Raw genomic sequence first — 144,179 nt, forward strand, 5'->3', positions numbered from 1 at the left:
TCGGGACATTATTGGTGCCATGCTCTACACAGTGGACACCCACGCAACACTGCATATCGTGAGCGGTCTTTGTGTGGAGAGAACTGTGGTACTTCAGTTGATGAATTTTATGTTAATTAAATTTGGGTATAGGGCTAAAATACTCTGGCCATTTAAGCAAACACAATGAAACGATATTGCTTCAGCAATTGATTTAATGCGTTCAAATTCTGAACGGATTATGTTCAGCGGAAGCCATTGTTCCGGGAGTGGCTTGATGGCGTTAATGGCCGCCCTGAGGAGGGGCTGATGGGCCATTGCCGGTGTCAGCCCCCCTGCGCGAATGGGCCTATCTTCAGCTGACCGCAAAGCCCGCCAAGCACAGTGCTCAATATTGCCCGTGGCGCCATGCCAGACCCGCCGCAAGTCCACCGTCCATGGCCTTCATTTAAGAGGACAACGTAGACAATTGCAAAAGCCGACACCAAACACTAAGAGTACCGCAAATGCACCTGCAGAGCTGCAGTACGAACGTCTCTCACTCACATATCAGACACACCTCTAGCAGCTTCACAGCACATTTCTCATATACATTTAAAAAAAAGTACAGGGTACACATCAGCAATGGAAGCCACTTGCACAGATCTAGATAGGACCTTGAATGTTAGCATGCCCGCACTTAGGTGAAACCTGAATGCCAACATGTCCACACTTAGATAGATTTGTGAATATTAGCCTGCGTCTCATCTAGATAGGACTTTGAATGTTAGCATGCCCGCACTTAGGTGAAACCTGAATGCCAACATGCCCACACTTAGATTTGTGAATATTAGCCTGTGTCTCATCTAGATAGGACCTTGAATGTTAGCATGCCCGCACTTAGGTGAAACCTGAATGCCAACATGCCCACACTTAGATAGATTTGTGAATATTAGCCTGCGTCTCATCTAGATAGGACCTTGAATGTTAGCATGCCCGCACTTAGGTGAAACCTGAATGTCAACATGCCCACACTTAGATAGATTTGTGAATATTAGCCTGTGTCTCATCTAGAAGGACTTTGAATGTTAGCATGCCCGCACTTAGGTGAAACCTGAATGTCAACATGCTCACACTTAGATAGATTTGTGAATATTAGCCTGCGTCTCATCTAGATAGGACCTTGAATGTTAGCATGCCCGCACTTAGGTGAAACCTGAATGTCAACATGCCCACACTTAGATAGATTTGTGAATATTAGCCTGCGTCTCATCTAGAAGGACTTTGAATGTTAGCATGCCCGCACTTAGGTGAAACCTGAATGTCAACATGCCCACACTTAGATAGATTTGTGAATATTAGCCTGCGTCTCATCTAGAAGGACTTTGAATGTTAGCATGCCCGCACTTAGGTGAAACCTGAATGCCAACATGCCCACACTTAGATAGATTTGTGAATATTAGCCTGCGTCTCATCTAGAAGGACTTTGAATGTTAGCATGCCCGCACCTATGCGAAACCTGAAGACTAGCATAGGCCACACATAGAATTGTGGACATTGGCCTGCTTCGCATCTAGATAGGATTGATTGAAGGATAGCATTCCCGCGCCGAGATGTAACTTGAATGTTAGCATGTGCCACACCTAGACAGATTTCTAAACACTAGCCTGCGCCGCATCTAGAAGAGACTGAGTGTTGTCATGCCCACACCTAGATAGAATTCTAAACATTGGCCTCTGCCGCATCTAGATGGGATTGTAAAAGCCAACAAGTGCCGCACTTAGACAAAACTGTGAATGTTAGCATGCTAAAGGTCAGGTAAACCACTAACCAATATAAGCTCAAACTCTGCATACTTGTCTCACTCAAACTCACACAACCATCTCTCGCACCACAAGCCGCACGCACTTCACAACACTGCAACAACACATAAGCCAGAGCAACAGTACACGTGGACTGACACCGATCCAATACCCGCACCAAAGCTCAGCACCCGGTGTACACCGAGTTGAAGCTGCCAACAGAACACCACACCTCTCACTATCCTACTCCCTCTTCACCTCACTAACCCATCCCACCTTATCGTTTACAGATCCGCCAGAGCGCCTGGGGACCAATTCCGTTGGTGACGGTGCGCGGTACAAATACCTTTAACATTTAACATGAAGCTGCAGGCATGTCACGTAACAGGCACACCCTTAGCTTTCAACGCACACGCTTTTTGCGGGTGGCACCCCGCCAAGCCCCTTAGAAACCCATTAGCTTGAATGGGCTCTCACCCTCCCAAAATAAAATAGGTACTTTTCACGTGCCATGGCGACACAAAAGGTTGAGAGCTATTTATGACACGACATCACCCTCCACTCTCCCTCCCTCAAGGACACAGCACAGATAATTCTTCCCTTAAATTTAAAGGGAAAGCAAAGCACAACGAGAAGCAGCGAGCAGATGTTATAACACACGTATTCGTTCTAACAAAACAGGCATAGCACTTGAAACAGCACTGCAAGCACTCCTGCTCCCCAAGAAGGGTGCTGAGTGTATGGCTGATTAAGCTCTCCCGTGTAGCAGCAGGTGCAGGAAGCTCACTTTGCCCCCGCAGAAGCCCTCACTTTTCAGTTTCAAGTCGACTGTAGATCCTTAATGAGGATGTGGACAGTGTCCATGTTGCTGGAGATGAAACATTGCTCTGCTGAAAGATAGCCCTGTGGGTTGAGCGACTGAGATCTCTGTGTAACCTGCAGGCCGCTGCAGCTGTTACAACCTTGGTGGGATTGACTCAACCCCTTTTTTCTGAAGAAGAGAATCACATATGGTTTTGCAAACCTGTCTTTATTAACATTTTTGAAACAAAAAGTGTTCTCTAAGGTTAGGGAACTCCGGTTGCCTGCACTCTATCAAAAGCTTGTAAAAAGCCATATACATATAAACATTATTTTGAAATTTGATTTGATCATAAAACATACATTTTTTATTCATGTGGTGACCCAACGCGTTTCAAGAAAACTTCTCTTCATCAGGGGTCTTCAAACAATAGTATGATCTACAAATGATCAAAAAACATAGTAAATATACCTTACAAATAACCTTCAATTATATATAATTTGCATAATTAAAAATACCCTTTTGCATAATAAATAATAAAGAATAACATGTACAGCGTCCATTAGTAATACCTTACTTTCAGGCTATAAAGATTTTTGGTAAAAAAGTGTCTGTTTCACCACAAGTTAAAATTAGTTTGAGTTTTGTGGCTTGGCGAAGCGTTGCTCCTTATACAATTACACACTGTTTCACCAATCTGCGCCACATAGTTACCTGATAGGACCCTCCAGACATTACTGGCTACATGATATTTGTACACTCCACCCCTTTCCCCGGATTCCAGCAAAACTCGAAATTTGTTTGTGGGTGTGTGGCTTGGCCAAGCTCTATACCTTATACAATTCCACACCATTTCACTGATCTCAACCAAATTTTCCATAATTACCAGTTGGAACCCTGCAGACATTACTGGCTACATGACATTTGGACACCACTCCACCCAGTTCCCCGGATTCCAGCAAAAGTCAAAATTGGTTCGCGGTTTTGTGGCTTGGCGAAGCGTTGTTCCTAATACAATTCCCCACTGTTTCACCAATCTGCACCAAATTTTGCATAGTGACCTTTTAAGACCCTCTGGACATTACTGTCTACATGGCATTTGGACACCCCACCCCTTTCCCCACATTTCAGCACCTTCAAAAATAAGACGGTTGCCTGAAATCAGCAAAACATCACTGTGGTCGTAAAAGGACCGGTCCTCAACCCTTAAATGCACAGTTTCTGGGACATTTGCACAGCAACGAACTGCACCACGCCAGGGTGAGGTGACAGCTGGGGGGAGCACAGTAAGTCACAGTATTCAGCAGCACACCAACTCTCGCCTCCCCCCAACGTCTGCTATGGGGTATGTCAGCCAGCCACACACGCCTATTCTCAGTGCAGTTTACTTCAGGCTGCAAGGCACATCAAGCAATAAGCGAACCAGAACAGCAACCTACAGGATCATTGATTTTCAACAATTGATGAGAGTGTTGTCATGTCTGTCCACAGAACCCGTACAGAGAACGGGTAGTTTTTGCTACTTGGTAATATATTTGAAAATGAAACAGAAGTAGATGCAGTCTACACTGCTGTTTAAATGTTAAACCATGGAACCAGGAAACCCGAGCTCAACTCATGTCTTCCCAATTGACACATTACGTGATCCTGAGCGAATCACTTTACCTCACTGTGGCTTATGTTCCAATACTATTAAAATATGGTTCACCCAGCAGTGATTCAGTTCAATGTGTGCTAAATAAAAACTCTCCCTCTTGCAGGATTTAAATTTACACTGTTTTTTCATAAGTAAGCAGGGATTGAAAATAAGATTGGATAAGCAGGGTATCCACCATTAGCGAGTGACCAATAGCAACCAACGGGGAACGAGGCGCTTGCACATAGCTTTCTGCAAATCTAATTTCCACAAACAATGCAAACGTGTCATTTTGTCCATATTTTATGACCCCTTATGCTTTAAATGTCATATTGGTGTGCACTATTGTGTATTTTTTTTCCGATTGTCTCGTGCACAGAGTTAAATCACATAGGTGTGTTTCTTTGGCATCAGTTGACCTGGGGATCCAAAAGTAGCTCCCGGTAGCTGTTGGTATCAAGATAAGCAGGCTCTTCTAGGCCACAAGCACAAGCTAAATAAGTCCCAGCTCCCCTCAATTTCAAACAATGTTTATGAGATAAATCATCCTTAGCTTACATTATAAGGATAATGAAAGTCACAAAGGAGTTCCGTGACCAAACAGAGAAACATGGCTGATGTGTCCTTACCTTAAACGCGTCTCTCAGAAAAGTTAAGAAGGCCCAGGTTGCACATTTTGAATTAGCTATGAGCAAATAAAAAGGGTTGGTCGACACTGATTAAAATTAATTTGTTTTAAAATTACCAAGATTGTTCTTTGTCTAATACCCGAATATGCAAGACAGAATTGTACAACATGTAGCAAATCTTCATTCGGATGGTTACATAACGGGCAACTTGTGTCTTCTGGCTGTTCCTACCACTTTGCGGTAATAGCTTTCAATGGCAGAGCGTTAAAACGCGCTCTCGTAATTAACCATCTATCATAAGGTTTATTACTCCATGTCAAATAGACCTGCAAAGTATCCGTGCTTGATATTACTGCATGACCATGGTTAAAATATGTTTAAAACTCCCTAGATTCAGGTGAATGCTTAGACTGGGCAATTAAGTGCATTTTATAATGCTAACGCAACTTTTCATCCAGTGTGGTTGCTTGTGAAAAAGTGCTTGTGCTTTAATTCTCATAAAACTCTGCTTAAAATATTGTAGCCATGGGATTTTAAGGGCATCATTCTTTTTAAGGAGTTCTCTAATAATAAACGGTGTAAGTGTTGCCCTAACATTTACCGAGACCCTTATCCAACGCATCACTGGTTCTAACTTCAGTTCGTCGTCTATACAACGTTGACCTAACGCTTCATGTGTTGCGTAATTAGCTGCAGATCTATGTAAACATAGCAATTTCTTAAAGAAGTTATTTTCCGTAATGTGTAGCCTGGTGGTGTTCCCAAATCCACAGAGTGAAGTACCGAATTTCACTGCAGCTTTCGCCTGTGTATTATACGCCCTGAGAATCAAAATGTAGGGGCTGGCCCTTACACATAGTCATGAAACGAGACACCCCCCAGCAGCTGTTTTATTTTCAAGAGCTGTTTCCAATATGGCTGTCCTAAGGAGTTGAGGAAAAACAAACTCCTAAATAATCAAATTCCTCTACCTTTGGGATCCTAAAAAACGTCACTTACCACCTTTGGCATTTTTACTGTGTTCCTGTCTCTAAAATCATTACGGCAGATTTTTGCATGTTTATTTTCAGATCTAAAGAATTCATGAACACTGTGTAATATAAGAGGTTATACAAAGTCAGGTTTGCACAAACATATTTGATTTGCTTGTTCAGAAAAAAAGCAGCTGAGTCAGTCCCACATAGTTGTATAACAGCTGCAGTGGCATGCACGTTACACAGAGATCTCAGTCACTCAACATGTAGAGCTATCTTTCTGGTGTTAATAAAATTAATCTAAAAACGTGTTCTGTCTTAAAATAAATAATAACATAAGGATAGGGTCTTGCTCCCTGTTAAACTCCATCAGTGCACAATATAAACTCACAACCATACTAACACTTCGTTCGAAAATGCAACCGTCCCAAACAACCTCAAAGGGGCTTGGGTCTTACCCCTGCTAAAAAAGCCCAAAAAAAGCCCAACCTAGACCCCAGCATTCCAACCAATTTTAGACCCATTATCACAGTCCCATTCCTCCTAAAAATTCTAGATAGAGTAGCTTACCTCCAAATACAACAACATTTGGAGAACAACACCTTCTAGCACTGCAACAATTTGGCTTTAGACTTAGGCATGGGACAGAAATAGCCCTAATAGATCTAAAAATCCAAATGGATGAAGCTAAAAACAAGGGCAAGTTGGCCATCCTGCTCTTGATGGATCTGTCTGCAGCCTTCGACTTAGTCGATCACAAAATTCTAACCGAACACCTCTCTTCGGCTGCTGCATTCTCTAAGGATGCCACCAATTGGATTTGGTCCTTTTTATCGGACATAACAACCAGGGTCTTCTCCCCGTTGGGTGGTGCTGCCGCAGATCCTGTCCCTATCCAATGCGGAGTCCCCCGAGGCTCATGTATCTCACCCACACTTTACAACATCTTTACCAAGCTCCTCTTAGACCGTCTTGACAACTTGGGTGTCACCTATACTAATTACGCGGATGACACCCAGGTCCTCCTCGACCTTACGGGGAGCTATGATGAGGATACTGCTAAAGTGAATGAGATCTATCTAGAGATTCAAGCTTGGATGGCCACCCATTGTCAAAAGCCTCTTTCTTTCTCACCTTTTTCTCCTTGCTTGTGTTCTTCCGGGATGAGGCTTCTTTCTTTTTCACCGACCGTGACTTGTACAGGCTGGAACGCGAGTCCTCAGGTTCCAGCGTGGAAGCCGGCTGCCAAGCCGGTAGCGTTCGAATTCCAGGAACAAATGTCAAAGAATCCAGGAAGGAAGGTATAGGAAGGTAAGGATTGGAAGGGAGAGGGTTCCAGGAACAAAGAAGGAAGATAGAAATACAGGGCAATGCAGAGAGCGAACTCGAACAACGTCTAGTAACTCGTAGGGGTAGAGTTGAGACGCGTCGAGCCGCGGGGGCATGCCGTTTTCTAGGAAGCTTGCGACTGCATGCAAAGGCTAGACCGCAACGGTTCTGACTTGTCGACTATCTTGGATGAGTTGCAGTGTTTATGCCGCGGTGCATCATGGACCATGAAGTCCAGAAGGGTCGAATCTGGCTACTCATGACACCCATAGCCTCTGCTTAAACGACGATAAAACGGAACTGCTTATTGTCCGGTCACAAAATCGCTTGAACCAAATGGACTCAAGATACCACTCCATCTCCATTGATGGCAACATCATAAAAGTGTCGACAGAAGTCAAAACACTGGGGGTTTACCTTGACTCTACTCTCTCTCTAAAAAAACAAATTAATGCCACCATGTCAGCCACAGCCTATACCAACAAACTTATTAACGCCTGCAAACCATTCCTGTCCACCAATTGTCGCCTCACCTTGGCTAGCGCCCGCATACTATCCAAGTTAGACTATTGTAACACCCTATTCCTAGGCTCCACTAATAACAACTTGAACAGATTACAAATAATCCAAAACAATGCTCTCCGCTGCGCTCTTAATCTCCCACGCAAAACTCACATTTCCACAATCAGAAAGGAATCCCACTGGCTCCCCATCCACAATAGAAGTAAATTGCGGATGTTGGTCATCACTCACAAATGCCTATACCAGACTGCCCCACGCTACCTCTCAGCCAAATTCACAAGACAGCGCTCTTCCAGACCTACCAGATCACCCTACCTTCACCAAATCAAAATACCTAAATTCAACCTGAAAACACCTGGGGAAATTAGCTTCCGTGTACAGGCAGCTATTCAGTGGAATGCATTGGCCATGGCTATAAGAGCCGACACCTCATTCTGGTCATTCAGAGCCAAGGTCAAGGATCTACTTAGTACCCAACAATAACGAGATTCAGGCTCTCAGACCTTCCTAACGGATCCAATACTGCACTTATGTCTCCGAAACAACTCTATTACCCGCCTGATCAATCTAATGATTGTTGTAAATACTGCAAACCTAACTGTAATTGTAACCGCCTTGTCATAATATACTAAGCTTCTCCCAGGGCCACTCTGTAACCAGGTCCTCGAACCATAAGGGAATGTACCATTCTCACCTACTTGTATGTGCAACATTCTGTAACCATTGCTGTACTTAAAGAATTAGCGCTCAGCTACCCCAGGGTTCGGCAGCGCTTTACAAATAAACAAACTAAACTAACCTAATTTCCTTATTAATGTTATGTCACATTAATAGGTCTTTATACTGTGCCAAATCACCAACTTATCAGTATTAGATTGTCATGGCTTGTCCGTGGTGTCGTGTAATGTGCTCCCACCAGGAGTGCTGTGACAATTTGCACGATGTCATCACTTCTCTCAAGGGGGAACCCTTTTCCATGAGGCTAGTGAGGTCGGCCGCTACCCAATAATCCCCTGCGGGTGGTTTGATGCAGGTGGACCTCATGGGAAGGGACTCAACTAGGGTACAGCCTGTTGAGCCACGTCACTACCCAACATTCCCTAGCCCCCCTTCCATACCAAGCTATGCCATCGAGAGTAAGCCCATGTATTTTTGTAGCACATGTGATATTGCCAGATCAGAACATACTGAGACGAGGAAGAACACACCAACCATGAAGAGTAACCAACTCTTAAGTACTGCCACAAGGTGGCTCCCCAGAGGCATGAGGAGTGCCATAAAGACATTATCTGCAGGTGCTGATGCTGCGCCAGTGGCGGAGTCCCAAAGATAAAAAGTAAAGAGAAGAGCGACTAAAGGAAGTCAGAACACAGGAGAGCCAGGAGCCCACTGGAGCCAGAGAGTTTAGAATTGTGACTGAGGGCTGTAAGAAAGGCTGTCTAGGTTACACTGGTGGCAAGCTGCGAGAGTCAACTGTGGATCAGAGATAAGCAGACCAAGCTGTAAGGCCAAAGGAAAGTAGCAGTGGCATGATCGCACCAGCGTGGACCGTCGGGTCCCAGAGCGGAGCCAAGACCGTGAGGAGTGGAGGACCTCAAAGGTGCACCGCCATCCCCGAAGTGGACAAGAAGAGCCACGGAAGTCACCAACCAGAAAACCCATCCCAGGAAGGACCAGTGACATGCTGCATCTCACGAGAAAGTAATGAGAGGCATGTGAGACCCGCTAGGGATACCGGGTAGGCAGAGAGAGGGACACAATGTACTGTTCATCACCCTAGTGGCAGCTATGGGGCTAATGGGGAACTGAACGGTGTTGAGTGCATCAGGGAGGATCTCCCACATTCCAGTAGTAATGAAATATCTACTGGATACTGGAAGAGTAAACTAAGCATCCGAGGAGAACATCCTTGTTGCAGTGGCAGCCATAAGCCCACTGACCACCAGAGAAGGGTTAGGGACCCTAACCACAATCCAATAAGCCCACTGACCACCAGAGAAAGGTCTGACCCTAACAACAGTGAAGAGAGCATCCGAGGAGGACTTTCTCGTCAAAATGGCCATAATAAGTCTACTGATCCCCAGAGAAGGGTCTGGGACTGCGGATCGTACAGACCCCTGTCACTAATCAATGTGGACGCCAAAATCATTGCAGATAGAATCCTTTCCCTTATGCCGCACCTAGTACATAGCGATCAGGCAGATCCACAGCTTAGAACACCCGCCGCCTGGTCAATATAATGGCACGTATCAAACCAGATACGCGGCGGTAGCAGTGGCCATAGATGCCAGAAAGGCCTTCTCCATGGTCTCCTGGGAATATATGTTCATTATCCTAGAGAAATGCGGCCTAGGTGAAAGTATGATTACATTTATCAAGCTCCTATATACAAACCACCAGCCAGAGTGGCCATGAACTCACAACTCAGTGCTGCGGCTGAAGAGGGGCACCCGCCAGGACTGCCCCCTGTCGCCCCTCATATTCGCACAAATAATAGAACCAATGGCCAACATGATCTGCAAACGGCACAGGAATGATATATGATAATTTATTTATATAGCGCCTATACACAATGTGTTTCAAAGTGCTTCATGACAAGGGAGGGAGCAAGCGAAAATACAAAACATTCTTACAGGCCATGAACAACAAGAATGTGAAATTAACTATCATCCTCGGCCTAGCGACATTTCAGATGCAAGTGCTAAGACACAGATAGGAAGGAAATGGGAACAGACAGGCGACTACTGTACTAGGCCTGATGACATTTCTGGTAGAGCCGGAGAATTACAGGAGAGGAGGGAGAGGAACAAAGCAAGCAACTATCGTACTAGGCCTGACGACATTTCAGATAGTACTGGAGGGGGAAGACAAATATTTGTTACTATAATACTAAGTACAGGGACAATTCCTATAAAGTAAGTGCACAGAAAAAAAGCAGGGGAAGGGGGAGGAGACAGAGAGAAGGGGAAGGGAGAGCAGAAGAGAATAGAATAAAAACAGTGAAAAGAGCAGAGAAGCAGAGAGGAGGGCAAAAAAACTTTCAAACTGCAATGTTCAGCCAGTGGGTCTGCATCACTGTTCTCAGCTAAGTTAGAAAAAAGAGGGAATGTAGACCAGGAACCTGCAATACGAGGGAGTATAGCAGGAGCCATATCCTTTGTGGCTGACATGGCCTCAGTTTTTATGTTGTCTCGAATGGTCACAATCTTTGCCTGAAAAAGGTGGAGATGGAGTTACATAGCTTCTGAGAGGGGGGAACTGCATTTTGTCCCTTCTTGGGACTGGACAGAGTTTGGACTATCTCGATAGGGCTTTAGGTTTGTTAATAGCCCTTTCCACCGTTTGCCCAAAACAGACTCGTTTAGCATTTACTATATCACTGTGATAAGCAGTAAGGGTGCTCCGAAAGAGAGATTTAAGTTTGGCAGAGTAGCAAAGGTGCCACTTTCTTTCAGCTTGCCTGCAGTGAAGCTTCCTTTCCCTAAATTCCAGTGAAAACCAGGGTTCAAGTGGGCGATTGCACTGTTTACACAGCTTGAACGGGGCCAATGTGTCCGCAGTATTTAAGAAGGCGGCTTCCTGTGTAATCACCGAGCTAACCAACTCCAATTTGGACACACCGGTCCAGCTGTGCTTAAGAATGGCAGGCTTTGCGGCCACAATAGGTAGAGTTTTAAGGGGAATAGAAAAAGGTAGCATAAAGTGATCTGACCAAATTAAAGGAATAGGAATGGCAATATCAACATAGGAGACGGGGGTAAAAATAAAATCTAGTATATTGCCACCATTGTGGGTAGGGGCGTTGACACCCTGAAGTAGGCCTAGATCAGCCATCAACGCTAGAAAATTGGCAACAGGTTTAGCCGTGACCCGATTCATAGGCAGCTTGAAGTCCCCCAAAGTAATTAGGTCAGGGTATTTCACTAGCAGCTCCAGCACAAATGCTGGGTATTCTGTATAGAATGTAGTATCTGCCCCAGGGGGGCGATAGACCAAGAGAACAGTAATAGTGATGGTGGGAGATAAGGAGATGTGGGTTAGAATGCATTCCATTTTAAGAGAGTGCTTCGGGACTAAGCTGGAAACTTTATAGATGTTTTTGTGATTCAAGGCAACCCCACCACCAGGCTGGAGGGCACGCGATCCTCGTGTATTAGTGCATAGTTTTGTGGGAGAGCTTGGACAATGGCAGAACCAGATGTGTCTCTAAACCAAGTTTCAGTAATGAAGAGGAGATCAAGCCCCTCAAGGGATAGCAGGTCATAGCAATTCATTGAATGAGCATCTAGGGAACGTGAGTTAAGTAGAGCACATTGTAGTATATTGGGTTGAGTAGTTTCCTTCGGGGCCGAGACTATCACAAAGCCAGATGGCCATCTGGTAGTATCAGGAGCATGGGAAAGAAGCCTAATGAGGATGGGGCCTCTGCGGAATACTGCCTATTCTGCACGTTCTGCGCCCGTCCACTGCACTGGTGGAACGCGTGGCACATAAATGCTGGCGTGTGAAGGGAGGAAAGGCCAAGCCTGCCCACTCCGTGCTATAGAAAGCGGACTGCTCGTGTGGACGGCATCCAAAGGAAGTTCCAAGTAAACTGAAGAAGCAGCACAACAATCACTTTGTTAAAAGCAAATAAACACACATTTCAGGTAGCTATATTAAAGTTTTAAGCACAGAGTGGCTTTAAAATAACTGGTTCCTAAAGCAGCCTCACCTCTCCTAAGTGGGATAAAAAAGCTTTACTAAGCCAAAACTATACAGCACACCAAAGTCATGTGATGGGCAGGGTCGCCCGCCGGTGACCGGCCACGCTCTCAGTGGCGGGCAAACTTGCACTTGTTAAAATGATACTCCTACCCAAACTACTTTACTTGTTTGGAAACTTACCCATATGGCCGGGTAAAGAGTACTTTACCAGACTTCACGGCGTACTTGCGCACTTTTTGGGGCACGCAGGGACCATCCGCAAGAAATGGGTTGACATGGCCCTCCCGTATGAGAAGGGGTGGTCTTACTGCACCCAGTCTGGAAACATACTGGCTGGCGGCCCAGGCGTAATACTTGACATATTGGTACAGAACAGAGGGCACGCCCCCAAGTGTCCGGCTGGAACGCAAGGCAGCTGGCAGGTCCGACATTAGAACCCTACTGCTAGATGGGAAATACACTGACGACTGCCCCTTCAAACCAGAACAAACCACACTGCGTACATGGCGTGGTATATTTATATGCACAGGGGCCACTCGCCCGTACTACAAGTGGCTGCCACTGGCAAGGTTTCTGTGATTGGGGCCCACCTGGGACACCACATTTATGGGAAGATGGGAAGGGCTAGGATACCAGGGGGTGGGTGATCTATTCCTGGAGGGAAAGTATGTCACAACACAGATGACATGGAAACAGGGGACCACGAGCACCACGATTGACACCCTGCAGCTCTATAGGATGCGTGCAGCAGTTGCCAAACAATGGGATACTCACCCAGATGAAATGGTAGAAGATGTGTTCCTAGCATATATATGCAACTCAGAGGGATGCTTTAGGGTGTTGGCAACATTGCACAAGATGATAACGGACAAGGCTGGGCAAAAAGGGCCCCACGCTAGAGTAAAATGGGCAGAGGAGATGAATGTTGTAATTACAGACATGATATGGTGCAGAATGTGCTCATTTACTAAACCTATGTCCATTAACTCCAGGTTCAAGCTTATTCAATATAAATTCCTAAATCAACTGTATAACACTCCCTGAAAAACTCCGGAAAATATACGCAGACCAAAGAAGTGGGTGCAAAAAACGATGAGGCTGGACATCTACACATGATGTGGAGTTGTGCCAAGCTCCAGAACTTTTGGAAGCAGGTACTCGATACACTTGCAGAGATAGTGCAGCGCCCACTGATATACACCCCCATGGAGGCACTATTTGGGCTGTGGGAGACCATCCAGGAAAAGCGTATCCGGGCACTGCTGAACATGGGGTGTGATAGCCAAATGTTGCATACTGCAAAATTGGAAGAAGGCCAGCCCACCCACACAACGGGAATGTCTTTCCAACATGATCTGGACAGATGAGTGTGAGGAACTATACATATCTACTATGCCTGGCATATCCAGGCCCAAAGACATATGGGGGAATTTCGGTCCTACCGTGGCAACCTCTAGAAGGATCAACCGGCTCCGGACAATGATGCATCTGCATGTTGATAGGGTGGAGGGGCTGATCATGCTGCATACATGATACATGCCGAAATGTTGGCTGCTGTGTCCCTGTACCTAAGTGCGCCGAGGTGCCCTATGCTCTCTCTTGCCTGTAATACTACACAATGATAATCATATTCTTTACTGTTTTTCTGCCAAACACAAATACAATAAAGGTTTAATAAAAAAAAAAAATTATATTAGTCTTATTCTAGGGTGAGGGATAGAAGTAGGTGGTGACACAGGATGTTGGACTTTAATTTTGACGGACATTCTGATGGATCGTTTAGTATTAGTTTGATGCAGGGAAACACCTCTCAGATGATGGCCATAATTAGGGTCTTTTTTCATAAATAAAAGACTATAACCACCACCATGCCAACTGTGTGTCAGATTGCTTCTTTGAAACCTCTACAGTACCCAGACCGTATTGTGGAAGCATGTGTGTGTGTCAGTCCTGTTAGGTGGACCATGGTTCTGCAATGGGAGGAGGTGGATATGTTCAAATGCGCTATGGCAACTGGGTTGTGTTTCCAGGGCAGATTTGAAGAATTTTAAATTGGTACACAATTTAATGTTGGATGCATGTGTGACTGAAAAGTCTCCTGCGGCAATAACATAGGCTTGTCATGGCTTTAATTGTAGGCTCAATCAGCGTGCCTTGTGACATTTGAACCTACTCTAATAACTGATTACAGTGAAGTAGTGATGTTATTTTCCAATTATAAGCCAGTAGTGATGTCACATCTAGCCTTTAAAATGAATTACAGACATATATTAGAGTATTACAGGCTGCCATGTATTATATAATTATACTTTTAACTATTTACATAGTGCATACTGTAAGGTGAAAACTGTGAGTCATGGTTGTCCTGAAGAACAATGAAATCAATGATATGTCACAGCAGACAGGGGGACATGTAGTCTACATGAAGACAAAGTAAATACATTATACATCACAGCAGACACGGGGACATGTAGTCTACATGAAGACAAAGTAAATACATTATACATCACAGCAGACACGGGGACATGTAGTCTACATGAAGACAAAGTAAATACATTATACATCACAGCAGACACGGGGACATGTAGTCTACATGAAGACAAATTAAATACATTATACATCACAGCAGACACGGGAACATGTACTCTAAATGTGTTATTATAAATATATGTAATTTACATAGAGACATGTCTTCCACATACATGTTGATGGCGGTGCCCCAACTATGTATTTCTAAAGACGTCCCTGATGGTAGGCCACGTCAGGATTCAGTTCCCTTTACTCTTTTCAGCAACTTCACTCCCACACCGAGCATCTGAAGCATTGGAAAATATCGTATGTACAGAACGACCCATCTACCATAAAAAAATGTTTACAATATCTTCTGGCAAATGTCCCTTAACATTCACCATTTTTACCCATTATTTAAAAAAACCGATATCTCTAGACGAGCAAACGACTCACAGAGGAGGGTGCACGCGTTTTGGCTTTACTCTGTAGCTTGCACATATTCGGGGGGATGTCTGCCCCCATAGTGAAAATAAAAAGTCTGCATGCAGTGCCCCACGCCCCACGTCTTCCTCCCTCTGGCTACCCAAAACTCCAGAATAAGAACAGCACCACTAGTTGCCAGGCAAGTCGTCTGTTCCCTTACCGTGCTGGCTTTTCAGCTTAAGCAATGGTGGGACATATTGGGCCTCATTACACGGATGGCGGAGAACCAAGGTGCTATTAGCGCCATGGTTCATGCCGGTAAAATACCGGCACCGCCTTGGCGGAAAGGGGAATTACCGCCCCATTCCAAGGTTGGCGGTGCGGTAATTCCCCCTTCCACCATTGCCCTTCCCCATTCCCATTTTTGCCCCATAGGGCTCAATGGGAATGGGGAAGGCGCTAATTACGGTACCGCAAATTGCGGTACCGTAATTTGCTCCCTGGGTCCCTTTGCGGGTTGGTTTTTAACGCCTGCAAAAAGCAGGCGTTAAATCCCCCAACCCGCAAAGGGACCTCGTAGTAAGGCGGTAAGGATTTACCGGTACCGGTAAATCCTTACCGCCATCCGTGTAATGAGGCCCATTGTGTTTACAAATACAATTTGATTCCACAAGTGTAAGTTTTGATAGATGCCGCGATTACCCTCACATTGTTATGGTTACATGCTTTACAGGCCTAGAATGGCTGCTTCGTTTGTCGAGAAAGATGGCAATAAAAATAATGTCTTAGCTCGTGATGTCAATAACATATAAACATGGCGTTTGCCATACAAAAACGTGTTTACAAATGTCCCTAACGGATAGTGAATAGCTTTTATCAGCAGCAAAGCTAAGCGGTTTTGTTCTGTCTATTTTTCCGGAAATAGCAATTGATATGATATGGTATTTGTAACGCGCCTATACACAAGTGTTTCAAGGCGCGACGAGGCAGGGAGGGAGGGAAACAAGGGGAAGACGGACAAGCGATCCTACTAGGCCAGGTGTCATTCAGATCGCGCAAGTGCAGAGGTAAGGGGAAAAGGAGAAAGTGCAGGGGGAGGAGGTGGGGGGAAAAGTGCAGTACAAGGTAAGTGGCGTAGTGAAATAATAACGATAATAATAAATAAAAAGGGCCAACTAGTGGCAAGTGCGAGGTAAGTGCAGAGCAAGTGCTGAGCAGGGGGCTGTAGGGATACAGTGACAGTCCCACAGTGCAGGGGGAGCCAGGGGGGCAGTGCAAGTGGAGAGTGGCTGGGCCCTGGACCGAGGTCGCTGAGAGTGGCCCAGATGCAGGTTAAGTACAGAATTCAGTGGGGAGTTAAGCAGGTTTAGCAGGGGAGAGGGAGAGAGAAGGCAGAAGCGAAGAGGAAGGTTTTGAGGTGCTTCCGGAACCGGAGATGGTTCTCCTCAAGTTTCAGGGAGGCAGGCAGGCTGTTCCAGAGGGAGGCCCCTGCTGCGGAGAGAGATCTACCCCCAGCGCGTTGCTTCGAGAAGCGGCTGACCATGAGGGAGTTAGAGATGGATGAGCGAAGGGCTCGTGAAGGAAGATATTTAGGAAGAGAGAGTTGAAGGTATTTAGGCCCCAAGCCCCAGAAGGCCTTGTGGACAATGCAGAGGGTTTTGAACTTAATCCTCGCAGCCACTGGGAGCCAGTGAAGAGATTTCAGTCCTGGAGAGATACGGTCCCTGGGCTTGAGGCCAAGGACAAGTCTCGCAGTTCTGTTCTGGATAAGTTGCAGAGGGCGGAGAGTGGAGGCAGGGAGATTAAGATAGAGGCTGTTACAGTAGTCCAGCCTAGAGAGAACCAGGGCTCGGGAGACAGTGAGCTTCTGGGGGAAGGAGAGGAAGGGAAGAATACCTCTGAGGAGGTGCAGCTGGTAGTGTGATTTCTTAGAGACATCAGATATATGAGGAGAGAAGGAGAGTGTGGAGTCGAAGATGACCCCGAGGTTTTTAGCCTTGCATGTAGGGGCAGGAAGGGGGCCAAGGGAGGCCGGCCAGAGAGCTGCAGGGAAGGAGGGAGTGGGTGCGCCGATGAGTAGAATCTCAGTCTTACTGGCGTTAAGGCAGAGGTCATTGGCGGCACACCATTCCTGGATAGCAGACAGACAGTCAGAGATGAGGGAAGGAGAGGAGGAGGCCGAGGGTAGCCTGAAAATGAGCTGGGTATCGTCCGCATAGCACTGGAAGTGGGGGCAGAGGGCGGCGATGCGGTGGGCAAGGAGTGCCAGATACTGGTTGAAAAGCCAGGGAGAGAGGTTGGATCCCTGGGGGACACCACAGGTGGAGAAAAAGATGTCAGAGAGGAAGGAGCCCATTTGGACCTGGGAGGGTCGACCAGAGAGGAAAGAGGTCAGCCATGCCAGAGCCTGACCAGTGATACCCAGGTTAATTGACCATGTCATAGCTGATTACATACGGATTGTGTATGGGATAGTGTACCCCCTCCCCTACCATACATTATAAGGGTGCTGCAAGTCACAGAGGAGGTTCCTGACTAAATAGAGGAAGGAGGCCGAAGGAGTTCCTTTTTAAGGTCACCGAACTCCAAGGTGACTTACAATATCCTTTTTATGCATTGCAGGGGGTATCTTATTCCATATAATGCATGGCCACATTCTGCCATTCCCTTTAATAAGTCGTCTATTGGTTAACATAATGTAAGATCTACCATTTGCTGATCCCTATAATCAATATAAAATCTGTTTGGATTTAAAAAAGCAAAAATGCAACTCCTAATGTGTTGCTGAACACAGTTTAATAAAATGTATTTTAAACACTTTCATTTTGTGCTTTAAAATAAGTAATAACATGCAGATTCTTGCTCACGTGAGTTAAACTTCAGCAGTGCACAAATTAAACATTCTACCATAAACAGTTTGTGGTCAATTACCGGTTGCAATGTGTCACAGAAAACTTGCTTTAAATTAAGGGCTGCAGTGACAGCTGACATTCTCTCTGCTGGCTCATTGTGGTGTCACAAGTGAAGCGTAATAACTGATTATGGAGCAGTTGTGATGTCATTTTCTTATTACCGGTCAGCTGTGATGTCACAACTGACCTGTAATAAGAACATTATGTCCAGGCGTTTATGCGGATATTGCAGGCTGCCATGAATGATAACTTAATTAGAAGCAGCCAAATGTAACTGTTAGCAAACAGTCCCTTTCCGTGGTCATGAATCCTCAGTGTCAGTTTTGTAAGAAGGTACAGTGTGCTATGTCCTTGTACTAGAAGAACTGCCAAGAGGGCTGTGTTCAAAACTCACAGGAGAGATCCAAGGAAAAGATCCTGGGCATTCATAAGCAGCAAGTGATCTATGGGTATGGCCCCAAAAACTTTTCATAGAGGCACGCCTTACAGTCAGACTAATGCCAGAGCAGGTCATTAATCAGCTGTGGCAGAGCAAAATTAGGCATATATATTTGCAGAACACTGCTATGAGGCTAAAACAGCTCCACGAGTTTATCTTTTTTTAATGACTCGGTCAAAGACGTGAAGTAAGGCTTGTAAACACAATTAATTGTCCTGTTGGAGTATTTGAGAAGTACAGAGTACATACTAAAAACGAGGACTCTTGGTGCCAGTTGAGAACGAGAAGCCTGTAATTAACAAAAGAAAAAAGAGCAGGTTTCCTAAAAGCCAGATGATTGGAGAGAGACAGGAGTGGAACAGCTAGTGAGTTTCACATTTGCGGTCAGAGTTCAAAGAAGACTGAACTGCTAAGACTTTTCCCTTAATATGGGGGCATATGTCTCCAGTTCTATCACCAACTCCAGGCCAGCTGTTAACCCAGCCCCACCGCACTGACTTCCCTTTTCTGGATCTTGGGCTGTAACTTTCGAATTAGAATTATACCGACACTCGGGACTAAGGTACTTTCAAGTTCTGGCTGCACACATCCACACCACACGATTCGCAAATGCCACCTGGTCTGAAGGGCATTTATATTCTCCTGATGTAAGGGCTTTGGATCTGTGACGCTGCTATTTTAATATGCCCCAACAACTGCTTAGGAGAGGGCCTCTAACTCTGAGATACTCCTAGTCGTAGGGACACTGTCGCTGTCTGAAGATGTCTCATTCCGTGTCCCTCCTATTTAAGGAGACATTCCAAAACTAGGGAGTTTAGACTATGCCATTATATTAATCTGCTTGAGCTGACTCAGCCTTCTCTTAAACTCAAGTGCTTGTGAATGTCAAAACAAATAGTCTTAAATTTCAAATAATGAATTAAGAAAAAGGATTAATTGGTTTGCTTGCAAGACAAATGGACAGCATTCCAGTCTTAACCCATTCCCAATCAACCAACCCGCTCTGCCCTCCAGATTCACGACTTTTATCCCGTTCGCAGGACTTGAAAACCAAACTTTATAGATGTACTAACTGGACCTTCCGGAATGCTATTTCCACCTTCCGCCCAAAAAAAATATCCCTCTTTGTTAAGAAACATTGGTCTGTCAGTTATGTTCATGGTGAGAGATACCATGCAGTGTAGTAGTTTTGGGTAAAGATGGCTGCTCGCTTGCACTTCCCGTCCCACCCTCCTCAGGTGAGGGGCATAGGCCTCCGCCCCTGTGACAGCTTCTGCCTTTGATGAGCGGTCCAATGTTTTCGCTGGTTTGAACCAACAAGGACCATTATTAGCTTCAGTTCAATGGCCTTGTCTCACTAGCCAGGGCAAGTCATAAAATCTGTACTGAGCAGATTAGGCGCACATGCGCGGTCCACTTGATCACAGGCAAGCATTGAGTGCTGGGGCACGAGATGACGCCATGATGAGGTTAAACATTTGTTTTCCTCTTTCTCGTATATCCTGCAATGAAAAGACCTTCAGGCTCACCCCTTCATTTCATTGTTTTCCCACCCCTCTGAACGGCCCATGATTTATTGTTTATTTCATTGACTGAGGGCTGTGTTCCTTCACAGGCTTTGACTATGATTCTGGAATGGTCTTTAACTGTGGTAGACTCCTTGTCTTGTCACCATGTAAGGGATCCTGCTCGGCTCTCAGGTCCTTTCGGTCTAAAAAGTGCTGACATTAAAACCCTTCTAGTCTGAGCTGCACAAGGCTGTGTTTTAGATAAACACCTAGTCAAGGGGTCTCCGTCACCCTAGCCTAGTGTAAGGTGATGTATCTCTGAGGCCCCCTCAACCTGAGTGTTACTAACAATGAGCCCCTACTAGTTTGACGGGCTCAGAAACTATAAAACTCTCCTAATTTTAAAGCCATCATCTCTGACACCCATGTGACTTTGGCTGACAAAGTTGCAATAGATCATGGCATTAATCTGAGCTTTCACATTATATCATTGAAGCTAAAAAGGTTGTGCGATTACCCAAACATATGTGGATGCAAATGTTCTGCTTTCGAAGATTTCAAGTTCCATCCACATTATTTTTTATTTGTAATCTCTCACCAGTAGTTTTGAGGCATCTTTAACACAAATATGAGACTACAAGGACCAGAATGCAAAGAACAGTCTAAGACTGTGTGAGCTATTTATTATATTCATTGTTGTTTTGTAAGGCACCAACCGAGAACACAGTCACGTCATTGCAGAACCCCAAGTCGAAATAGAGAAAAAAGGTATAAGGAGAACGTTATAAGGAGAAGGAGAAGGAGGGGAGGGAGGTCTCTTTACAGTGAAAGCCTTGGGGCATTCAGGAGCAGTTAACTGCCAGAGAGGGACGAAGTTCAGTACAACCAAATAAATAAAAATAACAATAAAAGCAGATGTGCGCGAGTGGTACAACAATCTTCTTAATGCGCGACCAACCGGTGGGCCGGGACTTCAGTGTCTTCACATGGTGCATCTGGACCCCGCTTGAAAAAAACCTGACCCACAATACAGCTATATTTCTATCATGGGTTGTAAAATTGCTGTTACCACACACAAGTCAAGACACTGGGAGTGTATTTCGAATCTGAACTTTCCATGAAATCGAATCGCATGTTGCCACTCTGCGATCCTCCTGCTCTTATGTGATGAGGCTGCTGAACCAAATAAAGCCCTACCTATCAGAGGAAAATAGACACTTTCTTGCTACAGCCCTAGTCAAATGAAGGTTGGACCATTGCAACAGTCTTCTGATAGGAACTTCCCAGGCAAATCGATATTCTCTTCAGACACAAAGCAGTGCAGTCAGGGCCGTCTGCAGTTTAGCTAAACATGACAGCCGCAAGACGTGCCCTACACTGGCTCTCTGTAGTTAAACATAGGATTATTCACAAAACACTATCGTTGCCATACAAATGCCGAACCTCCAAAGCACCTCTATATTTTATGAACCGCCGGGCAGCCACTCAATCAGTGAGAAGTTGCGTTCTAGCGTTGATCAAAAACGTACGCTGCCACGTTTTAAACTTGTAAGATTTGGCGGGCCACATTTTGACGTTCACACCCCTAAGGAGTGGAATGATCTTTCCCTTTTGCTGCCCGTTTGTGCGTCCTGAGGCCTACAGGCAAGTGGCGCGTAAGAAGAATGAAATAAAAATAATAATAACACTGCAGCACAGTGTTGTGCGCCGCGCAGGTGTTTGGCGCTAAAGGTGCACAACGTACTCCTAATCCTCACGACTACAACAGCATCCCTCCAGCCTGCCGCAATGCTCGCCCTACCCACCCTAACCACTGCAGGCCCTTAGCCAGCCCCAGCGCTCGCACCTGCCTACTATCTGCCCAAAGCCCAAGGTAAGCCCCTACGCGCTCGCTCGCTACTCTTCATCCACCTAAATTGCACTTCCCTCATCCACCCCTGCGCCCCTCTACCCCTCTCACACCCACCCAGATGCCAAATTGCTCTCCGCACCCAGATACGCCAGTCCCCCGCAGAGCCCGCCTTTGCACACGACTTCCCACTGGCCCCCAGCCACCTACGCCAGCATCAAGCAATGCCCGCCTATGCACACAACTCCCAACTGAGCCATGTATGCCAACATCGTGCAACACCCGCCTATACACATGACTCGCCACTCAGCCACCTATGCCATCATCGTGCAAGCCCGGCTATGTGCACGAATCCCCACTGGCCCCCGGGCACTGACACCAGCATCCTGCAATGCCCGCCTATGCGCACAACCCCGCCCTGGCCCCCAGCCACCTATGCCAGCATTGCGCTAAGCCTGCCTATGCGCATGAACCCCACTGAACCTGTGCCACCTACAGCAGCATTTTGCAATGCCCACATATGGGCACAACCCCGCATTGGCCCCCAGCCACCTATGCCAGCATTGCACAACGCCCACCTATGCGCACGACTCCCCACTCGTCCCCAGCCACCTACACCAGCATCGCACAACGCCCCACCTCCTCCTTCTAGGATGACCTCTCCCACCTCCTCCTGCACAACCTCAAACCCCATACAAGTCAATCGCCTTAGGCAACTTCAACCTAGGTTACGGGGACCCATCTGACAAACAGACCACATCCCTCTCCTCCACTATGGACTCCCTCAACTTCTCTCAAAGGACCCTCAACCCCACACACCACCTCTGTCGCACCCTGGACTGGCTGCTCGACCATAACTGCCATTCCCTCATCACCAACACCCATGTGCCTGGTCAGAGCACCACCTCATCCTCTTCTCCATCCCCACCAGGCAACCTGCCCCCTGCACATCCCCCTCCAGCCCCCATCCACTTACTCCTGCTGCACCCGCAACATCACCAGCGACCACATCCTACCCCTCCTCAACTCACACCCCACCACCACTGCTGGCAATGACATCGACAAACTAGTCACCTTGTACTACACCACCCTCACCACGGCTGTGGACACTCTTGCGCCCTAAAGAAACATTCCCCCAAGCCTTCCTCTCTTATCAATACCTGGTAACAACCCTGCGCTCCACACCCTCCAAAAGCGGGCCAGAGAACGTGCCTGACGCACATGTCCCTCCATTGAGAACAAGAACAGATTTGCCTCCAATGCTAAAGCCTTTAAGAATGCCATCCACCTCGCCAGAGCATCCACATACTGCTCCAGAATAGCTATTGTGTAATCGGACTCCGGTGAACTCTTTCGAATCCTCAGAGAGCTTGAGTCCCCATCCCTCCCCCCTCCACTGTCTCCAAAGATGATCCCTGGTGCAAAAGTGTGCAGCAAGCCCTCTCAGTCAAAATCTCCCTCCTTTAAAACAAATACCAGCACAAATGCGTCTCCCTCAAAGCCCCCACCGCAGCCCCTTATAGCCCCCACCTATAAACCTGCGCAGCACCCCCTCTTCAAATTCAGTGACGTCAACACCCAAGAGGTTGCATTGCTCCTCAACAGCCTCACGCCCGCCATATGCAAAGCAGACATCTGCCCAGCTCCCATCATCAAAGAACGCTCCAAGCTCCTGATCCCTCTCATCACTGCCATCATCAATGCATCATTCGACTACTGCTCCATCCCATCCTCCATCAAAGAAGTCTGGATCACTCCCCACCTCGAGAAACCCTCCCTGGACCCTGCCATTCCGCCAACTACAGGCCTATCACCTCCATCCCATTCCTCTTGAAAATAATAGACTGCGCCCCCTATCTCCAGGTCTAAGATCACCTTAAAAAACACCACCTCCTCAGCCCCTGCCAATCCGGCTTCCGACCTGGTCACGGCATGGAGTCCGCCCTCCTGGACCTAAAAAATCAATTAGATGATGGCTGTGACTCTGGCAACCTCTCTCTCCTCATGCTACTAGACCTATCTGCGGCCTTTGACTTGGTTGACCATGCCATACTCTGCAACATCCTCCCGACAGCTGCCCTATTCTCCCCCCGAAGCCTTCCAATGGATCACATCTTTTTTGTTCAACTGCACCTCACGTGTCTTCTTCGGCAACCATTCCTCCAACCCCATCGTCATCACATGTGGGGTCCCCTAAGGCTCTTGCATCTCCCCCACCCTCTACAACGTATTTACCTCTTTGACCTCCTCGACTCACGCCAAATAAAATATACCAACTAAGCCGACGACACCCAGATACCCTTCCCCCCTCCGGCATCCATCACCAAGACACTGCCAAAAATAACTGCATTTATGAATCCTTCCATTCCTGGATGGCAACCCATGGGCTTTGTATGAATGAGGATAAAACTGAGCTCCTTCTTGTCGGCAACCCAGCCCACCTAGCCATCCTAGGACCTGAATACTCCCACTTCACCATTGACAACAAACCGTTCTGGTCTCCACGGTAATAGACACCTTGGGCGTCAACTTGGACTCCATTCTCTCACTCACCAAGCATGTGAACTCCATCGCCCCCTCATTAGCATATACCACCAAACTCATCAACGGCTGCCGCCCATACCTCTCCACCGGCAATTGCATCAACAACGCCCGAGCCACCACCTGCTCAAAGTTGAATTACCACAACTCTCTCCTTGCTGGCACCTCTAAAGGTAACCTGCATAAACTACAAACTGTTCAAAACAACGCCCTCCGCGCTGCCTGGGCCTAAAAGAATCAGACCACATCTCTCAAGCCAGTAGAGACACCCATTGGCTGCCAGTGATGGACTGCATCATAGCTCGTTCAAAATTCTTACCTTGACCCACCGCTAAATCAATAACACGGCTCCCCAATACCTCTCAGAGCGTATCACGAAACCAACTTCTTCCAGACCCACCAGAACTGCCTATGCCAACTCCTGCACATACCTAAGTTCAGAAGAACCAGAGCAGGAGAATCCAGCTTCCCCGCCCAAGTGCACCCTCCCACCCCACCTCAGAATGGAGAACTCTCTATCTTCAGAAGAAAACTCAAAACATTTCTGTTTTACTGAACTGATGTGACTTGGAATCTCATGTGCATACCTGACTTGTACATACCTGTAACCATGCCTCTAAACTCACAGCACCTAGATGCCTTCAGGTTTTTGTGTACAAATGTAATAAATAAAAATAAATAAATTATCATGGGCCAGCATCTTCAACAAATGTCAAAGGCAAGCAAGGAATGGAGTGTCTTCAACAGTTTCCTGAACAGATTGTGACCTCAGATTAATGGGATGGTTGTTGCATAGAGAACCTCCTGCAATGTTCAATAGCCAGCCACCACATTTTTTTTTGGTAGCACAAAACATGATTTGAAAAATTATTACCCAAGGATGGAAGTGCTTCTTGATGATTCTCTGCTGGATTTAGCTTGGTCCACCGCCCATTTGTTGGATGATGCACAAGGTTACAATGTAAGGGTAAAGGGTGATACCCTCCTCACTAAAGATAGACACTGCCTGGCTTCAATAGCTGGCATGATATGTTTTCTCAAATCCAAATTCAGTCCGGCAGCCTTATTTTGAATTATTTGCAAATGGTGCATCAAGCCTTTAGGGAAACTGTGAAATACCTGAAGGTATCTCACATAGCGTACCACGAGAAACCCTTATTCAGGTGGCCAACGAAGGGGCTAATCTGCTCGGATTCCAACTCTAGGGGTAAAAGAGCGAGAAAGGCTCACTAGGGTGGGGAAGCCCGGGGTTGTACTCGAGGGAATAACCCAAGAGAGATGCAGTATTCTACCAGGGACGACGTACCCAAAGCATTCTTTGGTTATTCTGCATCCACCTCCCTTACAACCAAAGAAGCTCCCTTAACATCCTGCAACCCCAACAAGTCTAGTAGAACAACTAGGAATTCTGTTACCCTCAAAACCCACAACTCCCAGAGTCATTGTTTTCTTGTTTTCTGCCCGAATACTCCCAACCATCTTTTTCACGTCCCTTTGATTTATCATTTCCCACATTCCCAACCTGCTCAGACAAAGCACTACCATTCCCATAAAACCCCCTGTTTATTTTCTGACAATAATCCTGGTCATTCCAGTTTATTCCACACCCCCCCACAAATCTCACCCTTCCGAATTTACCCAAACCCCTGGCAAGAGAACTATAATCCCATACAACACATCTTCCTCTCAATACCCCGTTTGATAATCAAACACTCTAATTTCCCCCCTTTCAGACAAAAAGCACCTCTTTCCCTTCCGACCCTGTAGTATATCTGAAAACTCTACCACCTTCTTTCTCCTGACATAAAACACAAAGGTTTAACACTAAAGCTGATTACCAGACATGAGCGGACACAAGGGCCAGGCAATTAACCAGAATGAGACACACCTCACAGCTCTTTCCTTTCCCCACAGGGATAAAAGGTTCTGCCAGAGAGCACAGTACGAGCGAGGCAGTAAGCACGGCGAGGCGGCTTTCCAGACCCAGCAATTGAAAAGGAAGAGAAAGGCAGCGAATATCGAGAGACTTACAAGAAGAGACACAAACTTGTCCTTTTCGACGCAAAACCGCGAAACCCCCACAGAAGGAATCGTAAGAATGAGGACAATAGACAGAGTGTGTTGCAGCAGTTGCCGGCGGTACCCACAGCTTGTTGACGCTGATAAGCAGGAGAGAGGGAAGCTCCCGCAACTGTCGTACTGACCTTGACTCCAGTGACGAGAAAAGCCAAGCGGTTCATCACAGCCGGTGTGTCGAATGGAGAACTGATAAGAACCGGACTGTGTTGAATGAAAGTCACAAAGTGGCAAGGTGAAAGAAGTTCAAAGAACTGTACATGTGTGAAGGAAAGACCAGCTGCAGAGGGAACCGGCACCATGTGGGTGCTAACTCGAGAGACTCTGGTCCATCCCATATTAAGTAAAACTACAGATACCAGAAGGCCATAGGAGAGCCGCCAAAAGAGGTCAAACAGGAGGTCTAGCAAAATCCCTGGACAATGGAAAGACTTTGATCTACAAACAGTTAGGAAGGAAAAGGGAAGTGAATCATGCATGGTGAAAGTAAAAGGGAAGTGAACCCCGACAATATTTAAAGTACTGAAATGGCAATAGTGAACCAGAAGGAGGCGTGCCAGAGAAGAGGGGAAAAGTCTAAAGTCCCAAGAAACAGTGTGTTGACAAACGTGAACCCGGCCGAGGGATGTCCACAGTGAACTGTTTGAAAAGACATTGAGAAACCAAGGGAAGTAAAACCTGCTGAAGAGAAAGCCATAGTGAACCTGGAGGAGAGAGGCTGAGATTCAAGAAGGGTCTGCGCCCGGAAGAGGAGTTGTCACCCAATGTATATGTGGGAAAGCCATAATAAACCCGGCAGAAGGGTACTGGCAGTAAAGAAGGGTCCGAGCCTGAACGAGGGAGATCCAGGGGTGAAGTTATCACCCAAAGTTAATTGAGAAAAGAACTGTTATGTAATGTGTGGAATACAATACGTTAGCGGTCGGTCCCTGGAAAAGGGGGACCCAGGGGTGAAGCTGTCACCCAACGTGAAATGTGGCTAAGAATTGAGAAGGGTCAGTGCCCGGAAGAGGGGGACCAGGGGCGAACCATTATCACCCTAAAGAACTTTTATTTGGTTAAAGGAACTTTTGTTTTTACTATTTGAATATGTCAGGCCCTCAAAGGCAAGAGGCTTTCAAATTAAACAAGACTTGGCCGTGACAACTTGAATGGAACAATCAGCTTGTGCTGAGACAGCTCGAGTGTGTACTGTGCTAGCTGAAACTGAACCGTCGGCTCGCGCTAAGAAAGCTTGAATGTGTTCTGTGCTCCAAGATCCCACCTTACCCCGTGCTCAAAACGTGGGGAAGGGAGACCCAAGCTACTGCATCCTGATATATTATTTATGAAAACTTCTTTCTTGATAACTACCCCACACCCTTTTTTGAATTAGTTGTGAGGCTTGGCAATAGGTTTCTTAGTATAGACCCTTTTTATTTTTGTATTTTGTATTTTGCATTTTATTTGTATTTTATTGTATATTATTATTATTATTATTATTATTATTTTATTGTATAATATTTTGACACAATGCCACAAGGACTGCTTTATTTTTCATTTGATGCTTGACACTTGCTCCCTTCTCAGATGTAGGTTTATATTAGGCGTTTTTCGCCATCAACAAACAAATAATGATGGTGTGGAAATCCAGGAAGAAGCCACATTGCGAGAACTGGGTGTCGGATATGCGGATGCTCTCTTGGTATGAGAAGACTCAGGCAGTTCGACAACATCGGGAAACTGAGTATGAGGAGAGATGGGGGTCATTCAGGGATTTATTTGGATGAGGTGTAGGCTTTGGTTTATTTTGTGGATATTGAAGTTGGGGATTGGTAGGGGTGTATGTTTTGTCCTTTTTTTTGTGTTTTGTGTTGTCACGTCTTGCCATGAGATAGGAGGGTGGGGATGTTTTCGGATTTCGTTTTGAATAGCTGTTACTTTAGTAGTAACTTGCATTTTGTTGCACTGATGTATATGGAGTAATCTTTTGCTTGTTCCCATTCTGTTGTTACTCAGTTGTATTATGTTTTGTACAATTATTAAATAAAGTTGATAAAAAAAAGATTAGGCGTTTTTCCAACCTGCATACAGCATGCATTGTTCATTTTTTTTAATTTTTTTTTTATTTAATGAATTTAGTTGAATTTAATCAACTTTTTTCAATTTAAGACAACAATTTATCAAAAGGTTTACATATAAAACACAGTAGATTATAAAACATAGAATCACAAGACCCTACAGATCACACCAAATGTCAAACCATCACTTCTAATGCTAATAGTTACGTTTGGGTTTTGCTTTATTAAACGATTGATAAGGCAATGAACAAGTATGACAATCACTGTTCTAAATAGCAGATATAGTTAGGAATCGAACTATTTTAGTAGATTTAAGGCTCGCAGAAAGTTAATTGAAGCCAGTCTTATACTCATACAGTTGGTAGTGGAAATAGCAAGCCATCTATGCTCATGTCTCATCTGGCAAAAGTAAGGCAAATGTTTACTAAAGTGACTTTGTCTTAAGTTCATAAGTTCAGGACAGTCCACAATAACATGCTCCAAAGTTTCAATAGTTGTTGCATTATTGCAAAAACGACATCCTGACGATTCCCGTGGGATTTCTTTCCTACGGGCTTGAATTTCACGGGTGGGACATAAATTAAAACGCATGCGCAACAAAGCATTCCTAACAGCAGGAGAAGGGGATTTGCATAAGTAGAAGGCCATGTCTCTATAACGCTTTGCTGAAAAAACAGATGGATCAAAATCTTTATACTTCAAAAACAGATCTCTAGTGTCAATCCAATCCATCATGTAGAGTTTTTTCTTAGCTCTATCAGGATCAGTGACAAGGGTTTCAATAGGAATGTCTGCATTTAGTAGTATGGTAAGGATGTTTTTAGACCATGTTTTCGGAAACAAATGAGAGGAAGACATCAAGTAACTGGCAACTGTAGCTAAAGTTGATTTATCAAGAACCGATAATAGACATTTTCTAAACAGGCTGCATAAACGCCAGTTATACATTGCCAAAAGTGAGGTCAAACCTACTTCATATCGAATGATCGGGCCTGGAATGCATTGTGGCAGATTTAGAATAGCACGCCAACATTTTGCTTCCAAAGCATGTAGGAATACTGGATCAGTTGCACTGTATGTCTCTAGACCATATAAGATGGTAGGGATGACATTCTGAATCCAGAAGATCAGAGCAGGTTTAATGGAGAATTTCCCAAATGTATGCATAATGAGACGAGTCTGGCGGATTGCTGGGAGAATTTTAACTTCAATTATCATTAACTGAGAATGAACGTTCGACGATCCGTCAAATAGGATACCCAAATATGTATAATGGGGAACCACCTCTAGACTTATGTGCTCTATTTTCCAAGTCATTCGAAGACTGCGCTTGCCTTTCGGAGTGTAAACTACAATTGGGGTTTTCTTATCATTTACTACCAGCTCATTAACTCGAAAATATTGACATAATGCTGTTAAAAGATTTTGCAGGCCAATGGGAGTTTTCGATATTAGTACTAAATCATCTGCATACCATAACGCTTTCACCTAGATGTTATTCAATTGTGGTGCATCTGCACGTACTTCCTCAAGTGCACTTCTAACATCATTAATGAAAAAATTGAACAACGCCGAGGCGAGAATGCACCCCTGCTTCAGCCCTCGATAGGTAAGGACATCCGATGATAGAAGCCCCTCAAAGTTCAATCGTACCCGGATGGAGGTATTCGAGTGTAATGCGAAAATGATGTCACTTAAAGTTGACAGACACCCAGCCTCTAACAATTTATCCATCAGTCGGGGACTAGAAACTGAATCAAAGGCCGAGTGTAGGTCAACAAACGCAAAATACATGGGCTGTTTAACGGACTGTGCTTGATGTTTAATGGCAAGAACAGTTGTTAAATTTACCGAGGTACCCAGACCAGCCACAAAACCTGTCTTTGCCGGATCACGCTGTTTTGTTTGGGCGGTCCATTGGTTAAATTCCTTCAACACCAACCACGAAAAAAAAATACCTGGCGCGTCTAGGAGGGCAATGGGGCGATAGCATTTTGGGTCTTTACGGTCACCTTTCTTGTAGATGGGAACTATAAGAGAAGTACTCCAAGATTTTGGAATTATCTTGGTGGATAAGATGTGATGAAAGGAATTAAACAGGATAGTGGCCCATTCTTCTGGGTTCTGTTTAAGCCACCTATGCCAGCAATGCGCAAAGCCTGCCTATGCGCATGAACCCCATTGAACCTGTGCCACCTACAGCAGCACTGTGCAATGCCCACATTTGGGCACAACCCCGCATTGGCCCCCAGCCACCTATGCCAGCATTGCACAACGCCCACCTATGCGCACGACTCCCCACTCGTCCCCAGCCACCTACACCAGCATCGCATAACGCCCCACCTCCTCCTTCTAGGATGACCTCTCCCACCTCCTGCTGCACAACCTCAAACCCCATACAAGTCAATCGCCTTAGGCAACTTCAACCTAGGTTACGGGGACCCATCTGACAAACAGGCCACATCCCTCTCCTCCACTATGGACTCCCTCAACTTCTCTCAAACAACCCTCAACCCCACACACCACCTCGGTCGCACCCTGGACTGGCTGCTCGACCATAACTGCCATTCCCTCATCACCAACACCCCATGTGCTTGGTCAGACCACCACCTCATCCTCTTCTCCATCCCCACCAGGCAACCTGCCCCCTGCACGTCCCCCTCCAGCCCCCATCCACTTACTCCTGCTGCACCTGCAACATCACCAGCGACCACATCCTACCCCTCCTCAACCCACACCCCACCACCACTGCTGGCAATGACATCGACAAACTAGTCACCTTGTACTACACCACCCTCACCATGGCTGTTGGCACCCTTGCGCCCTAAAGAAACATTCCCCCAAGCCTTCCTCTCCTATCAACACCTGGTAACAACCCTGCGCTCCACACCCTCCAAAAGCAGGCCAGAGAACGTGCCTGGCACACATGTCCCTCCATTGAGAACAAGACCAGATTTGCCTCCAAAGCTAAAGCCTTTAAAATGCCATCCACCTCGCCAGAGCATCCGCATACTGCTCAAGAATTGCTATTGTGTAATCGGACTCCGGTGAACTCTTCCGAATCCTCAGAGAGCTGGAGTCCCCCGCCCCTCCCCCCTCCACTGTCTCCAAAGATGATGCCTGGTGCAAAAGTGTGCAGCAAGCCCTCTCAGTCAAAATCTCCCTCCTTTAAAACAAATACCAGCACAAATGCGTCTCCCTCAAAGCCCCCACCGCAGCCCCTTATAGCCCCCACCTATAAACCTGCGCAGCACCCACTCTTCAAATTCAGTGACGTCAACACCCAAGCGGTTGCATCGCTCCTCAACAGCCTCAAGCCCGCCATATGCAAAGCAGACATCTGCCCAGCTCCCATCATCAAAGAACGCTCCAAGCTCCTGATCCCTCTCATCACTGCCATCATCAATGCATCATTCGACTACTGCTCCATCCCATCCTCCATCAAAGAAGTCTGGATCACTCCCCTCCTCGAGAAACCCTCCCTGGACCCTGCCATTCCGCCAACTACAGGCCTATCACCTCCATCCCATTCCTCTTGAAAATAATAGACTGCGCCCCCTATCTCCAGGTCTAAGATCACCTTTAAAAACACCACCTCCTCAGCCCTTGCCAATCCGGCTTCCGACCTGGTCACGGCATGGAGTCCGCCCTCCTGGACCTAAAAAATCAACTAGATGATGGCTGTGACTCTGGCAACCTCTCTCTCCTCATGCTACTAGACCTATCTGCGGCCTTTGACTTGGTTGACCATGCCATACTCTGCAACATCCTCCCCACAGCTGCCCTATTCTCCCCCCAAAGCCTTCCAATGGATCACATCTTTTTTGTTCAACTGCACCTCACGTGTCTTCGTCAGCAACCATTCCTCCAACCCCATCGTCATCACATGTGGGGTCCCCTAAGGCTCTTGCATCTCCCCCACCCTCTACACCCTCTTTGACCTCCTCGACTCACGCCAAATAAAATATACCAACTAAGCCGACGACACCCAGATACCCTTCCCCATCTCCGGCATCCATCACCAAGACACCCCCAAAAATAACTGCATATATGAATCCTTCCATTCCTGGATGGCAACCCATGGGCTTTGTCTGAATGAGGATAAAACTGAGCTCCTTCTTGTCGGCAACCCAGCCCGCCTAGCCATCCTAGAACCTGAATACTCTCACTTCACCATTGACAACAAATCGTTCTGGTCTCCCCGGTAATAGAAACCTTGGGCGTCAACTTGGACTCCATTCTCTCACTCACCAAGCATGTGAACTCCATCGCCCCCTCATTAGCATATACCACCAAACTCATCAACGGCTGCCGCCCATACCTCTCCACCGGCAATTGCATCAACAACGCCCGAGCCACCACCTGCTCAAAGTTGGATTACCGCAACTCTCTCCTTGCTGGCACCTCCAAAGGTAACCTGCATAAACTACAAACTGTTCAAAACAACGCCCTCCGCGCTGCCCTGGGCCTAAAAGAATCAGACCATATCTCTCAAGCCAGTAGAGACGCCCATTGGCTGTCAGTGATGGACTGCATCATATCTCGTTCAAAATTCTTACCTTGACCCACCGCTAAATCAATAACACAGCTCCCCAATACCTCTCAGAGCGTATCACCAAACCAACTTCTTCCAGACCCACCAGAACTGCCTATGCCAACTCCTGCACATACCTAAGTTCAGAAGAACCAGAGCAGGAGAATCCAGCTTCCCCGCCCAAGTGCACCCTCCCACCCCACCTCAGAATGGAGAACTCTCTATCTTCAGAAGAAAATTCAAAACATTTCTGTTTTACTGAACTGATGTGACTTGGAATCTCATGTGCATGCCTGACTTGTACATACCTGTAACCATGCCTCTAAACTCACAGCACCTAGATGCCTTCAGGTTTTTGTGTACCAATGTAATAAATAAAAATAAATAAATTATCATGGGCCAGCATCTTCAACAAATATCAAAGGCAAGCAAGGAATGGAGTGTCTTCAACAGTTTCCTGAACAGATTGTGACCTCAGATTAATGGGATGGTTGTTGCATAGAGAACCTCCTGCAATGTTCAATAGCCAGCCACCACATTTCTTTTTGTTAGCACAAAACATGATGCAGGATAAGGACTTAGCAGAAATTATTACCCAAGGATGGAAGTGCTTCATGATGATTCTGTGCTGGATTTAGCTCGGTCCACCACCCATTTGTTGGATGATGCACAAGGTTACAATGTAAGGGTAAAGGGTGATACCCTCCTCAATAAAGATAGACACTGCCTGGCTTCAATAGCTGGCATGATATGTTCTCTCAAATCTAAATTCAGTCTGGCAGCCTTATTTTGAATTATTTGCAAATGGTGCGTCAAGCCTTTAGGGAAACTGTGAAATACCTGAAGGTATCTCCCATAGCGAACCACGAGAAACCCTTATTCAGGTGGCCAACGAAGGGGCTGATCTGCTCGGATTCCATCTCTAGGGGTAAAAGAGCGAGAAAGGCTCACTGGGGTGGGGAAGCCCGGGGTTGTACTCGAGGGAATAACCCAAGAGAGACGCAGTATTCTACCAGGGACGACATACCCAAAGCATTCTTTGGTTATTCTGCATCCACCTCCCTTACAACCAAAGAAGCTCCCTTAACATCCTGCAACCCCGACAAGCCTAGTAGAACAACTAGGAATTCTGTTACCCTCAAAACCCACAACTCCCAGAGTCATTGTTTTCTTGTTTTCCGTCCGAATACTCCCAACCATCTTTTTCACGTCCCTTTGATTTATCATTTCCCACATTCCCAACCTGCTCAGACAAAGCACTACCATTCCCATAAAACCCCCTGTTTATTTTCTGACAATAATCCTCGTCATTCCAGTTTATTCCACACCCCCTACAAATCTCACCCTTCCGAATTTACCCAAACCCCTGGCAAGAGAACTATAATCCCATACAACACATCTTCCTCTCAATACCCCGTATGATAATCAAACACTCTACATTTCCCCCCTTTCAGACAAAAAGCACCTCTTTCCCTTCCAACCCTGTAGTATATCTGAAAACTCTACCACCTTCTTTCTCCTGACATAAAACACAAAGGTTTAACACTAAAGCTGATTACCAGACATGAGCGGACACAAGGGCCAGGCAATTAACCAGAATGAGACACACCTCACAGCTCTTTCCTTTCCCCACAGGGATAAAAGGTTCTGCCAGAGAGCACAGTACGAGCGAGGCAGTAAGCACGACGAGGCGGCTTTCCAGACCCAGCAGTTCAAAAGGAGGAGAAAGGCAGCGAATATCGAGAGACTTACAAGAAGAGACACAAACTTGCCCTTTTCGACGCAAAACCGCGAAACCTCCACAGAAGGAATCGTAAGAATGAGGACAATAGACAGAGTGTGTTGCAGCAGTTGCCAGCGGTACCCACAGCTTGTTGACGCTGATAAGCAGGAGAGAGGGAAGCTCCCGCAACTGTGGTACTGACCTTGACTCCAGTGAAGAGAAAAGCCAAGCGGTTCATCACAGCCGGTGTGTCGAATGGAGAACTGATAAGAACCGGACTGTGTTGAATGAAAGTCACAAAGTGGCAAGGTGAAAGAAGTTCAAAGAACTGTACATGTGTGAAGGAAAGACCAGCTGCAGAGGGAACCGGCACCACGTGGGTGCTAACTTGAGAGACTCTGGTCCATCCCATATTAAGTAAAACTACAGATACCAGAAGGCCATAGGAGAGCCGCCAAAAGAGGTCAAACAGGAGGTTTAGCAAAATCCCTGTACAATGGAAAGACTTTGATCTACAAACAGTTAGGAAGGAAAAGGGAAGTGAATCCTGCATGGTGAAAGTAAAAGGGAAGTGAACCCCGCCAATATTTAAAGTACTGAAATGGCAATAGTGAACCAGAAGGAGGCGTGCCAGAGAAGAGGGGCAAAGTCTAAAGTCCCAAGAAACAGTGTGTTGACAAACGTGAACCCGGCCGAGGGATGTCCACAGTGAACTGTTTGAAAAGACATTGAGAAACCAAGGGAAGTAAAACCTGCTGAAGAGAAAGCCATAGTGAACCTGGAGGAGAGAGGCTGAGATTCAAGAAGGGTCTGCGCCTGGAAGAGGAGTTGTCACCCAATGTATATGTGGGAAAGCCATAATAAACCCGGCAGAAGGGTACTGGCAGTAAAGAAGGGTCCGAGCCTGAACGAGGGAGATCCAGGGGTGAAGTTATCACCCAAAGTTAATTGAGAAAAGAACTGTTATATCATTTGTGGAATACAATACGTTAGCGGTCGGTCCCTGGAATAGGGGGACCCAGGGGTGAAGCTGTCACCCAACGTGAAATGTGGCTAAGAATTGAGAAGGGTCAGTGCCCGGAAGAGGGGGACCCAGGGGTGAACCATTATCACCCTAAATAACTTTTATTTGGTTAAAGGAACTTTTGTTTTTACTATTTGAATATGTCAGGCCCTCAAAGGCAAGAGGCTTTCAAATTAAACAAGACTTGGCCGTGACAACTTGAATGGAGCAATCGGCTTGTGCTGAGACAGCTCAAGTGTGTACTCTGCTAGCTGAAACTGAACCGTCGGCTCGCGCTAAGAAAGCTCGAATGTGTGCTGTGCTCCAAGATCCCACCTTACCCCGTGCTCAAAACGTGGGGAAGGGAGACCCAAGCTACTGCATCCTGACATATTATTTATGAAAACTTCTTTCTTGATAACTACCCCCACACCCTTTTTTGAATTAGTTGTGAGGCTTGGCAATAGGTTTCTTAGTATAGGCCCTTTTTATTTTTGTATTTTGTATTTTATTTGTATTTTATTGTATATTATTATTATTATTATTATTATTATTATTATTATTATTATTATTATTATTATTATTATTGTATATTATTTTGACACAATGCCACTAGGACTGCTTTATTTTTCATTTGATGCTTGACGCTTGATTCCTTCTCAGATGTAGGTTTAGATTAGGCATTTTTCGCCATCAACAAACAAATAATGAAGGTGTGGAAATCCAGGAAGAAGCCACATTGCGAGAAATGGGTGTCGGATATGCGGACGCTCTCTTGGTATGAGAAGACTCAGGCAGTTCGACAACATCGGGAAACTGAGTACGAGAAGAGATGGGGGTCATTCAGGGATTTATTTGGATGAGGTGTAGGCTTTGGTTTATTTTGTGGATATTGAGGTTGGGGATTGGTAGGGGTGTATGTTTTGTCCTTTTTTTTGTGTTTTGTGTTGTCACGTCTTGCCATGAGATAGGAGGGTGGGGATGTTCTCGGATTTCGTTTTGAATAGCGGTTACTTTAGTAGTAATTTGCATTTTGTTGCACTGATGTAAATGGAGTAATCTTTTGCTTGTTCCCATTCTGTTGTTACTCAGTTGTATTATGTTTTGTATAATTATTAAATAAAGTTGATAAAAAAAAAAGATTAGGCGTTTTTCCAACCTGCATACAGCATGCATTGTTCAATAAAAACCCTTGAACTGTGATCACTTGAATCTGTCTTACTTGTTGTCACCATGAGTTCCTCACAGTACTACCATGTCAACTGGCATTTGCCAACACTGATGTATTGTCCATCTGGACCAGAACCGCTGAACCCCCTGATAGCACAGGAAACTGTTTGCAGAGCCAGGAAGATAGCTGCCGGCTCCCTCCAATTGTATGATTGTGATGCCTGCATCGGCGTCCAGCATCCCTGAGCACTCTGGGCCCCAAACACTGCTCCCAACCGAAGTCCATTGGCATCAGTAGCAACCGTGTTCGATAAAGGGTGAACCAACAGAAAACCCTGTCAGAGATTGTCCAGATCCATCCAACACCGAAGCTGAACCCTTAAATTCAGGAGAATGACATGCTGTGATTCGTTCATCTGGGAATCGGTCCCCCAAGAGTGGTGTAAGTGGAACACCAGCGATGGTCGCATGTGCAGACATGCCCACAGGACTACAAAGACACACGCTGCCAAGTGACCCTGAACCCAGAGAACATTCCTGGTTATAACACAGACTTTGCTGATTAGAAGTCCCGAACGACACTGCAGACAGACTGCCTGGTCTATTAGAAGCAGAAACCACCCGTGGACTGTCCAGAAATAGGTCCTATATATTGTAGATCCTGAGAAAGCTCTAAGCAAGAGCTGTCCCAAATGATCAGGAACCCCAGAGATTCCAACATTCCACAGACGATGGTTACGTGCTCCATCAACATCTCCCTGGAGAAAGCCTTTAGTAACCAGTAGCTCAGGTACGGAAACATCTGTATCCCCCTGGCATGCAGAAGTGCCACCACCGGACCCAACACCTTCGTAAATACCCTGGCAGCTGACTTGTAGCTGAAGGGAAAGGCTGGGCCCTGGAAATGTTTGCCCAAAAAGAGAAAACGCAGGTACTTCCGATGCAGCCTCTGAATGGGCACATGAAAGTAAACGTCCTGGAGATCCAGGGACGCCAAAAATTCCAGATCCTCGATCTAAGGGATGATCCGTTGCAGACTCTCCATCTTGAAATGCAGAGTCTGCATGAATGTGTTTAACCACTTGAGGTCCATGATCAGCCAGAACTTGCCATTGGGTTTCGGCACCACAAATATAACAGAGTAGAACCCTATGACACTTTCCGTCCTGAGAATCTCCTGGATTGCCCACTTCTTGAAAAGGTCCAGGACAGTCTGGGTCATAGCCAGAGCGTACTCTGCCCTCTTGGGTAGTGGAGTCGCCAATGCTACTGACCACGGGGTGGGGGAGAGTCAAACCTGGTACGGTACCCCCACCAAACAATCCTGTTCACCCAAAGGTCGGAAAACATGGGGCCTCATTCAAAATTTGCCGATCCGGAAACAACAGTGCTGGTAAGCTTACCAGCACTGTTGTTTTCAGACCAGCAAACTATGGGTTTGCCTGCCGGAGCTGCTCTGCCCGACAGGTCTGACCCTGCTGGGCACAGCGGTCACGGCAGGCAAAGCTGTCACAGAAGCACCGGCACCGTTTACAACGGTGCCGGTGCTTCCATGTCTCCATTCCCAGAGTCTTATGGGACTCTATGGGAAAGGGGATTAGTAATTTTTTACAGGTCCAGCAGCACTGGCACCGTTACCGCCGGATCCATAATGAGGCCCATGGTCCTCAAGGCTGGCTCCAACATATTTGGTGTCAGGACTTGCAAAGGTGCCGGAAGAAAGGGTTTGCATGACTCTTCTTGTGCCTACCAGTAGCTCCAGACCTTGGCTCATTTTAGAGCATCGATGAAGCATGTCAGCGTGCTTATCCGCTTGAAAACTCGATGCACCCTGTCCTCCAGAAAATCACCAAACCACATCTTGCCCTCAAATGGAATCTTCAAGGCCACAGCTTTCTGATGCCCATCAGAATGCCAGTCAAAGAGGTGCAAGTGGCGGTGGCACAAGACCGCAGCCCCCATGGTCACTGCTGCAGCACGAACCCCATCATATGCCAAGCCCGACAGGAGTGCCACCCAATACTGCACAGCCTGCAACATGGGAGGACACTCCGCTGTGCCCTGCACAAGCTGAGCACAAGCTGAGCCAATTTCCAAAAACCACCCAAAGCAGTCTCCGCCATGTAAGAGCCGTAAGTGGGAGTCCGAAAGTCCATGTGAGCTCCAGTGTAAGACCTTTTCAGAGTTGAATCCACCTTTTTGTCCACCAAATTCTGAATAGCTGCTTCCTAGCGACCCACCAGGCTGGACAGGATAGTATCCACTTGAAGCCCCCGTGGAAGCACACTCTCCTCTCCATGTAAGGGACAAAGCTTGGCCATAAATCAAGGAATTAACAACTTTTCAGGCTCCTGGCAGTCCTTGAGGACTTCCTCTCGAATTTCAGGAAGCAATGGCAGTCTCATCCTGATAGTATGTTGAACTGGCGTGGAAGAGGCCTGGACCCGGACGCCACACGAAGCACGGGGGTGGTTGATCAAAACCCAATGTACTCCGCCACCTGCACCTACACTGCAGCCAGTGCCTTTTTATCCAGATACTTGTCTTTAGTATCGGCCTGCACCACAAAGGAAGATGAGGAGGACACGCCATCAGAAGAAGAAGCTAACAATAGCACCACCATCTTGAAGCGCCTGGACTTCTTCTGCACACCAGCCTCCTTTCTAAGGGCATTCCTACAATTGCGGACAAAACAGAAGCCCTTTTACGCTTAGAGGAGTAACGCTGGTCCGAATCCGTAGACAACCACAGGGAACTTGTTGTGTCGCCCTCCACCTCCACATGGTTCAGCTTACACTGCCTTTTTCCAGTAGCCATGGCAGCCAGGTACAACAACGTTAGGCAACTATCAGCAAAAATGCCTGCAAGGCAGTAGCAGACATCCACAAAAAACACAGCAGGACCCAAGAGCAGAGCACCAGGTGCAAGCACAGTCAAAAGACCAGAAGGCAAAGAAACTCAAGCAGAGCCCCTTAAATTAAGGCACCAAGGATAACCAGCTTCCTTCAATTCTAATCAGGCAAAGCCATGCCGTGACCTCCTTCACCTGCACTTGGGCCCACCATGTGACCCCCCCCAACCCAGCCAGGCAGCCCTGCAGCGTGCACACGGCCATCAGAAAATGGCACAGCAAGCATAACAGGTGTTATGAATGCTACAGCACCACCCAGCAGCAAACACGCGACTGTGGAATGAGCCACGCACAAATACATACATCTTATATACATTTTATGAAAGAGAAGGACCTTGCAGAGACACACGGGCCATGGGTGGATCCCCACAAGGTCCAAGAACAATGCGGTTGCCCCTAGAGGCAGCCGCTCATACCAGAGCCCCGACCTCAAGTCCATGCTCCGAAAAGCAGAGTCAGAGACAGAGACCGGGCCGAGCCGCATAAGAGGGAGTAGGAAGCCCCGCCTCCAACATACCTTGTACGAAGACGAAGGGCCCTGCCCCTAGTCCCCACTCACTGATGCCCAGGCCCAGAGCGACTCTCTGGCCCGGGCAGCTGACAAAAGAAGGCCATCCATTCCAGACCGCTCTGCAGGTCCTGCAGGGTGAGTGGCAGCTCAACCAGGCCCCCTGCTCAGCAAGGGGGTCTGGTAGACCAATGTCCCAACCCCCAAGCACCCCAAAGTTCAGCAGGGAGGGCAGGGGAACATGCAGGTGCCCCTCCAAGCTCAGCAAGGAGAGGAATCGACAGAGCAGCAGGTGGCCCAGCCACTCACCAAAGATCCTGACATGTATGCAGGAAAAATAAAACTAACATGGTGTGGGGGTAGAGGAGTATTGTAGTCCCTGGAGGGGTGGGGCAGGTATGGGTGTTAGTAAAAACAAAAAAGATGGAATGGATTCCTGAGATGGAGGTCGGGAACCTCACAAGTAAGTACTGGGACGAAGAAAAGGAACGCAGAGGTAATACCCCCTTCAGACCACCCCAGACAGTAACACAGAGATGTGTTTATTCCAACTAAAAGCATGTGTGCACAAAATGGTGCAGAATTGTCTCTGCTGCGGTGAAAGATATTTATATGTTGAACATAAACAGGTAGGCCATTTTACATGCTAAAATGGCTATGTACATTTTGAATGTAGTGCACTCGGTGAATCATTATCACCATTTCCTGAATTTTCAAATCTACACCATTCTGCAAATTGGGTTAAAAGAATTTTCGCTAAAACGCTTTGTTCCACCCTCATGAACGACACGTAGCATTGTGAGAACCAAGCACCTTGGGGTAGCACTGTAAAAAAACAGGGCCTGATTCTGAACACGGTATTAAGTACCACAGTGTTAAGTACCGAAAACATTATAGAAAGCGTTTGCAACATTTTTGTTACTTAACACCTATTCTGAAGTTAGCCGTTGTTCCGAAGTCGGAATCATGGGCACCAAGTATGCAGGTGCCCTGAGGTTTGGACATCCCCTGGCAAATGCCATCTGAGTAAAAGTCCCTATACTTTAAATGGGACTGGTTTTTTTTCGGGCGCCGGCACACCCTCCCCCTGGGAAAACCTGAAGTCGGTGCCTCTGGTCGGAATGAATGCGCCACTTTCGGAATATGTGCGCCGGTTGCTAAGAAGGGTGTTAAACCAACCTAGCAACAGGCACTTTCGGTATCAGTGATTTTACACGCCGATTCCCGTGGCACTCCACCACTTTTGAAAACGCAAAAAAGTGGCGTCCATATACAGTATCACTTTGGTGCCGTTCTGGTCGCTGTTGCGGTCGGAGGAGTGCCACGGATAGCATTGGTATATTGCTGAACAATCCCTACTGAAAGGCAGCTTGCTAGTTTAGTTTAAGGATTTTCCAGGAACGTTTTTGCTATATTAACTGGCATGTATGCCGCGATGCGCCGCCTGCCTCAGCCCTGACAAGCTAGTCACTTGGCAGAGCTGAGGGCTTTGATCTAATCTGCTCTGTGCTCCTGTCCACCCTTCATTTACACCATTGTGCGTGGTGTCTGTATTATATATACATTATATATATATGTATATATAATACATTGACGCGACACTCTTCCCATTTGTACTGTCCCTACCGTTCTTTTTAAGAGACACAAAGGATTTTCTACTATGAATTGCCATGTGAACCGGATTACATCTTGGCAACAATGGACGTAGTATCTTTGGATACTTACATAAATACCAGATCACTAACTACACCAGACATTCAGAGATGATTTTGGAAATGATACGTCTTAGCCTAACCAACAATGTATTTCTATTCGATCAGAAGAACTACAGTCAAAAACAGGGGATGGCGATGGGCACTACTTTTGCCCCCTCATATGCAATTTAGCTATGGGGTATTGGGAAAAGTATGAGGCTTTCAAAGAAGAACATGAAAGGTTCACAGAGAAAGTAGTAATGTGGCATTGTTACATTGATTACCTTTTTATTATATGGAAAGGGACGTACGATGAGTGGTGAGACTTTGTCATACACTTGAACATTAATTACTTTAATCTGAAGTTTACAGAGCCACATAGCTGTGAAAAAGTGGTTTTCCTTGACCTAACAGTTTTTATAGAAGATGGAAAAGTGAAGAGTGAACTTTTCAGGAAACCAACTTGAGTGAACATGCCACTAAATGCAAATAGTGCACAATGCAAAAACCTGATCTGGAGTATTCCCTATGGAGAATTTATTCGGTTAAGAAGAAAATGTACCAAGATCAAAACCTATGACAAGGAAAGTAAGATCACTGCCTGGGGATTTAACAAACAATGCTTTCCCAAACAAGTAATTGAACGGGCATATCTGAAGGCATGAAAATGCGACGGGATGACATTACTACTCGATTTGAAAGATGTAAATGAAACTCAAAGAAGAAAAGAGATGGCACGACTGGTACTGACATATGGACACACAGCCATGTGAGTGAGGAATATCGTCAAAAAGTACTGGCATCTACTCATGATTGATACTGATCTATATGACACAATCGGAACGTTTCCTAATTTCTCCTTACAGAAATGCAAATCCATAAAAGACACGTTAGTGAGTAGCTACATGGCACCTGAACCCAAAAAGAATGTATCTACGTGGCTGAGACAAAGAATTTAGGGTTTCTTTGAATGCTCTAAATGCAAGATTTGTAAATATGCGGATGAATGCTCCATGTATGTCCATCCAATTCTCAAGAAGACTGTGATCATTACTGAAAAGATCACTTGTGAGTCTGAATACATTGTGTATGCCCTAAAATGTACTTGCAAAAAATGGTACATAGGGAACACTAAATGTAGACTGAAAATACGGATCTTGCAACATATCAGAGCTATAAAAAAAACAGAGACTACACATACCCTATAGCCAAACACTTTTGGGAAGAACACGGAGGAAAGCTGTGTGACTTTTCATTTTTTGAATTAAAACAAATAAACATTGGACCGAGGGGAGGGAACAGGGAAAAACTATTGAGAGAGTATGAAACACGTTGCATTATAGACTTTGAGAGCAAGACCCCTTTGGGACACAATATCGATGAAGAACGTTGCACTTATTTGGGAGAGTGATGATAATCTGTGCCTTAATATGAAAGAAACAGAGATATGAATGAGATCCATATTCTTCACATATTGAACATTAAAGTTCTTCATTTAACATAAAATTATGCTTGGGAACAACAAAGGGTACTGCAGGAAACGTGTGTTTTTGGTTTCTGGGAGACAGGCCTTCTATTCTTGGCAATTGGGTATACACCTTTTGGGGATGCTCACACTAGACCCACACTTGGACCTCTTTAGTTTAAAACTGTTTTCAACATGCATTTTATTCTCTCCAGCTATGTTAAATTTAAGCATTTCAATACCGCACGCCAACCGGTTTTATTGACGGGAGCCTTTTAAAACCACGTTCAATGGCGTCTATATGGATCCGCCTAGATTTGGCCCAGCATGTCAGGCTCCACAGAATGACTTAGCAGGCACTTCTAGAAATGATGGCTCCTAACACTTCGAGTCTAAAAATGGTGTGTTTACAATTATTACATGCATGGGTAAATTATGACTGGTCCTTGAGGGCACTGTGTATTAGTACTGTATGAGATTCCATTCACAGTGATGGTTCTTAAGATAAGCATTATGAATCTCAGAAGTATATGTAGATGCTGCTACATGAAGTTCAGCGAATGGACATTCGCAGTTGATGCTGTGGAAACATTTTGGATCAAGCACTGTGCACTTTATAGTGGAAGACACAAAACAATTTAGAATGGTCCGCTTTGGATTACCTTTGCATGAGTACTTGCATACTATATTGGGGACTGTGTCCTTATGGGAGACTATTTGCTGAATGTAACTACACTATGCAATCTTGAATTGAGTGTCACTCTGCTATTTTAAAGTATGCACAATAATTAGCATTGATTGCAATCTATACTCAAGTGAGATAAATAACCATAGATTGCACAGACTCAAGAGTTATTGAACAAAGTCTTCAGTACTACACAAAGTATTTTCAAATTGCCCTCTATATACCTGTCTAGAGACTATGGGCCTCATTACGAGTTTGGAGGCAGCCATGCCCTTAAAAAGGGCATGTCTGCCTCCAAACTCGGGTCAGGATCCGTGGTCCCTGAATGGGGAAATACCGGGCCATTCCGACCTTGGAGGGCCCAGTATTTCCCCATTCAGTTAGCATGGACCCGGACCATCTGTTCTAACTTGATGGTCGTGCAGTTATGTAATGCCTCCGTCCCCAAGTACCGCTCGAGCAGAATGTAAAATACGGCCCTAGCAATCTTTGAGGCCACAGGTGGGAGTGTCGTCGTCAGCCTGGTACCGGGAACGCCGGAAGGACCCCTGAGTGCTGTAAGGCAAAGGGTTATAATCAAGGAAACACCCAAACGGCAATTGGCAGAGGGCGCAAACAAGATGCAGTGACACCAGCTTACCTAAAAGGGGTGGAGTATAGGTAGGAAACCTATGCAGACAGCAGGGGAACCCACAGCAGGCTGAGATGATGTACTTGGCACTCCTGAAAGCACCTGGTGGAACAAGAACTTGATCTGTGGCAAAACTTGAAGCAATCCGAGGTTTGCAGAAACAGAAGGGTAATCCAACAGCAAGTCCAGATACAAACAGGTGTCAGGTGTCTGGGAGATCAGAGAGCATGCCAGAGACCAAGGGTAATCCGAGAGCAGGTCCAAATGAAGCGTTCCAAGGTCGAGGCAAGGAGAGTAACAAGAAGCAAAAGGTAACGCCTGACAGTCCTCCGTAGAAGTAGCTGTGAAGCAAAGTGTCTTGTTTTCCGGCTTCTTTTGAAGTGGCGAGCGGTGTCACGTGACGCATCATGTGACCGCTCGCACGCGTTACGTGGGGCGCAACGCGGCCAGCAATTGGGGCTGCCGGTACTTCTTGGTATCCTGGCGTCGCCGGCTGTGCAGGAGGCGCCATGGCAACTGCCAACGCGGAAATGGGAGAAAAGAGGCGGGTCCGCCCAACATGGTATCCCGCCTGCCGTGCTTCCCCTGCTGATATGAATGGAGAAAACGACGGCGAGAAGCGCCTGATGGGAAAGAGAGGCGTGAGGGGGGAAGTGGAAGATGGGGTGTGTGAGAGGGCGTGACAGAGCCCCCCCTCAAAGGCCCAGGACCGCGTGGGCTGGATGGATGTTCCCGGTGAAATCGGGCCACCAGGTGAGGAGCGTGAACATCCCGGGAAGCAACCCAGGAGCGGTCCTCAGGGCCGTAACCCAGCCAGTCTACTAGATATTGCAACCCGCCCCTGAATATACGGGAGCCCAGAATAGCCCGCACCTCAAACACATCGGGGGACGAGACAGAGACCGGGGCAGGAGGGGTAGCCAACCGGGTAGGGCCAGGGCATGGTTTAAGCAGGGAGACGTGAAATACCGGGTGCATCCGCCAGGTGGGAGGCACCGCCAGGCGCATAGCCACCGGGTTCAGGACCTTGACCACCTCATATGGACCCACAAAGCGAGGGAGAAGTTTGCGACAGCCAGGGATGTGCAAATGCCGGGTAGAGAGCCAAACCCGGTTCCCCACTTTGTAAGCAGGCGCATCCGCCCTCCTCCTGTCAGCAGCGGTTTTCATGGAGGTCTGGGCCTCACGCAGGTGGACCAATGTTTGGGCATGGACTGAGACCAAATCCCTAGCGCAGGCCGAAGCGGCAGGGGTATCAGAAGAGGAGAAGTCCGTAATGGGGAGAGTACGGGGGTGTTGGCCATAGAGGGCGAAGAAAGGTGAGAACCCAGTAGCAGAGTGCAGTGTATTGTTATAAGCGAACTCGGCGAGATGCAAGAGGTTAAGCCAAGTGTCCTGATACTGTAACGTTAGGCAGCGTAGGTACTGCTCCAATGTCTGATTGACCGTCTCGGTTTGCCCGTCGCTCTCTGGATGGTAAGCAGAAGAATAATGAGCATCAATACCCAACAGAGAGGTGAGGGCCTGCCAGAAACGGGAGGTGAACTGTGTGCCTCGATCGGACACCAAAACATGGGGCAAGCCAAAGAGACAGAACACAGACCTAAAGAAATGCTTGGCCAAGACCGGGGCTGAGGGTACCCCCTTGCATGGTATGAAACGGGCCAGTTTAGTATAGGAGTCGACAATGACCCAAATAGTATCGAAACCCTGTGTACCTGGCAGGTCGGTAATCAGGTCCATTGAGACCGTGTGCCAGGGTCGTGGAGGAACGGGGAGAGGAAGAAGAAGACCCAAAGGTTGGCCCCTGCGTGACTTGCCCTGGGCACAGACTGAGCAGGTATTGACGTAGTTCTGTACGTCGCGTTTCATAGTCGGCCACCAACACCAGCGTTTGAGTAGGTCCAGAGTACGATGCTGCCCGGGATGACCATTAATGGCAGCATCACGAGACCACTCTAACGCCAGGTTCCTGGTTTCACTTGTGGGAAGAAAGAGCTTCCCGTGTACAAAGGGCAGCCCATCCTGCATAACCGGATCCCATTCTGTTAGTGATTGTGGATAGCGGGAGACTCACTGTCGTATGGTGGACTGTAAAGAAGGTGACGGTGTGCAGACACAAACTACATGAGTCTCACTCAACATGGTTTCAGGGAAGGATGGGAGAACCTCCCCCCCAGGGGAACGAGACAGAGCGTCTGCTTTCCCATGCCCGACACCAGGTCTATGTTTGACCACGAAGTCAAACGCGGCAAAGAAGAGATGCCAACGTACTTGTCGGCTGTTTGTACATTTCAGAGAGGCAAGGTCCTGGAGATTCTTATGATCGGAGAACACCACCGTCTGGTGTTTTGCGCCCAGGAGGTGGTGTCTCCAGGTCTGTATAGTGTCCTTAATGGCCAATAGTTCTTTTTCTGTAACTGTGTAGTGCAATTCGCTTGCCGTGAACTTACGAGAGTGGAATGCAACCGGATGCAAACGACCAGTGGCAGGACATGGTTGGGACAGTACAGCGCCTAGTGCATAGGAGGATGCGTCTGCCTCGAGGACAAACGGGAGTTCAGGTGTCAGGGTGTTGTAACACTGGAGCAGTGGTGAACATGGTTTTCAGAGAGTCAAAGGCGTTTTGTTGTGTCACGGACCAGACATAGGGGACGGAAGGGCTAGTGAGCGCAGTGAGTGGTGCTACAATAGAGGAGAACCCAGCAATGAATCGTCGGTAAAAGTTAGCGAAACCCAAAAATGACTGCAGTTGCTTGAGTGTGGTTGGAATTGGCCATTCGTGGATTGCCCGGACTTTGGACTGATTCATAGAGAGACCCCCGGGAGAGATATGGAACCCCAAGAACTCAACCTGACTGGTGTGGAAAATGCACTTCTCGGGTTTAGCAAATAGTGCGTTGGCTTGGAGACGCAACAACACTTCCTTGACATGTGTGATGTGTTCATCGAAGGAGGAAGAGAAAACCAATATGTCATCTAAGTACACTACCACGTAGGCGTTCAGGATATCACCAAATATGTCATCCATGAAGCGCTGAAACGTAGCAGGAGTATTACAGAGGCCAAACGGCATAACTGTATACTCAAACAACCCTTGTCGTGAGCAGAACGCCGTCTTCCATTCATCTCCATCACGCATGCGTACGAGATTGTACGCTCCCCGAAGATCCAGTTTGGTGTAAATCGTGGCATGAGTGAGTTTGTATAACAATGGGGTAATGAGAGGTATGGGATAGCGGTTTTTTACCGTGATGGCGTTCAAACGCCTGTAATCTATGCAAGGACGGAGATCCCCTTCCTTCTTTGGCACAAAGAAGATAGGACTTGCAGCTGGGGACGTTGATGGGCGAATGTGACCCAGACGCAGGGCCTGCTGTATGTATTCTTGCAGGACTCGCTCTTCCGTCTGGATTAGGGAGTAGATCCGGCCCTTTGGGATGGGGGCGTCCGGGACTAAATCAATGGGACAGTCGTAGGATCGATGCGGAGGAAGACCTTCCGCAGAGCCTTTTTTTCAAACACAGCCCAAAATTCATAATACTCAGGAGGTATGTTGTTCGTGACCGCCCCTACCATGTGAGTGTCCTGGGTGTCGGGTCTGTCTTCTATGGCTAAAGAAGCAACTACCCCTAGGATGTCTGCGGGGCTGGAAACCTGAGGTGTCTTGAGCAGGCAGTAGTATTGGCACGTTTCTGATTCAAAGGAGACCTGACCCGTGCCCCAGTTAATCAGAGGATTGTGCCTCTTTAGCCAGGGAATGCCCAAGATAACTCCAAACTGAGGCGTGGCTATGAGATCAAATGACATGGTCTCTCTATGGACTTCCTGTATGACTAATTCCAACGAGGCTGTCTGTTGCAAGATTGGTCCAGAGGCTAGGGACGTCCCGTCTACTGCATGAACCGGTTCGGGGTGTTTCTTTTTGATCAGAGGTCAGTTTAGTGAACTGGCTAGCGCTATATCTATAAAGCAGCCTGTAGCTCCAGAGTCGATAACTATTCGTACTGCATGGGAGATACCTGCAGCAGGGTTTAAGGAAGCTTGTACCACCACAGGTCGGACGGGACCAAAAGCCGGATCAGAGGAATTTTGTATAGGACTCGCCCCAACCCCTGATCTCAAGGGCGAGTCTTCGGAAAACCCGGAATTTTGTTCCTTGGCCGACGGGGACACTCTTTTACAAAATGCCCATTGAGACCGCAGTAGAAGCAAGCGTTGTCCGCCCTTCTGCGCTCTCGCTCGGCATGAGTAATGGGGCTGCGTACCCCGCCGATCTGCATGGGTTCTGGTGAGGTGCCGGATGTGGTTGAAAGTGAGGTATGGGATAGCCCTGCTTCCCCCTTACGTTCTGCCCGCCTGGTGTCGATTTGCAAGGTCAAATCAACTAGGTCGAGATAGAGTGAGGGAAGAGAAGGCACCACAGATAAAGCATCCTCCATGGAACCACACAAGCCCCGATAGTAGATAACTGTTTTTTTGTTCTCTGGCCAGGAGGTCTCAGTAGCGAGTTGGTTGAACTTGGTGATATACTTAATGAGGGTGGACCGGCCTTGAGTAAGATCTAGGAGTTCCATGTCTCTGGATTGGGCTTTATATCTAGTGTCAAAAACCTTGGCCATTTCTTGGGTCAATAACTCGAAATCGTACAGAGCAGGATGGTTGCCCTCCAACAATGGGTTAGCCCATGTGGCTGCCACACCCGACAAATGGGAGAGAAGAAAAGCCACCTTAGAGACAGGATCAGAGAAAGCCTGGGGTCGGCACAAGAAATGCAGTTTGCACTGATTTATGAAGGTGCGATATTTCAAAGGATCCCCCTGATACCTCTCAGGGGCTGCTAGAGGAAATGGGGTCTGAACCACCACAGACGGGGCTGGCAGAGTGGGTGGTGTGACGGGAATCGGGTTTTGGGATGGGGCAGCATCGCCGAACTCGGCGTCAACAGGTAAGGGATGTTGTGTGCTTTGCATGGCGTCAAGACGGTGATTCAGTGCAGTGGTGGCAGTGGGCAGATCAGTGCGGAGGGCAGTGGTAGCAGCTGCCATATCTGTCCTAAGCGATGTCACTGCTTGCATTAAAGCAGTCACAGGGTCCCCGGCTGAAACATCCATAACTGGACGACCATAAGGCTTCACAGTCTGTTCTAACTTGATGGGTCCGACTTGATGGTCGTGCAGTTATGTAATGCCTCCGTCCCCAAGTACCGCTCGAGCAGAATGTAAAATACTGCTCTAGCAATCTTTGAGGCCACAGGTGGGAGTGTCGTCGTCAGCCTGGTACCGGGAACGCCGGAAGGACCCCCGAGTGCTGTAAGGCAAAGGGTTATAATCAAGGAAACACCCAAAAGGCAATTGGCAGAGGGAGCAAACAAGATGCAGTGACACCAGCTTACCTAAAAGGGGTTGAGTATAGGTAGGAAACCTATGCAGACAGCAGGGGAACCCACAGCAGGCTGAGATGATGTACTTGGCACTCCTGAAAGCACCTGGTGGAGCAAGAACTTGATCCGTGGCAAAACTTGAAGCAATCCGAGGTTTGCAGAAACAGAAGGGTAATCCAACAGCAAGTCCAGAGTACAAACAGGTGTCAGGTGTCCGGGAGATCAGAGAGCACGCCAGAGTCCAAGGGTAATCTGATAGCAGGTCCAAATGAAGCGTTCCAAGGTCGAGGCAAGAAGAGCAACAAGAAGCAAAAGGTAATGCCTGGCAGTCCTCCGTAGAAGTAGCTGTGAATCAAAGTGTCTCGTTTGCCAGCTTCTTTTGAAGCGGCGAGCGGTGTCACGTGACCGCTCGCACGCGTTACGTGGGGCGCAACGCGGCCAGCGATTGGGGCTGCCGGTACTTCTTGGTATCCTGGCGTCGGCGGCTGTGCAGGAGGCGCCATGGCAACCGCCAACTTGGAAATGGGCGAAAAGAGGCGGGTCCGCCCAACATGGTATCCCGCCTGCCGTGCTTCCCCTGCTGATGTGAATGGAGAAAACGATGGAGAGAAGCGCCTGATGGGAGAGACAGGTGTGAGGGGGGAAGTGGAAGATGGGGTGTGTGAGAGGGCGTGACACCATCCCCATTCGAGCCCCCATAGGGCTCAATGGGAATGGGGAGCATGCTAATGACGGGCCCATTGTTAGCATGCTGGTCCACTCGCGGGACCCGCAAAGGACGTGTGGTCTGACCAGACGTCCTGAGTGGGTCATGCAAGGGGACCTCGTAATGAGGCGGTACGGGGTTAACGGCGCTGTTAATCCCTTACCGCCTCACTTGTAATGAGGCCCTATATGTTAGACGATGAGTCACAGCCACGGATGAAATATGTTGACATTATGCACTTTATGCCCGAGTTGGGATCACTGTGCACTTCAAATGGAGCATGAATATTTACTGCAGTTCAGAAAGACTTATTACACCACGCATTTCATTAAGTTACAATTCGAGGATGGTTGGCATTATGCACACTATGCCCGAATAGTAAAAATAACACACCATGCAAGTTACAATGGGCTGCGAGTGCGGATCCTACATTAGATAGACTAATTGCATTCGACAGCTCATTAAGTTACTACTTGATGGAATGTGTATGGAAAAAATTATTATACCTAGCACATTCCATTTTAGGTGCGAATTCATGCACGAAGTTAGACACCCTTTTATTTATTACATTAGAGATTCGATGTGTACATGAAAGGATACCATTGTAAATGTACTCTCAGTGGAAGTTGTTTTGTCAGAGACAGTGAAATAAGAGTCCTCTCTCTATGCATATGAATACGAGAGACTGCGGTGTTTAAATACGTGCCTTGAACGTGGGGGAAAGCATGTGAACAAGCTACAGGAAGTAACGAAACGCGTCATCCCATTGATGACCTCCCGTGATTAAAATGCTGGGGGCGCGGGTTGCAAACCCACACATTTTTTTTTTAAGTTAATTGATTTTTATTGAAAGTTAGGTATAATTAAGTAGACATTACAGCAAGTTGTATGAAAAGTGAAATACATCATAGTAAATATGATCATTGATGATGCTCTAGTTAACTACATACAATATTAAATATAATAAACCTTATAAAAATATGAAGTAAAACCATAGCATGGTTTGGGACAAACAGGGGAGGACAGACACCCACAAATTTTAAATGATATTTTTGTAACATTAAAGGATTGCTTTTTTAATACGATACTTCTGGTTTGCAACTCCAATGAGGAAACCGGATTTCCATTGTAACAGAGAGTCCTGATTCTGTGAGTGCGGCTCAACCTCCACCTAAGTCACTGGCGGAACAAAGATCGATATATATATATATAAAATCACGCCAGATATATATGTATGTATATCACCAATACACTGACTTTTTGGAGGCTTTGTGAAAATTCGAACCAAGAGGAATCTTTACGGCACATTATGTTAAATTGCCCAGCACTGGGGAAAGCTAGACAATTGTACCTGCTTAAGCATTACATACAGTATACTATGCTAGATGACAATGATATATGGAATTTCCTTTTTACTTCGAATCGTACTTCAATTTGCATTGCAGTAGTACATGTTCTTGAAATTGTATTTAAACCACAGCAGATGCTTGAGTTGACTGTTTAATAATATTGTATTTACTTGCCTTGTTTTTAAGGATTTCCCAATGTGGGTGTTGTAAAATGCTGGCTTTGTTGTCTTTTTTCCTCTTAATATGTGAATTGTTTAAAAATCTTAATTTGTATGAACTAATATTGTAAAGTTGTGTAAACAGCTAAATCAATTTAAAAAAAGGCGTGATATACATATATATATATTTTTTTTTTACTGTTGCTTGGAGATATATATATATATATACATATAAAATATATATATCAGTAGATCAGGAGACGGTGCTGTGCACATACCAGGTATTTCACGAGGACGTGCATGGTACCCACAAGTTGATCAAAAGGAACGTCACATTTTTGTCGTTGTGATAAAAACATGCTGAATCCGGTGCCCGGTTTTTATGTATAATTCTGAAACCGTTTGCGGCCTAGGGAAGCACACAGTGCAGCCACAATGTCGCTGGCACAAAATAAAGTAGTACAAGCCCGAGTCATAAGCTCAGCCTATCGCTCCCCCAACAGCCCCTTCTAGCAGCATTGCTTTGCTATCAGGTTCGCAGCTGGAAACCCCCTGGCCCTCGACTTCTCTATTGTTTGTGCTGGAGGCGGGCTAATGGGACTGAATGAAACACCTGCTAAATGGCCCTCCCTTTTCACTCTGATGGGCCATCAGGTTGTTAACGCCCGCGCGAAAACGCCCTTGCATAACAGAGGTAAATCTGCATGTCATTTGGAACTGAACGTACCAACACACGCATACCAACAGATACTTGCCAAGTGCTCAGACCAGTCACTCTGGCTGAGTGAATTTCAACTCCCAAAATCCACTTACTTTGTCTACGCAATCCAGGCCCGCCCACAAGACTCCTTGTTAAATCATATCATCAAAATGTGTCTGTACATATGGAGTAATATTATCTGTCAAATGAGGCACTACTGCCCGTTAAGAATGCGGGAGAATTGGGGAGAGGGGGCTGTATGTGTGTTTGGGAATACGGGGGTATTCTCTGTGAATGCATTCATGTGTTTATTAAAAATGCATTTGCTTGTAATAGCGGTCTCCTCCAAAAGCGCACTTCCAGTTCTACACTGTTCTAACATGGCGTTTCTTAACAGGCTGAATCAGGCTCGGACTGGCCTATAGGGAAATATGGCCATGCCCACCAGTGTGGGTCTATTTTTTTTTGGCCAAAGTCGGCCACTTTTTTTGCCAATGTGGGCTAGTTTGAATGTTTGATAAGTTACTTCATCATGCGGCTAGTAGTTTTGACCAAAGTTACTAAATAAATATTCTTAAAATGCACAAATTGCATCACATTTTATCAAAAAACTCTACTCAAAAGGTCTGGAACAAAAGGAACGAAATGCTTTTTGCAACTGTCGGTTGGAATGGGAGGCCGAAGTGGAATCGCACTCTTGCACAACGGTCTGCAACCTGTGGCTCTCCAGATGTTATGGACTACAACTCCCATGATCCGTTGCCATTGATCATGCTCTACGGGGCTGGTGGTAGTCATAGTCCAAACATGTGGAGAGGCACAGGTTGCAGACCCCTGCGGCGGTCTAGCATATTAATACTCACCATTGACAAATGAAATGGATCTGGCTTCGTTTAATACCACTTGCATCCTTCTATGTAAAGATACGGTAATCATATGCCATGGGATAGCGCCACATGCAAAAGCACCCAAGCGAAGCCTTGTGTGCAAAGTTTAAACATACCATGCACAGGGGGCGCTCCCATGCTATATGCAGCCTTGGACGTTAGGTTCAGCCGTATAAACAGACCCCACGCACTTGCCAGAATGCTTGCTCCCTCATATAAACCCCACTATTCAGTGTTTACTAGGCCATATTCAATCCTGCAGTTCCAACATCTCATAACATGCACTGTCTCTACCTCCCTCGGCAGAAATGGCCAGACAGTAGTGCATGTCACATAGCAATCTCCTTAAAAAGGGGAGCAAAGGCAAAGAACTACATATCCCACAATCCACGCCGCATCACTCAGTGCAGATGTTAGGACAGGACTGTATGTCCCAGAATACCTTTCACCCCATTCATCACGTCTGTACCCACAGGCAATCACCTCCTTCAGTGTACTTCCACACACAGCAAAGAGGCTGACTCGGCCACTTAGCATAAACTATTGGAAACATTTTGAAGGAGAAGGCTGGCAGTTGCCGGCCAGCCCAGAATTGATATGATATGATATGGCATTTATAACGCGCCTATAGACAAGTGTTTCAAGGCGCGACAAGGCAAGGGAGGGGGAACAGAGGGAAGACAGAGACAACGATCTTACTAGGCCAGGTGAAATTGAGATTGCGCAAGTTCAGGGAAGGGGAAAAGTGTGGCAGGGAAGGGGCAATGCAGTACATAGGATAACAGTAAAATAAATAAAGCCAATAAATAAAAAGTGTGGCCAGCTGGTGGCAAGGGTAAGTGCGGACATCAGGTGTCAAGTGCGGGTAGGGGACTGTAGTGACACAGAAACAGTCCCCAAATGCAATGGTTACCAGGGGGGTAGTGCAGGTGTGCAACGGGCGGGGAGGGGATCTAGGCCCGAGAACAGAGGGTAGCCAGGTAACCAGTGCAGTTTCAGCCAGGAGATCAGCAGGGCAGAGGAGAGAAAGCAGAAGCAAAGAGGAAGGCCTTGAGGTGCTTCCGGTACCAGAGATGGTTCTACTCAAGTTTCAGAGAGGCAGGGAGCCTGTTCCAGAGGGAGGCCCCAGCAGAAGAAACAGATCTACCACCAACTCGCTGCTTGGAGAAGCGACTGACCCTGAGGGAGTTGGAGGCGGATGAGCGAAGAGCATGAGGAGGAAGATATTTAGTAAGAAAGAGTTGAAGGTATTGAGGCCCCAGGCCCCAGAAGGCCTTTTGGACAATCCAGAGGGTTTTGAACTTAAGCCTCGCTGCCACTGGGAGCCAGTGCAGAGATTTCAGTCCTGGAGAGATACGATCCTTGGGCTTGAGGCCAAGGACAAGTCTCGCAATCCTGTTTTGGATGAGTTGCAGAGGGCGGAGAGTAGAGTCAGGCAGATTTAGAAAGAGGCTGTTGCAGTAGTCCAGCCTCGTGAGAACCAGAGCTCTGGAGACAGTGAGCTTCTGGGGGAAAGGAGAGGAATGGAAGACTACCTCTGTTGAGGTGAAGCTGGTAGTGTGACTTCTTAGAGACATCAGATATGTGAGGTGAGAAGGAGAGTGTGGAGTCGAAGATGACCCCAAGGTTTTTAGCCTCACAGATGGGAGCTGGAAGAGGGCCAAGAGAGGCCAGCAGAGAATGACAGGATAGGAGGGAGTAGGTATGCCGATAAGGAGAATCTCTGTCTTACTGGCATTAAGGCATAGATCATTTGCGGCACACCGCTCCTGGATAGCAGACAGACAGTCAGAGATGAGAGAAGGAGAAGAGGTGGCAGATGGGTCTCTGAAAATGAGTTAAGTGTCATCCGCATAGCACTGAAAGTTGGGGCAGGGAGCGGCAATACGGTGGGCAAGAAGTGCCAGGTATTGGTTGAACAGCCAGGGAGAGAGGTTAGATCCCTGGAGAACACCACAAGTAGAGATAGAGATAGAGGAGAGGAAGGACCCAAGTTGGACCTGGGAGAGTCGATTGGAGAGGAAAGAAGTCAGCCAAGCCAGGGCCTGACCGGTGATACGCAGGTTATAACACAGACGGTTGAGCAGGATGGCATGGTTGACTGTGTCAAAGGCAGAAGAGAGATCAAGTAAGATGAGGACACAGGAGGTATTGGAATCAAGGTTGGAGAGCAGGTCTTCACGGATGCTCAGGAGAGCAGTTTCCGTGCTTCTGGCAGCTCTGAAGCCAGACTGATGGTCATGGAGACAACTAACAGATTCAGTGTGAAGATTAAGCTGGGTGGCCAGATTTTCAAGGAGTTTGCCCAGGAAAGGAGTGATGGAGATTGGGTGATAGCTAGCCGGGCAGGAAGGGTCAGCAGAGGGTTTCTTAAGAAGAGGGTGCACAAGGGAGTGCTTCAGGGGGGAAGGGAAAACTCCAGTGGCGACGGAGTGGTTGCATAAATCAGCCAGGGCAGGAGCTAGGGTGTCAATGTGGTCCTTGATGGTTTTGGAGGAACAGGGGTGAACCTGTTTTGACAAGACTTTCATAGATCAGACTTTTCTATAAACCTCGTCTGGGGAGAACAGGGAAAAGGCAGAGAAGGAGGGAGGAGAGGTGGCCGAAAGAAGGGCCAGATGAAGAGCAGGGAGTAGAGGGAGGAGGGGGAGAGAAAGAGAGAGGACAGGGTGTCCTGAGTTTTAGAGATGAAATGAGAAGCCAGGGCCTGGGAGGGGACAGGAGAGATAGAGACTGCAGCAGGATTGGCCATCTGATTGCAGATTTTAAAGAGTTCGGCCGAGTTGTTAGATGCTGCAGAGACGCGGGCTTGAATGTGGGCTTGCTTCTTGGTGCGGACAGAGAGCCGGTATTGCCTTTGGAGCAGGTAGCAGGCCAATTTGTCAGAGGATGTACCCGAAGCAAGCCATAACCTCTCAGCCACCCTGAACTTGCATTTAAGGGTGACGAGGTCTGAGTCGTACCAAGAGTTGCACTTGGCTTTGGGCTTTAAGCTGATCCTCATGATAGGGGTAAGACCATCAAGAGTATCAGATACAGCAGAGTGGAGCATGGGAAGGGCTGTGTCAGGGTGTGAGTCAGCCAAGAGGGGAGGAGTGGGTGAGAAAGTGGTGTCGAAAGCCTCAACTGACACATGCTTCATGGGTCGGATAACCGAGAAGGTAGGTGGCAGTGCTGGAGTTGGCTTGTTCTGAGAAGTAGAGAGGGTGAACTGGGAGGAAAGGAGAAAGTGATCACTCCAGGAGAGAGGGGTGGGGAGAGGGATAGAGAGGGACACGTCTGAAGAGATCAGAACATCGAGAGTGTGCCCTGCAAAGTGAGTTGGGCCAGAGGGGAGAATAGAGAGTGAGAGAGAGTCACAGAGTCCGTGAAAGAGTCCAGAGGAAGGACAGGAAGCATCCAGGTGGATGTTAAAGTCTCCAAGGAGGAGGAGTTGAGTGGTCGAGACCAAGAAGGAAGAGGATAGGTCTGCCAACTAAGTAAGGAAGGAGGAGATCTGACCAGGTGGCCGATAGATGGTAGCCACAGTAAGAGAATGGGCAGGAGAGAGAGAGAGAGAGCCTGCAGACGAGGCATTCGAAAGTTGAGTAGGCCTGCACAGGAATGACAGAGACAGGAATCCACGCAGGGAAGATCAGGGCTACACCCCCTCCGGCACGGTTGGATCTGGGCGCAGAGAGGCTCTTGTAGCCATCAGGGAGGAGAGTGTCAAAGCTTGTGACAGAGCTGGCCGTGAACCATGTCTCTGTGAGACCGAGGACATCGAGCTCAAGTTCCTTCAGGAGGTGGCAGATGTCAGAGAGTGTTTGACAGCTGAGCAAGAGTTTAGAGTGGCAATATGGAGAAGGAGGCCGTCCTTGAAAGATTTCTGAGGAGGGGTACAAATCAGAGTAACGCCCTGCGGAGATGTATAAGAAGCCCAAGGGGGGCGCAGAAGACGAAGGAGGAGAGGGCAAGGTAGCCAAGGAGGAGACAGCAGGGGGAGGCAAGGATGCTGTGGAGGGAAGAGAGGGGACAGCAGGAGAAGAAAGGAAATTGATGAGGCGCGGGAAGCGTCTATCAAAGAGGAGAAGGTTTGGTTGACATTGCAGAACTGTCTCCCTTTAATGTTCTTCTATGGTGCGAAGTGCAAACTCAGTGTTCATTTATCAATCCTACCCCCTCTGTATACCCTTCCTGCTCTTCCTCCTCCCCCTTTATGTATTTATTTAATTTTTCATTTGTAAATTACCTTAACCCAAAGGCATCAAGGCGCTGTTTCAAGACCAGTTACACACAGAGTGGCATCTTAGGATAAAAACATGACAGACATCTTTAAGTGAATTTATATTTTTACTCGCTCAGACATGCGGGGAGCAGTTTTGGTGAACAGCCCTGTACACACTCTGTACGTGCTCTCCAGTATCCCACATGCATGCGCTTTATAAAAAAAAAGAGAATACATTAAAAGAAATCATGACTCTATGTCCCCTATCACGTTGCCTTGCCCTGGTCAAATTACCCACATGACTACATGTTTTACAGTGCAATGGGTCTTTCTCAGTATAGAAGCTCACATAGGGGACTATATGTCCCAGAATGTACATTGTCTCGGTACAGGTTTTCCCACAGAACTACAGGTCCCATGAAGTACTCTGCCTTCATTAGTGTCGAAAGTCACATAGTGCTACTTGTCACTGGGATCACTTGAAGCTAACTTAATAAAAATGCATCCAAGACTGTGCCAATTGATGAAGAACAAACACACCTATTTGAATTTCACTCTGTGCATTTGGGACAATCTATAAATAACCATTAGGACACATCTATAAGACATTTAAAGCATAAAGTACCATAAATAATGGACAAAGTTATATGTTTGCAATTTATGGGAAAGTTAAATTTGCATAACGCTATGTACTAGATATGATATGATATGGCATTTATAACGCGCCCATACTAGCACCTTGTTCCCTTGTATTAGCTTGTGGTTCCTGGTTCATGTTGGATACCCAGCAGCCTCGTTTAGCTCCTGCTTATCCATTTTTAATTTTGATCCTTCATTTCTCCAAAACATTTTCATGATGTTTTTGCCAACAATATATGCCACTATAAAAATATATTCAGGCTAGCCGTGCCCATACATTTCCATGCTGGCTAGACCAATATATGGCAGTGTTCCAATATAACAATGCTCATGCTTGCGTTGCACATAATGCCAGAAATGCCTCTAAGAAAACAAGTCCAGGCTTGCTCTGCCAATATATAGTAGTGCCCCATGTAAGAACATGCTCCAGTTGGCTTTACCATTAAAAATGCAATGCCACAGTATGAAAACATGTCCAAACTGGCTGCATAAAAAAAATGCCAGTCTAGCCACATAATAACACTTCTTATGTTTCCTTTATCAAGGACGACCAATACAACCGGTCATGCCACAGTATGAAGTGGCTAGACTAGCTAAACCAAAATGCCAATCTAGCCACATAATAACACTGATCGTGTTTCTTTTAAAAAAGATGCCCAATATTGTGGGGTTTAATGACAGCCCCAGGAAACAGAACAGAAAGACCAGGTTAGGCCTCTAATGTGATATACACAATGGCACAATGGCAGAATGAAAAGCCAGCCTCCAAACTTCAACACTGTTAAGGTACAGAGTGGACTCAAAAAATGCACTTACGGGGGGGCGTGGCCTGCACCCAAGCGATGCGGTCGTGAGCTTCGTGAGCTCCTGCAGGCGCCGAATACACCCTGATCTGACATCCTAATTTCGTGGGTTTAAAACCAACAAAATGCACCGACTGAACCCATGAGGTGGGGGGCCTCGGCTGACCGAGTTTGCTGTGCGTATCTGGTCGGATAACGGAAATATCTGAAGGACCACAGAGGACTGCTACCCCTGAAGGCACACGTCCAAAATGGGCAATGGATCCTGAGCGTGGCTAATCATCCGGGGCGGCCGTACCGGCTCTGTGTGACAGGCCTCGGAGGAGGCAACATAATCAATCCGCGACGGCATTCCTCTAAAAACAAATAGTGGCAAGAGGCTATGGCCACAGGATCCACATACAACCACCCGTGGGGGATCCGCCGAGAAAAAGAAGACGTGGCAAGATATGCACCCTGCCCGGGCGGCACAAACCACTGAGGTGTACGGACCCGGGAGGCAGTGAAGGAAGAGCCCGGACCCTGCCGAGAGAATACCCAGAGACATACAGCACACATCAACGCGACACTCACCAGACGACCAGTGGAAGGTACGCCCCCTGAGGAAGCTCGCCTGCAGCCGCGTGTGCTACGGATCACACGCCAGGTACGGGAGGACTACCTGCCCTCCCGGCTTTCGTGGCAGCCCTGAGCGGGAAAAACGTCCGGCTCGACCCAACAGCTCGCCCACCCCCGAAGCAGGGGATTGCCCGAAACAGAAGCCACCCTGGTGAAGCCACCACCCGTATGGTGGAGGAGGGTGGAACTGGACCTGTGGATCAGGACGGAGCCCGCCGCAAGTAAGTCTCCCCTCCCTGCCGAGCTGACTATTTGGACACCACACCTCGCGGTGGCATTTTCTGAGCCTGAGGCCCGACCACTGGAGCTTCACGGGGAAGTGCACAACGGGAGCTGGGGGAAGGCAAAGCCGCAGTGTGGTGGCTAACCTTCTGCTGGGGAAGCGCACGAGGGCGCAGCCTCTTGGAAGATATTAGGGAGAGGCAGGCCACCATCCAGGGCACGGAATACAGGCTAGGACTCACCACCCCCAAAAGCTAAAATTGTCCTGATACCTGCCCGCTGGGGGTCTGCTGGACGAAAGGCCCGGGGTGGACTAGTGAATTAGCTGATTGCTACACCCGGGGGAACACCTGACCCATACACAACAGAAACTGCCCATTGGGGACTCGCGGCCTTCCTCTACTGCACGGCTGCATCTACAGTGTTCTAGATTAACACCCCCTGTGTGGGTAGCAACACGTGCTACTGACGAAGAGACTGCCTTATGTACACATTGGCACTACGCCGGTCCTGAGAAAAACCAAATCCTCAAAACACTCGGACAGAACTACTTGGGGGGGGAAGAATCATGAACCCCGACCTGCGATAACTGACACTGTAAGAGGGTCTGCCTTGACCTACAGACAAAGCCATATTGATTTTACCAACAGAGCACAAGCTCAACATAATCCGGGAAGATGGGCAAGGATAGACAAAAGAAAACGTCCACACAGAGTAGCATGGATCAATGTACGGTCACCACCACCACAGCGCCAGCGGGCCAATCAACACGACCAACATCCCCCACTGGCGAAGATACTGTATCATTAAGGGACGTAATGGCTACCATCGCCAGCTCTCGCTCCTCTATGGAGATCAAAATGGACAGCATTGCGGCGGATGTCTCCTTTTTGCGTCATGATCTTCAGAAGCTCCCCTCCCGAACCGGGGAGGCGGAACACTGTATCTCCGAAGAGGAAGATAACATCAACGGCATCAACCGACAGCTATCGCAAGCCCTCATCCACCTGAAAACACTAGAATCCAGGGTGGATGAAGAAGAGGGGAGATCTCGCCGCAACAACGTGCGCATTCTCGGACTCACTGAGGGAGAAGAAGAACACAACATGTAGCTATTTTTAGAACAATGGCTCGAGGATATCCTCGCGCCCCATCCCTTCTCCAAATTCTTCTTAGTTGAAAGAGCCCATAGAATGCCCTCAGGCAGACCGACTCCAGGTGCGCCACCCCGTACAGTGATCGCTGGACTGCTCAACTATCGGGATCGAGATGTTCTCCTCCAGATGTCGCGCTCGAAAGGGACAATTACCCACAACGGATACTGGATTGCATTTTTACCTGATTACACCCGAGAGGTGCAACGTGCATGGTAATCATTCGAGCCACTCAAGAGACAGCTGGCTCTCATGAATGTGAAATACGGCCTGCCCTTTCCAGCACAGCTCCAGATCTACCATAAGGGGACCACAGGACATTTTACTGACCCGCAAGAGGCCTGGAAATGGGCAGAAGCTCATATTGAGGGCGACTGGATCATGAAACCAATGATACAGAGAGGGAGACCCCGGCCTAGACCAGGACGCGTCACCCTGTAAGAAATCCAGAAGTGCTGGGACTGCCCCAGAACTGGCAGCGGAGCGGAATGAACGATGAGAAAACCACGATCCCGCACCAGAGAAATAATGAGGTCTGTCGAAGTACAACGACAAGTTATTTCCTGACCTTTGGTTCTACCACACGATTTAATCCAATACAGAAGGCGCAGGAGAAAGAACTCCAGGAGGGGCTCCCCCCCTTTGATTGAGCCTTTTTCTTAGATTTTTTGGTTAAGTAGGGGAATGTTAAACTGACACCCTACAGGTACTTCGTGTTGGGGTGGAGTATAGGGAGGGTGAGGGAGGGGAGAGTTTGCATGGTTTTTTGTTGTTTCAGGTCTACCACATGTTCACACGACAAACCAATCACAACCCTATATACAGACCATTCCACACTATTTTACACGAGAATCTCACCCCCACGGAACGCACCAACGGAATACCGGTCTTTCTTTCCGATCACAACATCCTGAAGACCCCTATAACGAGCTGTGAATGATGTCCGCACAACCCCAAACACCACCCGTTGATCGACCCAGATGTCTTAAACTGCTCACTTGGAACGTGAACGGAATGGGGTCCGTGATCAAAAGGCGCCATATTACGAAACTTTTGAATAGACACTCCCCCGACATGGCTCTGATAACCGAGACACACCTGGTTGGGTCAAAATGTGCCTTACAATGGGATCCAGGGGTACTCTTATCCTGATACATAAGCGCCTCCTGTTTGTTCCACAAACTGTAGAGCAGGACCTCAGGGGTCGATATGTGTTAATCCTAGGAACGCTTTGGGGTGAGAAGCTGGCTATTGCGTCAGTGTACTCTCCACCGGGATTGGGGCAAGAATTGTTAAATGACCCTACCACTCTTATGGGAAAACACCAACCCGACATGTGGATTCTGGGGGGAGACTTCAACGACACCATGAGTAATATCATGGATCGCACCCATCTTAGACACCGGAACCCAGACACCCCCACGAAATTGGCCAACTTCGTATCAGCCTTGGGTCTCTGGGATGTGTGGCGGGAACTACACCCCGGAACTAAGGGATATTCGTTCCACTCGGGAGCCCACAGCTCCATATCTAGGCTCTACTACTTCTTCCTTTCGAACACCAACTTGCACAGGGCAGTGTCCACAGAGCTGCTTCCCCGTGGCATCTCAGACCATTCACCATTGATGATGGAACTGTAAATGCATGGTATAGTCCCCCCTAGAACCTGGAGAGTGAACAATGATTACCTTGGGTTCCCCAAATTGATTGATCGCCTCACTTAGGTAACTAACGAATACTTTGAAATCAATGAAGCTGCAGTGGGCAGCCCAGTGACAATATGGGAAGCCTATAAAATGGTGCTGAGGGGATAGATAATCTCCTGGACAGCGAATAGAAAGAAAGAGCGGCCCCAACTGATAGTAGAAGCAGAAGGGGAAATGAATAATTGGGCAGGTAGGTACATTCTCGCCCCAACCCTTGAGATCCATAGGTCCCTCAAACGCGCTACAGAGCGCCTTCGGAATAGGGTGATGGATAACGCCAAACAGGCCCACTGGCATTCCAGAGCAAGGATATATGAATTTGGGGACAAGGCGGGCAAAATAGTAGCTTGGCTCGAAAAGAGAGATGAGGAGCAACGCCATGTCTGGGAAATACTTACTCCACAAAACGAACTGTGCCAGTCTGACGCTGAGATAGAGGAAGCTTTTGCCGAATTCTATGCTAACCTATATCAGTGTCATGATGCCAACCCCCGGAGCACCAGGCCAGGCCCAGCAGCCCCGGGAGCAGGCATCACGCCCCCGGGTAAAAGCCCAGCGGCCCTTTATAGGGGCTCTTTGGACTCTGTCCTGGCGCCGTTGGCACCAGGCTCATGTTGGACATCAGTCCTGGCGCCATAAGCGCCAGGCTCATAAGGGGAAGTGTTTGGTGCACTTACCTGAAGCAGACCATGCTGCACACTCACCTGATGCAGACCATGCTGCATGAAGAACCAAGCCAAATGAGGCTTAGGAGGAACTATTTTTCTGATGGAACTATTTTGTTACTTGGGTGGGGCTGTGGAGGAATACTCACCTGCAACTTCTTCCAAAGCTATTTAAGCCACGCCCGGACAGTCACACGTGCTACGCGTTGTTCTGCATCCCAGCAGCTGAACGCTCACCGTGTCTGCTCTTGCACCTGGACTCCAGCCACGCCCGCCTCGAACCTGGAACACCTGTAAGGGAATAAGAGAAGAGAAAGGTGAAAACCAAGAACTTATTCAACCTTCTAACCTGCATCCGGAATCTTCACGCCAGCATTCCTGAAGGAAAACTTCCATTTAAAAGCACTGCGTTGCTCGCTGCAGCGCCGCGCTTCACTCACCTGTACCCGAGATGCCGCCCGGCTCCATCGCGGCTCTCAGCACCGGTCGCCACATCTCTGCACCTAGGGGAGAGAAGAAGAGACAAAAGGTGAGCAAGGGAACACAAGAGGAAAGCCGAATTTTCAGCCATATTACTTACCGGCTTTTCTTGGTGAACCCATTCCACATCTCGGGTCGGCGCCGCATCTTTGGCAGGTACCGCACCCCGGCCCCTATGGGGAAAGGACAAAAGACATTACTGGGGAATTATAAAGACATTTAGAGGGGTTGCCCTCATCACTAACTCACCTGATTTTACCACCGGCAATTTAACCCCTCAACGCATCGCCTTTGTTCTGCACCTGAAATAAAGGACAGAAAAGACAACATAAAAGGAGGCTCACACTTGAACTTTTGCATCTTCATACTTACGGCGTATTGCTCAGAAAAGTCAAGTGGATGTGCCAGCGCCATTCTGAAAACCAGTGAAGTAACTGGACGAACGCGCGCCCCTGCACCAGAAGCAGGATGGAGAGTTCATCCTTCCAAACCATAAGGTGAGCTTAAACCGGGGGTTTTGGAGGAATCAGTGAGGAACGAAGGGGGAAAGGGGGGAGTAAGCACACTATTCGGCAGACAGTTAATCCCCTTTCTCATCTGCAGAAGGATAATCCTACGGGCCCGACAAGCAAGATTTGGGGGTCCTGTTCAATCGGTGGTCCGAATTCTGCGCATCACGCTTGAAGAGGCCACAGCAACCCAGACCAGACCAGCGCCTCCGTGGGAGCCAGGTGAGTGTTACAATCAGGCTCCAGCCCTCCCACTGGACCCCTCCCATCTAGACGATATCACACTACCATCTCTCACGGCGCAACAGAAGGAGCAACTGGACCTCAACCTCTCGGATGCAGAAATTGCTAAGGCCATAACACAAATGCAAGCGGGGAAAACACCAGGCCCCAACGGACTTCCCGTTGAAACCTAGAAAATGCTGGGCGGGGACAAAATAGCGCTCCAACGCCATAAAATGTTTCTCCGCGCCCGGGAACAGGGCACCCTCCCACCAAATTTGTGTAAGGAAACCATCGTGATTATTCCCAAACAGGACAAACCCCCTGATAGATGCGCCTCCTACCGGCCTATATCGCTAATTAACAGTGAAGCCAAGGTCCTTGCCAAACTCCTAGCTAACCGACTACAATCGGTCGCCCCCACGCTGGTCCACCCGGACCAATGTGGTTTTATGCTACATAAATCGACTCAAATTAATTTGCGATGTCTTCATCTGGCACTAGAACAAGCCCCCATTATAGATACACCAATAGCTTTACTGGCAGTAGATTTTGAGAAGGTGTTCGATTCTATCCGGTGGGACAGCCTTTGGGAAATCATGCGACGCATGGGGTTTGGCGATGCCTTCTTGGGATGGGTACAACTACTCTATACAAATACCCAGGCAGAAGTCAGGGCGAATGGGTGGCCCTCTCGATCCTTCCCTTTTGGCAGGAGGACGCGGCAGGGATGCCCCCTCTGTCCCCTTCTCTTTGCCCTTGCGATTGAGCCACTTGCTCTGTGGCTCCATCAGAGCGTGGCCTGGATGGGATTTAGATGGCCAGAGGGACACGAAGACCGGACATCTCTGTATGCAGATGATCTTCTGATATATCTGGGAGACCCGGCCCAGTCTTGCCCTACAGTAACGCGGATGCTCATCCGCTTTGGTGAGTTTAGGGGGCTGAAAGTTAATTGGGGGAAATCCGTTCTTTTTCCGGTAAAGGGAGGAGCACAGGCCACCCCCCAGGACTGTCCATGCCGAGTGGAGTGGCATGGTTTTCGATATTTGGGAATTTGGATATCCGGGGATCTGACTGAGTACGTAAAACATAATTTCCAACCGATCGTTGACCGATTTATCAGTGATGTTCACCACTGGAAACTCCTCCCCTGACACTCATGGGTAGAGCTGCACTCTTCAAGATGATGACTCTCCCGAAATTTCTCTATGTTTTACAGAATGCTTCTCTCAAGGTCCCAGACTCTGAATTTGATCGGGTAGAAACACTTCTTAGAGAACTTATATGGGGTGGAGGTCAACCTCGCATAGCGCTAACTACGCTTCAAAGATCAATTTGGGAAGGTGGGATGGGAGTGCCCCGCCTCCAAACCTGTTACTGGGCTTCACAGTTGGCAGTGGTTAACAATCGGAACCTTGAGCCGCAGCCACACCTCTACGAAGCGCCTCTGCACTTTGCATTACAGAATTTGGTACTAAAACCTTGTATGCCTGCACCAACGATATTTCAACAGGCACTCAAATCTTCCAACGACTTTTTGAGCACACGAGCGAAGCTTAAAGGCTCTTATTGGAGACTGCAACACTGTGATTCCAGACAGTACTGGTGGGCTACTTACTAACATTAAGAGATGGTGTGGCCTGGATCGATTTTCTTGGAATGTTAACAAGATTAGACGGACATTATCTCCCTGAAGTGTCCATTAAGAAACATTGAATAAGACCTCACACTCTTACGACAGTCAGACAGCTACTATTTCAACTTGGGCGGGGAGTGTCTCTCGCCCCTACCCCCACACATTTCTCCAATGAAGAAGTTCCTACTATCAATCTATAGGACGATAGGAACGAAACATGTTGGGCTTTGGACAGATACTAATGTGAAATATTTTCTTTTGGATAAGTATTCCATAGATGCACTTTAGGTACTCCTTCACTAAGGCATCATAATTAGAGATACCCAACAAAGAAGGTCTCTACTTATGCACTTTGTGTGGTTTCTTTACTTTGTTGTATTTTGTTTGATTGAAGCTGTATATTATACTCATTCCAAAAGTACACAACTGTTTACAAATCTGTATGTACAATTGGAGCTTGATATGATGTATGTACCTTGCCCTTTTGTAGCCATGTGGCAAATAGCACTTAGCACTTTGTGTTGTTAGCACTAGTCACTTTGTCAGCACGTATGTTAGATTTTACATGTTAGTTTTATATAGTTGGTTTTAATGCTTGTTTGTTTTTTATTAAAATTGCATTATTAACTGTATTTTCCTATGAGGTCAGGTTGTATTTTCCTTAGACTTCAATTTTGCACTGTCCCCTAATTATCTTTTAGTGTGTGTATTTTAGTGATCCAGTAAATCGCATGCTGTGACAGTTTAAGTGCCTGGTCTCCCTTTTCTCCCCCTTCTGTCGAACTCTCCTCACCTGAACCGCCGGAATCGCTGTCGGGGTCCTGCAGATGCCGTCGGAGTAGATAATCCTTCTCCTTTTTCCGATGAGCTTGCTTGTCACGGAGGGAGGCCACCGTGACCGCTGAAGAGAACAGCTGTCCGAGGACCTCCCTTCCGGAACCAAGCCGAAATAGGGGAAAAAACCCCGAATGGGGAAAAACCCTTGGACTCCTCTGGTCTGTAGCCCGGAAGGCGTAGATCCAGCATAAAAGTAGACTTTCAGATGGGTAGGAGGTAGATAGTAGATAGTAGACTGGATCTGATGCGTAACTGAAGGTAACACTGCAGTGGAACAGGGGAGTCCTGTCGTGGGAGCCGGAACACCCACCAGCCAAGGCCTGCAAGCGGGGTAAGGACCGGAGGAGAGGTAAGCAAAGGAGAAAGGCGCCAGGCAAGTAGCGGAGAGAGAAAAGAAAAGCGCAGAGAAAGGGGCGGCGCCTATCCGCGGGGATGGGGCCGCAAGAAAAGAGAAAAGAGAAAACCGCCGAGGCGCGGCGGCAGCAGAGAAAACTGGAGGGAAGAGAAAGTAAGAACACTAGCTGTAGAGCGCGAGTGACTGGAGCCTGGACAGAGCGAGGCAGGAGCGAAGAAACCCGGAAGAGCGAGAGCTTCCAAAGGAAAGTTGCAACGCAGGGACCGCTGGGCCGGGAGAGTAGATATACTCCCAGCGGCCCCGCGCTACAAGGAGGAAAAAGTAACGGACACAAAGGAGGGACTAGTACCTCCCGTACCTACGTCCCAAAACCCAGCGCGGAAGAAACCGCCAGCCAGAACGCCTGCGGGTGACACATGCTTACACCCACCCTAGGTGCGGGAGCCCCATTCTTTGCTTTTGGCAGTGGTTAACGACCTGCTCCATGGGGACCGGGAACTACCCCACATACGTGCTGAGATGGCGGCCATTCATGACACAGACCCACTTTGCCTGTTATAACAACCCCCTCCGAAACCCTTCCACCTACAACCACAGCACACATTATTACTGTTTGGAAACAAGCACATCATTTTGTAGGTTGGAAAAATAAAATAACCGCCGCGCAACCCCTGTGGCAAAACAATCTGACCAAGATTGGGAAACTGGAGCCATGGCTTAGATGGAGGGAGGCAGGGATTCTGAAGGTTGGGGACATCCTTGTAGATGGTATACCAGCCTTTTACGGCGCTCTGCAAGCACAATTCCAGATCCCGAGTACCGAATGATACCATTATATGCAGCTGATCCATGCCCTGAAAACCCACATACCAACGGACACCGCTATACCTGATTATACGCTCATAGAGCGCAATATGCTGCCGGCATTCATCCCCACCAAATGTACCTCCATCCTATATAATGCTATATCATCCTTTGCCACCCCTGAACTGAATAGTTTAAAAGCCAAATGGGAAATAGATGTAGGAGGAATAGACCCAGAGGACTGAATCCAGGTGCTCATGCATCCACGCGAGATTGCCATCTCTTCTAGGCTTCGCCTGGTACAGTTAAAAATCTTGCATCGAGTGTACTACCCTAGAACACGCTTATATGGCTGGAAACGGGCCCCTAACCCAAACTGTCTCCGATGTGGGGAGGAGGAGGGAACTTTCACACATATTCTATGGGCATTCCCCCCGCATTCAAGCCTTCTGGAATGCATGCTGCAATGAGCTTGCTAGAGTCCTGGCCCGTGCTGTACCGTTAGATCCGAGGGTTCTACTCTTAGGCATACCCAACGAGATTGAGGTTAATAAATGGGAAAGGCTGCTCCTAAACACAGCATCTGGGTTGATGAAGCGTAACATAGCGCAGAAATGGGGAGCCCCAGAATCTCCGTCGCTGGATCAATGGATAACAGATATGGACACATGCGCTATGGTGGAGCGCAGGGTCTAAAATGCGAGGGGTTGCCCCAACAAAGCCTCCAAAATATGGAAGAGGTGGGAAGAATGGACGACTTAAGATCCCCTGACACAATTGGTGAATCTCTGAACAATATACAAAAGTACTTGTGTGAAAAGCCTCCTTGTGATTGATGCTATGTGAAAGACCATTTGGTTATGAATGGACATGCTAGTCCTTATGTTGCTTTGTTTTATGCTTAAAACAATAAAAAATGTTTTATGAAAAAAAATGCACTTACCACATGGGCCTCGCATGTGATGGGCCGAGCCAAGAAAAATTAAAGGACGATTCTAATGAAAAGCAGGGGTGTTCAAACACGGCAACTGCAATGTCTAAAAGGGTGTGCATTTCACAGCTGGAAATAAAGACATGGAGAACAATGTTCCCTTGTCAAAATGAACATATCATTAAGAAGGGCCTTGAACAGTGATGGCGAGATGCAATTTATTAAAATAAATAAAAAGCCTCACATTAAAAATAAAAGCAATAGATGGAAAAGGTTTCTTTTCTTTTTCAGATGCAACATTACACAAATCCTTATGCACCCAAGGAAAATTGAACCTTAACCAATATAATTGGTCGTTGTAGAGGCAGGACTGTACGTTTTGATTTCCTGAGAAAAAGTCAGTTGCTATGCAGAAACTCAGGCAGGGATCAAGAAACCTTATGGGGGTCGGGTCTCTGGGAGAAACAATAAAATGACCATCAGCTGTGGAAGAAGAAGGGCTTATGTGTTTACTCCAAGTTCAAACCAACAATGGAGCAGCAAAGATGAAGCAGATGCCAGAGTTTGTGGTCTGAGGAGGAATAAAAACTGAAACTTAGAAAAATTGTGAAATGAAACCTAAAATCTGCATACATGTTGAACATTTCCATTAGCTTGAATGGACTATAATAAGGATTCATTTTCTCAGCAACAATAAGTCGCAGAGGCCATTCAGCTGTCATATCACAGCTTATTCCAGGGCATTTGTGTTCATCAAAATCAGAGTTTCGGAACTCAAGTTATAAAACTAAAATGTGATGGTAGCTTCTCAAAAAATGCCACAAAACAAACTCGAGGAGATAGATAGATTGATGAATCATGTAACCATCTGTAAAGTTTGGAGACACTGGGCCTCATCACGAGCTGGGCGGTAACCCTTAAATGCGGCGGTAGCGCTATTACCGCCGCATTTAAGGATCTGCCAAATCACGGGTTTGGCAGATTTCCCCCCAGCTCTGAGCTGGGGGGAAATCCACCCAAATTTCGCACTCTTACCTCCGGCGGGAAATCTGCCAGCGGTAAGAGCGTGAAAATTCCCCATTGAGCCCAATGAGGAATGGGGAATTCCCGAATGGGCTCAGTGGGGAATGGGCAATACCCGTTTCGCCAAACCCGTGATCCGGCGCTATTAGCGTCGGGGGTTTGGCGCTAGGCCTATTAACGCTGGTACTAATAGCACCGGCGTTACCGCCCAACTCGTGATGAGGCCCACTAACTTTTATTAATTGCATCTAATTGGTGACAAATCACAGTTTGCACATGCAACATTCTGCCGACATAGGAATCATCTTAAAAAGATCACCATGATTAGGGGAACACAAATATGTACATATTATAATGTTTATTTGTAAATTGTAAACCCTTTAGTCATGTTGTGGATTTTTAGGTGAAAAATCAGAAAAGTGCAAATAGTAACGCTGGGGGTGGATTTATTCTTCCCTGAGTGTCAGTTTCAGAACTCCAAGGGCCTATCGGTAGAGAGGGGTTAAACTTTAGAGGAGGAGTGGACCGTAAAGTTCCAATGGAAATTCTGTGCTAATTAGCACTCCTGATCTCAATATTTCGGGTGTGGGACTTAGGAGTAAAAAGTGGCTGCACAAGCCAGAAGGGGGGAGCTGATTAACACCTTCAAAGAGACTTGCTTAAAGACCATCTGGGTGAATCCTGAGATAACTGCTTAAATATTATCTGAGTGGAAGGCCTCAAAATTGCTGCAGAATTTACTTTGCCTGGGAAGACAACAATTGGGAAATGCTGAAGCTGGTTGGGACCCCCACCAGGTGAGGGGACATAGGCTGAATAGAGCGACCGAGCCTGGAGAGTGATGGTAGATTCTGATGTTCCTGTCCTGTCCATGTAAGAGGCGCCCTGCTGAATTTCCTGAGCACCAGAAACAGAGATTTCTAATGTAAGTAGCTTAATCCAAATGAAACCGAGTATGTGGGAAATCTGCTTGCCTTAATATTTTTCCTTTAATAGTGGTTGGGGCAAACTGAGTAGACCTGTAGCATATTTTACTGAATAATAATTAAATTAACTCCCCTATAGATTGACACAGGGGGTGTTCGGGGGAGTTTGAAACCTCTGCCCTCTTTCCTAGCAGTAATTCAAATGATAGTCATTTAAAGTTACTGGGTATTCCTATTTTTCTTGTCAACCCCAGACTTCCCTTAAGGGACAGGAGTGTTCTTGTCTAAAAACAAAATTCCTAACTGTCACCACTCCCCAGACCTGGCCTTTAAACAGAGGGGTGCTGAATAAAACTGAAGCTTGGGTTTTTGGTGCTGGGAAGAGAAGTGCTTTGCCAAGTAAAACCAAGTGTAATTCTCTATTGAAAAATGCACTCTCTTTCCTGAGAGTGAGACAGTGACCCTGATTGCAGAAACATTTTGTATTGCTTGGGGTGAAGTAGGAACGTGTCAAGATACACCAAAAGGGGAAGAGAGGTCGACACTCTCCCCCAAACCACAGAAGCCGAATGAAGTCGACCCTCCCACCATGGTTGGCACAGGAACCTGTTATAGTGAACATGGCAGCCAGGGGGGAAGAGGGTTAGGGAGAGGTTGTGGACAGGGTGGGGGATTTTAGGAACACCGGATAGAGGGTGAGGGAAACCTAGTGTTCATAGGACTGGGGACGTAACAGGAAAAAACCCTACACTGCCTAATACCTTGTAACACCCTCAATGGTTGTCCTTGTCTCTGACATACCCTCTTTGCACTCCTTGATGCCTTTACCACATACTTCTGTAGTACACCTTGATACATGTACCTCATTCATCCTCTAACAGGAACAATATGCATAGCAAGCAGGATGGAACGTACAATTGGGAATAATCCCACTGTGAAAGACATAACACATGGCCCCAGGGACTAGCATAAGCAACACTTATAAACACTGAACATGACAGGAAGATAACCATGGAAACATAAGCATTTTGGCCATTCACCATTCCAGCCCAACGTCTTTTCTAAACCAAAAACTCTTAATTGCAGCATTGTCCGCCAAAAACCTGGAAGGAGGGGCCTTGTGCACACGTGCCCATATGAATGAATGTTTGCACATTAAGTACAACTGAATCAGTCTGTCCGCCGTACTAGATTGTGCTCTTAAACCCCTCAGCACAAGTGGAGCCTAGCGGAGTGTCATGCTGCCTTCCCCCGAACATAGCCCCTCCCAGTGCCAATGACGCTTGTTCGTGCGCTCAAACAAATGCCATGAACAGTTTACACATTTCCACTTATCTTAAGTCCGGGAGGCTCTGTAGCCCTCCCAGATGCAGCATGGTGAAGCTCGTAGCAGCTACAGCCTTTTCGCCACTTCCCCGCTGCAACTCTCAGTCACGTCATCTGCTGCCGCTTCTCAACACGAGTCCATCATCCTTCGTTCTGCCGACATAGAGCTCCGCACACACACAAAATAAGCCACACCTGCCGTGCGCCGTGGGCCCTTAATAAACCGTTACTCATCATGATCAGCTGGCCACACGCGCGCACAGCGGATGACTACTCAATCCTCCCAGGTACTGCTGGGAAATGTAGTTCTTTTTGTCTGATTCCCTATCTATCTATCCAGTCTCTGGCGCCGCCTGGGTCCTTGATACCCACTCCTACCCTTATTCCTAACAGAAGGAGGGTTCTATCGATCCAACTTATTCTCAAAGGTTTGTGTGATTTCAAAACTGCTAGCATTTTAAAGTGTGCAGGGAAATGAAACATACCAAGTATTGCATGTGAAAATCAAAAATGTGTGTGTGATTTAAAACTAAACCTTATCGGGGAACGCTAATGCTCATGATCAAGTAATGTTCCAGGATATTATTTAATTTTTATCATAAAAGGGGTTTGTGGGACAAGAGGGTGGAAGGAGAAATTACTTACCGTAATGTTCTTTCCATGGATTCTTCTCCTGCAGATTCCTCATCCGATAGATATTCCATCCAGATTTGCTGCTTCAGAAATGTTTTCGAGAGGGGGCTTAGTGGACCTGGACTCGGCTGTCGATCGTTGATCTTTTTTGCTTGGCACTCATTTGTCGGCTCCGAAGTGACCTCAGGCGTCGTATATATACTCTGTCACTACGCCCCACACCTCAGTCTCCCCCTTTTTTCCTGAGCCTTCACGCTGCATAGGAAAGGAGAGAGATAACAATGGGCTAATAATACCACAAAAAAAGAAATAACCATAAAGCGCTGAAGGAGGAAGACCTTGCGATAGACACAAACTAATTAGCGTCAGAACAGATTTTTTGCAGTAATGACAGAAAACGGTATCTAAGGGCCATCACCAAGTCATCGTTAAAGAAGAGATGCTCACCAACCACTGACTTTCTGAGCAGAGAGGGTTGGGGGAGGGGGTGAGGAATCTGCAGGAGAAGAATCCATAGAAAGAACATTACGGTAAGTAATTTCTCCTTCAATGGATTGCTTTTCTCCCACAGAGTCCTCATCTGATAGACTCCCAAAGCAGTAGATGAAGGAGGGGGGCAGAAAGTTAGACTAAGATATTTTGCAGTACTGCACGGCCAAAATGCACATCAGCTGTACGAGCCACATCTAAACTATAGTGCTTAGCAAAGGTGTAAAGGGATGACCATGTTGCTGCGTGACAAATATCCATAACAGGCACTCCCCTTTGTAACGCTGTTGACACTGAGACTCCCCTACTCGAATGGGTCCTGATGCCTGCCGGTAATTCCTTTTCAACGGACTGGTAACAGCCTAATATCATCACTGTGGTATAGTTGAACTTGGAAAGTGTGCCTAATATCATAACTGTGCTAAAGCCAAATCTAGAAGTGTGCCTAATAGCGTCACTGTGTTAAAACTGAATTTATATGGTATTCCCAACATCATTGAGAGTGCCCTAATAGCGTCACTGTGTTAAAGTGGAATTTAGAAGGTGCCAAAGTTTGATCTTGGAAAGTGTGACTAATATCGTCACTGTGCTAAAGCCGAATCTAAAAGTGTGCCTAGTAGCGTCACTGTGGTATAATTGAATTTAGAAAGTGTGCCTAATAGCGTCACTGTGTTAAAATTGAATTTAGAAGGTATTCTCAACATCATTGAGTATGCCCTAATAGTGTCACTGTGTTAAAGTGGAATCTAGAAGGTATTCCCAACATCACTGAGTGTGCCTAATTGCATCAATGTGGTAAAGTTAAATTTAGAAAGTATTCCCAACATCATTGAGTGTGCCTAATAGCATCACTATGCTAAAGTTTAGTGGGTGGAGTGGATATATCTCTGTATCACCTATTTATGCTATGTATATGCTATGTACCTGTTATCCCCATGTTATCTGGATCACATGTTGACCCTATCCATCCTCTCGCTTCATATACGTATGCTGCTATGTACACCCCCGGTCCTGCTCTTGTGCTTGGTCGCAGGCGCTTTACTGATAACCACCATATCACACTACTACGCTTACTCTCTCCTATACACCATCATTCAACTAGAACACAGCTACGCTATGACACATTCAGCTAGTTGTTCTCATACTAACATGACCCCATGAACACCTCATCATCCTAATAAAACACAGCTAGCTCAGCACATACCGGCTAGCTTAGGCGTCTCCTCAGGCCTAACGCAGACAGAACTCAGTCTGGGTGTCCACCCTCCAGACTGAACACATCCAACTGACTTCCTCAGCACCACACCTACTGCTAAGAAGCGGCTATCATGCAACAACCACACCAGCTGCACACAAATCCGCTCGCCCACGCACCATACGACACTCTCTCTACTGACTTGAACTGCGGTTCCCGAGGACGTTCAACCTACCAGCACTTTAAGATCATACAAATGATACATAAGGCGCTATATAAATGCCAAGTAACATAACATACCATCCACTCGCCAAAATCAGCTCAACGGACCAAAACAAAAACACACCCACACAGCAATCACTCTATCATTCATACGAGCACCCATCACCATACACTCACTCATAACACAAGCATACACGCATCAATACACATATTTAAATAAAAAATAAATAAACATAAACATACCTTCTGCAGGGGCATGGGTGTGGGTGCTCAAATGCCTTGCTCCAGGTTATGATATGATTTGATATTATATGGCATTTATAACGTGCCTATACACAAGTGTTTCAAGAAGCGACGCGGCAAGGGTGGGGGCAACAGAGGGACGACAGACAAACAATCCTACTAGGCCAGTTGTCATTCAGATCGCGCGAGTGCAGGGGAATGGGGAAGAGGAAAAGTGCAGAGTGGGAGGGGGTGGGGACAGTGCAGTACATGGGCAAAGAACTATTGAGGTTGCTCTGCCCGTATGTGCGAGAAGGGGCAGGAGCTCCCCCTCGCACATACAGACATGCAGTGCCCCAGCCAGCATTTCCAGTGAGCTATGCAAGGCTGGCGAAGCAAAACACCCCCAGCGTTGCATGGCTCAGTGAGCATGTGCGGCTGGGGAACTGAACTGTCAAAGGGAAACATTGTTTCCCTTTGACAGTTCAGCCAGCCCAGGAGCACTCTCTCAGCTGGAAAAAGCAGCTGAGGGAGTGCTCAGTGCCTCACTGGGCTGGATCCTCGGCTCCTGAATAATGGGTGAGGGGGCCACTGCCAGGGTGGACGCCCCCTCGACCATTATGGATGAGCCGCCAGGCTCAGACTGGCCAATAGGGCGATGCCCATACCAAAAATGCAAAATGCTAGTGCAGGCCAGTCAAAATGGGCCACTTTTTTGGCCAATGTGGGCCAGTTTGATGAGTTACTTCACTATGCAGCTAATAGTTTTGACCCTTGTTGCTGAATAAATATTCTTTAAATATCACTATTTGCTTACATTTTAACAAAAAAAAAACCCTTTGGTACTATTCAAACAATATGTGACTAAATGAATGAATATCCATTTGCAACTGCGGGCCACTTTTTCATTGGTGCCCGAGACAGTTTAATGGTCCAGTCCGACCATGCCCAGCCCATTTGCTCCAATCTAAAAAAGAAATAAAAAATAAAAAATATATATATTCTTTTTTTTGTTACATTTCATGCTGGGCTCTCGCGCTCCTCCTGGGAAGCGGCCGTGCCCCCCCGGGGAGGCGCGCCCCACAGTTTGAAGACATCTGGGTAAAAGGGAATACCTCCGCGGGAGGCATGAGGATGAAAAGAAAAAATAAGGAAAACAAAGGGGCCTTTTCCCGGTCGACTCGAGGATGTTGCTAAGAAAGGGTGTTTACAGTTAGATATTCAAGTCCATATCTGGTGCGGAGACCATGGGCCACCTAAAGAGGGAACAGGGTAATAGAGAGAACTCTCTCAAAATCCATGTTCACCAAGCATCTCTGGAATTACTGTAGCCAATATGAAACTTAGCAAAGCCAGATCAAAAACCTATAGAAAAGGTCAGATCGACTGCCAGGAAAAAGAGCAACCCAATAGCTGGTCCAATAACAGTTTCCTAGAGTTGAAGTACCAGAAGTTCCAAGAAAAACAACAATGTCAGACAGGGACTAAGGCATTTACAAGTTTTTGGAACATCAGCCTGAGGTCTTAAAAAGGAAAGCCAAAGCAGAAAACATGAAAAACATGCAAATAAACACACAAACGACTCACTGTTGTTGTCGATGGCGTGGGCAGTTTTTCTGTGGGTTAAATCCTCTCTCTTCTGCATATGTAAGCATCATGGGCTTTGTATGATTATGTACGCCACTTCAGCGTGCCCTGGTGAAGTCTGGAAAATGCCAAGACCAACAGCCCCTTAGTTTCAGGAAATATGGGTTTGGATAGAATTCAATAATGCCTTGCAAGGATTCAATAGGACATATGCAGAGTCCTTGGACTAGAAGCCTGTACGAGTATACAGCAGCAATCTTCAAACTGGGGGGGGGGCTGCACACTTAGGGGGATGTCCCGGCCGGGGGACTCTTTAAAAAAGGATTAAGATGAGTGTTTTTAAGATAAAACAGGATTAAGGTGACTGCTTTTAATAGGAAATATAAACAGAAGAAAATCTGCTTATATTTTAAAGAGCTGGGCTCCCCTGCACATGCTTTGGGACCAATAGGGGGGCCAACCACTAGATGGGCAGCCCAGAAATAATATTTTGACTCAAGGGGGGCCTCGATATGAAAACGTTTCAATACCACTGGATACAGTAAGGCACTGGGCCCCGGACGTTTCCCGGATAATGTGGAAAAGGCGAGTATAAGATCATTAAGAGCCAGATTAGGATCCCACATGCTGGGGATCGAATACACTGCTTTCCATTATACTAAGATCCAAGCAAAAATGGTATCAAAAAGAGTACAGAAGTACAATAAGAGCCTGGTACTCCTGGACCAGACATGCTTTTTACCAGGATGATCTACGTCCAACCTGGAATCTAAGAAGACTTCTAAGCATAATGGTCGAGTGCCAGGGAGCACATGAGGAAGCGATAGTAGCCCTCAATTTCGAGAAGTGATTTTACTTGGAGTCATGAGTTTACCTCAGGTGACTACTAAGGAGGCTAAGGTTTGGGAAACATCCCCTGAGAGGGATGCTATATACTTGACGCAGAACAGCGGCAAAGGCCAATGGGATGGTGTTTGCGCGATTCCAATTCCTGAGGGGCATGAGATAGGGATGCCCCTCTACATCCTGCTAGTGGCATTAACGATGTAACCCGTGGTGCTAATGATAAAGAGGGATCTCTATGGCAAGGGGATACATGTGAAAGGGTTGGAATCTATTCTTGCACTGTTTGTGTGTGATGTAATACTTTTATGTCACAGGCGCTTGCAAGACTCTTGACAGAAATACTGGATGTAATTTACCAGCTCATGGGTTTTCATATTTACGTATCAAATAGACAATGTTAGAGATATTTTACCTGATCAAGGGGGTTCCATTGGAAATAATATACACACCTCTGCAGTGGTTGCTGAGTATTTTAAATTACGAAGACTAAGGGCCTTTTTCAGCCCAAAAGTAACATTCCAGAAAAGCAATTTAAAAGTATTTGGGTCCTCAGAGGAGCACATTGCCTGATGGTTTTCCCTTCCCATCCAATACGGTTGTATGGAAGGAGAGCATTGACCAAAATGGTGAAAATCTGCACTTTTGTATTTGCAAACATTGCATTTGTCACCCGAGTACGTTATTCTAGAGAGGTAAGGCTCTCATAAAGAAATTATTAATATGGGCAGTGTGAATGCATCATGAAATAGACACAGACAACTGAATTGAAAGGTTTTTTTTTATTACATTCGCTAACAGCTGTGCTGCCTCCCTCCAGAATCTACCAATTTCCACGCATGCCCAAAACATATGTACCAAGTTAGCATCTCTCTCTGTGCATTTCAAGCACGCCTGGGTACTTGTCCAGTTAAACTTGGCTATTTTGTACAGAGTCAGATATACTCCCTGCATCACATACAACTGGATCTGCTGGAATCTTGCGTTTTGTGATACCTTCTTGTGATACATTTTCACTCTATCCCATTGCCCATCGGACAGTGTTGCTCCCAGGTCCGCCTCCCACTTCCCCCTGACTTGATCTATTTCCTCCCTTTAAGTTTAACTTAGAAACGTTCACGAACAGAAAAAGGGTTGGAAAAAGGCCTATCTTACCTTATGTAAGGTGGGATTTCCCTACCTAAATAAACTAAGTATAGTCAGTGTCTGGAAGTACGTAGAAAAAAATCTGTCTGTGTCCAAAACCTACACTTGCCGTCACATCTATTTGTATACAATGTGTAGGCATGTCAGCGTCAAAATGATAAGTGTTCAAATAAAAGTTCAGAGCTTGTTCCAGCTCTCGGGTCGTAAAGGATTTCGTTTCGAAAAAATTCAAGGCAATTAACAATGCAAAGGGGTTCCCTTCCCCAAGCTTTCAAGTCTTTCAACTTTTCTACAACACAGTTCTTGGCAATACTTTCCAGCGCTTCTGGTTTGGTTATCTTTCGGCAAGTTCATAAAGTACAGTTCCTTCATTTCAGTTCACACCAAATATCCTTTATATTCAAACGCAAGCTTCTTTACTGATATTTTGGGTGGCTAAGACACAGACAACAGACTTCAGTTCAAGGAAACAATATCTATTAACTTATATGTTAGGATGGTAGAAGGCCTAACTTGCCCTATAGGGCCTATACTAAGGTGGGATTTCCCTACCTGAACAAAACTAAGGAAAGTCTGAGTCAAAGAGTCCAACTTAAAGGCCTGTCTGTGTCCAAAACCTACACTTGTCTCACAACTAAAGCTTAACAGTGTGTAGGGATGTCGATAATCAAAGAAATAGTGATCAACACAAAGTTATAAGCTTCTTCCAGCTCCCAGTTTATCTTCAGCTTCCCTTCCCGAAGGTCAGGGAAGTTCCACAAAAAAAGTCTTCAGGATTTTACCTTGTTCAAATTCAAAGAGTTCCAAGAAGTCCTTAGGGCTACCTTCCCCAAGTTCAAAGTAATATCAATTCAAACAAAAGAGGTCCAAAGGCCCTGTCCTCAAGACAGTAGTTATAGTTCATCAAATCTCAGGGTTCCCTTCCCCCAAGATTTCAAAGTAACACAGTTCAAACAAAAGGGGGTCTTGAGGCCATATCCTCAAGACAGTAGCTGTAGTTCATTAAGCCTCAGGGTCCCCTTCCCCAAGACTTCCATGTTGCAACAAATGGATGATTCACTCTTCTTCTTGGTAGGTTTTGCAGTGTCTTTACATTTAATAATGTAGGGCTCATTGGTCTAGGCGCAGTTATCAGACCACACGGTACACCCATCACAGGTCGCGCAACTAGGGCTCCTTGGTCCTTCGGCCCACACTGGTTTCTAAGAGTTAATTAATAATCAATTCAAGTGTAACTTTTGTATTTTCAGCCACTTTGATATTCAACCTGCTTGATTTATCACTGTTGTAAACATTCCTTCAACTCTGCATCATGCGTGGTGTAACGCTGTTGAAAACGTCCACTTTGTTCGGTATTCAATATTTATATTTTTAATGATGGTTTAAGCTTTCATTCAGTTAGATATTCAAAATGTGCAGATTAGCGTTATTTGGAAACTTTTATTCAGTTCGGTGTTCAATATATTTAGGTTAGCGCTATTGGAAAACTCCCATTCCGTTTGGTAAGTAATACGTATCTCGTTTCGCTTTGAAGCTTTCATTAATATGGAGCTTCATTCACTAAGCAGCCTGTCCGGAGTGCCCCGGTTTCCGAGTGTCTTTTCTCCAGCATTCACCAGTTTGCAGCATCTTCCTCCAGCGGCTCTTGCTGCTCTTCTCAACTTCCCAGGCTGGTGCCCCGACCTCAGCAAGCCCCACTCGCATGTCACTTTCACTTCTACGAGCGCTGGCAACGTTGTTACCTTGGGGTGGACGCAGACAGCATCCTCGCTTTCTTTGGTGCCTGTTAGCAGCTCCCAGCTGCTCCGACTCCGCCACAGAGGCTCACACACCTCGGGAATGTCTGCCGGCATGTTGGTCACACCTCAGGCCCCACCACGGCTACCTCCACACGGAAAGGGTCCCCTGGTCTCTCCTCCACCGGCTTCCCTGCTGCTGCAGCCCTTGTCTCTTCACTGGTTTCCCTTTATACACCTGCAGCCCCTTGACAGGCTGCAAGTAACGACATCTAATTAGATTTGCCTGACCCTGTTTTAGATTACATGCCTGACTCTCACCATACTTTACAGGCATCTTCCTCATCTTAGTACCTACGTGGTGAAACAGTGTAGTGTTCATCCCTCTTAGTCTCCACTTCCTCGTCCCAGTACTTTCAGATGTTTAATGAGGGGAGAGGTCCTGCAATACCCCATAAAAGTTGGGGAAGGTTCAGGTTGTTCACAATTAGGGAAAGGAGGTACCATGTCTCGCCTAAGGGCACCCCAAGACCTCCCCACACCATGCTTCATCCATTATATACTATACCCATCCCCCACATATATATGGGGTAAAAATAAAAAAAGTCTATATTTTTGGGGGTACAAGTTTGTTCACTTCTTTCAAAGGATTTCTTCATTTGTCTTTCTTTAGTTCTGTTTCAACTCTCAAGTTCCTCATTCTAGGCACTGTGGCCTCTGAATGTTTACTTACTCTGTTCCTCTCACTTATTTTTGGGAACTGTTATTTTCCTGATAACAGTTCCTCTAATTCCATAGTTCCTGGGTTACCACTTCTTATCCCTTGTGGACACCCTGTGTTCACACTGGGATCTGTGTAATTGTGAGGAAAATTGACCATCTGCATGGTAGGTGTGTGCTCACCTGGGTTTTTAATTTTTTTAATTAATGAAATGGAATGATGGTAGATCAACCTCCGTAAAATGTGTGGGGCTAATCCGCACACATTTTCCTATGCTCAACGCACGACATACGCATAGACCTGTGTACTCTGGGTGGGCACAGCCTACAGGCGCAGCCTCCATGTCATATTTAGTTGGGATATGACAGGAGTACACAATGCCTCTTCAGAAGAGGGAATACCAAACCTTCCCCCTGCCATGGCTAGCCTGATTAACTAACAAAGGCTCCATGGATCTGAACTTTTGTTGGGCCCTGCAGCTGGTGGCAGTGATTAACATACAGATAGAGTGTACCTCAAACCTGCCCACATGATGCCTGGCTGCGGAGGTAACAAAGGAGACAGGAAACCCCAACAACCATTCATATGCAACTTTATCAACCTAAAACCAGCTGCCGCCCCCAATATCAATTGACAGTGAATGGTCAGGTCTGGCACTGCATGTTTACTTTAGTTTTACTTTACGCACCAAATGATCCTGAGGCTTACGGGTGCAACAGACAGACAACGAATAACATAAACCTCAGAACTATAGCAGCAGTCCCACTAGGATAGATCAGAAGTGACAGCCCCACAGAGAGACACAGACAATCTATCTAAATAGAAATGTCTTGAAACTGAGCAGTGGACCTGATCTCCCTCAGATCTGGTGGGATAGCATTCCAGGCTGCAGCAGCAGCCTCGGCGAAATCAAATTTCTTAACCACTGTCAGTTTACAAGATGGAATTTTGATCTGATTTGTGTTACTCGACATCAGGCACCTGGTACTAGATTTATATGTCAGTGCTTCACTCAGGTATGAAGGGCTTGTGCCCATCAGGCACTTATGAGTGATTAGAAGGAGGCAAAATTCAATTCTTGCCTCTATTGGTAGCCAATGTAAGTTGTATATTGCTTCTGACACATGATCTCACTTCTTGAGTCCTAAGATTACTCTGACCATACCATTTTGCACAGTTTGAAATCTAGCACATTCTCATTTGGAAATCTCAACCAGTAGGCTACTGCAGTAATCAATGTTTGACCCTATAATAGCTCTTGCTATGGTTTCACAGTTTGCTTGATAAATATAAGGGCAGAGCTGCGCCAACAATTTAATATAGTAAGCTGTAGAGGACACTAAACCACTCAAATGTGCCTTCATATTCAAGTGCTGGTCCAAATATACCCCTAGGATTTGTACTTTTTCCTTAGACTTAATATTGCAACCTGCCACTAAAAAGTGAGAATTCTTTAAACCCAGTTTGAAGATTCTTCCTTTCGTGGCAACCATTAGCTCAGTTTTTTCCTTATTGAGCACTAAACCATTGTTTAACATCCAGTTTTGTATGAGATCATAAATCTTACTGATTCTATTTTCATCCTCATAGTGATTGCCAGATAACAAGATGATTCATTGCATGTCATCCGCGTAATTTGTAAAGCCAATCCGATGTTTTCCCAAAAGATCTCGCAGGAGGACCCCGTTCATAAGGTACAAGAATGTGGTTTGCAGGAGCCAGATTCTGGTCTTGCCGCAGCTTCAAGGGAGACATGCCGTATTACAAACTATTACAATCCTTAAATATCTAACCAATAACTGATATCAAATCCCACATATGGGGAACCCCAGGTAAACACTCACCTGGGCAGACAGCAATGTATCCAGTGGAGGAAGCAGATGCAGAAATGAAAGATCAGCCAGACAGTCCTGCCCCTCCCTCACCTGGGAAACCAGCGAGAGAAAGGGCACGACCCCCAGGGAAACCCTCCGGGGGAAAAAACCCTGTGTAGAAGCAGGCAACAGGACTTCGCAACCATGTCTTGAGAATGGTCGCTGCCTGCTGGTGTATGGAAGGCTTGATGGCTGGGAGGGATTCTCTAAGGATGAGAGACAGAAAAAGTAAGTATCTCCTAAAGAGTAAGCAAGAATGAGTGAAATGTAGGAAGGTAGGAAAGCTAACCCTCACTTACGGGTCAGTAATGACCTTGGCTATATTGCATGAGCGGACTCTAATCCCCGTAAGCAAGAGCATCCATAACCAGAAGTTCTAGGAAGAAAATAGCCCTATAAGTAGAGAGAGGGATTAATTTCTGAAGAAAGCGCATGGAGGCAAAATAGAAGGACTGCTACCTGATGGCTGGGAAATGAAAACTCACTTTCAAGAGGCGGACGGGTGAGTTATGATATGCTTTTCTGAAGATAGACGGATTGGAATCACTTAGCAGAATGAGGGCGGAAGACGGGAGCCGCTTTGGAATTTCGGCAGAGGGAGTGAACCGCTGGGAAAGCCTAAATGTTGAAAAACACAGACAAGAAAGTTCAGAAAGAAGAAAAGCCAAGACATTAGAGGACACAAGGCTGGAACGTAGGAGCGAACTTATGAAGCGGCGGTAAAAACAGTAGCGACGCATTTGATTGCTGTTCTTCGGTCTGTATATGGAATCACGTGACCAGTAGGTAACGTCTCTTGCGGACGTGAAATGATTGTAGCGCTGTGTCCTGCACAGTCAAGTTGGCCGTCGGCCATATTGGACGTACTCCTCCGTATTGCTCCACATAGTTGTCTGTGCTGCCAAAGTGACCAGCGCCTGAAAGCTGTAACATGCCGCTTTAATCAGGAAACACATAGAGATCCATTAACCAGAGAGACTCTTCGACGCACAACAGACAAGAAGATGGGTGGGACTTAGTATCACATTTTCATCCCTTTACCTTTCCTGTTCCAAAGCACTCTGGTTATAAACGCATACAGGAGATTGTTAGTGGGGACCCCAGGATTGGGTCAATACGGTAGGATTAGCCTACACCAATCACTGTGGGCAATTTGGCTTTAAAAGAGGGCTGAAGCCCTTTTTTAGCAGATCATCTGAAGTCTTTGCAAGGAGTAGCAAGAAGAACTCATCATTGGACCCAGGCTAAAGGTACAGTCTGCCTTACATCTTCCACCAGAGAAAGAAGACCAGGACCTCCAAAGAGGGAAGCAAGATCCCTTCCATAAACATCTCCCAGGGAACAGAGGGAGATACCGGATCCAGCGGATCAAGCAGCTCCAGAACTGGTACCCAGCCAGCACACAGGGTGCCCTGCTAGGCTCTGCAGCAAGCTTCCTAGGTGGGAAGTGCCAGAAGGTCTGTGAACCCAAAACATGCTTTACTATATCGACTACCCTCCTTGTCAGTATCCAGAGTGCATCCCTTTTCCTTCTTTGAAATGGTCTGTCCTCTGCATTCCTTTACAGGGCGAGTTGTATTTCATAGTGTTGCTAGAACGGCCTGTTGTGATAATAATAAAGTCAATATTGTTGACCACCTTGACTGGACAGTCCCTTTTATCTTTGGGTAATAATTTTCTGTGTTGCAACTAACCAAAGATCCACGAGCTTTCAGAGGTAAGCCTGCTGCTCCGTCCTCGTGACCAAAATTGGACATGGTTTATAATTTGCTTGTGTTTCCAATATGCCTGGATCCCTTCTGGTATACTAGAGGCATGGGGCTGATTGATGGTTTAGAAACCGATATTCGTCCCTGGACAACTGGTGCCCCTGAAGTTGATTTGTCACAGTAATGTACCCAGTGGCCTTTTTTACTCCCATTGCAGGCTTTCCATTTTCTTGGACGAATTGGAGTTCCTGAACAAATGTCACCCTTATTATTTCTACAATCACTGGAACAATTATACTGTTCCCCTGCATGATTCTCCTTCTTCATAATGTATTCACATTCACTGGGACGAGTAGGCTGAGTTCCTTTATGATTATCACTCTTTTTAATGTATTCATGTTCAATGGACCAAGTAGGCTGACTTGATTCCTTATATGCGCTTTGGTTATTATCAAGACAGATATTATATTGCCTCAGGTTATATGTGCCGCTTCCCTCAGGTATCCCGCTCTCCCCGTTACCTGTCGTGTAATAGGGCTGCGTCACCGGGTATGCACTCGCCTTTGGCGTTCCTCCGTAGTTTGTAAGAATGGTTGTTTCACTTGCGTTGTCTCCATGTTCCAAGTAATTGGGTTAATTCAACATATATTTGGATATAGATAGGGGACTGACGTAGTGCCATCAATTGGCTTCTGTGACCTCCCTTAACAATTGTATTAAAATGTTGTATGGTAATTTAGCAAATTATGTATAAAATGTACAGCGGCAGTGGGCAGCGTTGACAGCTCACTTCATTCAGTTCAGTTCCACAGGTCTGTCTAAACCGTGCTTCCCAGCTGTTTGAGTCCAATACATTTGCGTTACTTCTTGCTTGGTGTACACACCATTTTTGAAAATTACTTTTATTCACTGGAGTTACTTTTGGTGGAGGTTCCCTGGTACACTTTCATCAACATTTAATAATGACTATCGGAGACACATGATTTGACAATAAACATTAAAAAAACGAAAAACATGGTGTGCGGCACTACCAAGAAGAGATGTCCTTTTGTGTGGAGGATTACAAGTGAGAAATTGGAACAAGTTGAGCAATATAAATATTTGGGTTATACCATCTAGAGAAAGCAAAAGATGGATTATTGGCAGTGCCTTATGAGGAAATGTGAGTTAAACATCTCTCCTTCATGCATCTCACAGGTTACCAGGCCCTGCCCAGTCGACACCAGCACCCCGCCCAAGCACTCCCCCTGTGGGCCCCCAACTAGGCGGCTGTGCACTCCACCCTGGGATTCCTCTTCCCTTCCACTTAGCCAGCAGCCTCATTCCCTCAGTGCTTGCCTCCCGGGCTCTCACTAGCACTTGCACATACCTTGCTCCCTTCCCTCCCTCCCCCATCTCCTGCACTTCTTTTCACTGCCCTTGCACGTCCAAATGTCACACGGCCTAGTAGGACCACGATTGTATATTTACTGCCTCATTCCCCCCCCCCACTTTGTCTTGTGGAGCCTGGAAACACCTTTTTATTGTATAGGCGCCTAACAAATGCTCAATAAATAAATGTGTAACCGCTGGGAGGATAAATGGGCCCATCACCAATACTTGAGTTTGGGAAATGTTATGCTAAAAGATATTTATACCGCACACTATCACCACCGGAGTGGTCCCTTGGTGGATCTGAAAAGCAAGCAGGTAGGCTCAGTTAGTAGGACTGAGCGGTAAAAACCTCAATCGACCTTGTGAGGTGCTGTTGGCAGCTACAGTTCGGTTTACCCTGTTCGTTGAACTTAGGTGTTTTTCGGTGGTAGCCGTTGTGTGCTGAGTTTAGGTGTTAATGGTGGTAGCCATTGTGTGCTGTTGTGCAAGGCTATTTGTGGTTTGTTTTGTTGTTGCTCAATCTGGATGATGAGATGGGTCACTGTATCCCTTCTTCCTCCTAGTAAATGCATTCAACCCGGAGGTATTGTGGCGCTGTTGCAGGTACAAGACTACTAGTAAACTAGTGTCATACAGACATGGTTACGACATGTTATCAAGGGTAACACAGGTACATTAACAAGGTGACAATACTCAAAGCGTAGTAGCAGGCAGCATGGTGGTGTGGCAGTGTAGGTTAGTGGTGGTGTGTGGGCGGGGGGTAGAGTTTTCAAAAAAAGTTGAGTTTTCATGGCCTTGCGGAAGGTTCAGTAGGATTTCTCAACCCTCAGGGAGGGTGAGAGGTTGTTCCATAGTTTAGCAGCCCTGTATGGGAAGCTGGAGCCTCTGGCTTTGCAACTCTTGACTTTTGGTACAAGGGTTCTGGTGGGTCTCAAGGAATGGGCTTTGGTAATTCTTTGGGGGTGCTAGGGTGGTGCTGTGTTGGAGAGGCACTTGTGGAAATTGGAGAGTGTCTTGAAAGTGATATGTTGCTGGATAGGGAGCCAATGTGCTTCTCTTGTAGCTTTTGAGATATGATCTTCTCAAAATGCTCGGAACTGGTCTCAGGAGTTGAGTCAGTGCTATGCTCTGAGCCACAACAGGAATCAATATCCCCTTCCTCCTCCTCCTCCTCACCTGAGGTAATGGTGTTGTCCGGTCTTTGTCCTTCTTTCTTCTTCTTGCTCCTAGACCTTCGATCGAAGAGAAAGGGTCTCCCTCGGTCGGAAGCCACTCTGCTGCCTTTCTGTGATGGCAAGCAGGAGGGGCCCCCTTCCGACGAAGTCCAACACGAGGAAAAAAAGCCAGCCCGCAAAAAAAACCTCTTGACGATGGCAGGTAAGGAATTCGCTGTGGATTGGCAGTGAAGGACTATGACTCCCAGAATGCAGCAGCAGCAGAAGTATGAACCAGGAGAGAAGGCTGATCGTGGAAACTTGCAAATGTCCAGAGGAATGGCTAAACCAAATGGGGAGACCCAAGGTGGAAGCCAAAAGGGGAAAAGGCTCCGGACAGAAAGCAGCCGAAGTCCCCGCAAGCAGGTAACAAGGGCCGTGTGAACGGTAGAAAACCGGGAGAAAAGAGAAACCAGAGAAAAGGACGGAAAGCGGCGCCAGGGGGGCCGGAGGGAGAAAGACAAGGGAAACCACAGAAGGAACGGAAGGCAAGGTAAAACGGAAGGTAAGAGGAAAGCAACACAGCGTCAGACTCACGGGGAAAGCAGTGAGTTGCAACGCAGTGTCAGCCCGGAAAGGCGGGGCTTAAGAGCAGAAGTAAACAAAGAAAGACTAGACCCATACCCGCACCTGGAAGAAAGGGAAAGTGCTAACGGGAATACACTTGTCTGTGTGGCCAAATGCGCCAGGTGAGGCGGCGCATGACAGATCTCTTTTAGGAATATTCAGGGCTGCTCTGAGGGCGTTATTCTGTATGACTTGGAGTTTGTGGACGTTTCCGGATTAGGTGCCAGAGAAGAAGGCATTGCAGTAATCAATCTTGGAACCAATGATTGCCCAGGCAATGGTTAGGCAGTTGTTCTTAGAAAGGAAGGGTCTGGCTGCATTGAGGACATTGGTGGCGTAAACTGCTGAGGAGGGAATGGCACTTACTTGTCTGGTCATCGAGTGTGAGGAGTCCAGGAAAACGTATAGAGTCTTTACTGAATTTGAGACGGGAATAGAACAATTGTCGATTAGGAATGCAGTGTATTATTTGTTAAGGGATTTTAGGGTGCTAGGTGGGCCGACAATTAAGATCTCGGTTATGTTGCTTTTAAGACAAAGGTGATTGGCTACCACCCAGGTCTGTATTGTGGAGTAGGTCCTATTGAGGGTGGCAGAGTCATCTGCATAGTTGCCTAAATGAGGGGTGAGGATTGGAGTGTCGTCGGCATAATTGGTGTAGGCTATGCCGAGGGAGTCCAAGATGTTGAAAAGTGGCCTCCTGAAGATAATATAGGGGGATGGAGCAATACAGGATCCTTGTGGCACACAAGTAATGGGCGAGGGAGGGGCATTAGCGATCTCAGAAAAGACCCTTGTGACGCATCCCTCCAGGAACGAAACGATCCAGGCAGTGGCAGATGGGGAGAAGTGAGCATGGGTGGTGAGGTGATGGGAAAAGATTTGGTGGGTAACCAGGTCGAAAGCTGCAGATATGTCAAGGGGGAAGGGTAGGGCTGACTTTCCTTCGTCCCTGATTGCATAAAGCTGGTTCTTTAGCTCGAGAGGAGCAGATTCAGTACCACACCCTGGGCGGAAGTCAGATTGACGCATTCATAGGATTTCATTTTCCTCCAAAAACTGCTGGACTTGCAGGTAGGCTACTCGGTCGAGGATTTTTAGGAGAATGGGACAGTGGTGATCAGCCTGTATTTTGATTAAATGGCTGGGTCCAGAGAGGGTTTTGTTCAGGAGGGGAAAGACCCAAACTTCTTTGAGTGAATGGAACTGTGCTTCCAGCGAGAGGCATTAATGATAGCAGTGATGATGGGGGCTAGAATATCAGTACAACCTTTAATGAGGGAAGCAGGGCCTATAAGGCCTTTGCATTTGGAAGGTTTCAGGCTTTTAATCAATTTGGTGACTTCACTTTCCGAGTGGTCTCTGAAGAAGAATTGAGAGGAGGAAGCAGTGGGGGCAAGGTGGACACCTAATGTTAGTGGTTATGGGATATGTAATGAATTGTGCTCGTGAGATGATTTTCGTGTTCCATTAGTCAATTGACCCTAATAGTGCTGCTCAAGCACCAGCTCTCGTCTTTAGTAAGGGCTGTGGGGGATAATGCAGGGGATTCAAGTTATCTGTAGATGTTGAAAACCTCTTTTTGCGTCTGACTTGGTGTTACTAATTTGTGTATTGAAGGAGTCCGATTTGGATTGCTGATTTGTAGCATTTTGAGATTTCAGTGAAGACATAGAACTTTATTTAGAAGGGAGTCGTAGTAAACATACAACACTAGAAGGGAGTCTAGAATTTAAAGAATCAAAACAGGATGCTTTTTTTAATAGCTTTTTACTTTCTCCTAAAATAACCCTTACACAAAAAGCAAATTAAAAGTTCTCGGAATTAACCCCCATTAAACGAGGTTAGTTATCAAGATGCTCCGAAGTCCAGCAATGCAGCCCACAATCTCGGTGTAACCTATTTTTTCCGACTGAAAGAAAATTTAAGTAGACTGAGGCTTTGTGCATCCTTGTAACAGAACGTCTCGTATGTGGTTCGAAATAACGAAATGGAAGTGAGCTACAGGCGACTGCCATTTTACATGCGATTCCCGTTTTCAAACTCAACGCTTTACCGTTCGGGGAATTAAGAGTTTACCATTACTAATACAACATTTACTGTCGTTCGTAAGGGCATTTGTATACACACGAACAGGGACGTTAGCAGCGCTCTTGCAACGTGTAGTCGGTGATTAGAACAATGGCTGTAAAAGCGAGAGGACGAAGCTCCCACTCTAAAATGGCAGCTCGTAACTTGTGTCCATTCTCTTTAGAGAGTAGTAACACTGTAAGGGGTGTACGAAATAAAATGAATGTGACATATCGAGAGATACCGTTCAGAACAAACGTGCGTGCATCTAGCAAGTCGAAATAACACAACTAAGCAGAACCGCCACACTGAAACGAAAAGGACTGAAATGGCGCGCAAAAAGTGGGAGAAAAAAACAGAACTGTGCCGGCCTAAAAACAACCATGTCAGGGTCAGGCCAATCCTGGCTATAATGGAGGGAGGTGATTCCTAAGATGGCCGATACCCTATCCGCATGCGCAGTTTCAACAGAGCCTTCCGGTGTCTTTCTTTCTGAATCGTGGGATCACGTTTTTTTTACTACGTGAGAGGAAGAATGACATTGGACGGAAAGTAATCACATATGCTCAGAGAAATAAAGTGGCCATTTTATAGAGCATTAAATGTTATACTATATTAATAAAAAATACCAGATTAGTATACATATCTTATCACCGAGGTAGGAAGAAAGGGTGTGAAGAGGCATGCTGCTATGTCCAAGAAGGATTCTGTTAAAAACAGTTCCCATCATGAAATGTAACTATACTTATAATAAATGTAAAACTGAAGTTCAATTTATTTGTGCTAAATGCTATCCAAAAGAATTTCTTTTAATATGAACTAAACTGCGGCTATTTTGATGTTCGCCGTTAAATTAAAGAAAAGTTGTTTTTTTACAAAATGGCCGGCGTATATCGTTAGGGTTCTAGTTCGTCCCTTCTTTGTTTTTATGGCCCTTGCTCCGCTTGGCCTATGGCAGCACGCGCCCAACTCTTCCACCACTGACGCAAGGAGGCGTATCCGCGTTCCAGCCGTTTTAATCGCGCTGCGGCGTCCGTTCGCTCTCTTTGTGACGTCACGGATAGGAGCAGGCCAGTTCTCCTCCATCCGCTGCGTGAGCCGTTTATAAAACCGAGTCCGCTGCACTGTTCAAATCGTATTCGGCTCGGACTCCCGTCCCCTACGCATCTTAGGCGCTTGTCCGCATCCCGCTAGCAGCATGGATAACTCACAGCTCTGCAAGCTGTTCATCGGCGGCCTCAATGTTCAGACGACGGAGCAAGGCCTGCGGGAGCATTTCGAGAGTTTCGGTGAGCTCACCGACTGCGTGGTGGTCGTCAACCCCCAGACCAAGCGCTCCCGTTGCTTCGGCTTTGTCACTTACTCCGTAGCAGAGGAAGCCGACGCCGCCATGAACGCCTCTCCGCACGTGGTGGATGGCAGCAACGTCGAGTTGAAGCGGGCCGTGTCCCGAGAGGACTCTGTCCAGCCCGGCGCCCATGCCAAGGTGAAGAAGCTGTTCGTCGGCGGCCTAAAGGAGGAGATCGGAGAGGATGATCTGCTAGAACACTTCTCTCAGTTCGGCGACGTAGAAAAGGTAGAGATCATCGCCGACAAACAGTCCGGCCGCAAGCGTGGCTTCGGCTTCGTACACTTCCTCAACCACGATGGCGCAGACAAGGCCGCAGTGGTCAAATTCCACCCCATCAACGGCCACCGCGTGGAGGTGAAGAAGGCCGTACCCAAAGACGAGGTCGGCGGCAGCGGTGGTGGAGGCCGCCCATCCCGTGGTCTTGGAGGAGGCCCTCCCGGTAGAGGCCGCGGCGGCCGAGGTGGTGGCATGCGTGACATCAACGGCCTCTCCAGCGGCGGCGGCAAGAGTTTCGGCGGCGGCTACGGTGGTGGCTATGGGAGCGGAGGCGGCGGCTACGGGAGCGGCGGTGGCTTCGGTGCCGGCAGTGGTGGCTACGGCGCCAGCACCGGTGGGGGCTACGGAGGCTCCTACGGCAGCGCAGGCGGTAGCTACGGAGAACAGAGTGGCGGCGGATACGGCAACGGTTTCGGCAGCTACAGCCAGCAGCACCAGTCATCATATGGGCCGGTAAAGAGCATGAGCACGATGGGGGGTGCCGGAGGCGCTTACGGCCGTACGAGTGCTAGTGGACCTTACAGGGGGGGCTACGGCGCCGGAGGCGGTGGCGGCGGCGCCGCTTACGGAGGTAGCTCGTACGGTGGTGGCGCCAGCTCCTACGGGGGAGGTTACTAGGCCCTGACACTGGGCGCAGTTACTGTGCGAAGATGGACTCAGTCACATCCCTTTGTGTTACAGTCATGATGGACTATATTTTTTATTATTCCTGGACCTTTGTCGTTTTTATACTGCAAGAGAAACGGAGGACTCCCTTATGTTTTCCCGCCCACGGCCTACCCCAACCAGCGGGGCTCCCCACCAGTGACCACACTGTTCACACTTCAACAAAAACTGAACTTTCTGTAACATTCTACACTTAAACTTTTTTTTGTTTTTAATAAATGATTGTTTTTATGAGCTGACATGTCTAACTTTCTTTTTCCTAGGACCCTAGGAGCTGTTCATTTTCTCCAAGTGGTCCCTGTAGACATCGTGTTCCTCCTCCCTAGCACCCCTTCCTTCCCCATGCCTGAATTTCCCATGTGCTTTTCACCGGGTCATGTCCTCGTGGGTTTCCCGTCCCGAGTCCTTGAGCAGGTTGGTGGGTTTTCATTAATTGTATGTGGCGGGGATTCTATCCGCCATTTTGTGGTGGTTTTTTTGGGCCTCTAAAATGTTCACATGCTGTGTGCGGTTACTTGTTCAACATGTTAATGTCCAGTTCGACTCCCCACCCCCCCTTCTGAATTCTATATCCTCATTTAAGGGAAATGTCCATATGCCACCACCGTGATTGTGTTCAATCCAACTCCCATTTAAAACGACACTGTATAACCTTTTATTTTAGTTGGGCAGCAGGGTTGCTGTTAAAATTTAAGTTTCGATTCGTTACTTTATGGTAGTTTTTCACCGGAAGCACAGTGATGCAGGAAACAAGATAACTAAGAATAGAGATGTCATCTATGCGTAACCTGCTCCACGGCACAGAGTACACTGGTCTCTAGGAGGGAGTCAATATAAGTTTAACTGTGCCCTGTCAAGAATCGTGCTTTGCTTTCAATATTGTAGCCGTTTTATGAGAAATTGCCATTTTGATCTAGTATAGAAATGTGTCTATTTTCCGCTATACAAAAATAAAGCATCCAGTTCTTGACTTTAAAACAAATCTACTAGTTTGGGACTCTTTATATGACGTACTTTATACATGTTACGTTTGACCCTTTCTTTTCTTGCAGTGGGCCATCGCAACCAGGTAATAGGATTTTACTTCGCATTTGAATGCTCGCAATGCCAGTTTGCTATACATTTGGGGATTGCCCGTGTTTGGGGGTGGGGGTGAGTACATCATTATTTAAGATGAAAAGGTAATTGTTTTTCGTGGCAATGCGGGTTGAATTTTAGCTTAAACGCTGCACTGCTTAACGCCAAGGTGTGGAGGGTAACGGGGAATTTGGATGAATTTACTGTCCCCCCTGCCAGGTAGGTAACGAGTTAAATGTCCACGAAATATATTTTCCTTTTGGTAGGATTCACACGTGTAGGGAGCGTAAACCGTAGTGAATTTCACGCCACTTGTAAAACCTCATCATTGCCATCCCCGTATCGCATTTCCGGGTTTGGCGCGCAAATTAGTCACGTGCTCCCAATTTTCGGGCCTAGTTAACGCTTTTGCCAATTGTGTCGTTCATATTGGATTGTATGCTGTGAGCTTGAGTTCGCTTGTTTTCCCACGTTTTAACGTGTATGTATTTTGCCACAAATGAAACCTGTTCCTCCGTTTGCTCCTTGTGGTCGGGTGGTCAATATTGACCAACAGCAACGCATCCTCTGCCTCCAGTTTCCGGGTGGGTGCAAACCAACAGCCCATGCACCTTTCCAGCTTTCGCTCGGACAGACCCTGGGGTAAGTCGCATAATTTGGTGCCATCCTCTCGCTGCATTAACTTGAGTCAGTGTTATCCTTACGGATGCTCATCTGCCCCACCACCTTTCGTGAATTCACTGCCTTAACACCCTATCGCTCTTAAAAACTACGATCTATCCCGCCTTTGCTTAAGTCTGCACGCATAGTCCCGGCCCAAGACAAAAAGAATCCTTAGTACAAGGGGGCGGCAATCGGAACTACTGATTCTACTGCTAGAGTATCCGTCGTTAATAACATCGGATGCGCCTGCCATTACATCCGGTTTTTTTTTGTTGAATGAAGTTACTTGGAGCCAATTTACGAGGGTGGTGGTTTTCACACCCTCCGTTTTGCTTCAGAAACAGCTAGTTTTAAGGAAATTGACGGCCACTTTACCAGCGGCCCTCGACGCTGCCCATAAAGTTAGTATCTCTTCCTCTTGGGAATGTGCCATTCAATGCCTTCCTGCTCCTCACTGGCTTTATCGCTCCTTTCCCACACCTCTGCAGTCACTTGGGTTAATCAATCCCGTGTTTGACTTCTCCACTGTGGTTTATTAGTGAATCAATTGACTTAGACCAATTGGTCTAACAATGTACCCTCGTCAAGACAATCGGACAGGGATTTGTCCATACCTTGATGCGAGGACCTCTTTCTTGACCATTTCCATTGAACATTGCTTTCTTTGCCTTAAACTATGCCATCGCAGCTGATATTCAGACCTCCAAACATGTGACCGGCATTGGCTGGGCAAGTTGCTCCATTCTTTCCCTTGTTGCTCTAAAACTGCACAGGTTTCACAGTTTACAAACCTTAACTCACTTCCGCTCCCTGACTATTAAGTAAATGCTAACCCACATCATACCTGTTCACATTACATGAGCTGGGTGGTCTTTTGCCTGATCCACTAAGTTCTGGCTTCCTTAGAAACCACCCCAGAATCTCTGCTCACCACAACCAACTGACTTCTAGAAGTTAGATGACGCTCTGCCATACAGATTTCACATACCAGAGATAATGCTCTGACTCGCCTGTATGTGCTAATGATGCAATCTCTGAAACCTATGCTTCAATACCATGATCTAGTGGTATTAAAAAAAGATTGTAGTTTTGCTATCTGGACGACAAGGCTCAATCGGATTCTGAATGTAAAATGCACAGGCAGCTACTGGAGCCCTTGAAAGGAAAGCATGGTGACCGCACACGCAGGACTGGAACATTGTTGCCCCTCCCAATTGGCCGAGTGCGTGCCCCTCCATGAGAAATCCTTGCAATGTGCTAAAACATGCGTGTCAGTTATTTGGCTCTAATGGAAATTGTTTTTCTCAACTAGCAAGTCTCTTCTGTGGGTAGTAACTCTTATGGGATTTTTTTCCCTGCAGTTGCTATAAAAGGGGCAGTACCCTCCAACCGGGAAACTGGACATCTGCACTGCACCACGGTGCATTGTGGGGTTTGGTATGCGTGAAGCGGCAACTGCCCCTTTCGAGGAAATGCATACGCTCTTGCATCATAGTATGGGTTGGGGAATCCTATTGAAGGATGCCCGGATCAAGAGAAAAGGGGATGCAATATTGATTCCTCTGGTATGCCATAGTTGGTTCAATAACACTGACTTTGGGCACTTGTGAATGTCTCAAGTGGTGGTCGATTCTCTATCACTTCACACTAGAAGTATATTGTACTGTGAGCATGGCCAGGCCACATTTCCTTTAGCTTTTCACCTGGGTGTGTAGGTGCACTATAAATGTGCAAATTCACGAACCAACTTCAATGAATCAGACTTCCCTCTCGCTGCTGCAGCAGCATATCCCCAGTGGTGACTTGTGGGATGTTGTGTGCACCTGACTAGTGTGTCTGGCTTGCTGCTGGGTCGCCTGCTGAGTCTTTCACACATTGTGGTTTCTCTGCTTCCCCATCTCCCCTAGTTGCTCTTAACTGCTAAAACTATTGATATCTTTCGAGCCTGGAAGATTAAGAAATCACATGTTTCCGATCCAGGACTGCCCATCGTTGACATCTAAGTTAATGCTTCTGTGCAGACTGCTGACCTCATTCCCTCTCCTGGCCAATGGTCTTACTCCTCTCCCTGCTTACAAATGATGGAACCAGATGGGAAATACTCATGGCCTACTTCTATCCGTTGTGCACCATTGTCTACCAGAATGCCACTGTCGTGGCCCTCAGCCCAACCTCCTCCCTATTGTTTGTGTTTCAACTTGCTCCCTTCTGCCACTTACTGACGTTGGTACATTTATGTGCCCCTTGTGATACTTCAACGGTGGCAACCAGCTTCACCAAGCCACCCTCTATTCGCATTTCTCACACCTGGCATCTGTCTCCTTGACAATATTTATACCTTGATGATCTCAATCCCACAAACACTTCCTGCCAGCTGTCACTATTTTCGACACCTCCCTGGGAAGGTCTTCTAAGCCCTGGTCTTCACTGGATGGATTCCTGCTACTATCCTACCACCTCATGAATTGGATGCAGGCTCGGTGTTTCAATTCTCTCGCAACTATCTAGATGGCCTGTCCTCTTACCCTTGAGTGGTCTGGCCTCCACTTCCAAGCATTCTCAGACTTCAATATTTGCCCTGACTCCTCATGCAGCCCTGGACTCTGCCGCCTCTTTCCTTCATCGCTCTTCCCTTGGGTCCAACACTGCCAGACACCTAGGATCTCAGCAGACATCCACATGTCCAACCCTCGCAATACACTTTGCTCCTAATGCTCTTTTCTTCCTCTCACCTAAGCCTCTACCTGCACTGCCAGTCTCATCCGTCATTCGACTGATCTGCTTCAGCTGCTGCTTTTGCTGCCACTTTCATACACCTTCCAGCCACCGACTAACAGCCCTTTGCCAACGTTTACCTCTGTCAACATCCTTGCCTCTGCTGTGAATGCATGAAGCTGGCCTCCAAGAAAAACCCGGTATGACTCGACCTGGCCTTTCTGAAGCGCAAGTGAAGAGTTGAACAGAAGTGGCAGGCGTTGGGCACATTGTCTTGATAGGCTGGCCTGTCTCGCTCCAAAGACTATGCTGGGTCTCCATCTGCTCGAAGGCTGCCTATAACTAGGTGGCAATAACACAGGTCAACTGTCCACATTCTTCAAGGAGATGTACAGATAACACTGTCTTGAAGCCCCGATTTCTCCAGTTATGGAAAACCCATGTTTCAAAAAGCTCTGAACCAACTGGTGATCATCCTTGCATTCATCCCAGACTCCCTGGAAGTTATGTGGACTTGTATTGTGCAATGCAGCCAACTAAATGGTCTTCAGGTGCCCTTGTGTATCTGAAAGGAAACGTGGGTGGTTTGGGCAGGAGCCTGGGGGGTGTGTTGCTTGGCTGTTGGTTGATGCAGCGCCAAGAGCAACTAATGTCTTAAATTATGGATTAGTTTGGTTTTCTTTAGGCAGCATTGACTGGATAATTCTTAACCAGTCTTCTGAAAGACTTCAAAACCTTTATCAAACAATTCGAACGCTTGTCCACAGAACTACTGGCCTGTTTACAAACGCTCGTGGGAGAAACAGCTTCCACGTACATTTTGGTGGGCTGTGGGTCTCTTCTAGAGCTGCCAACTTGATAATCTTCCACAGCTTCTTGCTTAGTGATATTTCGAGTTGGTAGCACGCCTCATTGCCTGTGCTTCTTGGCATGCCGCTTCCCTGTGTGCATACGCTGCACTTCTGCTGCTCGCCTTCACTCTTTATGGGACTGCTTCCACTGGTCTTCTGTGGCTGCTCTTGCACCTTGAACAGCCTCTGCCTCAGCACCTACTCCTTCGGCATCTCCTTCCTCCAGCTGTTTCAAGATTAGTGTCCTGTTCACGTACCCTGGTCTGTGTAACAATTGGGCTGAACTGCGTGGTTATTAGTACTCTTGATTCTCACTGCCTCTGAGCCCTTTCTCCCAGTACCATAAGTAGTATTGGTACTGAATCTGTCCATTTCGGTACTGAGTTATTGGAGTATGGGGAGGTTGTAACTACATTGGAGTGGAAAATGGGATTAGGACAATTTTTAAAGGGTTTCGCTTTTAATTAAATGCCGGAGGCACCAACCTTCTTTTGTCTAGGTGATTTCCCATGGTGGGTTCTTTGTGTAGTTATTGGAGAGAATTGCACATTGGTATGCCATTGGGTCTCTGGGAATTATGACTTATCTTCAAAAGATAAGTGAAGCACCCCCCTTAAGTAGCTGCCTCCTCCCATGTGGTCATCCTCCTGACACATCCCCAGGGTTAGGATTGGGTATCTGCTGCCTTCCCCAGGCCATGTGGCAAGAGACTTTAGGCTTTGGTTTGGTGATGACTCTGCAGGGTTCATCTCTGGGATTTGACCATCTGCACGGGAAGAATGCTCACCTGGGCTTTTTAGTTTGCAACCATGAATGATGCGAGCGCAACCTCAGAAAATGTGGGGGGCCATTCCTGCACACACTTTCCATGCTCGCTGCAAAGCACACAAATGGTATTCCCTGGGAGGACACGGCTTACCAGCACTGCCATCCCTTGTCATGTGAGTACATCAAAAGCCTTTGGCCGTGTACAGCCCAATCAGAATTTGAAGGCGCCATGGATTTGCATCTGTTTATTTATTTGGTAATGCGCACCAACCCCTTGGGTAACCTGGCGCAGCAATGTACATGAAGACTTAAGCTTGTTACAATATTTGGCATGAATATGGCGAACACAAGGCAAAAAGATATATACAGTAATACAATATTTGGCATGAGTATACTGAACACAAGGTAAAAAAAATATATACAGTAAAGTGTGCAAACGTGTCCACATACAAGACATAGCTTAAAGGAGTATGAAGCATTCTAGCAAGACTGCCTAGTAGCTGAATATATTACGTTTATAGGTCAATCTATAAAGCTAGATATCATATACTTGTAGGTGGGTGTTAGTCAGGTTAATTGTCATTGGTCTGCAGTATGGTTGTTCAGTTCTAAGGTCGGGTGGTAACTTGTTCCAACAGTGAGCAGCTTTGACTGGGAAGCTAGTTCCTCCCGCGGTTGATCGCTCAAACCGGGGAGTTTCTAGTTTAAAGGTATTGGCCGATCTCATGGGTCGCGTGGAGGTTTTCCTCGTAATTTTTTCTATAAGAGATGGGGGGGGGGGGGGGGGGGCGCTAGGTTGTTCTGGCATTTAGAGGTGATGGAAGCTGTTTTGAGTAAGGTTCTGTGTTATTTTTAGCCAATTAACCTTTCCTGAATTTGGTGACGTGCTCTCTGTGGGGGATTTTTAGTGCTGCTCTCAAGGCATTGTTCTGCAGTCTTTGAATTTTGTCTGGTGTATTTGTTAGCTCCTGAGTACAGGGCATTACAGTAGTCTAACCTAGGAGCATTAGCTAGAGTGATGCAGCTAGAGCTGGAGAGGTACGGTCTGGCTGCGTGGATGAGTTTGCAGGTGTAGGTGGTAGAGGAGGTGAGGGAGTTGACATGCTTCTTGAGAGTGAGGGAGGAGTCCAGATAGAATCCAAGGGTTTTAACCACAGGCATCACTTTGATAGGGTTGTTATCAATGCTGAAGGATGTGTAGTTTGGGCCTAGTTTTTGGATATTAGCTTCGGAGCCTAGGATTAGTATCTCAGTTTTATCGTCATTCAGGCAGAGGCCATCCATGCCTGAATGAGGGTGTATATCTTGTTCACCAAGGCTGGGTCTGTCTTGTGGTCGCCTGAGAGGGGTATGAGGATCTGGGTGTCATCTGCGTAGTTCGTGTAGGTGACCCCTAGTCTGTCCAACTTGTCAAACAAAGGCTTGGTGAAGATGTTGTACATGGTGGGGGAGACGCAAGATCCTTGTGGGACACCACAAGTTAGTTTGATAGGGTCAGCTGAGTCAGAAGTGGAGAAGACTTGCATAGTGCGATTAGCTAAGAAGGATTGGACCCAAGCAATGGCATCTCCAGTGAAGTTGGCTGCAGATTCGAGGTGGTTGCATAGGACTGCATGGTCTACCAAGTCAAACGCTGCTGACAAGTCCATTAAGAGGCGCAGGGCTGTTTTTCCAATATCCTTTAGTTCCTCAATTTGTGTCTTGAGGTCTAATGGAGCTGTTTCCGACCCATGGGGTGGGTGAAAGCCAGATTGCCGTGAGCCAAGTAGGTGGTTGGCTTCCAGGTAGTCCTTCATTCGTATTTAAGCGGCTCTGTCTAAGATCTTAAGTAGAAATGGCACAGTGGTGATGGGTCTGTAGTTGGTAGGGATAGTGGGGTCTAAGGTTTGTTTTTTCAGTAGTGGGAGGACCCATGATTCTTTGAGGTTGGTAGGTACCGTGTTGGATTTAAAGGAGGAGTTTATGAGCTTGGTGATGAAGGGGGCTAAGTCCCTAGCTGCATCATTTATTATTTGTGCAGGCAGCAGTAGCCCTTGCAGTTGGATGGTTTGAGGGACAATATTATTTTTTCTGTCAATTATGGAGATAGTCTTGAATCTGAAGGGTGCGGTAGACTCCTCCTGAGGTTGGGGTATTGTTGGTCAGAGGGTAACAGTGTGGCCTTTTTTTTTGTTTTGTTGCAATTTTGCTTTGAAGCAAGGACATTTTGTTAGAGGGCAGTTTGGATGTTGGTACACCAGATTTTGTTTTTGGGGGCATTGGTCTGTGGGTTGAATGGGGGATTCCAATTTGCGGAGGATGGTGAATAGCTCTTTAGTATTAGAGTTAGCTTTCTCAATCCTATCGTTGAAGGTGTTCTTCTTAATTTTGATTTCTTTTTTGTAGGCTTAGGCAAATTATTTTTGTTACTTTCAGTGGGTGAGTGGCGCCAGATAGATTGGAGTTTTCTTTTTTGTAGTCTTTGAGATTTGAGGTGGGGCGTAAACCAGGCATTTAGGTGGGCTTCCTGTTTTGCTTTGCGCAGTTTGAATGGGGCAGTAGCGTCTAGGGCTTGCATCATTGAAAGTATTTACTAAGGCGTCGGGGTTGTTACTTTCCAGTCTCGATATGGCTGGAAGGAGGAGAGGGATAATATTTTCAGCATGTCATATCCTTCTTGCTTCTAGTTGGGAGAGGAACCGTGTAGTTGATTTTGGGGCTCAGGAGATCTAGTGTGGCGGAGAAAGTTATTAGATAATCAGTCCATGTTTGAGGAGCAATATCTGTAATACTGATATTACAATTCAGTTCAGATACCCAATCAAGGGTCCTTCCTTTTGATGTGGGTAGGGGAGAGGACTTTTTGATCAAGCCCATGATCCTTGATCAGGGCTGCGACTGACTGCATGTTTGTTGTCAGTTTCATTAAAGTCAAGGTTGAAGTCTCCCAACAGTAGGGTTTGGGAGTGATCTTTAGTATTGTTAGCTATGAGGTTGGTTAGATCGTCTTGGTGCCTAGCGGCCCTGGAGGTCTATATAGCAGGTGGATTGAGAGCGTACGATTATTAGAGAGGGACATTTTGGCTGTGAGTGTTTCACAGGATGAGTAGGAGGCTGGAATGGCGGGTCTGATGGGAAGGGTAGATTTGAAGAAGATGGCTAGTCCACCGCCTCTGGCATTTGGCCCGTCGGCTCTGAGAATTTGGTATTTGTCGGGCACTGCTAGCATTAGTGTTGGTCCTGCTGCATCGTGAAGCCAGGTCTCAGTTATGGCCAGTAGGTCCAGATTGTCATTATTTAGGATGTTGGCAATTTCTGTGGCGTGGACCACCGCTGATGTTGCGTTAATAAGGGATCCTATTAGTGTCAAAGAGTTGTTGTGTTTAATCGTTTGACAAGTTTTAGGTAATATGGTCTCTAAGGTTGTGGGTACTTTAGTAGAGGTTTGAGCGCTGGTATAAGTGGATTGCTTGACTAATCGAGGTAGGTTTTTGGGCTGGGTATTAGCACGTCTATTGGCATTATTCGGATGGTTACTGAAGGCGAGTGTCCCCAGATAGCACGATCCTCCCCACAATGAGAGACAATAATGGACTCTCACAGGATGGGAATAAGGCCAGGACAAAGTGCGGGTGAGCTTAAATGGGAGTTTATCAGTCAGAATAGGGCATGCAAAGAACTCTGCAAACTCCGAGAGCGCGCTGTCTGACAATAGCAAAGACAGGCGTATATACTTACAAAAAGTGTCATAAGAACCTACATGCTATATGGGGCACAAGTTCGTGGGGATTGGGTGACGACTAGCTATAGGTGCTGCTGCGATGTGGTTTGCCGTGGCTGGAGGACGTCACTGGTTACCCTCGTGGGTTGGGCCGGGCCTGGCAGGTCAGCTGGGATCATCCGGACGGTGGTGTTGTGCCAACCGTGCCCAGTGTCAGAGATGAATGTACTTTCTGCCCTAGGGCCACACACACCCGGTCATTCAACATTGCAATATTATCTTCCCTGGTAAATCTTCCAATAGGTTATTCTACAGGTTAATGCAACACAGGAGGAATGCACCTAGAGGGGGGTCTTGGGGCGATACATCAATACATGGTTACCATCGTCCTGTTGAGTGGGTATCATAGGTCACAGGGTTGGGTCTCAGGGCATGGGACAGGCGGTCCGTGTTATGTTTCGTTAGAAGTCATTATGGATGTGTTCCTGTAGTGTTGCCATGATATTGGGTGTCCTAATTTTACAGGGGCCATTAACCTAAGGTGAGCCAGTGGGTCGTGGAGCCTAAGAAAGGGGGCCTTTGGATCTGTGTTTTAAGGCCGGGGTTGACTGCTGGGTTGTTAATAATTCAGGTGGCAGGCCGTGGCCTTGGGTGCTGCGAGGGAATGTGAATGCTGGAAGCGGCTCCAGCCGAATTGGGGGAGGTGGAGCAGGGCAGCACAGGCCTCTGCTTTTTCGTCTGGAATGCTTCACTGGGGGACGGGGGAATGGCCTTGCATGTGCTCACAAAGGTATTTTCCTCGTGTGTTGCATGTTTTAGGTGGAAGTGACATAAACATTCATACAATATACAATACTCATTGTCTTTTCAAAGCTCACGTTTTTGACATTGCTAGTGCCATCCATATGGTCAATTTGAGCATATTACTTATACACTAAGTTTTTAACAACTACAACATTTTGTTATATGCCTATACATGCGTGTTAAGTGAGGTAGTAGTAAGGTTGGTGGAGCACGCAGGAACAACCCGCCAATGAGACTGGCGGCAGTGGCACATGGTGAGCTTGGACATACATATGGTGCATTTTCGTGCACCCCTTACGTGAGCTCTCAATATGGTTGCATTTGTCTTCCTATGCACTCTAGCAGCATTAGTTCATTTATGGCGCATGGCGCGGGACCATGGGGTGCAGTCTTCTTGATGAAACACATAACACGAAAACCCCCCAGGACACTTACTATTTGCGCATAGCTACAGGGATATGGGTGCTTCATCCCTAATGTCATATAAACACACATTCTGCCATTTTTATGGAGTTTCCAGGTCTTTAGTCAGAGGGGCCGTGGAGAGAAGTTTCACCACAGGTGGTTTGCTCATTAGTATTTGGGGACACTGCTTTTGTCAGGGGACCGTTTACAGTTCTTTTCCACCCAGGCCCTGCTGGCCGGGTCATGCTGGAAACAGCGATACACTGTGGAAGGTGAAATGTTAGTGTTGGTATCTAACACTAGCTCATGTCCGTCTGTTCGTGGGAACGGGCTCTCGGCGGATCTGCCAGAGAGCTGCGGCCACAGGGATAATTGAAATTCTCCAAGGGTGGGGGCCATGCTGCGGTGCACAGGGCTCAAACCATCTTTATTAGACAAAATGGTTCCCAGGGCCTAGCTAAACTCAGCAGGTTTGGTCAATGTCTTCAGCCAGTGGCCCACCCACCACCTGGGCCCTGGTGGCAGGGACGACCGCTGACGAGCCATGGACTTAACCGGGGGAGACGATGCTGGGGAGGGGGGGGGGTCTCTTGGACCAAACCCCCCATACATTTCTTACAGGTTCGTAATAACTGGGCAGTCTGGACCGGAGTCTCAAGTTTCTATCCTTGGGGAGGGGGGCTAGTTTTGATAGAGGCCATTATGCTAAGTATAGCGGGGATGAGCGTTCGGATTAAGGTGACTGATAAGGCAGGTAGGGGACATTTCTGTCTAAGCAGTGTTGTGTTAAATGCTAATGCTTGGGGCACTAATTACTAGGGAGTACAGTGAGCTAGCATACAGTACATTTAAGTTGTAGAAATACACTGAGGATGTGCAAGCATACTGGCATTTAGATTCAATTTTAGCGCAAAATGCCTAAAACACTGGCGACTGGACAATTGTAGCTGCAAGGTCCAACTAAGTTCAGCAATCACAGAATGGTTTAAAGTACAATGTGCAAACAGGTGGGAGCAGCTCTAGCTGCAGGTCCACCTAAATTAAACAATCACAGAATGGTCTAAGGTACAATGTGCAAACAAGTGAGCAAGTTTGCTTAACTATGGCAGTGCAAAGATCAAAAAATGGTGGATTCACCACCACCAGAAAGTTGTCAAAACTTTCTGGTGATGAATACTGAAGAATGTTCATCAGCAGGTCTTGGAAGGCCTGGGTGCAGGAAGTCATAACAAAAGGTACAATTGTCGAGAGGACACGTACCAACCCTCTTGGCATTTGCGTATGACATTCTAAAGAAAAACAACCAAGGGGCCCAGTGCTAAAGTGTAGGCAGAAAACGAATTAATTTATTTTATTCTCTTGTTTTAATAATCTCACCAATATCATTGAAATGTCTACAAAACACTAGTTCATTAACCATCATTAAAAAAAGTTATAAAAAGCACCGCAACAACCTGAATCTTAAATTTCAAACCTTCATGTTCATTCATACCTATTCAAACCAATCTCATTCATACTTGTGCAACAACTGCAATCTATATTGTATGTTCCAAAAAGATGAAAAGAAAAGAACTGGTCTAACACAGACCTAGAAATGCGACTGTTATTTGTAGTCATAAAGTGCATCAATGTAGATTTTGAAAACTTGGTATATATTATCGTATTATTTTCAATATATTCAGTTACCACAATGTTTGTATAAATAACGCAAGTAATGTCCAACTCCTAGTTGGAGTCAGGACAGTGGTTGTGTTGACTTGAGTTTTGGGCAACTGTATCGATACATTTTTTTGACCACTGCACCTCGGGCATGTAGTTATTTTTTTAAACCATTCAAGCTGGTGTGTGATTGAATTCTTTACACAGCTGTTCAGAAACTGTTTCTTCCGTGTGACATACTCTGCCCCTTCAGTTGATGAATAACCTTATGGAAAGGGAAAGCAAAAACAAGGAAGAGACAAAGAGGATGTTTTTAAAGACCTATTTCCATGATACTATATCTCAAGCAACATATAACATATACTGGTGGTAAAAAACATGAACTTGTGTTCTGCCTGATGATACCACAGTCATCTTGGGGCGTCATCCAACGTAAAATTTATTGCAAGAATAAACGAGCACGAATTTCTTGTATATTTAGAAAGGATTGGTGCTACCCACTGCCAAGTCATCCTAGGGAATTCGCCCACACAGCGCATGATCCATATATGCCATGCAATACACGTAAAAAACAATAGCAGTGCACTATCCAGTGTCTGGCATGTTAATGCTACCTGTAGCTGGATTCTTAGTACCTAATTGAGTGTGTCCTTACAACTGTGTTGGCAAGCCGGTCATGCGCCAGGCTTGTAAGGACTCAAGCAACAAATTGGTGGAATTGTAGCACTGGTTCAGACCTCTCACTGGTGGTCTACAGGAAACAACGGTGTTCTCTCCCCCTCTGTTCTGTTCTTAGTTCATGTCTCAATGCCTTGTTGCCTACATGGGGGTTGTATCCCATACAACAAATGGACGAATGACAAATACGGGTATTGAATAGCACAACTTTTACAATATAGTGTATATCACTCCCTATCCCTCCCACCCCCCCATAAAGGGGTATTGGTCAGCCTTAAAGAGTATTAATGTATGCTACCTCATTGTGGCACTCTCTTGGTGACTGAACAGCACTCATCATGAAGGTATTTTATCATTGGTGCCGAGGCGCCTAGAGATGCAGGAAGTGATAGTGGAGACCAGACGCCAACACCTCTTTGTAATGCAATGTCTCAACTTGTTTCTGAAGCCCCTCCTTGGTATGAAAGGGCAGTGAATGTCCTGTCTGGAGCTACTCCTTTCAGAGCAGGGAAGTATGTGAATTGTAGGAGAATAAAGTCTGCCTTCAACTGCCTACTTCAAAGGAGGCCTATGTGATCAAACGCTGCATTAGGCTGTTATTTAGGGAGGCACTTTGATGTACAGCAGACAGGAAGATTGGTGGACTTTAGAAGTATATGTTGTTGTCCTGCTCTGTTGTGCAAAGCGCCCAGGTTCTGACTTGGAGCATCACTGAAGATTGTTGGTGGAGGCCCAATGATTTGTTCACTTGAGTTAGGCTTGGCTTACACCAATCCCGTGCCCCATCTGGCTTTAAAAGAGGGCTGAGCCCCTCATGATTAGATCTGAAGTCTTTGAAAGGAGTATTTGGACCCGAGCAGAAGGTACTGTCTACCTTGCGTCTTCCGTCAGTGAAGGAGGGCCAGGAGTTCCAAGAGGGGAGCAAGATCCCTCCCCTAAACATCTCCCAGGTAACCAAGGGAGATACAGGACTTGGAGGACCCGTACAGCAGCTCTAGAACTGGTACCCAGCCAGCACACCGCGTGCCCTGCTAGGTGCTGACGGCAAGCTTCCCGGGTGGGAAGGGCCAGAGTGTGTCTGGACAAAGGACAAGGCCGCTAACACCCTACTGAGCTTTGGCCCGTCTGCCTTGAAAGGACACATGTCCTGTGAAGAAACTAGGAGTGCCACACATGCATCATACATCGTCCCATCTTTTCAAGGTCAATTTTGAGACAGTCCTCGAACTGCATCCGGCTGCACCGCTGACTGTTGTCATGCTGCTGTTGCCAGAGCAATCTGCAAATCCGTGGCCAGCATTCCAGATCTGCCAACCAGCACAGAGATGACGATTGTTGGTCCCGAGCCGACAGCCTGCAGACATCCGTCAAGCCTCGCTTGCCGAACTGCCTGCCGCCTGATACCAGCAGCTGTCTGCAGCCACTAACCCTGTCTCGTGGGCTGTAAAGTGCCCTGGAACTGCCTCGATGCTGTCGAGGACCAAGAACTTCAGCACCAGGTACATTATGATTCTACCCCCCTGGTCCTTCTCTGAAGGGCCCTAGAGACAGTTATGACCCTATGCCCCTTTGGTGTTGAAACCAAATAACCATGGACAGTGAGACTGATTACTTTACTAACTACCCTCCATAGAGTGCATCCCTTTCCTTCATGAAAGTCTGTCTTCTGTTCCTTTACAGTGTGGGTTGTAATTGAAGTGTACTAGAATTAGTTCCATGTGTTTATCTCCGCAAAAATATTGGGATACAAAAATATCGCCACATTTTTGCTGTGATATTGACCCATGGACCCTGCGGGGGACACCCCTGCAACACCTGGATTATTTTAAAATGTGCGGGTGACACCCCTGCAACGCCGGCTCCCACAAAATATCCTCCCCCCATCACCTATGGCGAGACAAACTGCCATATGTATGGCAATATTTTTGGTGGGGATATTTTGTAGGGCTACCCTAGAATTGTCTGTTCTAGTAATAGTCGATATTTTTATACAACCATGACTGGACAGTCCCTTTTATCGTTGGGTAATTATTTTCGCTGTGTTGCAACTAATCAACGACTTGCAGAAAGAAGCTTGCCGTTCCGTCCACATTACCAAAAATTTGACACGGTCTTATAATTTACTTGTAGTTTGGATCCCTTCTGGTGTACTAGAGGTACACCAGTGGTGGCTGGTGAAGGGCGTAGATATTTCCCCCAAGTTGCCATAGCGACTGAGCTTAGCGAGGGACCCCCCAATCAACTGCTGTTTGAGGGAGGGGCCTTCTCCCACTGGGTATTTATTTTCAAACAATGGGATAGATAACATGTTGCATTTTAGAGCATACTTTAGAAAAAATGGGTAAAAAGTCAAACAGTTTTCAATTGGCGCTGGGGGGCATGTATCATATTTTTACTGGCCATCTGATAGATGTCCAGTTACAAAATACCATCCCTGGGCTCCACAGGGCCTCAGCTGATTTAGGCAGGTTTGTAGGGGGATTGGGCAATGCCTTTGTTGTACAACCCTCCTCCCTCCCCACCCAAAATTAACTCCATGGACCAACACAAATGCACATTTACACAGCTATCACTTATTCACATGTGCCCCCATCACCATACTCGTAACACAAGCATACACGCATCCATACACATTTAAATAAAACAAATCCATGAACATAAACACTGTCTGGCCCGGTCCTGAAGTTTCCTCTCCAGCATCGTGAACTGTAATCTGAAAGCAAGAGCTTGTGCCTATGTGTGGGTGCTGAAACGCCAAGCATTCTGTGCAAGGAGACACAGCAGCCCCCGCTCATAGACATGTTGTTCCCCAACAAGCATTTCCAATGAGCTAAGCAAGGTGAAAAGCCTTCCCAGCCTTGCATGGCTCATTGAGCATGTGCGGCTGGGGAACTGAGCTGTGAAAGGGAAACCGGGTTACCCCATCGACCGTTCAGAGAGCCCAGGAGTACTCCCTCAACTGGAAAAAGCATCTGAGGTAGTGCTCAGTGTTTCACTGGGCTGGCTCCTTGGTGCCTCCATAATTCGTGAGGGGGCCACTGGCATGACTGCCCCTCACCCATTATGGGTGAGTCAACTCTGCCCTGCTTTAACTTTCTGGTTTCTTTTTTACTTTTCGGCTGGGGTGTTACGTGCCCCACAGTTTGAAGACCAGCTCGTGGAAACTCTCCACTTAAACCTAAACAATGCTGCCTGTCTTCCCATTGGCTCTCAGCTAGACAACATATTAGCCCTGCGCTCAGTCCTACACTGGATTCCCATTGGTTGATGGGCTTCCTTTAAAACTGTGCCTCACTGTGCCCTCCACAACACGGGTCCTGAATTCCTCCAGGATAAATGCATATGGTATCAACGCAGCAGAAACCTCGGATCTGGCCCCCATTTACAACTCCACAAGATTGCAAAGAGCCTCTTTCTCCATCCAAACCACTGCTGTCTTAAACTCTCCACCACATTCACTGCATTGATCACCACCATGTTCCCTACTATAACATGAAATCCTCTTTCCCACCTCAATTCCATCATCCTTAGCCTCATTCACTAGCACCAGCCTCACTCATCGATACACCAAGTCATGTTTTCAGTGCATGCTGGCTGTTGTCACGGGGGCCTGCATCACTAACAACCTTGTATACACAAACCCATGTGTGGATGCTGGCTGTTGCAACTGCCCACCCTGCTAACGGCACCATAGACCACGCTTTGCGCATGATCACACATCAACCCCCAGGCCTCCTTTGCCCTGACTGGTGCACTCAGTCATACATGTGACAGTCTTATGGTAGCTTGTACGTTACCAATAAAGTTTCAGGACTGCAATTCTGCACATGCAATATACACAGAGTTCCTGTCCTTACACCTTCCTTGGCTGCACACCTAGAGGAGCCATACTGGTAGACCATCTCATTTCAAATTTCTATGGCCAAAAAGCGCTCAATGTTCGATTAGATGAATTGTTTGGGATAGGAAAAGGGGTGTGCCTAGATGGATTTTTGGGGTTAGGAAATGTAACACTTGGATTTTGGTGGTAGGGCATGTGTTGCACCTAGATGGATTGATTGGGTAGGAAATGTTTGCACAAATGTGGACTTTGGGGGGTAGGAAAAGTGACACACTCAGATTTTAGGGTGGTAGGAATGGTGTTGCACTCTCTAGCCTGTCACATTTATACAGATATTTTATATTCATAGCCACAGCACTGTGAAGATCATAGGGAGAACTTGACCAATGCGCCTGAATAACTTTGAGGACACTTAATTGCACCGAGAAGATGTATTGGGTTTGCTCCTTCTATGCTTAAAGATCAGCCAGGATAGCTTGCCACTGCTTCATGGCATTTACTTCTAGATAGGCCTGTGAATGTTAACATGTGCCACACTTAGATGGAATGCTGAACCTCAATGCTTAACTGTAGCCTACTCCACATCTTGTGATTACTAGCATATGCCACACTTGGATGGAACTGAGAGTGTTAGCATGTGCCACACTTGGATGGAATTGTGAGTGTTGGCATGTGCCACACTTGGATGGAATTGTGAGTGTTGGCATGTGCCACACTTGGATGGAATTGTGAGTGTTGGCATGTGCCACACTTGGATGGAATTGTGAGTAAGCATGTGCCACACTTGGATGGAAGTGTGAGTAAGCATGTGCCACACTTGGATGGAAGTGTGAGTAAGCATGTGCCACGCTTGGATGGAATTGTGAGTAAGCATGTGCCACACTTAGATGAAAGTGTGAGTGTTAGTATGTGCCACACTTGAATGGACTTGGATGTAATGCTTAACCTTAGCCTGCGTCGCATCTAGATGGAAGTGTGAATGTTAGCATGTGCTGCACCTAGGCGTAATTGTGAACATTAGCCGGCATCGCATCTAGGATAGTTTTAAAAATGACAGCATGTGTCACACTTAGAATTGTGATTGTTGGCATATGCCCAATTAACCAATCCACTAACAACCACAAGCCTATAACCCAACAAGCGGCACACACTTCACTACACTGCAACAACAAAACAAACCACACATAGACTCGCACAACAGCACACAACAGCTACCGACCGTAAAAAACACTCAGCCCAGCCAACGGAATTCTGTGTTGAGGCCGCCAACAGCACATCACTGCTCTCTCGCACTTTTCCACCTTATTCCCACTAACTCGCCCCCTCCCTTTTTTCAGAGCTGCCAGAGCACCAGGGGACAACTCCGGTGTTGATAGTGTGTGGTACAAATATCCTTTAACATTAACACTGGTGGCTGGACCTGACAGTTTCTTGATATTAGCAGATGTATACACTTACAATACCTGTAAGGAGCATGGGGTTGTATCTAGATATGTCGGTAGCCTGTCATTGTATCTGGAATAAAGCACATGCAGGTTAACAGTTATTACACGTGGAGCATTTATGCCTTATTATGTTCAGCCCATCCATGATGCTCAAAGATATGTTGATAACCCTCCATTGCACTTAAAACCGCTCAGGTTAGCCATTGTAACGTACAGTGGTTATATGCAGATATCCTTTATCGCACTTTACTTTGAAGGCGTGTAGTAAGACTAATTGCGCATAGAGAATCCCATTATCCTAGTTTCTGTGGTACCCCGTCTGTCCCGCCTTGAAGATGTTCTGGGTCTGTCAGTCTGTTGCACTTGGTTGGCTGTTCATGGTCTAGCAAGGTCTACAAAGGTAGCTTGCTTTTTCTTCCCACACACTATTGGATGACAGTGATATCAAAGAAAGCTCTTTGTGCTTGGATGTATAAATGCACTACTTCAGTGAGCACTTACACAGGCACAGCTATCCATCCACGCACTTTAGAATGCAACTATGACCATCCTAATTTGGTCTAGCTGGTCACATAACTGCTTGCTAGTGACAGCAGACGTGCCTCAGCACCTATGTGCCATTGGAGCAGCAACCTAGGACATTCGGTCTAGCTGGGTTCATATTGAGTCTCCTGCACTAGCACTGTCTGACCTGCCGCAGCACCCGTCCACATCCCTGCCCTCTTGGGTAGCTTACTGGAGCCTAGCCAGCCCTCCCAATTCCTAATTTTGGCTAAATATACTCTCATATTAAGCCTCCTCCTGAGAACTTTCCCATACCTGGACTTGGTCCCTGAGGGCGTTCCTCGCACAAATCGCGTTGCGCTACAAATGGGAAAAGGCGCTATATAATTGACTACTACACAACACTTTCCTGTGAATCTGTCCATCTACTGATACATACACCATATGGGATCTCCCTGCATCTGTACATCGGGGAGGCGCTCCTCTTACCCTTTGCCCTGACTGCTCTTGACCTCTACCCACCCAACCTCTTTAAAATGGGCTCCATACACCTCCCCCATCAACCCACCCCACCTGTGTGCCGCTACATATACAATTTCCTTTTGCTCCTTTGCACAGTACCCCATTCCTTGGTCCTCAATTTTTCTCACCGGGTCTGCCCATATAGAAGGATGGTGCGCTCACTCTTCATGGCGGGTTGTCATCTTTGTTCTAGACACTGTCAAGACTTCAGCCAGCTCTGGGTTGGGCACTTTTGACCTAGGCTGGCTCTGCTTTCCCACAACCCGATTCAAATACCTACAGCTCATTGATTGGGTATTTGCTTAAACCTATCCAAGCAACTTTTTGTGACTCTTCCCCTAGCCTCAAGCCTCTAGAGCAACCGCATTTACACTTTTAAATGTTGAGCCACCCTTTGTGTGCAAATATTGCTGCTGTGCCCCCCAGATGCCATTTCTACTTCCACGCCCCTCCCTCATAGCCCCACATTTTAAAGACGGCTGCTCTAGAGCAACTGTCACCCACTAGACATTGGCTTGCCTTTTGGGATACTTCCCACATGTAAGGGCACACTTGCTCCTCTATTGCAGGCTAAGGGTAGCATTGGTGGGCTTTCTCCACCACTTTTCTATAGAAGTGATCTACAAGGCAGTGACTTGGACTTTCTGCAACCAATACTCATTAGACCTGCTCAAGATCGGATGCTTGGTTTCTGTAAGCTTTCCTTCACATCTTCCATAATTATGGAGGAAATAGCATGGATGGTAGGAATGAGTACAAGTTAAGGTAGACTACTGTACTTCTAGTCCACAGTCCCATTTCCTCCATAAACCATGCACATTTCCTGCTTTAAAAAAACGTTCTACTTTACAAAATGGTTTTGCAGGACACTTTCGATGCAGTGGTGCATCAGAAGCAGTTTGCCATTGCGTGTGGTTCCAGACTGCCTCGTTTGTGTCCCTCTTTTACTCTGCTCCCCTCCACTTTTATTGTAACCTTAGTTGCAAACAGCCTTTTAACGTAAACTGGCCAAAAATGAATAAAGGCTATAGGACTGTTCCGCATGAAGCAACTGACTAGTTAGATTTCTCTTCAAGGCCTGTCTTGGTATTTCAGAGGCACTATGTAACAAAATATATGCAGATACACTAGTTTGGCTCTGTATGGAAGTGTCTGAAATGACATGTTAATGTAAAATGTGTGTGTGTGTGTATATGTATATATATATAGCGCAGCGTCACCAATGGAGTTGGTCTCCAGGTGCTGGATCTGTAAAACGAAAGGTGGACGGGGTGGGTTAGTGGATGAAGAGGGCTTAGGAAAGTGAGAGGTGGTGTACTGTTGGCAGTTTCAGTTTGGTTTTCACCGTGCGCTGAGCTTGGGGGTGCAAATAGTATCGAAGCAGGTCCTCGCGTGCTGTTGCGATCTATGTGTTGATTGTTGTTGCAGTGTGGTGAAGCCTGTGTGGTTTGCCGTGACAGCAGTGGTTTTGTGGGTTTTGTGTGCCTTAAGTAAGCAGAAATTTGAGGTTTTGGTTAGTGAGTTGTATGTCCTGTACTTTAGTTTATATATCAGGTAGTCCTATTGGGTTGGTATATTCTCTCTAGGTTTGCTGATTGTCTAGTTTCTATGGTGATACTGTGGTTGGTTCAGCAGATTAATTGGCATAGTACCCCTGTTTCAGTGAGCATTGTCCCTAGATCGATAGTGGTGTTTTATTATCATTAACCAGCTTCTTTCTATTTACTGTTGGTAGTCTAAGTGGTATAACTTCTCTTCCCTTTCCTGGCAGTCTAGTATCTGGGCCGGAGGATGAGGTTGGGCTCCATCTAAGTTATTGAGCTTGGTACAGCCAGGTAGTGGGGATATATTATCTAGCCCCGTTCTTTCCTATGTATGTCCTTTGCTGCCTGTGCCCTAAGGGTTGCCAGGTGCCATTGATGGGTAATACCTTGTTCTCCCTTCCGATTGATCTGTGGGTGTTCTTGTTATGATTGGTGAAGTTTGTTTTTTAATTGATAAGTGGATATGTTACATGTCTGTATATCCTTATACGGGTTGATGATTAAGGGAGTCAGGGTAGACTGTTCTCTCGGCCTAGTTTCTCTGTGTATGTCCTTTATGGCCATTCTTTCTGGTTATGGGATGAAGAGCCATGATTTGAGGAGTTTCCTGAATTTTAGGTGATCACTTCTGTTCTGTATGTTCTTTGGTAGTTTTTTCCAGGTTTTTGAGGCGAGGTGAGAAAGAGGATCCTCAGTTTTCTCTTGTATGATTTGGGTTCCAAACGGATGTCGCTGCTGGATCTGAGTGGCCTTGCAGTATGATGTACGTTTAGTTTTCTTCTGATGAACTCTGCACCTTGGTTGTGGATTGCTCTGTGGGTTATGCACATTGATTTGAACTTGATCCGCTGTTTGATGGGTAGCCAGTGTAGCGTTTTCAGCGCTGGTGTGATGTGTTCTCTTCGAGGTAGTTTAAGGAGCAGTCAGGCCGCCGCATTTTGTATGCGTTGGAGTTTATTTAGGAGTCGTTCAGGGAGGCCTAGATATAGGCTATTGGTGTAGTCTAGTCTGGACATGAGGGCGATGACAGCAGTTGTTTTGTTGGTGAATCAGAGAAATGGTAGGGTCCTTTTAACCGACCGTAGTAGAAAGGATTTCTTGACGAGGGGGTTTACTTGAGGTTCTAGAGTGAGTTTGTTGTCCATCAGGACTCCCAGTTTTTTTTTACAGTTGATGATGGGACTGGGGTTTCACCAAGTTCAGTTGGCCATGGGATGTAGAGGTTGTCTTCTCTGTTTTTTGTGATGATCATTATTTCTGTTTTGCCTGGGTTGATTTTGAGGTAGTTTAAGTTCATCCAGTTGGATATTTCACAATGGCAGTTCTCTAGTGTTGCGCTGTCCTCTTGGTAGTTATAGCAGGTGAGGCCATGTCATTCGATGATTTTAATTAGCTGTGATGGGTAGATGTTGAATAGAAGTGGCGAGAAGGATGATCCTTGTGGGACTCCGCATGATGATTCTTGAGGGTTTGATTTGTAAGGTTTCATCCATATTATTTGTTCTGTTCGTTAGGAAGGATCAGGCGTTGTCCGTGATTCAGTATTCTTCCAATCTCGTGATGAGGATGTCGTCGTTAACTGTGTCAAATGCTGCAGAGGGGTCTAGAAGTATCAGACCAGTGCTGTTGTTTGAGTCTGCGTTCGCCTTTAGATCATCCTAGATTGAAGTAAGTGTGAAAACTCAGAGAGCAGACTGAACGAACAGTGGTCCTCTTTTTTTGTTAGGGGCTCATGGGGGAGGACTCAATGTCATAAGAGAAAAAGGGGGATCGCAACAAGCTACCTCTAGATGTAGGCATTGGAGGTGACAGAGCTATGTATCAACTCCCATATTCTTATAACACAATCTATATCAACCAATGTAAAAAGATGGAGAGATTGGTGGTTACAGAAAATATATTCTTATTTTTATTTTGTGATTACTCATATGTTAAAAAAGACCTTACTGGTCACGTTTGCAAATTAGAACAACATAAAACAAAATTAATAAGAAGACAATTCTTTTAACACTTTTTGTCCTTGTGTTCACTCACAGAATACATTGAATTTCAAGTGATGTTAGTAACACATGGGTGACTTTGCAATGTACAATTCATGTCCAACTATTTGCAGGGTCCACATATATATTGTGTCGACATGAGTGAATCTGTTTCCAGCCTTCTTCTTGAAAACACAATTGAACTATTACTTATTCTTGGATATTTAAGCTGCTTGTGCAGGGCTTTCTTCAGGACACATCAACCCCACGTCTTAGGGGGTATGCCAGTGTTATTGCAAAATTATCTCCACATATCTATAATAAACCAGAGACATACATATAAATATTTCATTAACCAGCCACTCAATTCTCTCTAACATTTATCTCAAGCCATGGGTGAAACAATGCGGTCAACCTCTCAATATATTAAAGTGCACATCATCTTCATTCGTTTTTATGACGGTTATTCTTGTTTAGCAGTCAAATCACTAGATACTTGGTTAGAATCAATTCAATTTTATGCTTTATTTCAAGCCTTTTGTCATTTGGCTTCATTAATGAGCTTCTATTATTGCTGCGTTATTGCCAAGTGAGAAAGAAGGGGAGGAAGGGTGAAAAGAGGGGAGCGCGGAAGGGCGGGAGAAAAACAAGAGACATTAATGTTACTTTTAAACACCCTATCATAATTTATTATGACATATAGAGTGCAACAAGCCTACCTATATGGCTCTTGTGAGTCAAAAAAACGAAGCAATCGGCCATGGAATGTAGTACTTCTCACAATTTTGGCTACTTATAATGTTGATGAAAAACAGCTATGGGAAAAGAAATTTCAATTTCTTTCTTGTCAAAAGCTATTTGTTAGCATCTAAGAAAGCGCATGTGACTGCGCCTACCTGAAGTGGTCCTGCAAGGATTTTTTGGATGGATTTCTCATTAAGGTTAAGTCGCAAGATGTGTTGCAGTAAGCAGTTATTCGCAAGCACCTAATAAGGAGTGAAGATGGATATTGAGGTCACAGAGGAGAAGGAGTTGAGTGTTAGAGGCCAGGAGGGAGGAGGAGAGGTTTGCCCACTCAGAGAAATTAGGTGATTTGACCAGGAGGATGGTAGATAGTAGCCACGGTAAGAGAGTGGCTAGGAGAGGGTGAGAGCCTGCAGACAAGCCATTCAAAATAGGAGTAGGTCTGGGTGGAAATGATGGAGGCAGGAACCCACTTAGAACAGATCAGGGCTACACCCCCACTGTAACGGAAAGATCTTTCTTGTTCAAGGAGATGGCATAATGCCTGCCCTGACAACTACATTATACAATTTGGGGTCATTCATCAAATATCCCATTGGTTCTCTAATTCTTTTTGTTTTGTCTTTTAGCCGTTTTAATATACCATTTTGAAACTATAAATCTGGCCAGTCGTTTACACACCATTTATTAAATCATGGTTATTTTAATTTTCTTTTTGAGATTCTATATCGAACCATGGGGGTTCCCTTTTTATAACCTGGATCTTCTGAGCTGGGGAACTCCTGTTGCCAATAGCTCTGTCCGAGATAGTTTCTCCCCTGATTAGATATCTAGACAAGTCCCATCTATGAAAACCTCATCAAAACAGGTCCATCCCTGTTCCTCTAAAACCATTAAGGACCACATTGACACCCTTGCACCAGCCCTTGCTGATTTCTGCAACCTCTCCTTTGCCTCTGGCTCTTTCCCCACCCCTCTTAAACACTCCCATATGCATCCCCTCCTCAAGAAATCTACTGCTGATCCGTCATGTCTGGCAAACTACCGCCCAATTTCCATTACTCCCTTTTTGGGCAAGCTCCTGGAAAAGCTGGCCATCTCTCAGCTTAATCTCCATTCTGACTCTCTTGGCTCCCTCCATGACCACCAATCTGCCTTCAGAGCTGCCAGAAGTACGGAAACTGTTCTCCTGAACATCCGTGAAAATCTGCTCTCCAACCTCGATTCTAACATTCCCTCTGTCCTCGTCCTACTTGACCTCTCCTCTGCATTTGACACTGTCAACCATACCACCCTAATCAATCGTCTTTGTGACAACCTCGGCATCGCTGATCAGGCTCTGGCCTGGTTGACCTCTTTTCTCTCTGATAGACCCTCCCAGGTACAACTTGGGTCCTTCCTATCTTCTATCTCCCTCTCCACATGTGGTGTTCCCCAGGGGTCTATCCTCTCGCCCTGGCTTTTCAACCAATACCTGGCAACTCTCGCTTACCTGCATCTCAATGTTCTGCTCAACTTTCCAGTGCTATGCTGACGACACCCAACTCATTTTCAGGCTTCCTTCAGCCTCCTCCTCTCCTTCCCTCATCTCCGATTGTCTAATCGCCATTCAAAATTGGTGTGCCGCCAATGATCTATGTCTAAATGCCAACAAGACTGAGATCCTCCTTATTGGTACACCATCTCCATCCTTTCCTCTCACTCTCTGGCCGGCCTCCCTTGGATCTCCTCCCACACTCACTTGCGCGGCTAAGAACTGCGGGGTTATCTTTGACTCTACACTTTCCTTCTCCGCACACATCTCTGATGTCTCCAAAAAATATAACTTTTTACTCCACCTCCTTAGAGGCACTCTACCTTTCCTCTCCTACCCTCAAAAGCTCACTGTCTCCCAAGCTCTGGTTCTTTCCAGACTGGATTACTGTAAGAGCCTCTTCCTAAATCTACCTCCATCCACTCTCCGCCCTCTACAACTAATCCAGAACAGGACTGCAAGACTTGTCCTTGGCCTCAAGCCCGCCCTGGCATCGTATCTCTCCAGCCTTGAAATCCCTTCATTGGCTCCCAGTGGATGCAAGGATTAAATTTAAAACCCTCTGAGTTGTCTACAAGGCTTTCTGGGGCCTGGGTCCAAAATACCTTCAACTATCACTCCGTAAATACCTCCCCTCTCGAGCCCTTCGCTCCTCTACTTCAAACTCCCAGATCTACCCCCAGCTCGTTTTTTTGCAAAATGACTAACCCTGAGTTGGTCGTTTTGCAAAAAAATGAGCTGGGGGTAGATCTGTCTTCGTCTGGTGCCTCCCTCTGGTACAGCCTCCCGGCCACCTTGAAACTTGAGGAAAAACATCTTTGGTTCCGTAAACTTCTCAAGACCTTCCTCTTTGCCTCTGCCTTTGCCCTCCTTCTCCCCTGTTGATCTGTTTCTTCTCATGGCATTGTGCACCTGGCCACCCTCTGTTCTTTCGGGCCCAGGTATCTGCTCACCCTGCCACCCTCCTGCACTACCTCCAGGCCACCATCTGCACTAGAGTTCTGTATCTGTACCCATACAGTCCCCCTTCCACGTTTCTTCTGCACTTATCAGATATTTATTTTTGTGTAACATATAGTTTATTACAAACTTTTATTACAGCCAAAACCATCCTTTCATTCATTTCAAATTTCCCAAATATGCTACCAGCTGTCACATACACTACTAGCTGTTTCTTACTATCCACTAATCGTGGTTTCCTTTTTTCTCTATCAAATTATTGAATCTGTAAAATTTATCACAGAACATATTAGATGCACTAAACCTCCGCTTAGTATGCGGTACCACCAATCGTCCATATTACTGTTTATAGGTGTGAATTTACTCAGATGCAAGGTTCTCAAGGCATTAAGTTCTGTGCATTCAGCTATTAAGTGTCTTATTGTTTGTTTCAGTCAGACAGTATCTACATTTGTTGTCCTTTGTCTCTTGGTCGTGTCTCATCAGCAACACTTCCTTAGTCTTAATGGCATTCAGTCGTAGACGCAGAAAACTGTCACGATGATGACGTGAGGTAAATTGTGACGGGTAGCTCGGCATTTTGTTCAATTTGTTCTTGGTTGGCCCCGGTTTGGGCACTATTGGAAGTCCTGCAAGTTTTGTATCCATGCCCTTTCTTTCAGTTTTCTTTTTGCTATTTGGGGTTGCTCTTTCAACATAACATTGTCGATGTCAGCAGCGAGGAGGATCGCATTTAATCTTTGTGCCCATTGTAGGAGCAATCCAGCATGTGGTCGATTATTCTTCACTGCAAATAGTTCCTATGCTGGTTCTGGCTTTGACACGAACATCTTTCTATAGAGAGATAGCGACTTCCACATCACGTTTACATATAATTCGTCTACTGCGAGTTCATGCCTGATGACAGTAATCGAAATGTATTTTGGTAGTTTTAGGATTCGCTTCCAAAATAACCCTTCTAGTTTTGCCCAGAATTTATGATCCAGATTCCATCCCGCTTCTGTCCCAAAAGTAATCGCAGGAATCACTTTTTGCAGATAGAAAGTTTGTATTGGTGTTGAAGAGAATTTTCCATACAAGTTATGGATTTGTGCACCTTGTAGGGCTAAGGTTTTAGTTCGTCTCACAAGATCTTGTTCCCAACTCCATTCTCGTATTGATTTGCTAATCATGATACCCAAGTATCTAATTTCTACAATCTCTTCAATGATTGTGTTTTCAATCGACAATCGGAAAATGTTGTTTTTTTGCTCCTTTTTGTGATCCAATTTTCATAATTTTTGTTTTTGTGACATTTATTTTCAATTGATTATGGGTCATATATTCTTCGAGCTCCGTCAACAGACGTTGTAGCCCTATTTGTGTAGTATCTGCCAAAACTAGGTCATCAGCATAGGTGATGCAATTAATCTGGTGTCCATTTATCTTGGGAGGGAAGCATTTTATGGCACTCAAGGCCTCAGGCACATCGGCAATGAACAATTTGAAGAGACATGCAGCGATCGAGCAACCCTGTTTCACTCCTTTTTGGGTCTTCATTTCTTCAGATAGCTGACCCTTTTCATTTATTCTTATCTGAATTGATGTTCCTGTATTTAGGGCTTTTATTGGTTGCAGAGGATTTTCCGGACAGTTCCAATTTTTAAATTTTTGCCACAACTTTTCCCGGTTTATTGTATCGAATGCTTGGTTCATATCAATAAACGCTAGGAAAAGATTCGACCCTTTTTCTAAAGCATTCAATTTTAGCATATTTACCAATGTCAGATTGATTACAGTTCCGACGCCTTTGGTAAACCCTGTTTGTCGACAGTCGGTAATTCCATTCGCAGTTGCCCAAGCTGTTAATTTTTGTTGAAGGAAATTTGCGAATATTATGGCTGTTGTCCATGTAGTAGATGGTATTTGTTTTAGCTCTGCAATATTTTCGAATAATTTTTCAATGAATTTTGCCCATTCCTGTTTGTCTTTTTTCAACATCACATTTGTGATGCCGTCTGGCCCAGCCGCGCGCGAGTTGTTTAGTTCTGTGATTACAGAGCTGATTTCATCTGCTGTTTCATTGCAGTCCCATCTATCCACCATGTCTTCATGTGCTAATGGGGCTGTTTCAGTGTTTTCGGAGAAGACTTTATTTATAGTGCTTCTTCCACTCGCTTTCAGCCACTCCACTAGCCATCCTTTCTGCTTGGTTATTTGTGCAGTTATTCAGGATTCGGTTTATAAGGAAGGGAAAGGGGGGATCCTCTTTGTATTTTATAGAGGGGCCTGAGTCTGGAGGACGAATTTACACTAAGACTTGTGATTTTTTGTAATAGAACCCAACAACAATTTTTCACGGGTGCTTAAGAATTTTTATTTGGGACACACCCCAAAAATCACAAGTCTTACTAGCGTAGACTTGGTCTCATGTATGCTAGCGCGACACCTGTTAGTGTCTCAGAGGAAGAGGCAGCCAGAGTCCAACCCCCTTTCTTTGCAGTTATTCAGGATTCGCCAGATCTCTCTGCAGTTGTTCGATTTTATTAATTTCAGAATTATCTCGCCCCTCTCTTGGTCGCGCTGGAAGGCAAAGGCTTTGACCCAATTTCGGTATTTTTGCCTCTGTTTTTTGATCAATACCAAAGCATCACTCCCTCCATGCAATTTTATCTTGCTTATTTCTTTGTTAGTCTTCTTTTTTTCCTCCCTTATTTTCAGACTCCATTCATGCGTATGTGCTTTGGTTGTTTGTTTTTGCCATAGTTAACTTACTTTCCGGTGAGGGAGCATTTGGAGGTAATTTACTGTCATCTCGCCAGTCTTTTCTAATTTTTGAAAATTGTTGGTCATCATAGTTATTTGCTTGTTGGTTATCCTCAGCCTGTTTTGGGGCATTCTTACAGCATTTGTTTTACTTGCAAGGATCCTCACCATTTCCAGTACATCGTGATCACTGTTTTTCGTTTGTTTTTTTTTCTCATGCTCACAATTTTAAGCCAGAAATGTTTTGATACCCAGATTTAGTCCAAGGATTTCTCATATCCCGAATTGTGCCCGGTGGAATTAGGTGGTATGTCACCTTTAACATGACCAATCACCATGTCGCAATCACGTGCCTCTATTTCAATGTCCCATTTAGATAGTCTTTCATGGGGCAGGTGGCCTTTCGTTTTGCTCTCATTTATGCGATCTCCATTTGGATTAAACCAGGTTAAGTTCATATTACCACATATAAATGTAGCAAGTGCACTATACGATTTCTGATGTTTATCTATGTTTGATGTTACCGAAGATCCAAATGTTTCTGTGGTTATCTGCGCCGGGTTCCAATACACATTGATTATTAATAGATGTTGTAGTTGCGAAGTTGTTTCATGCAATGTTGCAGCAAGGTGCTTTGCACAAAAATGTTCGGATTTTCTGTTTCAAGCACTTCCCAGTTAAGTCCAAGTTTTATCATTGTTATTAGGCCTGAGAACGGTCGACCTTGGGCGTTTTTCCCTGCAGGGTTTAACAGAGTCACATAGCCATCTTTCACGGGCGTAGACCTCATCCAAGTTTCTTGCAAACATATTGCACGATTCTTTCTCAGCTCCACTGGAAAACCGTCATACAGATGTCGAAAACCTCGGGTGTTCCAAGATATTAGGGTCAGAGACGTTTCTTCCGGGATTTGGACTAGCTAATGGTTGTTCGCATCATGCTTCCTTTTGCCTGTTTGCTGGTGTGTTTTGGACAATGTAGTCAGATTTTTCCTTAGAGCATTTCGACGCTGCTCCTGGGAGTTGCCTTGTTGTTGGTTGTAGGTATCTCTGGGGTGACTGGATTGTGATTCATTTGACACTTCTGAGACCTCAAAACCCAACAGTAACAATTCCTCTTTTGCACTTGTTATCACCTTGTTTGTTTGTTTATTTGGTATAGCGCGAAACCAAACCCGAGGGTAGCTGGGCGCAAACATTACATGAATACTTGAGAACTTGGTTACAGGAATGATACAGATAGAAACAGTTAGATACACATTTACACATGTTGGTAAGTTGTGAACATTAAAGGCAAGGTGCGAAAAGGAGGCCTGAGGGTGAGCCTAGATGGCATAGTCAGGAGGGGGGGTAGGTTGTTCAGTCCGGATTATATGTCATTAGTACGTAACCAGGTGAGGGCCTGGCGCCTGAAGCTCGGGTAGGGTTGGTCAGTTCTGAGATTGGGGGGGGGGGGGGAGTCTGTCCCTGGTTTGGGCTGCTATGACCGGGAAGCTGGAGCCACCGGCGGTACTTTTTTGTATCTGGGTACCGTTAAGGTGTCTGCGTTGGCCTTTCTGGTGGGACGGTTTGATGGTCTCTTGGTGATTCTTTCTGTCAGGTAAGGAGGCACTATATTATTGAGGCATTTAGATGTGAGGGAGAGGGTTTTTAGGGTAATCCTGTCCTTGATTTTTAGCCAGTGGATGTTTCTTCTGGCGGCGGATATGTGATTTCTGGATGGGATGTTTAGGGCTGCTCTTAGAGCGTTATTTTGGAGAGTTTGTAATTTATCAAGGATGTATTTGTTGGATCCTGCATACAGAGCGTTGCAATAGACCAGTCTGGATAATGATTAGTGCATTAGTCAGTGTGATGCAGCTGGTCTCGGAGAGGAAAGGTCTGCATGCTCGGATTAGTTTGCAGTATTGCGTACAGCCTGTGAGCTTATGTGCAGATCTACACGGTCGGCATGATCTTCTGAGATATATTCGACGATGGAGATGTCATGTGAGGACACAGTTCTTAGGGCAGGTACCGAGTGTAAGAGTCGAATTACGTTTCCTCTGTTTAAATTTGTCGTTTTCATCCTTAAATATATTTGCAACCATTATTTTCACATTTAGCTGCTTGTGAGCCACCCTGCTTTGTTTGGATTTGGTTTCCTCCTTCTGTCTCTGCGCTGTCGTTAATTTAGGATTCAATTTTGCTAACTTATTCTTTATTGTTTGTTGGTCAGCTGCCTGGCTGCTTTCTGCAATGCCATTGTTAGTTTCCGCCTGTTTTTTTTTTGATTCATTGGTTCCCATTTTCTTTTGTTTGTCCTTGACTGTTCTCACATCCTCACAAGTTGTGCCAGTTTTTGTTTTCAGGATCCACGGATTTAAAGTGTGCTTCTCCACGCCATTCTAATGAGTCTCAGGGTCGTCGATACTTGCTTCGCACTCCTCGGTGCCGTAGATACTATTTTTGACCTCGTTGTCAAAGGAGTATGTTGATAGGTTACATAGTTCTTCAGACAACGTCACTGACTGGATTGAGCTGGCCCCTGAGTCCAGTTTTAGTCGCTTTTTAGGATTCAGTATAACTTGTGTAGGCTCAGGTACCTCATCTGTTTTCTTTCCATCTGTGTTTATTGGTTTGTCTGATGCTCCCTTTTTTTCGCGATTGAATAGACTTGGTTTCGCTGGTGTAGCTAAGTTACGTATGTACTTTCTTGTGTTGTTGGTCAATTTATTCAGTGCACAAAGTTTATTTTTCTGTCTTTTTTTTCGATTTTCCAGGACCTGCCTCCTGATTTTTTAGGTTTCCTTTTTCGATGTTTAGAGTTTTAGCTGGTCCTGTGAATATTCCAAATGACGTTTTTATGGTTTGGCAAGTTGCGGCAGGCAAAGGTTGTTGAGCAGGTGGCTTTTCAGAGGCCTCATTATTTGTCTTTCTCACTTATGATGTTTGGGAGTTTGTCAGGCAGCACCTGTGCCTGTCCGGCTCTGAGCGCATTTGTACTTTCATGCTGAGTTGCCTGTTTGTTGTTTAGGCCATTCACTGAGGGTATGGCTGGTTCATCTGGGCGTGTATCCTCAGGCTCTCGTGCAACTTCTGCGCATAAGACTGCAGTTGTCTGCGTGTTCAACTTTTTCCCCTCAATAGGAGGACTTGTGTGTGTGTTCACATTTGTTGTGATACTGGCACTCGTCTCCGCTCCTATAGGCACGGAGAGTCTCATGGTTGTAGTTAATTGTTGTAGGCACTCTATCACTGCATCCATGAGCACATTTTTATCCATCACTTCGTTTTCAGCTTTTTCATTCAATTTGTTTTGCCATGCTGCAAGAGTAGCAGCTTCTTTGACCAGTCTTCCTTGTAACATTGCATTTGTGCTGTCCATTTTAGATAATTTTTCATTTAATTGGATTAACATTGCCCCATTGTTTTGAATGGCTTAATTTAAGTTTTCATAAAGCTTAGTAAACGGAATTAGGGCCAAGGAGGTCACTACCAGTACGTTGTTGTGTATCTGTATTGATGCTGCAGCTGGCAGGTCAAATTTTATGGCCGCAGCAGCAACTTTTAGAGCCTGCGTTGAGTCATTTTCGTTGCCCATGTTGAAAGGTTCATGATCTTTGGGCGTTCCACATCCCACAAAACCGTGCAGTGCCTGCTCTGGGCCGTTCGACTCTGAGCTAGCCTTGGGTGCAGAGCAATGCGACAGCGGCCTAGCCAGTAAACTTTTGTTTTTGTAATTGGAAAGAGACTTGTTTTCTCTAATGAGAGTTAAATTAGACTTTGTGCCCTGTGAAGGGAGAAGCATCTCTCCCGTGTCCTTTAGTTCACTAGGTTGCACCAGGGATAACTGTTTTGTTTGTTTTGCTGTTTTTGATTGTGAGTTTTGTTGCAAGCTGCCTCCTCCTGCTGGGTGTGGGTTATCACATGCCCCGCCAAATGTTTTTTTAGATGGTCTAGCGAAGCTTTCCAACATTCGCTCCTTCATTGTCTCAAAGTCAGCTCTGAGATGCTCTGTAAGCCGGGCTTCGCGCCCAGCAAGATCGAAATCGTGGGGCTGAGTATTTTTTTTCTCTCCTTTCTGTGGTGACACGAGTAGGATAGGCTGCTCTTGAGAGATCTTGCCCATTGTGCTCTGTCTATGACACAGGCATTTGGCTGGTAATAATTTTATGTTATCATCTGAAATCACTGTGCTTGATTTTTTTTCTCTTTCAATGGTGTGTTGCATCATCTTTTTTGTGTGTGTCCACGACGTGGATGAATCGGTGGGGACACTTTTATCAATTTTACCAGTCTAGTGTTCAACTGTGTTAGCGGCACTTCCATCTCTAGTAACTCAGTGTCGGTTACATCAAATGGAGACTGGAAGGCCGTGATGTTCACTTCAATCGCGTTTGAAGATGTAGCTTTGTTGTTTGCTGCATTAATCCAACTATTTCCATTGCTTCCCCACTTGGATCCCTCAGCCGCGGTAGCTTCTTCGGCAGCCACGCTGAACGAGACCTTCGCCTCGGCAGGCGGTGCACTTTCAGCTACTTTGGCGGGTGCCACATCGTTGCTTCTCCTGTCGATTTTATCGGCCGCGGTAGCTTCAGCTGCCACGCTGCGCGAGACCTTTGCCTCGGCCAGCGGTGCGCTTCCCGCTACTTTGGCGGGAGCAACTTCGTTGCTGTCATTGGATTTGAAGGAGGAATCTGAGGTAGGATTCAATTCTATTTCCACATTTACCAGCGAGTGGTTGCCAGCTCGCTTTACATATTTCGTTAGGAGTTGCACAAGGGAGCTCGGACTTGTTCTCGTAGTTGTACTTGAAAATGTACATAAAGTTGTGTTAGGGAGGGGGGGGCTCAACGCTATGGTGTTTGATGGACCTCCCCACATCCATCCGACCCCCCTCTGAGCCAGTCATAACCTCCCAGTGCCCCTGTCTTGTTGTTATGCACTTGAATTTGAAAGACAGTCACTTGGGTGCTGGGATTGCTGAGATTGTTTTAGCATGGAGCGAGTCTGGGGGCCATATTCGACCATGATGCAGGTAACTAGAGTCTTAGCTCTGCGTTCTGCCGTGGACTGCAGCAGACTGAACTCTGCACCCGAACACGCGCGCGCTCCTCGCTTCCAAGGAGTTTTTAAGGGCAATAGGGCTTGATTTTCTTAAAGGCACACAAGCCCAGTGCCAAAGGAACAGAAACCACGTAGGAAAATTCAAAGTTCTGGTAGCAGTAGCTGCAGCTCCTCACTCATCCAAGACTGCAGCAGACTGAACTCTGCGCCCGAACTCTGCCGATATACCTTTCTGACTAACTTTCACCTGCCACTTGCTGGCTGCACTACCATGGTTTAAAGCCCTTTTTTATTATTTATTCTATTTAATATTTATTTATGTTTCCTCTCCTCTGCTTCGCACTTTCCACTCCCCCTCACCCCCCCGACCCCCTGCACCTCTCCCCCATTTTCCTTTCCCTTTCCCTTGCACGTGCGCTTTCTTAAATGTCACTGGGCCTAGTAAGATTGCTGTTTTCTGTTTTTTTCTTTGTTCCCCTCCCTTTCTGCCTTGTCGTGCTCTGAAACACTTATGTACGAGCGCGATATAAATAAAATATCCATTTCATTTCAACCAAAAACCCAAACAAACGGACACTTTCCTTTATGGCCTCGGAACTGTTGGACAGTTTTAAGAGAATATCTTAATTTATTTCTGAATTGGTAGTGCTTTCCAATGCCTCCTTTTCACCCTTGGGCATCGCCAACCAGCCCCTCTGGCTGTCAGACATCTTCGTGCTGCCCAACCTATGCCATTGAAAAATGAACTCAAGAAGATAGTGATCAAGCTCTGTTCAATCAGAAGCGCCAAATGTCATAACATTTCCTGAATAAAAAACAGTCCACAATACAGTAATCAATGAGTATGAAACAGTTTTACTGGTGTTGTATAATTGGAGTGCACCATTTGCCACTAAAGTTTCCGAAACGTGTCTGGGCAGAATCCTACGTACACCTGAAAATCAGTGCTCCATTTGTTTGTGACCAAATTTGCTGTCCAAACATTTGCACTAAATGTCTTTAAAATATTTTGCTGGAGAACCAGAAGCCCCTGGTATGGTGTATTTAGTCCTACTTTATTTTTGAACAATTTGACTGGTCCTATCTGTTTAAAAAGTTCCTACTGGCCACTCAAATTCCATTTCCTGTAGACAACCACTTGATGTCAAATGAAGTTAAAGGCCTTGCAAAATTGCTTTGCTTGAATTGCACGTGGTCCAGATAACTTAAGTACTGCACTTTAAAATGATCTATTAGCAGTCTTAAAATGTATTACATTTCTAATTTGTGTTGTAATCATTTTTCTGCCAACTGAGTGCCGATATGTTCTGTCGAAGAATGAATGTTGCTCACCATTTCATTTGATATGCACATTTTGCTCATTGTGCATTAAAGGTTGGGGACCCCTGGCTTAAATGATAGGCCTAGATCTTGTCAACTCTTTAGCAAACCATTCTGCTTTCAACAGTTATATGAACTGCGGGCACTATTTGTTTTTGATGTCAACCATTTATTCATGATGCATATTTTCCAGCATACAATGTAACTTGAGGGTATTAATATGCCATGTGAATTTGTGTTGGACTCTCTACCATCATACCTTTTCTCATATTTACCAATTTAGGTACTTCGTGGCACAGTACTTCTGGAGGGCCCCCAAATTACTCTGAGCTCCTAGTTAGGAGCACTGTGTGCCTACACATAGGCCACCAACTGGAGGTGGCAAAGACAAACCGGGACTAATGGATCCTATGATGGTTCCATAATGACGTGGCAAAGAGTGAGTTTCTTTCTTATTGATTTGACATGAGAATGCTCCGTTGCCATGAATCAGTGACATATACATATCTGCCGATTCCCCAATGCATGGGGAGCAGCAGTGTGGACCACCAACAAAAAACACTTTCTGGGTAACATTTGGGGGCGGCACTCAATTTACACCCCTCCTCCCTGCCCCTCACCCAGTTCACTGATTTCCCTTAATTTTCAAATTTCATCCCTAACAGAGAGGGGGGGCTGTTTATTACTTGGGACTGAACCCCGAGATAGGAAGCGGAACTGTCACCAGTGTATAATAAACCTATAGTCAAACCTAGTGTTTAGTTTAATCCAGGAGTCCCACATTCTGGAGTCGCCACTGTGCCCTTCGAGGTCTCCAAAAAAAGCATAGAGTTCTTGCCTATTGTTTATCTTACTGTCTATCTTTATATATAAAGTTCCACTATCTTGAGGTTAGTAGCATTTTACATATTCTTTCAACGTTTCTAATCTTTACATGAATCGTCAGACTATGATCTTTTTGGAGATGCATTCTTTTCTGCCTACAATCCCATGTCACAACTTTCAGGTCATCGCTGCTCAGTAGGAACCTTCCATCAAAAGTGACATCCTCGCTTTGCCTAGGTTTAACTTCTTGCTCGCTTTTTTCAATTTGCATTGAAGTATTAGAACTTTATAAACTTTCAAGCCTACCCATACCACCCCAACATGGTTTCAACCATCGCCAGGACTATCAGCAATGGCCTCCCCAATCTTTCCTATTTTCTTAGACCTGGTGACTATCACCCCTTCCACTGGCCGCAACTTGGCAGCTCCCGTTTGCCAACTACACTTGGAAGGCAGTGGAGAAATTGCCACTTTCACATTGCGAAATTACCTGCAATGCCCACAGACCTAAAAGAAAAATAAATATTATCAAAGGTCGGAGAGCCCCATTAGTTTATTTTTTGTACTGCACATACAGCTGGAAGGAAAGCACTTTTGTGGTGAGAAAAAAGTTCATGCTTGGCACAACTAAGCCCTCTGCCTGGCATCTCACGTGAGCTTCTACTTCCCTCGCAGTATCTCTTGGCCTGCACCCCACCCTGTTGCCCAGGAAGTGCTCTCTGCCTTACCTTTGTAAGTTCCCCGATGTAATCGCATACCTCCGCACAGTCAGCTCGCTTCAGCCCTTTTGCGCTGTTTGTGCCCTGCTGCTCCATGCCACTGGGTATCCACCGCTAGTGCTCTCTTGGATTTTTTCTCCAACATGTGCATCTATCGCTGCTGCAAGATCTAATGTAATCTATGCCCATACCAACTGCTCATGTCTCACAGGCATTATCATCATTCTGATTCTCGCTCCGCCTGTGGCTGCTGGCCTCACTGTCCTGGACCAGACTGTGTACTGCTTTGCGCCTTCCTCACTTGCTCACTAGACTCTGTGTGCCTGACATACTCTGTTCGCTCAAATGTAGATGTGCATTTTACTTGTATTCTTGAATTTTGAATCTAGGCGTGTTTCTCACATGAATTTTTTAATTGCACATAGTTTATATCATGTAATCTACCAGCAACTACCCATGATGACTTGTACAGCCCTGTGATCCTTATGCAACTTACCTGCAACTACCTATGATGTCTCATGTAGCCGTGTGCTGCTTATGCAGCTTACCTGCAACTACCTACAATGTCTCATGCAGCCATGTGCTGCTTATGCAACTTACCTGTAAATACCTATGATGTTGAATGCCTCCTTGTGCTGCTTTGCAACTTAACTACCTTCATTAGCACTTTCTGTAACTAGCAACTAGATGCCGTGAGGGCTTTGCGCACTGAAATAAATGCAAAAATAAATGGAGACCGTGACATTCTAAATACTATAATCTCCCTTAATGATGAGTGTGATTACATTCTTTACGTCTCTGAGCGAACCTGGACTTGGACATTCAGGGAGTAATAGACTTCCTCAAATTGCTTCCACCGACCTTGAGAATATTTGATTTCTCTTTCCCTCAAAAATGTCCTTAAATTTACGTTCTACACAAGGCGATGGCCTTTCTTTAGATTGGATCACCTATGCTGTACGAGCCAGCAGTATTGTCTGCAATAAAATGTAAGAAGTGTCTCTGCGAAAGATCAAGTCGAGCTGTGAGCTGCATAAATGAAAAAAAGAGCGATTTTTCACACTTATCCGTGGGAACTTATGCTGTACCCATGCCAACCATAATTAATGCCATCCCTTACATTTGCTGGCCGAGTTGGATTATCCCACATGCAGGTGAACTGGTGCATCGTCAGCATGGTGTACATCAGGGGCGTTGCTAGGGGGGGGGCTAAGGGGGCTATAGCCCCTGATCTTTTGGTTGTAGCCCCAGATAGAATCTCAGGAGCTACAGTCAAAAGACTAGCTAGCCCCCAGTCCCAACAGTTCCGACATCAGCTTAGCCCCGGGTCTTTTCCAGACCTAGCAACTCCCCTGGTGTACATGCGTCATCATGCCAGGTTGTCATAAGAGCGCTATGGTACTTCAGGCCCACTTTAAAAAATACTGAGGCTCTTCAAATTAGTACCCTCTGCAGTGCCTTACCACTTTACTGAGGTTTGCTGATTTACGGGAGTTGGGTACATCAATTTGAAGAACGCCAATCAGTTTATTTGCTATGGCTGACCAAGGGCACATTTGTCGATTTGTCGATCGAGGGAAGGAATACCCAATTTTACCAATCATGACAACCGTTTACTGCTGCGACAATGGTTCTTCCGATTCTTTATTTGCATTATGGTTAACAATTCAACCTTTAGTAAACACACACCTAATACATAAATTCAATAAATGCAATACAAATACATACACAAAACTACCATCATTTGTACACAGCTTTTAAAACACCGGTAAAATTGAAAACAGCGATACTTAAAGATATTTCATTAGAGTTCATCCAATTCCATATATAATCTTGGACCAGGGGACATCGTATTTGTATCGCCTTGTAAACTTCTGCTTTCTAAAAGGGGTCAGAATTGTGCATGCCACCGCCAAGTGCTTTGGTGTTTCAACCTCGGTATGGCAAAATCTACAATAGCCTCTCACTTCGCAAAATCCCTGAATGGGCACCAGTCACTACATATTTTAAGAACAAGTTTAGCTAACTTTGCTCTAAAATCATGGGATGGATGTTTGCATAAATAATGTAGTAATACACTGTATGGTGTAATTTCATACATTGAGCAATAACAAAAGATGGTATTGTGTGATCCTGCCTCTATTTGTCCATTTCAAATAATCTTTGTATAACTTTACAAGGAGAAAACATGAAAACTTCCAATGAACAGCCTGTAGCATCCGAAATGTGTTAACATTTATTTACCCTGCATCTCAACACTTTACAAGTGTTCTCTTCCAATTGACTATGCAAGGATATAAATAACTAATGCTTTGGTGCCAATAGATCTTTTACCTACGTCTGTAATCATTGTCAATTTATACGGGCTTGAATGGAAATGAGACCCAATTCATGCTGGATCACCCTGATCGGAACTTCCTTCGGGAGTGCCATGGTTCTTCTCCCCATGGATGCCTTGACCGTAACCCACTCCAAATCAAATCCACGAGTTTGTGCACCATAAGTTATTCTTGGGCAGATTTTCTGGGGATAGAACTGCAACAGAGGAAGGATCAAAAATCTCCCAAATATCTATATTTGGCCACGGTCTCCACATTTACATTGGTGAAATTGAAGCTAAACGAACCTTTTAAGAGCGATGGGTGCTTTGGTTTCATTTACCAACACATTTGTTTTTTGCACCTTTATGGTCCAGTCCAAGTCCATTAAAAACCGATAGACTGCATCCAAACCCTGTTGTAAACCAATGGCTGTAAGATCACATTGCAAGACTGTTTGCATATGCCATGGACTGCACATAGAGCAGACCATGTCGTGGGGGATTAGTACAAAGGTTATTAAAAGCTTAAGCCAATGTCATGGATATAAAAAACTGAGCTAAAACCCATCCTTGTCGCAACAGACTCAACTATTTAAATTACCTTGTTGAGGCAGTCTAATGCGGACACACGTCTCTGTATGCAGTGCAATTAAAATATTGAGATGGTGGTCTGGAGGATTTATTTTCCTCCATCTTTCCCTGTAACTCATCTCTATTGACAAATGCGTTGGAAAGATCCAGGAATGTAATGTAACACACACAGCAGTCCCCTGTATCTTTCCTTGATCCGTCAACAACTTTAATAAAAGGCAGTTTTGTGCGATCCCCACCTACTTTCTAAAAAAAAAAACAGCCTGGTCGACGTCCAACAGATTTTCCTTCTCCTATATTTCCAATTCCTTTTGTAGCAAAGTTGAAATAATTTTAGTGCTGGCATCCAGCAGGGATATTGGACGAACATTCCGGGGGTCCAATCTATCCCCCTTTTTAAATTATATTGGCCCCAGCCCAAAAACACGGAATTGCCCTGATCCTAATTATGTTGGTAAATAGATCAAACTAAACCATAGCCCACAAAACTGGATCGTATTTAAAGGTGCAGTTTGATAAACCATCGTACCCTAGCCCTCTCTGCGGCTTACACTTTCTAATACAACATAAAATGTCCTCCAGCGTTCATTCCAGCCATCACCCGCCAGGATTGTCAGAAGAGAACACAGCTAACTCTGCCCCACCATGATACAATTGAGCAAAATGATTCACTCCGACAGCTTCTTCAATTGGATTTTATTGTAAAAACAACTTCAGCCATGTGACTTAATCAAGTTCCAAAACAAGCTAGAGTGCTTATTCGTGACTGACCTCAACACAGTTTCTGAATCACATTGGACCAACATGTCCTTATGGCATTTTACTTGTTTTTTAATGCTGGTTTAGCGTGATGTATCTTAACATGGGGAAACGTCCTTAACAGCATCAAATTTTGATGCATTTCTTTTTTTCTTGCACTGCTTTATGTAAGGGAGCCCTTTTATAAACTGTGCGTGGAAACATCGGATCCACTCCAAAAACTGGAAAGCAGCCTCTGGGCCGGATGTACATAATTTATCGGTTCTGTAAAATCACGATCATCATACAATAATAATGAAGCCATTTTCTTATTAAAACGGTAACTATGGCCATTTCCCAAACTAAGCAGTCTTTCACGTACTTCCAAAAACACTGCCCCAGTTTGATGATCCCGAGAGCTAGTTGCTGTGAATGCAAGAACAAGTAAATTATGGTCCCTTGCATCACCTGATACAACCCGTATCACTGAACAAAACTGGAATATCTCACAGGAAACAAAAATATAATAGAGTGTAGATTTTTGCTGCATACATTCTCATACGAGATATGCTAATGAATGCGATCCCTCAAATCAATTCTCTTGGATTCGATATAACTGAAATCAATGAGAGAAAGGTGGTCACAATGTCTACTGACAATGATGCGTTTCATATGCCCACAGCCCCGGAAAACAGACATACAATGAACTCAATAACTAAAAAGAAACTGGATCCCAAGATGGCTAATGATAATCTTAAGGAAGATTGTTCAACATGGTCAACCAACAAGGACATGATAAAAATTACAGTGACCAAAAAAATATGGGCTGGGGCTATTGATACCTCAACATCGATTAAAGTACCAGATGACGCCAATGATCAAGAATGGAACTAGGTAGCGAAAAGAAAAGTCTAAATGGTGAGAGTGACAGTTCATGCCAACTGGCCCATAAAGAGGAAGGTTTCCACATTGGTTCATGGAATACCAGAGGATACGTACATCTATTTAATGAAAACTCAGCAGTGTTATGGAGTGTGGATATTCTGTGTTTACAAGAAACATGGATCCAGAAAAACCTGCTTGCTGCTGGATATGAGATTGCAATACTGATATAAAAGTTCTGAAAGGCCGTCCAATGTCCGGATTTCTTACATTGGTCGAAATAACTAGTGCTGCTCGGATACTAAATGTGATTAATACTTCATATATTCAAGTCATCAATATCCTGATTTCCACTTACCTGGAAAAAATAGGTAAGAATTTAACTCTGATTAACGTCTATTGGCAACATGATGCGATAAGGAGGGAAAATTTCATTAAGCAGGTCTCGGGTATCATAACTGACATCTATGCGAGAGAAGCAAATACGAACATCTTAATCTGTGGAGGTCTCAATATAGATTGTCTCCCTGTAATCAATATTCATGGCACAAAACAAAAAAGAACAAGGAACAACTGTCATGGTACAAAAGCGTGGCTAATTGAAATGAAAGTTTGGAACCTGTTAATGCTAAATGGAAACACCATAGGCGATGTACCTGCACAATCAACCTCAACAAGCCTCAACGATTGATTATATGTCTGCATCAGAAACAATAACACAGCAAGTTAAATCCTTATGTATCTTAAAGATGATGCATAGCGACCATAATATGCTTAAGATTGACATAGCCACAGATCATCTAGGCATCAGAAGGAATGAGACGACTGATCAACTTCTAGTTGATCCTGGACGAAACCGTCTCCGAGTAAATGGGCCTAAAATTGATGCTCTGATAAAATCATTACGGAGAGAACAAGTTAATGAACGGATTGAATATCCTACACTACTGGATCTCTAGCGTGAGACTTATGGCTTTAAGAACAAACCAGATTTCAAAAGACTGCATGCGTGGGATCCTGAAATAGCTAAAAAGAAGAAAGATCTAAGCAATGTACTAAGAAAATGCAAACATTTACATCAGGATGAGCGGGAAAGTATGATCAAATGAGAAAAGCAAAGTTACAAAAACTGGCTAATAAGTCACAAATCCATCATACTACAACGTGATGCAGAACTTATGATGAGGCTACTCACAAATAAAAGTACTAGTGCTTTCTGGAGATACCTGAATGAAACAGCTCCACAAGGTACCTTAATATGTAACACGGTATCTGAGAAAAGATGGATTGACCATTACACCACAATATTTACAATCCCAGAAGCCGGCGCTGACATACAATCGATGCCAGATTGTGAGTGGGCAATTAAGATTTATGAAGATGATATTGCACGAAACATCATGAGACTCAGCTCCTCTAGAGCTGCAGGCCCGGGCGGGCTTACAAATTCTCTTAAACATCCGGAATACTGGACAGAATTCTGTAGTGTATTGTTTGAAACAATTCTACGGAAGCAGAAAATTCCAACATCCTGAGGGAGCGAATTGTGGTTCCAATATTTAAGAAAGGTCTTCGTTCTGAACCAAAGAACTATCACCCAATTGTGCTCCTCGATGTGGTAGACAAGATCTTTGCCACTCAACTGCAAACTCATCTTCTAAAGTGGATTAAAGATTCCCGGAGATATGGCATCAATCAAGATTCGTAAAAGGAGTTGGCTGTAGCTTGAATCTAACAATCATACATTTCTTGAAAATGGAAGCTATACGACAAAAGAAAAAAAATCTATGTAGTCTTAATCGACTTATGAAACACATTTGATAGCGTCAACCGCAAATTGCTATGGTCAAAGCTAATCAAATGGAAATGTTCAGAGAAGTTATTATGTCCAATCAGAGAGCTTCATTCTGCAACCGAAATTAGGATCAGGCTTGACAATGTTGGAACACTAAGTACACCAATCAAAACTAACTGTGGTGTAAAACAAGGATGCCCACTTGCGGCAACCCTGTTTTTGTTTGTTTCGCTCTGACATTGGAGACACATTGGGTTCTGTCAGCTCATTTCCCCCAAACATCAATGGGAAAGAAATAAACTGGCTATTTTACACAGACGATCTAGCCCTGTTGGACTTGACTCCTATTGGTCTAAAACGAAAACTGTCAGCATTAGAAAGTTATGTTACCTAAAAGTCAATCCAGCCAAGTCAGACGTTCTGATACTACAACATCTAACACAAATGAAAAAAACCCAAACAAATAATAACCCAACATGGTGGTTGAATAATGAACCCCTGAAGTGTGTAAAAAAAAAAAAAAAAAAATAATAAAGTTAAGTATCTTGGAATGTGGCTAAATAGCAACCTGAACGACGCTCCATGGGTAGATACAGTAAAACAAAAATGTAAACCACTAGCATGTCAAGGAGCAATGATTATCAGGGATAACGTTTTGATCAATGGATTTGGCAATATCTTCCTCTTCACTTAAGTACAAGAGTTCCCCCGATCTCCCCCCCTTCTCCTCACCTGACGATGTTGAATAATCCAACTTCTTCCTTAGGGTGTGTCGAGCGTTGGGCTTCTTTTTCTTGAATAGATAGGGTCTGCCTCGAAAGGAAGCCACCGTGAACTCTAGACCAAGAGATCCACAGTGTCTCCCCCTCGTGACAGCCAGATGTTGCAAGGGGGAAAACCCTAGCTCAAAAAACCCCTTGGTGCAGAGATGAGTAGATGCCGGAGAAGCTGTCAAAAGACTTGGCTGAGGTCTCAGGAGTGTCCGCAGATTGAAGAAGCGGGTGGAGGAAAATCACTGGAAGAAGAGGCACCGGATTCGCTCCTGGAGGATGACTGGTGGAAGATCCACGGAGAGAAACACAGTGAGAAACAGGAGGGATCCTAATATGAAAGGCAGACGGGGGAGGAAGCAATAGATATGCTCAGGCAGACAAAAGGGAGGCAAGAAACAAGGGAAAGTAGAGAGAGCCAGGGAGTAAAGGAGGGTGAGCAAATAGCTGGAGTAGCGGGCGTAGTTAAACTAGAACACCGCCGGGAAGGTAGCAAACGAGCGCACGCAACGGAGGAATTAAGCACAGTTGCAACGCGCCGAGCTGCCGACAGACGAATGGTAAATACTATCAGCGGCGGCCATGTTGGAAAAAAGAAACTAGACCGTCAAACACATAGAAAAGGAAACATGGCGGCACAGTCTAATGGCGTCCTAGTTTCCACCTTCTCCACACACGCCAGTCGCCAGCGGCTGTGACAATAATAAATAGGAAATATGGAAAATTTTCATTAAAACCAGTGATTGCCCACTACAATCAAAAAGTAGTGCCCACGCTAATCTATGGAACTGAATGTGCATTTGGAGCACCTTCCTCCTTATGGCCACAGTTAGAAAATCTCTACTGGAGGCATATACTAAATCTGCGCAAAGGACTGCCAGTAACGTGTCTGCGGTATGAACTGGGCCTAGTGTCAATCAATGCGCGTGTACTCTGGAATATCCTATCTACATACAGGAAGACCATTGTAGACAAGCGAGAAACCCAGTTTGACATTTTAGCTGATCTAGCAAAAGGCGGTGCTGACTCAATTCCAAATAATGGTTTCTTTCTTGCGAGAAACATTTAAAAGAGCTAAAGACTGATTGTGAAACCTTGAAGAACAATCCAAATCAAGTAAAAAAAAAAAAAAAAAGCTCTGGGATCTAGATTGGAGTAAGACCGTAGACAGCAGGAATCGATACAAATTGATGGAAGATGCCGCAAACAAAGGAAAAGTCAAAACAATCTACCACAATATCTGGAAAAATCACCAAATATAAGCTATCAAAGGACCTTGCTGAAGTTCCGCCTCGATTTGTTTGATACGAAAATAAGCTTAAATCTTAGACACAGAAAACATGACGTGAATCAAATATGTTGATTCTGTAAAAATCACCTGGAAACCCTCAATCATCTAACCTTGTATTGCCCTGGGTTAAGAACACCGAGAACAATACACCTAGGACATATAATAGAGAAAAATCCATTGCTTACTGGAGAAGACTAGTGGTGGACGTTATCGAACCCCACAAACAAAGTTGCGAATGCACTAACAAATTGCCTGTGTAAGATGACCCTAATGCTGACATTAACTAATGAGTCAAAGTGAACTTCTGAAATCAAATGAATCTGCTTTGGATAAATGTTTGATGGCTTTTCTTTCTGTTGTATATTCTCAAAAAGTTTGTATAAACTAAATAAAAAACAAAACATTTTTTAAAAAAGAGGTCACCGCTGGGAAAGGAGTGATGACACCATCGGTTTCATCACAATATGCAAAAATAATTCCAGATCTTTCTTGGTGTTCTTTCCAGACTTTTAATACATAATACCTCATTCAATACAGGGTTTTATATTCATAAGCTTTTTGCAGAATAGCAAAGCGTCTGGATCCGTGGATGTGAAAATACTTGATGCTCTATAGCTTTCAAGTTGATAATTAAATGGTTATCAAAACAGTTTCGCTTCAGTGCTTTGAGAGAATGGTGTGGGCCCACAGGAGTTGAATCGAGTGGATAATAACTAAATACAAAAGCAATTGTTATTTAACAGGGGAGGGAGGACTTACCAAACTGGGAATATAAAACAGGCACTTCCCTCTGTAAATTGTAGTAAAGTGAGGTTTTCTTTAGGTTACTATATTTCTCAAGCAAGGTAGGGCCACAGATGTATCCTTAGTCAACAGTTTTATCCTAAAACCAGTTTTTGCCATATGACTCCAATCATATATAGTTATCAATGTATGAAAAAAATGCCACCTTGATTCTAGCAGAGCATTCATCTTGTATTTGGAGGGCAGTGCTGTGCTTCATTTTTTTAGCGCACCGGGAAGATGCTTCCCATGCAAGAATAGAGACCCCAAGTTCTGACCTTAAACCCTTGTTGTAGAAAAGATGCCCACTTCAACACAGCGTGCTTTAGTGTATTTGCCAATATTTCATAGGGCTATGTGCCTGGGATCTCATTGTTGTTTCTAGAGGGCAAAATAGATTTTTTAGGTTGAGCTATAGTACTGGGTTAGTCTTTTGGCACTTTGCCGGCCATCCTGGTCCAGTCATATTAAACGGTACGCTGTGTAACTCTAAGGTGTGTTTAGAGTATTGTCCTTCTGAAATTGCACAAGCGTTCAGTATCTGCCCCATTTGATTGGAGACACACACCCAGAATAATTTTAGGCCATTTCCTTTCCATTTTTGTTATTAGTTGACATCAATTTTTGTAGTCCCTTTTTACCATGAACACTTCCCAAGATGCACGTTGACCGACATTAGTATAGATCATCTAAATTGATAACTTTTAGCTCCTTTTGAGACTAGAGAACTTTGAAATGATGCCATGTCGCCTGTTTTGGTGCTTATTTTGCTAGGAGGCTATTCTGTCATTGATTAAAATGTTCAAATTTGGCTCGCTGATTTTCTTCCTTTCCACCAGAGGCATTCTGTGTAACTGACTATAATGGATGTACCTGTAATGGCAGATTGGTGAGGAGCAGGGATTGGCTGCAGGGTTTGATTGGGAAGGTGGACTAATTCTTTAAGGGGGTGGTCTGCCACCAAGAATTTCATACCGGTCAGTGCCAAAGTCTGTAAGGAGCCACGCGAGCTGTGTTGTTTATGGGAGACCAGTATGTGAGAATGTTAATAAGTGCAGGGTGCTTGGATTAAACTCTCTGCTTTCCTGGCACTTGCTCCATTCATGGAGTGAGAGCTTGCTGGCACCATATGAAGTATCCACTGAGCTGTTGTGAGCTTGTGTGGTGATGTGCATGAATCTGCAGAGGGCCTCTGCTGGCCGTGTAGGCTCCAGCATGAAACAATGTCTCTTTGCTTCAGGTGTGTTATGTTAGCCATGGACCACTGCAAGTCGTCTCGTTACTTAAAAGGATAGCGTCATTGCTATGTCTTTTCAGAGGAAGAAGGTACGTTTGCCCTATTAGCCCAGATGTGATGGAAAGGGGTGGATTCTTGATCTTTCCTGAGCCGTGTTGTAGAGTCTTAAAGGCAAAGTGTCATGATGGTTATCCATGCGACTGTCCCCTTCCCTATGGAGAGGCTGATCAGTCGATCCTCTCCATAACACCCCCATGCTCATCAACCTCTAGGTTGACAAATGTCACAGATGGCTCAAAGAACCCTCTTACCCCCAGCGGTGGTTGAAGGGTTTTTATTGGTTGATTCAGCAGGGTGCTAGGGCTGTCTCCCCCCCCCTTTCTCTCCCTCTTGTTTTCCACCCTAACCCAAGCATCCTTAACCACCATCCAAAAGTGGGTTCAGGCAGAGGACTGTCACAAGACCATAAGAATGCTTTCACAGACAGTTTAGTCTCTTTTGGCCCGCATACCACTTCTCCATTTGTTTTATTTTGCCATTCATCTCTGGCCACCAAAAGCTCTTGGTGAGTGTCACATTGGTCTTGTTCACACCTAAATGCCCTTCATGGGCATTCTACATTAACCCAGCATTCAGCCGTTACCAACCTAGCCCTGCTTACTACAACACTGATCTCGCGTCCTAACTCTGCCCTCCCCTTTCTGAGCTCCTTGAATTGAGGAAACTGCAAATTCACCACTCCATTGTCCTATCACACAGTCCAGAAACATTGTGTACAATTAATTCCCAAGATGGTCTCCTCTCACTGTGCTCTTTTACAGCGAGTCAGGAACATGTTCATACTTGCACTCTGCCATCGCGCTTGCTTTTCTCCCTTCCATTCTGAGACAAAGTGTCCCCCATAATATTGTCCTTACCCGCAAATTAATTTCAAGCATGTTAAGACCTTGCATTGAGGGACATCCATTTAGCTGTATGCTGTAAACTACATTCTCATCCCTCACCTTTGATCAGCCTTTTCAGATCTCTTTGTGCTGTCGTTTTATGGCCATTTGGCCCTCCAGCACCGCCTTTAACAGATTATCTATGGGTGTTGGTGTAGCTTTAACCCCTCTCTTTCCTATAGCAGCTGGATACTTCAAGTTTGCATCTTTTCTTCTGATAGGAACGTTCTTCTGGCCTACCTCAGCCAGAGGTCTAACCCTGGGGTCAATGCTGATTGCAATGTGGATTTCCTTGGGGACTCGGCTTTATCTTTGTGCTTTAGCTCTTGCAGTAGTCCCCAGCACTCCTGCCGCATTGACGCCCTTTTGGTAAGAAACTATTACCCCTTCGAGACTCCCCTCTGACAACCTGCACTACAACTACAGTAGACTTCCTTGGCTGTTAGAACGGCACCCATCTTCCGGAGCCTCTTCGCATGTCCCAGGTCTTACCAGACGGTGCTTCCCCAATGAAACTGCCTAGCTCTGTGCCCCTGCAATGTTAACTGTGCTCGCGAGAACCAAAGAACCTGCTTGTATACCCATGTAATGTGTGTAGATGAAATAACACTGTGTGATTGTTACTGTAGTTTTCCCTATGCCCTTCTTTCTCTGCATACTCACACATAGCATTCTACTGAGCCTTAGTAGCCTGCTCTGTGTGTTTCATGTATGCCATATTGGCCTGCCCTCCACTCTTGCGCGCATAGTCAAGTACTCACTAACATTGTCTACGACACTCGCCTTTAGACTCAACTGTGCCAGTTTGTGCTCTCAACTGTTTGCCCATGTTAGCAGACACCACTGCATCCCATTGCTAGGACGTAAATCTTGAGTAATCCCTTACTACAATGACTCCTAAGTCTCGCGCTCTGAAACACTTGTGTACCAGCGCAATATCAATAAAATATCATATATCATTTTCCTTACTAGGAATAGCCATACCCCAGAATACTAACCTGACTTCGCCCAAATCAACACCCAGACTAAACATCCCCTATGCAGTGCATCTTTCAAGTGTAAGTAGGAAGCATAGTCCTGTACCCTCTCTCTGAATGCCCGGCATAGCTCTTATTACTCGGGCATCCAACTATAGACATAACACTGACCTAAATATGACAAGCACACTGCCCTGCACGGCGGGCACCTTTGCCCAGTACAGGAATGGCCTTGCACGACTCTGGTGTCCACACTACCAGCTCCAACCTTGCCCTACACCCCTCCTACCCGAAGTATCACCCTTCCCACTACCACCCACGTGGCCCCCTAGCACTACGACAATAACTTCCAAGCCCAGAGGCTCAACAGCCTTCAAACTCCTGTCCAGCCTTACTTGTGACACCTTGTCCACCACCTCCTTAAGCCTAACAGGAACTACCGCCCGTGCTCAGGTACACCACGCTGCGAGCGCCTCAGTTAAAGAACATCAGTAACCTCACAATCCACCACCCTTCCCATCCTAGGGACCACTACGCAACTGAGATTATCTTCACAGACTTGATTAAACCACCCCCACCATTGCACCTCTGGTCCCCTAACAGATACCTCCCTGTCCACATCTCAACTGGACCAGGACTTCACACTGCTTAAGGAACCCACCCCCAATGGCTCTTCTACCCCCCCCCCTACAGAGCTCTCTTTGCTTCCATCAGTCCCCAACTCTAGCTTCAAAGGCGCAGTTATAAATGCCTTCTCATTAGGAGCTCATGCTATCGACATACATGACTTACCCCTCGACCACCATGTTGACTTCTTAGTCATCACAGAAACTTGGCTACACCAAGCCTTATGCCCCTTACTCGCCCTGGCCACCCCCAGACTTTACGATCCTCAGGGGTGACCGCCAGGACACCATGGGAGGTGGATTAGGCCTTATAGCCAAATCCACACTACAGTTCAGATCTTGCCCTCTAGATCCTGTGCAAGGTTACAAACTCCTTCTACTAAAGACTTACAACCGACCCCAAAACCACATTCAACGTCCTCATGTATAGACCGCTGAATAATGCCAACCACCCCGAATCTGACATCACCTTACTCATCCCCCCCCCTCCTTAAGTTCTTACTCTAAATGTATCATCCTAGGTGACATCAACCTTGGCTATAATGATAATCTGGACCACAAAGCCACCGCTGTCATGACTGTGCCACTGGCGCACCCATTGGCACCCATTGTCTACTCTTTGGGACTCATTCATCTTCCTAATACTCCCTGGACAACACTTATTCATATTTCTGTCCTTACTTTCCGTTTGCAGGGCATTGGAACTTTCTTATTTACTTTTACAAACTACATGTCCCATAATGCACCTTGTGACAGTTCCCATTCCCTGGCTATGCAGCAGTTCTAGAACTGCAATCCCCAGAAGCCTTAGAGAACAGTATAGCTTTTGCTTTCCCAGGACTAGAGAGTGAGGAGGACAACTACATTCAGGTGTGCTGATCCAGGTGCTGCTAATTAGTCTGCTTCAGCACAGGGCATGTCAGTATTTAAGCAGCTGCCTCCAAGAGCACAGGTCTCTTGCATTGAGCTTGCTTCCAGCCCTTTGTTGCCTTGTTCCCTGGAAATTTGCTGTGTCTTGTTGTTTCCAGT

The 144,179-nt window shown here is 46.0% G+C and overlaps 1 protein-coding gene and 1 long non-coding RNA gene across 2 annotated transcripts; one reads left to right on the plus strand and one right to left on the minus strand.

Annotated features, from left to right (window-relative positions):
• Positions 1-2,820: 2,820 nt before the first annotated feature.
• Positions 2,821-90,982, minus strand: LOC138581356 (uncharacterized). The gene is made up of 4 exons (XR_011304526.1): positions 88,179-90,982; positions 77,600-77,717; positions 73,897-74,139; positions 2,821-3,001 (listed from the first exon to the last, which is right to left on the minus strand). It is a non-coding gene; the product is annotated as an uncharacterized lncRNA (long non-coding RNA).
• A 902-nt stretch (positions 90,983-91,884) lies between these two features.
• On the plus strand, positions 91,885-93,380 carry HNRNPA0 (heterogeneous nuclear ribonucleoprotein A0). The gene has a single exon (XM_069652630.1). The coding sequence runs from the start codon at positions 92,052-92,054 to the stop codon at positions 93,096-93,098; it is 1,047 nt and encodes a 348-aa protein (XP_069508731.1). The 5' UTR covers positions 91,885-92,051; the 3' UTR covers positions 93,099-93,380.
• The last annotated feature ends 50,799 nt before the right edge of the window (positions 93,381-144,179 follow it).

The sequence above is a fragment of the Ambystoma mexicanum genome, chromosome 3p (assembly GCF_040938575.1).
Source record: "Ambystoma mexicanum isolate Mex_15411 chromosome 3p, UKY_AmexF1_1, whole genome shotgun sequence".
In the NCBI taxonomy this organism is placed as follows: domain Eukaryota; kingdom Metazoa; phylum Chordata; class Amphibia; order Caudata; family Ambystomatidae; genus Ambystoma; species Ambystoma mexicanum.

Bases quoted from the DNA above. Each gene is read 5' to 3' on its own strand.
- HNRNPA0 (XM_069652630.1), top strand. From the start codon at position 92,052: ATGGATAACTCACAGCTCTGCAAGCTGTTCATCGGCGGCCTCAATGTT.